General features: G+C 43.5%; 2 protein-coding genes and 1 non-coding gene across 11 annotated transcripts; 2 read left to right on the forward strand and 1 right to left on the reverse strand.

Moving 5' to 3' along the window:
• Nucleotides 1-6,548: 6,548 nt before the first annotated feature.
• Nucleotides 6,549-41,177, reverse strand: Csnk1a1 (casein kinase 1 alpha 1). 4 transcript variants are annotated; one of them, XM_034518192.2, is made up of 11 exons: nt 40,470-41,125; nt 39,753-39,859; nt 28,179-28,305; nt 27,164-27,262; nt 24,798-24,881; nt 21,186-21,325; nt 19,722-19,800; nt 18,958-19,032; nt 17,848-17,954; nt 16,006-16,154; nt 6,549-9,144 (listed from the first exon to the last, which is right to left on the reverse strand). In XM_034518192.2, exons 1-11 carry the CDS (start codon nt 40,590-40,592, stop codon nt 9,137-9,139), a joined length of 1,098 nt encoding a protein of 365 aa, XP_034374083.1. In that variant the 5' UTR covers nt 40,593-41,125; the 3' UTR covers nt 6,549-9,136. The 4 variants fall into 4 exon arrangements, with proteins under 4 accessions (XP_034374083.1, XP_034374085.1, XP_034374090.1 ...); XM_034518194.2 differs by having other exon boundaries at nt 16,042-16,154; nt 40,470-41,041; XM_034518199.2 differs by lacking the exon at nt 24,798-24,881 and having other exon boundaries at nt 16,042-16,154; nt 40,470-41,177.
• A 16,078-nt stretch (nt 41,178-57,255) lies between these two features.
• Arhgef37 (Rho guanine nucleotide exchange factor 37) lies at nt 57,256-102,771 on the forward strand. Of its 6 annotated transcripts, XM_076912574.1 has the most exons (15): nt 57,525-57,678; nt 68,987-69,044; nt 69,521-69,620; nt 73,020-73,216; nt 74,522-74,645; nt 78,739-78,886; nt 85,964-86,163; nt 87,471-87,601; nt 88,551-88,655; nt 89,310-89,420; nt 90,516-90,845; nt 93,015-93,143; nt 94,892-95,087; nt 96,567-96,727; nt 100,023-102,771. In XM_076912574.1, exons 4-15 carry the CDS (start codon nt 73,031-73,033, stop codon nt 100,230-100,232), a joined length of 2,031 nt encoding a protein of 676 aa, XP_076768689.1. In that variant the 5' UTR covers nt 57,525-57,678; nt 68,987-69,044; nt 69,521-69,620; nt 73,020-73,030; the 3' UTR covers nt 100,233-102,771. The 6 variants fall into 6 exon arrangements, with proteins under 6 accessions (XP_034373519.1, XP_076768689.1, XP_076768688.1 ...); XM_076912573.1 differs by lacking the exon at nt 69,521-69,620; XM_076912575.1 differs by lacking the exon at nt 68,987-69,044 and having other exon boundaries at nt 57,528-57,678.
• Nucleotides 102,772-127,782: 25,011 nt separating this feature from the next.
• LOC117720272 (U6 spliceosomal RNA) lies at nt 127,783-127,885 on the forward strand. Its single transcript, XR_004608291.1, has one exon. It is a non-coding gene; the product is annotated as a U6 spliceosomal RNA (small nuclear RNA).
• The last annotated feature ends 16,294 nt before the right edge of the window (nt 127,886-144,179 follow it).

Consider the following 144,179-nt stretch of genomic DNA (forward strand, 5'->3'; position numbering starts at 1 on the left):
CTATAGACTCATCAAGCAGGGTACTGAATTATTAAAAATGGAGCAGTATTTCCTGATCAAGTATATCAGCAGACATCATTCATTCTTCGGAGTCTTTAGATAAGGAAACTGCACTCAATTGCATTACAAATTTGTTTCTGATCATAACTTGAACAATGTCTCTGGCCACTGGCAACAGTAAATCCTCAGCAAAGGTGGGAGGTTCCACAGCTCTGTCGATTCTGAGTGCCATCAAGTATGAAGCTTCCACAGTTGCTACATTTTGTTTGAGGTACTTGCCACCAGTGTCAAGTCTGGTTTTCTTGAGTCCATCAGCTTGGTAAAGTTTAGATGTTTGCTATCAAAATGGTGGTTTAGTTTGTTCAGCTTCATAGATTTGGCTGATAGAACTGCATAACAAATAACATGTTGCAGGGCTGGAGAGATGGCTCAGTGGTTAAGAGTGCTGACTACTCTGCCAGAGGTCCTGAGTTCAATTCCCAGCAACCACATTGTGGCTCACAACCATCTGTAATGTGATTCGATGCACTCTTCTAGTATGTGTCTGAAGACAGCTGCAGTGTCCTCATATAAATAAAAAAATAAATAAATCTTTAAAAAAAAGATAACACTGGGCAGTGGTGCCCCACACCTTTAATTCCAGCACTTGGGAGGCAGAGGCAGGCAGATTTCTGAGTTTGAGGCCAGGCTGGTCTACAGAGTGAGTTCCAGGACAGCTAGGACTACACAGAGAAACCCTGTCTCGAAAAAACAAAAAAAAAATACAAACAAAAAACAAAAACACAAATACAACAAAAACAAAAAAAAAACAAAACAAAAAACAAACAAAAAAAAACCATGTTGCAGTTTCCCAACTACTGCTGTAATTATTGAGGTAAAACTGAGAGGATTGAGTTAGCCAAAGCCAGGATGACTCCATGACAGGCTTCAAACAGGCACTTTGGGAGACTAGGCCTAAGTTTCTGTTTCTCTGAATTAAGTACCTGGGATCCAGGAGCCCATGCTCAACCAACCACTGCCATATGCAGCCAATCTGAGGACACCTTGTCATAAGGGCCTGATGAGTAAGCCACCCCCTGGAAAGTCTTTGGAGCCTAGCCAATTGTAGAATTGGTCAGACCCTAGAGATAGGGCTAACTAATCAATGTAAATGGCACACACCCCTCCCTGGAATTCTCCTGATAATAAAATCTGGTTCTGCAAGTCTACCAGAGGTCTTCATTCACAAATGGGGAGACCCTTGCATGCAGGAAATTCAGTTGAATAAATTCTCATTGCTTTTGCATACTGTTCGAGTCTAGGGTTCCTAACATTTGGGGGCTTGTCCGGGATTCTATGGAGAGTCACTCTTCACCCTTCAAATCCATCAAATCATGTATCTTGGGGAAACTTCTTCCTCCACCAATTGGTAAGTTGAGAGTGCTCCATCTGTGTCTGTATCTCTGTATTTCTATTGTCAATCTGGAGGCTGAGGGGGACAGAGCAGATGCATATTCTGTCACCAGGCCTGAGACTAAGGAAGATGCTCCTGAAAACCAATTTGAGAACTTGTTAGTTCCCACCTGATTTCTAAATCTGCTGTTGTGGGCCTCCTGTATGAAGGGAGAAAGTCTGCCTATGAAAGACTATCTTTAAGTGTGGGTCTTTAATCCTCACATGCACAGAAAGAAAGACCAACTGAGACAGCCTTCCTGTTTTGCTTTCACTTTCCTGTTCTGTTTGTCTGTAATTTTGTCCTTGTGTACACATTTGGTTCCTAAGATGGGACAGGCACAGAGCACCCCACTGGGCTTGATCCTGAGTCATTTCAAGGACTTCTGCCTAATTGCAGAAGACTTAAGTCTGGTTGTTTGTCCTAGCAAACTAACCATCTTTTGCAGGAATGAATGGCCCTCCTCCAAAGTAGAATTGTCTGAGGAGGGAGCTTTCTATCTCCCCTATCCTTCAAACTCTATTGGTTGTACTTAGGGTACTGGTCTGCCCATGTCTGACGATTTAGGTCTATAGTTTCATTTTGTTGCTTAATTGTAGCTCTGTGTTTCATATTAAGAGGGAGGAAATGGCAAAAAAAAAAAAAAAAAAAAAAAAAAAAAAAAAAAAAAAAAAAAAAAGCCTCCCTTCACCACTTGAATTCCCAAAGGAGAGAAAAGTTTTCACTGCAGGTCTGAGGCACATCCAGTCCATTGCCATGGCTCCAGCCCCCTACCTTTCCTAGCCTTGCAAGAGCACCATGTGCGCCCACATTTTCTGCTCCATTGCTCTGTCAGCTTGAATGGACAGACTTCCAAACTGACCATCTGAGAGCTCATTTAACCTGTCTGAGATGTCATCTTAAGACTCCATGGGAATGCCTGTCTTAGTTTGGATTGTTTCATACTAAAAAAGATGGACAAAACTTATTTGCTTGCTATTTATCCTTAACTGAGTCTTAACATAGGGATTTCTAAACTGGTGCTGCCCTCAAAAGTCCTGCACCTGCAGCTAGAAGCTGAACACTGTTGGAAAAACTCCTACCTCCTATAATAAATCAAGGTGGCATTAGGTAGGAGACTGCTTGATCAAGTATAAGGTGCTCTTAAACGGACATGGACAGCTTCTCAGTTTCTCTGGTAAAAAAGCTGATGGCTAAACCTGCTATAGAACTTCTGTGCCCATGAGAACTGGATTCAACATGTAGCAAGGCGCTCCTTCCTTGAAATTATAGCTAGAAGAAAAAAGGTTTTGTCTGATTTAAATATATAAATATATATGGGCACTGCATGTTTGACTGGTCTTATATATAAGCTTACTATGTTTTGCATGTCTTGGTTATATTAATTCATAATTTGTAATATATGGTTAAGAATCTATAATATCAGCAACATATAGTTTAAAACAACTCATGGTTAACATCACATGGCACAAGCCAACTAAGGTTTTTAAAGACATTTTTTAATTGGGATATTTTGTCCTAGAAACCAGACTTAAAAAGATAGGATTTAAAAATGTTTAATGAGGTATTAAAACTGCGTCTCATTTGTTGGTATACAAGAATTTTTCTTGTGCTGGGTGTTTTTTCTTTTGCCTGAGCTCTTGCAAGCCTCCAACAGTCCAAAGAGCTGATAAGAATTCTCATAACTCCAACTTTTTAACCTTTTCCTGTCCTGACACTGGTTTCAGCCTAAACTAAATCATACAGGAAATTGTTACATAAGCCTCCTTATGGAGTATGTTCTCAAATTAAAAAGTTATAGTTTAATACTAGAAGATCCTCAATTCAAAACTAACTTTTAAGACTCAAACCTAACAGGGATAGTCAGTAACCTTATAAATGTTCAGAAATATGTATGATGTCAAGCTAAGTACTGATGCAGTTAATTATAAGTTAAAGCCTTATTTAGTCTCCCATTTTATGTTTAGAAGGTACAGTTTAGAACAGATAACTAAAGCAAACATTGTTTAACTCAATATGCTAGGTAGATATTGGCCCTTAAGCCTGTCAGAGATCTGCTGAATATGGCATTTAATATGTTTAAACAGGAGATGCAGGAGCATGGGGCATCTGATAATGGAACATCGACTCTTCTCAGTCATTTTAATTTATCCACATTCTATGATTGCAATGGTGGCTACTTGTAGTTTAACAGCTAGACAATAGGCAATTAACTCCTTAGGTCAAGGTAATCCACTACTGTGCCAGTGAACTAGCACAGTAGTGGATTACCTTATTAATTAAAACTATAAGTTCTCTTGTTTAAAAAGGCAGACAGGTTTGCTTTACAACAGGCTTCAAATTAAAATATAAAAAGGTTTCAGACATGGTATTTTACTGTTCCTTTATTTAAATTTGGATGAAAAAAAAAGGTTCAAAGTCTAGGCAAGTTCTGAGTGTTCTAAGGTGTATAAAGTTCTGAGGATGTAAAAGGTTAGGTAAGTTCAGAGGGTCGGAAAATTATCTAAAGTGTGTAAATGCAAGTTGTAGAGGTATAAGAAAGAGATTTAAGATATCTAGCTGGGCAGTGATGGTTCATGCCTTTAATCCCAGCACTTGGGAGGCAGAGGCAGGCGGATTTCTGGGTTCAAGGCCAGCCTGGTCTACAGAGTGAGTTCTAGGACAGCCAGGGCTACACAGAGAAACCCTGTCTGGAAAGACAAAACAAACAAAAAAAGATATCTAAAAAGTGGAAAATATTGCAGATTTCTTTCCCTCAAAGAAGCTCACAAGCTCAAAATTTTAATATTGATGAATGGAGTTGTGATAAGCTAATGGAACACTGCCAATTTACAATTCAGTCACAAACTCAAGATTTTAAATTCCCTTTGGTTTTCTTCTGAACATAGACTTAAAGGTGCTTCTTATACTAAGAACATCTGTTCAATCTGCTCAATATCTAGCCCTCCAGACTGAGAAAAGAATGTCTTGTGCCTTTTGACCCAATCCTATAGTTTTACTAGGTCTACTTCTGTTCTCTTACAGAAACCTGTTAGCTGTTTCTCCTGAAATAGGGACTTCATTACTAATACCAATGTAAATAATGCAATTACTAATGTACATTCTTTTGTAAACTAAAGTTCACATAAGCTCCAGGGGACTAAGGCTCCTAAGACTTGGATCTGTCTGCCACAGATCAAATAGACTCCAGATAAGTACATAGGTTTGTCCTTAAAAATAGAATTTTTCCTTTGGCCTTGGGATTTCTTAACTTCTTTCCCTAGTCTATATTGGTCTCAGCAGATTTTCACTTAGCTGACATCCAGGGACCACATGAGCACTACAAACTGCTGACTTCTGACTTGCTGAAAGCTGACAGTTAACCAGTCCAATCAATATGAAGGTTTCTTGTCTTTCAGCTGGATCATCTAATCAGATGCTTGTGATAAATGCTCAACCTTTGACTAGCATTTCAGCATTCCTGGGCTCCCAAAGACAACATCCTCATGTCAGCAGAAAGCACTTACAGAAGAAAGAGTTGACATCCATTACCCCACCTTACAGACAGATGTTAAGTCAAAAGGTCCATGTTTTGGCAGTAACTTATAATTCTTAGGTTCCAACTGACCCCTTGGCCAATGGCTCGGACCTTGGGCAAAGAACTGATGAACCGATGATTTGGTTCAGTTACAAATCAGAGGGGAGAATGAGAGGACTGAGTTAGCCAAAGCCAGGCTGACTCCATGACAGGATGCAAACTGGCAGTTTGGGAGAGTTCTGGATCCAGGAACCTGTGGTCAGCCAACCACAGGTCTGGCAACCAATCTGAGGACACATGTGAAAGAGACAGAACTTTATGGAAAGCTGAGGGATTAGAAAAACTCAACAATCCAACGCACCATGGGTAGTCACTCCCACTTACACACTGACTGTTGACTTAGAATTAAACAACACTACTTAAAAACACGAATACTTTGCAAGGTAAGTCTTTTTCCCTTTGGCAACACACTTCACAGACCAGGCTTGTCTGGAACCTCTAGTCTCTCCACTGAAGTCTCCTGAACTCTGGGATTGTAGGCACACATCTCAGGATCTGTTTTCAGTCTGCCTCTTGGGTGGGAAAAAGGCATATGCTGTGTTCCTTTTTTTTAATTGACTCCCAAAATAGAACTTTATCCCATTTCTGTATAAAGACAAAACCCTTTTTGTTAGTCTTAAAGTAGGAAGAGACATGTTCTCTCCATATACCCTAACTGAGCCACAACTTCCAGAGCTCTACCTCCTGGAATGCTGGGATTCAAAGGCATATGCCACCTTCACTTTAGGCCTGCAACTGTCAACAATTTCCCTTCTTTCTCTTTATAGTATGGAGACCAGGCCATATTTGGTGTCTGACTGATTATGAAGTAGTAAACTGATTTGTGGTACAATGATTGCCTGACAGGCACAAGGCTCCAGGTTCCATGCCTAGTAGCTGCTCAACAATCCTAAACAAGTGAATTAAAACATGTACTAACTATAGTTGACATTATTCCAAATAGAGAAAAGCCTAGTGACCTGTCTCAATGATTGGGTCTCAAAAGCCTGTAACAGGAACACATTAGTGATCCTTTAAAACACAGGGCAGGAATGTAGTGCAATGGCTCTTGGACCACCCCAACCTGAAACGGGCCAGCACATCTGGTTTATGTTTCTGATTTGCTACATGTCATACAGATATCCTTACATCTTGGTCATTGCCCACAAAGACTAAACACAACACAGCCAAGACAGTTGGAGGCCCACTTTTGGTACACCCAAACTGATCCTGCAAAATCTTCAGTTGAATAAAAGAGGTTTCCATGGCTATTTCTGCAATCTTCATGGCTCATTCTAGTTGAGTTACAATAAACTATTCTTTATTATCCCAGCAATTTCCAGGGAAAACAGCCTACTGGCTTAGACTACACCACCATCTCTGTGGTTCATGATTTTTAACAATTCATCTCGTGTTACAGTACACTCTGAAATATTTACAGTATGATAGAGACTTAAAGCAGAGAGGAAATCACAGCAAAGGCAAGCCTTCTATGTCCACTTGTGGGTCATAAGAGCATATGCACAGCCACACGGGAGAGACAAGCAGCCTCTCCCTTCATATAGATTCTTTTTTTATTTTCTTATTTTACCTTCCCAAAACAGAGACATTCAACAGTAGTTAGAATGGCCATCTCCCAACAGTTAAAAAGCTGCATCACCCAACAGGTGAATAAAGAGTAGTAACCTAAAGTTCAGCTGAGCCAGCCACTGTGGAGCCTTTAGTGGTGAGGTCTTCTGATCTCAAAGTGATGTCTTCAACATACACCATCATTTTAGTGGAAAAACAGAATTGATTTGGTGAAATGAGATTCATTTCCAGACAGGATTAGTAACTGTGTTCACTGAATTTCACGCTCTTCTTTGTGAACTGTGAAGAAAATGAATGGTAGCTAGAAGATCAATGGATTCCAGCTCCAGCTGCAGATGGGATGACAATATACCAGGACAGGAACATTTCTAGATTCTGATTCACAAAGCTAACAGCAGTTTTAAACCTGCAACTTAAATGACACACCAACAACACCACAACCTTTTCAAATGGCAAAAATACAAAAAAGTGTTACAAAAATATTTCAGAAAAAGTGCATAGTCTAAGTGCATAGTAAATAAAAGCACTGAAAAATATCTTGCTAGAGAGGGGGTTCAGCTTGGAAAGCTATTACCAAAGCTGAACAGTTTTATTTTACACAAACTATACTCAAAAATAGCTTTGTGAGACTGATTTCCGGCTAAAAGTATCAAAGGGTTTATTAGTCAAGAAACAAATACCTTAACTGAAAAGCATGGTTAGAAAAGAAACACGAAGCTGCCACCCCACAATCAGATCCACCTAATATTTCAGTTTTATGGTAATAACACATCTCTTGGTGACAGAATGTGGCAATCATGTAATTAATTATTGCTGTTCAAAATAAAAAGAAAAACCATACAAATCAATTCTGACACAATCCTACCAAACACGGGTCAATTTACAATTCAAGATTATTATAGAAAACACCTAGAGTTACACGACAGGCTCTTGGCAGCATTTTCAGACAAATGTTCTTTTATCTTGACATGCTGTAAATGAATAAATTACACCATTTAAAGAATTACTGTAAGTTTTCCTTTTTCTTGGATCAGAGAAAAAACTGAAGAGTGACCAAGAAAGACTGGGGGAAGCGTGCACAGGTACCTGGAGAGGTGGGGCCTGAGGGTTGAAAATCACTAACTTCACACTGTGTGACACTCTTACACCCATTTCACAGGATTTAAGAAAAATATTTTGTACTATAGTTAAACCCTTTAACACTTTCACTGTCATCAGTTCATCTGCTAGTCAGTGGTGACAGAAGTCAATGCCAAAGTTCCCGCAGCTGTACACACAGGGGTAGTGTGGCTGCAAGTTATAAACTAACAAAAAGTAAAAGAATGCCTTTCTTTTAGATCGAGACAAAAAAAAATATCATATAACAAATGGCTTGAAGTAGTCTATCAAAAATTAGGGAAAGCTGGGCATGGTGGCTCATGTTTTCAGTCCCAGCATTTTAGATAGGTAGAGGCAGGAGGATCTCTGAGTTCTAGGCCAGCCTGGTTTTTATAGTAAGTTCCAGGCCAGCTAGAGCTACAAAACGAGACTCTTTCTCAAAATATATAAAACAAAACAAAAAACTGGGGATGGATATATGTATATGTGTGTATGTCTATATATATGCACACACACATATACACACAAACACACACTTCATAGTGAGTCAGCAAGGCATTGTTGTTTAAAAAATTTCACTTCCTTACAGAAACAGTTTTTAGTTTTTAATGAACTTGTAAACAAAAAGCTCCCATTTCAAAATAAAAACAGAATCCCAGATCATATAGATGTTTACAGTGATTACATTTATCTAAGCAACACACATACATGTTCAGTTGTAAGACGGCAACTAAATTTCCGTGACAAATATGCTTTTTCTTTTTTTTTTAATAGCAAGAACATTATAGAGTTAATGCAGAGTCCTAAAGATAATCTAGTAGTCGCTATGGTTTTTTTCTTAAGTCTTCACTTTAGATGCTGTTATTTCTAGCACAGGTAAGCAGGCAGAGTCTTTCAAATGCTCAAACACTGGAATCTTTGGTTGCTACCATATCAGCTGGCTTGCAAACAAGAAGCCAGCCATTTAAAGAATGTTTTAAGTTAACAACTTGCAAACCCCATGGATGGAAAACCCTAAGAACACACAATTGTGAACATTTACAACCATCACAACTGTGGCTGAAGACTGTTCATGCCGTTCTTCTGAAATGAGATCTCAAAGCAGTATAGTTCAAAATAAAAGATTTTAACAAAAAAAAAATTGGCATATGCACAATTTCTCCACCAATTCGTGTGTCAACCATTTAGTTAACTTTTCCACTTGAAAAAAAAAAATGCAATAGAAAACCGGACACCATATTTTACTACCTCAGTTAATATTCACAAGTACAGCGGCTACAGCTCAGGATCAGCAGTGCTACCCAGAGCCAGTTTATACTGAAATTAAGTTCTTTACACCAAGTAAATGGTTGTCCACAACCACTGGCTAGTGTACATATGAACTAAAAATGTCTAGATTTGGGGAGAAACAAATGCTGCTCCAACCATCTGCTCTGCTGCTTCTCTTCCTCAATTCATGCTTAGAAACCTATTAAAAAAAAATGGAAACAAAAAAGATGTTAGAAGTTTTAAACATTTTTACAAGTACTCCCCAAATTAGATACAAGTAGGACAATAATCACTTGTAAGTGCTGTTGTTTTTATCTGGAAAATCACCATCCCAAACTTCAAAACATGCATCTCTGATTAAAGCCCCTCCCCACCCTCATTCTGAATAACCCAAGAAGCAGTCTACCACCAATCACCGCCTTAGCAACCAACTCTAAGCTATAACAGTTATTATATTCAAAGGAGGATGCCCAGTTCTTCACCTTTTGTACCAAGAACACACTATACTTTAAAAACCCAAGCAATGAGAAAGAGGACATTCCTGCTGCACTAGAATATGCTTCCAACTAGATTAGAAACATCAATTTCTGCATACATCATTTCTGATAAGAAATTACATAATAGTAAGCTTTAATGAATTCATTAAACATTAACTTTTCACCTCTAAAATATGATTTTTTATAAAACCCTCACATTAATCTTACTACTTCTCTACTTATTGCATTAAAAAGATCAAGACTAATGACTAACTCCTAAACTAGAAATAATTTGTGCACTTTATTGTTCCTTCTCCTCACAAGGGGAAACACAGGGCTGCTACTTTTAATGGCTGGTCTTTTTTGCTTAAGACAGAATAAAAAGTCCACCTCTTAGTAACATGAACAGCCCATAAAGGCTGTTTGGTCTGCTCTCTTCCAAACCCGAGCTGACCTAACTACATCTAAGACTTCTTTAGCAAAAACAAATAACCAACCCCATGCTTCTGTCAGTAATATATTGCTTCCCGCTTTCCTTCTCAAGCACTGGTAGGATATTTCTTTCAGGTTTCATGGGACATGTAAAATTTTCCTACTACTTACTCTTTTTATTACAAATGTTTTCAAGAATAAAATTGTAAAGACATTATCAAACATTTATAATCATTTTTTTTGGATAAATGTATTTTCACCCATTACTACGAACTTCTCCTTTGTGAGGAAAACCAGCCATCCTCATGTACTGATACTCTGAGGGCAAAGATGTGTTTTACTCCCCCTTCCCAGAGTGTCTCCTATGAAAGAACAGCTATGTAAGTGACACTGATTCCATAATCCTAAAATCGCATAAAGCAAACATTAAATAAAGATTATGATATAGCATTGGTAAACTTAAAAAAAAAAACAAAAAACAAAAACTGTTCAGTGCACTGTATTCTTTTGTGTTAGATGTTGAAATCAAGCATCTTTCCAGATGGCTCACCACCTTGCATGTATTCATGCAGAGCCTTTCACTGAACCCAGAGTTCACAATTTGGTCAGCTTGCAGATACTATCTTTGCATTCCCAGTGGCCTACATATCTACCCATTCTTAAGAGCCTGAATGCTAGTTCTCATCATCTGCTAGTGCTTTATCTATTGGAATAGCTCCTCAGCCACAGTAAGGCATACTTTAAAAGGCTATCAAACAAGATTTAGTTGCATCTATAAGCCTGACCACACCTGTGATCTAATGCCCGTTTCACGGGCTAAGAAGCTATTAAAATAAAGAAACTATGGACTAGTTAAACAAAAAACGACCTTTACCCCATGTAAAACAAACATGATTTCCTAGCTACTAAACCTAGGACTCCCCCACCCTCTTATAATAATTTGCTGTAATCATGTAATTGTATTTTGGTAATTTGATTGTTACATTGAATATCCCTTCAAGCAAGTAGATTTGAAAGGGAAAACCAGTTACTCAAACTATAAGTCAAAATACAAGACAACTTAGTTTCTTTAATAATAGGGAAGTTCTAGGTCAGAAGTCTGTGTGCTGTGAGGACCTGCTAGTTCAGTCAGTGGTAAACAATTGTTTAGGGACTGGCTGAAGTTTAGTCTAACAATATTCCTGGTAGAATATAGCAGTCAAATCCAGATATAGTTCTTCAGCTAGACAGGCCAACGGTAGATGTTCTACCCAGGCATCATTTCTCCAATGAGTCTTTTGATGGTACTTATGAAGGAAACACATCTTAGCAGGGCTCCAACATTCAATCTTCAGCTACTAACAAGCACTCTCTTCTTGTGTATTTTAGTCTTTTGTTTTTAAAATCTTGCAGTCTGGGTGGCACCTCTGGTTCCAGAGTACATCTTCACCGTAAGCTCAGTTAGAAGTGAGGGATGAACATCTGTTCCTAAAGGAGGGAAGAATGAAGAACATTAACAACGTTGGAGGATCAGTGGTGATCCAGGAATTAAGCTATATTAAGGAATTAAGCTATATTAAGGAATTAAGCTATATTAAGTTTCTCTTCAAGTCTTGGAATAGGAAAAAGTGCTTATTCTTATGTAACATACTTCATCCCCTCAAAATAAAATCTGTAAGAAATGTATCTTTTATCTGCTTCTACATCTATATTGATGGGAATATAAGGGCCATCACGTGGTATTAAGGCTTATATATATTTGGGGTGGATGTTTGAAATTTTGGTTCCTTCCACATTATAGAAATAAAATAGTCTGAAGTTGTTTTCAATTCAAAATCACCATACAATCTCACTTATATTAACTGATTTTTCCTACAACAGTCTTCCAGTTATACAAGATTAATAAGCTAGATGAATTTTGAATTAAGCTGTTAGTATGTCCAAAACCCACTACAACCTGCCAAGCCCACCAATGCAGCAATTCTAGTAACTCTCATCTACAAGCAACTAAAGCTGTGAAAGATTAAAGTATTGTTATACACACTGGTAATTTATGTGTAGCAGGCTCTAATCATCCTTGACTTGCACCAACAGATCAATAGTCTCAGTTCCTGTCTTCTCTACTCAGATTTGATTTTCTAACAGTTTTCTACTGTAGTTAAACTATATAAAATACCTGTTATAAATGAGTTCTTCCGTCCTGACTGGCAGGTGACTGGGCATCTGGTTCAAGAACACTGTTAAGGTCTTCTGACAGTCACCATCCACAGGAGCTGACACGACATGCTGAAGAGTTAACAGGTCCAGCAAGCCTGAGAGAGATCTCTTGGACTTCCATCTTCATTTCTTCTTGGACTGTGTTATTCTCCAGCTTTACTGTCCACAATGAAAACGGCTGGCAAAACCCCCAGAATTCAGCAAGAAGATTCAGTTTCCTGGTCTTCTTTGGGCCGTGTGTTCAAGGTACATCATTCTTTCTAGATTACCTCAAGGGCTTCCCTTCCCTGTTTTGGGTTAAGTTGCTGAATTATCAGCTGTGTTCCTGGCAGCAGTTGATGACGCCAGAAAGGGTTAAGTGGGCTGGGAAGTGAAGCCCACTGCTGGGGGAACACTGATACAGGTAGGCTAAGGTGAGGAAAAGACACTTTATCTTGGAAGGCCATCACAATCTTTTATATTGTAATAACAGTACTCGATACATATGTCTGAGACAGCAAGCAATTGAAGAAAGTGGGAGAATAGAATCCATGAGGATCTGCCTTCTAAACAATCTACACTTCTCTCCCATGTTGTCTGTAATTGAAATGATCTTAAACTTCCTCTGTATGTGTTAGGGAACCCAGGCTGCCCTCAAATTTCTTATTCTAATGTTTCAGACACTTCTGAATTGGGGGGAAAAATCCAAGAGACATTAGGAGAAAAAAAAAACAAAAAAACAAAACAAAACAACAAACAAAACAAAACAAAAAACATTGTCTCTTGGTCTTGACTGGCTATGAGATGCAATAACTGAAAGGCCTAGAAGTTATCAGACCAGAAAGCCACCTATTACAAAACAAGCAAGATTTAAAAGAATCCTTGTATACTTCTCAGTGAATGGGTAGAACTTTTTGTAATTTCTATGAAACATTAAAAAAAAAAAAAAAAAAAAAAAACAAAGCAAGCAAAAAACCCACCAAACCAAAAAACAACTTGAGAAAAAACAAAACAAAAAAAACCCCAAACCAAAACACTCTATAAATGCAAAAGACTATTAAAAAAATTATCAGCAACTGTCAGCATTGAGATCTTTACAGCCTTTATGATAGAAACCTATTTGCTGAATGAAGTGAATTCACTGTCACGCAAGCTTCTGAGATTAAGACCAAAAGGAAAAAAGTTAGACTCTATCTGAGCATTCTAAGTACCTTCTACATTTTTTATCTTGAAGACAGTCTTACTATGTAGCCCCAGCAGTCCTTTAATTCAGAGATCCAAACTCCTGTCTCCTGAGTGCTGAGATTAAAGGTATATGCCACCACCCTCAGCCATTTTCCATAATTTTTGAGCAGAAAGATAATATGGTATTACCATTATTGGACAATTCCATGAAATCAAAAGCTATAGAAGCAGAAATAGCCTACAGTTCTATGTATACTCTATTACCTAAGAATTTCAAGTCACTATTAACCTACACAATGTGAGGCAGGTCTAAAACTAGATTTCTCAAGGTCATTTCAATCCATCCTTAGGGTAGAAGCATTTTCTTAACTTTATAGGGCCTTTTGTTATAGACACTAATTTTTACAGATGTTTAAGAAATCTCACCTTTTGGAATCAGGGTCTTCCATTGTGACCTGGAACTCATTGATTAGGCTTACTCATGCTGGCCAGCAAGCCCCAGGGCTTTGCTTACAAGTACATAGCATTATAACCTGCTAGCTCTGTTGTTTTGAGATGGGTCTTAGTCACCTTGGTTGGTCTTAAACTCAGAGATCTGCTTGCTGGGATTCAGGGCATGTTATGTGCTGCCCACGATGCCCAGCCCCTTCTGGCCCTTTCTTCCTTTTAGTTTTTTTCTCCCCCAGACAGGTTTTATCTGTGTAGCTTTTGCTATTGGAGCTTGCTGGTTTTTTGAATGCTGGCTCTAGGGATTAAGTCAGGTCCCATTTATTAAAAGCAAGCACGCACCATCTTATCTCCCCTGTCCTAGAATGACATATTTTAGTAGCAAGCAATATAGTGCTTAAGGTAAAAAAAAAAAATCTCTTGGTAACCTATGGACCCACGTACTGTTGATTAGGAACTCTTCCTATTGCCATTAACTCCTGAGCTCAAATGATCCTCTTGCCTCTAGATCCTAGTAGCTGAGACTATAAGCAATTATGTCACTGAACCTGGCCTTACAAATGTACCTTTAAAAGCAGTCAATAATAACGCCAATTATTTATTGAAAAAAATCTCTTATTTCAGAAGATTACAAGACCATGTACATGTAATAATTTGCATGACTACTGTGTCTAATGATGTTTAACTGTTTTAAAATTTCAAGTTACTTTTGTGAAAAAGTTACAATACAAAAGAAGGCTTAAACTTAAGTTTAATCACTTTTCTTTTTCAAGGAAACATACTAACTCAGTGGATCCAACTTCTCGTCTTTAATACCTGGATAAAGCAGGACAAAAATTCTGCTTGTTTATTGAGTAAAAAAAAGAAACACATAGAAAATTGGAACAATAAAACTAGGTAAAAATTAAGATAATTCTTTCTGAAGGCTGCTGAATGCCTGAAGAAAATTGTTCTAGGCCAGAGATGTCAAACTTTGCTTTACTTCAACATATTATAGAACTTTAAGGAGGCATCAAAGTCCCAATTTAGGTGCAGAGGCAGAGCAGCTTTCACCACAGTGCTGTCTCTGCTCTTTAGCTTAGGTCTCATCATCTAAAAACCCGCCTACATCAAATCTTCAGCTCAGTCCTCCCCAAATAGAGACTCATAAAAGCTATCCTGGAACTCACTCTGTAGACCAGGCCAGCCTCGAACTAAGAGACCCACCTGTCTTTGCCACCCAAATGCTGGGATTAAAGGCCTGCACCACTACACCCAGCTCTAGAATCTATTAAATTTAAAAATTATTTAAATACAATACTAAAATATAAAACAAATACGAATACTTGAAAACCATGTTCAGACTAGAGCAGTCTTTCAGAAATAGAGTAATTAGAAACTAAAAACCAAACCATACCTACCCACCACTTGCACAAACAAAGCAGGCAGGTTTCAGTAGGTTAGGCCTCAGAGAGGGAGTCAGTAACATGGAAGGAAGCAGGAGTTGAACTCTAAGGCACCAGGAATAGGGAATGATGTTGTGCCCTGACAGTTCTACTCCTCAGCACTCAAAGTGCCAGACAGAGACAGAGATGGGCTAGCAGTTTAATGGCATTTGCCTCAGTTATCTTCAACTGACAGTCTAACTGCAGGCTTCAGGTTCCACACTGAACCCTAGTGCCAGAAATTCCTTAGCTTTTAAATAAAGTATTCCCCTTAAGAAAGATCAATTGGGCTACCATACTTCATTAGCAGAGAGAGAATTTGGTTTTGGAAGCTAGACTGAGCTTTGCAATTATCAAGTTGCTCTGCAACCGAGAAGACAGACATGCTGAAGGCAATGCCAAGACTCACCTCTGAAAATTAGATTATGTTCACTTTTCCCATTAAATCCCAAAGTATTAGCATGCAAACAAAAAATTTTAAAATATCTTAACACTGTTAGTCTGAAAGTAAGTCAAAATACCATGGCTAACCAGATTCTTTATTAAAAATCAACAAGTGTTAGGTCTAGGATTTTGGATTGATTGGCAATACCATATTCCCAACACCAAATGTTTATTTTGGAAAGGGTTAATGAATGAGTAAAAAAGATGCAGTTGTTAAAAATGACCCAAAATCCCAAGGAAATGATTTAATATATGCACATATATGTATATATAATACATATACATATATATGAACAAGGACATTTGGGTTTAAAGTTAGTAGTCAAATTTTCCAAGGACGTCTTTTTTTTTTTTTTAATATGAAGCCAAATTTTATGTTTTAAAACCACCTCCTTGATCTAACACTGTTAGAACTGAATGAATTATCCAATTTGCATTTAATTTCCCTGTAACGTCACTTGGTTCTTGGCTACTAACCTTTCATGTTACTCTTGGTTTTGTCAGTTTGCTTGCCTGTGGGGGTTTGGGCCTGCTGACCCTGCCCACTGGAAGAGGCTGCCTGCTGGGCTGCTTTCTGCTTTAACATCGTCCAATCAAATGTGTAGTCATACTGGTGGTTCAGGGTCCTGAAAAAGAAATGGTATGTTACCCTTTGAATATTATCCAGCTAACTATCCCAATCACTGTTCAAGACAGCTGAGGGCACTTCTCCTCAGAGAGCCCCAGCTGGTCTGGAACTCTGTATACATCAGACTCCTGGCTGTCAGGCTCAGAGACCTGCTTGCTTGTTTCTTGACTGCAGAGATTACAGGCAAGCTCTCCAGTGCCCAGCAGCCCAGGCAGCTCCTTTACATTGGGAGTCTTTCTCAGAAGCTCCATTTTCCTTCCTGTAAGTAACTTTAGAAACTGCTCAGTAGCTAGGCAGTGGTGGCACACACCTCTAATCCCAGCACTTGGGAGGCAGAGGCAGGCGGATTTCTGAGTTCAAGGCCAGCCTGGTCTACAGAGTGAGTTCCAGAACAGCCAGGACTATACATAGAAACCCTGTCTCGAAAAACCTAAAAATAAATAAATAAATAAATACCACTCAGTAAACAACTACTCACATGTCACAACTGAGTAGGAAAACCTTAGATGTATTAGATTAAAAAAATAATTTTTCAAATAGAAATTGTCTTTTAAATTCTCTCAAAAACCAAGAATAGTAGCATATATCTTTAACACTTGCACTCACAAGGTGGATCTCTCTGAGCTTGAGGTTAGATAGTCTATAGCCAGCACCGTGGTACACACTTTTAATCCCAGTACTTGGAAGGCAGAGGCAGGTGGATCTCTGTAAGCATGAAGCCACTTAGTCTACAAAGTTCCAGGACAGCCAAGACTGTTACACAGAGAAATTCTGTCTCAAAAACCCAAACCCGTCAGCCTCAAGCCCATTTCTCCAACAGGGACATGTTAGAATGAAAACCCAGAGTAAGCAGAGACAGCAGAGTCAAGCTGTCGGTTACTTAGGAAGACTCATGACCTCCTAGGGAAGCATGCACAGAACTAGCAGCTTGTAAGGGAAACTGTATCCTGGGACATCAGTTCTGAGTCTAATGATTTACTTGTTGGTTCCTTTAAAGAATCATAGTAGTCATAAATGCTCTAAAGTCTAGTCTTAACTACTATGGTGCAGTGGATGGCCCTGAACACCCAATGCTTCCACCTTTATCTGCCATGTGCTAGAGGTTTGGGTATACCTCAGTCAGATTCTGTATTTCAACATCCCACCCCCAACCACCTCAAGATAAGCTTTCTCTGTGTGGCCCTGGCTGTCTTGGAAGTCAGAGATCTGTCTGCCCCTGCCTCCTGAGCACTGAATGCTACCATGCCCAGCTTTTAATGCTTTTTATTTTATTTGGTACTGAATGGGGTTCTATACTACTGCAACAATTTAAAGAAATCACTCATTTTAAAATCTTTACTTTGAAATTACATTATTTCTTCCCCACCTCCAAACACACCAACCATGATCTTGTTCTTGATCAATCGTTATCCCCAAACCCTGACCCAGGAATATAATCTACTCATTTATAGGACATTACTTGTATGTTATACTTTCAGGGCTGACCACTGGTGTCATCTTCTCTAGGGAAGACAATTTATCTGGCACTCCAGATTACCTAGTTTAAGCAGTCATGTCAGTGAGACTGTGGGTGTAGCTTCTAATCCCTAGGATATACAATCTTCCCGTCTATCCCACTGGCTTATACACACACCCACCCCTGGATTATCTGTAAGGGCAGTCTCTGCACCACTTACATCTCAACAACTGACCTGAAAAGGATGCGGAATAGCTGCCTCAGATACATGTAATCCGGAGCTTCCTCAAAGCGCAACCCGCGGCAGTAATTTAAGTACATGGCAAATTCTGCAGGAAACCCCTATCAATTCAGCATTTAAAACAGTGAAAGCAAAACATCAAGTTAGAGAAAAAGAATCCAAGTTTCAAACTATAAGGAAAAAGAAATGTATGTAGAAAGCTATGCCTGCTTTTCTCATTATTTTAAGCTAAACTTCACCATCTACTCATTCTAGAATATTCAAGATGCCATTGTCATTCTGGTTGGTCTTTTTTGTTGTAAGCACAAAAGCAGAAAAGCAGGAGTCCTCCCTACACTGGCTTCTGCTTCAGTTCTTACTCCAGATTCCTGCTGACTTGACTTCCCTCAGTGATAAGAGATGGAACAAACCCCTTCTTCTTTGAGTTGCTTTTGGACACAGTGTTTCATCACAGCAATAGAAACTACAAGACAACTGTAAAAGAAACAACCATTTCCAAGCGTACTGTGCTCCCAAATAATTTAGTACTTGAAGGCAATACAAAGACAATCTACATGCTGGGAAAATAACTAGGGTGACTTCCCCTACTTAAGATCAGATGCCTTTCTGTTAGGGTCAGATTTGCTCTATTAGTATGACTATTTTTGTTTACTTTCTATGTGTACTGTGTCTGTGAATGAATGTGCATGTGATATGGCTCTTGCATGTGGAACAGAGAGCAGCTTGTGAGAGTTGATTCTTTCCTCCCACCACTTGTCCCAGAGGTCTTTAATCACTGGGCCACCTTGCTGCCCTTTCTACAAATCAGTTTTATACACACACACACTCATGTATATGTGTGTGTGTGTGTGTATATATATATATATATATGAACCAAAGGTGCAAGGGCAACAACACACCCGGCACCCATTGAACCAAATGAGCCACCGCTCCAGCCCATATCATTTATTTTATTTAGTCTTACTACTTTAGCTCTGGATGCACAGAACTTGCTGTGTATATAGACCAAGACTGTCTCTGCTTCTCAAGTGCTGGAATTAAAGGTCTATACCGCCATATTTGGCCCACATTAACTTTCTGTAAGCATTCATCATGTACACTTACCTTACACAAAACTTCAACAGGAGTGGACATCTTCTTTTCACTAATCTTTTCATATTTTTGTTTCTTTGTTGCAGCCTATAAGAAAAGGAGGAATGAAAAGATAAACTGATTTAATACTTAGAAGTGCAGCAACTCAACTCATTGAACAGAGACATACTAGAGATTCAGTATGTGAGAAGTAAAAAAAAAAATGCATGGAATCAAGTTCATATTGGATAATGTGATTTGTGAAAGAACTGGGCATTTTACTGTTTTAAAAAAATTTGGGATTTTTTCTTCAAGTAAGATTGAATACAGCTGGGCAGTGGTGGCGTACGCCTTTAATCCCAGCACTTGGGAGGCAGAGGCAGGCGGATTTCTGAGTTACAGGACAGCCAGGGCAACACAGAGAAAGCCAGCCTCAACAAACAGACACACACAAACACACACAGACACACAGACACACACACACCAAACCAAACCAAACCAAACCAAACCAAACTCTGGAATCTGGGTGAGATGGCAGGGAGATAAAGAGCACTGGCTGCTCTTTCAGAGGATTTGGATTCGATTCCCAGCACCTGCACGGTAGGTAGCTCACAACCAGCTGTAACTCCAGTTTCAGGGGATCTGACACACTCTTCTATGCTCCTAGGCATCAGACATAGATGGTGCACAGACACACATGCATTACAGGGTAAAACACCCATACACATATAATAATAACAACAACAACAGTGTAAAAAATAAACAAAAACAACCCTCAGTAATTTGAATATACTTACCTTTAGTCCTTGCCATGGCAGACTGGTTCTATTAAAATACATCAAAACATATCCTAAAGATTCCATGTCATCTCGGCGACTAGAAAAGAGAATGTTATTTTATAAACCCGATTATGGGAAAACATGAAAATCAAGCACTGTATACAAGAAATGCTCACAAATGAAGATAAAGAACTGTTTGGTGTCTCACAAAATTGGGCAATTAAAGTAATATAGTTTAATAGTAGAAAATATCCTTTTGGGTGTGGTGGTGGTGGTATTTACTTGGGTGGGTAATACTTTTTTATTTAAGGATAAAAAACTAGCTCAAGATCAAAGGGAACTGGAAAAAATAAAACTCAAGTGCAAAACAGAAATCCAGAGAGATTGTGGTTCACAAATCACCTTGTTTTTTATTTAATTTATTGGTTGAGACTGACTTCAAACTTGGAGGTAATCCTGGCTCAGAAATTCAGGTTGTTGGACAGTTCAAGAATGGAGTTGAGGGGAATTCTGAGTGCTTTTGAGAAGAAAACAACAACAACACAAGACTATAGTCTTGTAACCCCATTATCAAACTGTTCTTGGAATGTGGCTCCGTGCTCCTCCCAGGTGTAGTGGATAGAAATTATTCATTACACCTGGTTATTATTATGTCTATATGCCTCCAAAGAAAATCATGTTTTTGTCATATGTAGCTTTTGCGAGTGGTTATACACCTTACTCATGTGACTCTTCTTAACCCTCACAGTATAAATTGTCTGATGCTCTGAATAAAGCTGGCTACTGCCTGACACTTCAATCTGCCTCATTTTTAGGCTCCAATCTCACAGATTCACACTGCCAGCTAGAGTCGTAAGCACAAGCAGTGAAACTAAGATACACAATGTGCGAGGCCATCACTTAAAAGTAGGCATACTCAGGGCTGGGAGAGATCGCTCAAGAGCAGGGGCTGTTCTTTCAGGTCCTGAATTCAATTCCCAGCACCCACATGGTGGCTCACAATAATCTATAATTTTAGTCCCATTGGATCCAGTGCTCTCTTCTGGTGTGCAAATGTACATGAAGGTATATACATAAATAAATCTTTTTTTAAAAAGTAGGCATATGTTAAGCTGCAAAAGAAATGTCAAAATACTATGTTTTCAACTCCCACGTTTAATAGGTTTTTCCATTCCTTCCTAATGTAGACCCTTGCCATTCTAGTACTTGTCCTATAGCTCAGGAAGAAGGGCCTTGAATCATTAACAAACATACTGCTTCTGTCTCCTAGTGCTAAGATTGCAGGTATATGCTTTTATACTAGACATTTAACTTTCTATGGCAATATTCAAGAAGAGAAATCAAAAGCCCCGATTAACTGGCTTCTCTGCACTAGCTAACAACAAAGGGTAAAACAATAAGCAATTCCTTAGACTCTCAGCCAAGAAGTACCCTAAGACACTAAGACTAGTTTGCCTTGATTTTGGATTTGATAAGCCTCACCTCTGCTCAATACCGAGATGTGCGTTGATGCTGGCGTAGCGGGCAGTGCCAGTGAGGTTTTTGTCTTCTCTGTATGGTATGTGTTGCCTTGTCCTGTTGTCTCTGTACTTTTTGGCCAAACCAAAATCAATAAGGAATAACTTTAAAAGAGAAATAAAGAGACATTAGGTTTCTAACCGTGTTCAATTAAACAATCTTTTACTCATTAGTATATTCAAATATCAAAATGTGGTCTAAGTTAGAACAGTTTACAGATTTAACATCAATAAGCCTGTACTATTCTTCACCAGTAATTAACAACTGCCCCCATTCATTATCCCTAGGAATTCACCCTTATTTGTGTAACCTCACCTGCCCAGTTCTTATACACACAGTAGCCTGTCTTCTCGCAGTAAGAATATACATGTCCCACAGCAGAGTTGTCAAGGATGCCCATGATACTTGACAGCCCGTTTTTATGGATAAAACAAGCATGCTTTAAATCTACAAACAGCTTCCTAGGTATCTTCTCATCCACAAAGAACACTCTTCAGTATGTCAATAGAAAACTAATTATTTCAATAAAAATCCTCTAAGTCTGATACTGTTAATAAAACATTTTTAAAATAAAAAATAAGCATGCATTACACTGTTTCACAAGATATCTGAAAAATATAAAATGTTAATCCAAAAATTAAAAGCATAGCATTTAAATTAAGGTGGCTTACAAATTATCTGCTTAAATGAGCATTAAATCACATTAGCATTTTATAAGAAAATGTTTAGTTTTATATAATTTACATGGTACCCCAGGAATAAAGTACTAACAGAACATTTTACTAAGTAATTCAAATTTGGCTTACAAAACTTAAGTTATTAAAGGGAAAACTATTTTTTGATGACAAGGTAACAAAACTCATTTCTGTTTACCAATGTATTTGAAGTTTTAACTTTTATAAATGCCCTACTTACCATACTATGCTATAATAAAATTCTATCTCCAACATTATCAAGCTAGACATTTCTATGTGCATATAAAACACATGTAAGAGTGAGTCTTTTATAATTAATATCTATACTTTATTCTTCCTTTTATTAAACTATTGGGCCTCTTCTGCAAGTGTGGAGTCTGTGATGTTTTAGGAAATATGTTAACTTAATCTTTTAACACATGTTAAATAAGTAAGCAAATTATCTATTTGGGTTAATATCAGCCAGGGGTAACAGCACATGCCTTTATTCCCAGCATTTGAGAGGCAAAGACAGGCAGATCTCTTCCTTCAAGGAGAACCTGCTCTACAAGGAGGTTTTCAGGTTAGCCAGGGCTACACAGTGAGACACCACTCCCCAACCAAAACAAAACCTGTTTCTGCTAGCTGTTATGAACTATACTTTCATTTGGTCTACTATAATACAAGACTAATGAGAGATACATTGTAAATCTAATATTAAACTCTCTAAGCAATCAAGTTATTATTTAGGAATATGGGAAGTATTTTATTTTAATACATACAGCTCCCACTGATCATTCCTCTCACTGTGAAAACCAGCATCAGTATAATAATAGTGAATGAGCACACAGTTCTGCACTTACACTGAAAACAGAACACTAACAAAGGATATTCAGCTTCATGGTATTGAAAACAAGTCTTGTTACTCCTTTCAGTTTTTCAGAGAAGGAAAGTGAGCTAATGTGGATGTGATGTCTGACAGCTGGTACTCAAGCAGATACTGTGTAAACAACCAAAGACTGATTCAAAAAACTCAGCACTTAAAAGTTATTTCCTCTACAAAAATGAGGAAACAGTATTAAAAATAAAAAGTATAACAAACAAAACCCAAGGCAAATACTACCTCCTCAAATGCCTGCTCTTTAATAAGAAACTACATAAGGTAGTACCAAATAAGGAAAGTCAGTATCCATTAAGCATAAGAATTGCACGTACAAAGACACGGGCAATCTTCACTAGTGGGACAAGTTACTCCATGAACTTAGAGCAATTATGTGCAACCTAACTAGCTTGTATAATATTAACAAAATATTAAAGCATTTAGATTATCAAGTTGTCATGCTACAAAATGAAAGCAAAACATACAGATGGGTGGATAAATAAAAATGAGGCTAGTAAGTTTTTACAAATTGTTTCCTCTAATAATGAATGCATTAAGTCATGTGCTCTTACCCTTAACCAAGATTAAGCCACAGCAGTAAGGTGTTTGGGGGCTATTTATTGAGAACCAGTCTTGGTATGCAACTAACTGCCTTATGCAACTAGTCTTAGCCTGGAACTTTAGGTGATTCTCCTCCTGCTGCTGGATTACAGGCATGCACCACCACAACTCAGTCCAATAGTGCTATTTCCTTTTTATATAAGGCTTATATGAAACCTTTCAGAGGCTAGCCCCTCAACAGTACTGAACACACCAAAAATCAAAAACTGGGGCAGTTCAGAAAAATCAATGAAAGGTTATTTGGATGATTAAACCAGTGTATAGCATTGCATTCTTTTTTGGTTATTTATGCCAATATATTTTTAGAGAAATATCAAACTAAAGACTTGTTTTGGTTCCAGAAGCACCAAAATTCACATCCCTAAAGTAAATGTTTCTTTTGTCTCTATAAAAACTCATATTGGAACTGGGGTGGTGGTGGTGGTGGTGGTGAACACCTTTAATCCCAGCACTAAGGCAGAGGCAGGCAGATCTGAGTTCTTCAGGCCAGCCTGGTCTACACATCAAAGCCCTATCTTGAAAATCAAAACAAATAATTCATTCTGGCATGGTGGCACAGGTAGGCAGATGGGATGGCTCTCAGTTTGAGGCCAGCCCACATACATATTAAGTTCTAGGCCAACTGGGCTACAGAGACATGGCCTCAAAACACAATAAATATCACATGGGGGGAAGGACTGCAACTTCTAGAGAAGTAAATAAAATGTAAAGTAATTCACTTACTGGGTTGTTTAGCCTGCCCAAATCTAAATCAGGTCATATATTCAGTTATTGTTACTAATGGTCATTGATCATTTAGTTTCTTTATTTCTTAAATTGTCACTATTGTATTACAAATACAGTGTCTTCTAGTCTAGAGTAGAGAATGCTTTTTAAGTAGCCATTTGGTAGAAGCTAAGAACTGACAGCCCGATTTCAGAATCACGTCTGAGAAATACTGGCTGTGAAACCTGACCTATACTTACCTGAGGCTCTTAGGGAAGGAGAGGAAAGTACAGTGGAGCGGTCACTACAGCACATTGAGACTCAGTTTGTATTTTAAGCTCTCCGACTCCAAACACATTTTTAAAGCTAGTCTACCTCAAGTGTATTTTTTAAGTAAAGGTTCCAACACTAAACTAACAGCATTTCCTCATATCAATGTTAGCAATCTAAAACAGAGACAATACCTATTTCATTCAGGCTTGATCTAAGCTTTAAAAAAGTTTTAAGCAAAAGCCACGAAAATATCTTAGTAATGTTATATGTTTGCCAAGTATGTCTGAATAATGCCAACGTAAGAGGTGCTTGAGCAAGATCTATATATTCCCCAGAATTAAATGAAAGTAATTAAAATAAAACAATAAGAAAGAAAAGCACATGAATTTGGGGTTGAGGTTGGAATAGGAGACAGTTTCAGACCTGGTTTAATCCTGAGAAAGATGGGTCCTGAGAAGGACTAACAGTCATGCTTCTTTTCCTCTTCCCCACTGGAGATTCTAAACACTGAACAGACAATAGAGGTGGCAGTGCATCAAACAGTATTGCGTACATTGCAACAATGGCCGGCGCAGACAGGCAACACCGAGGCATTAGAGAAAGAACAGGGTAGCCAAATGCCATCCTTCTTCCACCAAGCACTGTAGCTTCTCAGTTTTCCAAATAAAAATCACATGCTCAAGAACATTGAATTCTAGAATACTTATAGTTTTTAATGCCACTATGATTGTGTCACTGCCTGAAAACAGGGATATCAATGGTGACATTTGGCTCTTTAATTTTTAAATTAAAAAAAATGGGGAATTTGGATCTGCAATCTTTAAAACCACAATCTGCCCTTCCCCCAAAAAAGAATGTATGGGGGGAAAATCTTCAGTAAGGAAGAGGTAGAAGGCATTTAGTCACCTTAAAATTTATTTTTAAAACCATGCAGGGCCGATTTCTGGAAAAGATGAGCAAGTTCACTAAGATTGGAGTGGCTGCTCCAACATCAAATTCAGAACAATTTCCAAGTAAGAAATTTAACTTCAAAAACTAAACTCGGAAGCTGCCCCCACCCCATCAAGCCTGATCCCTGATCTACTGGTACAAGCTGACTGAAGGAGCCAGTCTTACACAACGGGCACTTTCCAACTACAGTAGTACAGAAAACACCAAAAAACCCCTAATTACAGAAACAAGACACTGAAGTGTCCAAGAGGAACATTTATATTTGAATCTTAAAGGAAGCACTTCACTTATGTTCTATGGTCTCTCTCAAAACTGCTGCAGGTAAGCAGTGCCACAAGTCATATTTTACCATCTGTACTGAAGACAGATTCTAAAAATGGACCATAGACTTCCCAAGACATCTATGTGGTTAACAGACTATTCCTAAGAAGGGGGAAAGAGTGTGAGGCATTGCTATCTAGGCCATTGTTTAAAGGCAAAACCCATGTGCTTACTGCTCTGCCACTATGCAGAACAGGGATCACGTGGGCATGATGGGTGTCTAAGGATAAGAAAACACAGAAGGAGAGGGCTGGGAAATGGCCAAAAGAAGAGTCAAACTACCAAAACTGCAGGAGAAAAAAATTAAGATCGATATTTTTTTCCAACCAACTACCAGGTTTTACAGTAGTAACTAAGAACCTGGATACTTCAAAGAGAGAAGGTTCATTTCTTTATATGCAATTTAGGGATGCAAGATAAATTATGAGGCTGAAAAGCCCTTAAATATATGAAGTTCCGTGAAAAATCTAATTACCTAAAACTTGGTCAGAGCAACATTAATATCTGTAACATTAACGAGTAACAGCAGTTGTAATCATGGCTCCAAGTTGGCATTCATACAGGCAAACAAAGGTAAACATTTACGGCTGGGCCTAAAACACCACGCTCCCCACCTGTTTAACAAATGGGAAGTTTCCTTCCAAAAAACAAGCAAAAAAAGCCCCCCTCCCCCAAGTTTGTCCTGAAGTTGAGAATTTCTGAGATCATCAGATCGGAACATGCTTCGTGCATTGCCAATGCTGCCTGTCTGCCCGAGCTCAACATTGAATGAATACAGAAAGCAATTCACTCAATAAAACTAAGCATTGCAGACAAATTTTTCAATATAATTAGTTTCTAACTGCAATCATGCGTCATAACCTAATCACCCCACACGTGGAACGATCATCAGGAACCCCACAAGTACTCATTTTGCTACACAAATGTTCAATTCACTAGTCAGTATTTTCCTGTAACAGCATGGAGGAGGGGTGGAGAACTCACCCAACCTGAAACCCAAGTAATAAAATGTAAGCTACTTTTGAAGCAGGCCTAAGAGTTATTCCTTTAAATACACCAATCCAAGGACTGAAGAACTCAGTGTCAACCACCCATCATGTCAGATGGATTGGTGGTTGCCACGCTGGCACAACCGCATTATTACAAAGCTACACTTTAGAGTCTAAAGTTAAGAATCGGACTCCTTTCATTCAGGAACGATTATATGTAAGTGTTTTCACTATTTAAGTGAATGAAAACTAGATACAATTGTCTAAGTTAAATAAAGTTAATTAATTAAAGCTCATTAAAAAGCCCTTGGAATTTTATTATTTTCACATAAATAAACTAGCCTTGGTTGGATAAATTGTAAAGAATATATTTCAAGTTACTAAGTTAATAGAGTTAACTGATTATCCTTCTAGCACAATCTCTTAAGCAAATTACAGAATATGGCTTTTTAAAAATTTAAGTTTATCAAAGCAATTCATATCAATATTTTACTCTTTGTTCTTTCATGCAAAGAGCATTTAACTAACCTTATTACAGTGACGCCCAATACCCATTAGGAAGTTATCTGGTTTAATGTCTCTGTGTATAAAATTCTTTGTATGCACATATTCAATTCTACTGATCATCTGAAAAAGAAAAAGGGTAAAACAGGTGATAAGAGCAAGCAGCAGAGTTTCTTAAGCACTCCAGTGGGTCAGATCACCTAAGAGTCTATAATGACTGCACAAGAACAGCAAGTTAAACAAAAACAGCCCCTCATTGATTTCAAGCTTGCTGGCTATTCAGGCCTAAACTAGTAATGGCTTTTGGCCTGTTTTGAGTAGAAATGATTAAATCCATGGGCTGCTGCATGTGGTGGCACTCACTTTTCATCCCAGCACTCAGAAGGCAAAGGCAGGTAGGTGCATCTCTATGGGCTCTACATACCAAGAAAGAACAACTGTCAAATACTCCACTGCAAGAAAGCCTTTGCCACAACCCTCAGCCATTCTTTTTCTCCATTACTACTACTGTTAACTCTTCTACCACTTAACTTTGACTCACTTGTTTTTGTACCTTTCTCTTCTTGACTCTAGGCTCCTAGAAAGGACTGTTTTTTTTTTTCTTCCCTACTTTAGTTTCCACAGTGGTAAACCTAGGGAGTTTGAAGCTAACCGGGCTCCATCGAAGCAGACTTAGGGATTTCTAAATGCCCTGGATTTGTTTCAGTGCTATCAGTACTTTCAGACTTTTTGACCTTAAGCATCAACTTGTCTAGAATCATTGTTAGTTATTTGGATGCCTTATTAATTTTAAAAAGAGAAAGAGAAACTTCTTTGCTATTCTTTGATCACCATAAACAGGATCTTGTATAAAGTTCAGGCTAGATTGGTAAGTCCTCTTCAGCCTCCTGAATACTGGAATTTTAAAGAGTCTGTGCCACCACACACACAAAACTAAACAAAACAAAATCCCAAAACAACACAGTTCTATGAAATATTGATATTTAATAAACAACCTTTCTCAGTTTTTGTTTGTTTGTTTTGTCAAAAGTTCACATACCTGGTCAGCTAACATAAGTACAGTCTTCATAGTGAACCTTCTTGAACAGAAATTGAAGAGGTCTTCAAGGCTGGGTCCCAGAAGATCCATGACTAGCACATTATAGTCTTTTTCTTGCCCATACCACCTAACAAAACAAGAAGAGAGTCAATACAAAACATTATCACTTAACATCCTAAAATTTAAATTGTTTTAAGGTAAAGGCTTTTCTCAGGCATGGTAGCTCACACCTCTAATACCCAAGCACTTGAGAGACTAAGGAGAATTGATGAGTTTTAAGCCATCCTCAGCTAAGAATCTCAAAGACAGATTTATATTGTTTATTCCTCTAGTCACAAAACTGGATAATTAACTATACTACTACACAAAAAATAAAGAGTAATGGACCTTTCCCTCCTGCATGGCCACCTAATAACAGCTGTCGCCAGCACAACTCAATTTTGTAGACTTCTGCATCATTCTCCCAACCTTGAACAAACTCTTTGTAATTAAGAAACGACACCCTCAGCCGTCCTACAACACTATAGAAAGGCTTATTATTCACTCATGACCCCCTTCACACCAAACTGCACCTACTTATTTGTCTTTCTTTGCAAAGAAATCATTTTGTTTAGTTTAGTATTACAAAAGTATTGGCACACATGATTAGGTTTATCTGTTTGAGAAGAACTGTTTAACTATCCTGTGTTATACTGCACATTAAAACTAAAGTGGGATTACTCTTATGTCTGCAAACACAAATTCTTCTCCAAAATAATATGGAACCAACCTGGCTATATACAGCAAGCCTTTGTCTCCAGAAAAAAAAGCTAAAATTGCTGTAAATGACATAAAAGCCTAACCTTGCTTAGTTTCTTTGCTGATACCAATAGGAACTAAAGCCAAGATTAAAAAAAAAAAAAAAAAAAATCTGTGAATGTTGGCTGTAACACCAGCCTTCAGGAACCTGAGATAGAGCTCGAGTCCAGCCTAAGCTCCAGGGTAAGATGAGATCCTATCGCAAAAGACCAAGAAAGCATTACTTACAGGTATCTAGGAAACTCCTTAGGTATTTCAATGCTTTTTTTTTAAAACAGTTTTGTTCTAATATGTTGCACTGTTAATAAATAGCACTGATTTTAAAACATCAATATTAACACAAGAATATAAAGATTTTACTATATAATATTCCCAGGAAGAAATTCACATTTGGTACTATAAACTTGGTCAAATGCCTGTGGTTTAGGAACTCAAAGGCCCTGCTAGGGAAGCTTCCACTGTTACATGGCTGATTGGAGACTATGCAGATCAGAATGCTGGTATCTGTTTTTGAAATTGTTTATTATCATCCATCAGAACATAACTGTAGTGGATTTCAAAAGTGATATTCAAGAGATTCAGGAGATACAAATAAAGCTCAAATCAATTGGCTCCAATTTCAGATCACTGTTGTATTGCTGACTAGAGACAGCATGCAGATCAGAATGCCTTCTAAATATTCTTGTTTATGTCCACGCACCAGTGCTGCTGTCAGCTGCAGTCAGGCGTCTTTTGGCAGCAGGTCATGTGCTAACTGTAGAGACTCCTAACTGGTCAAAGTGCTGACATTAACTGTGGAAAATGGGCCTTAAATGGGCCTTCTATACCTTGTTCTCCAAGGCCCAGGGAACACCCCTAAATAATTTAAGGGCTGGACAAAGAGATAGAAAGGCATTGTTGTGGAACATTTTCTTCTGGCTATGTACTTCTTGATGTCTCTCATTAGCATAAAGCCTGAAACACCACTCAAACTACTGCACACTTATGAATCTGATGTTTATAGTAGCTAACAAGACAAAACCGAATAATATCTTTCACAATTATTTTTGTTCACTATGCAATACGTAATGGTCAAATAAAGATGTGTCAGAGAAAAAAATAAATAAATACAGGATCCAAACTTTTAGACGATGACTTAAAACAGCCTGGTCTACAGAGTGAGTTCCAGGACAGCCAGGACTACACAGAGAAGCCCTGTCTCGAAAAACAAAAACAAAAACCAAACAAACAAACAACAAAAAAACCAAAACAAAAACCAAAAACAAAAAACTTGGGAGGCAGAGGCAGGCGGATTTCTGAGTTACAGGACAGCCTGGTCTACACAGAGAAACCCTGTCTTGGAAACAAAAACAAAAACAAAAAACAAAACAAAACAAAACAAAAACATTAACTTCCTAAAAATAATAAGACTGATCCTTAATTGGACTATAAAGAGAGTTGTTACAGGATATTTGATCACACTGTGAACACCAAGACTGTGTTATTTACTGAAAAGCCAGTCTCTAGTTGTTCTGTGGCCTTAGCACACACCTTTAACCCCTCTGGCTGGGATACAGTTACATCCTTAGTACACACCTTTAATCCCAAACAATGAAGGGAAAGTTAATTTGTAGAAGTAAGCACCCATGTTTGAAAATGATGTCTGAGTGTCAGGCAAAGTGATTTTACAGAATAGGATATGCCCAACTCTCATAAGAAGAGAGGAAAGGGAAGCTACTTGAGGGGCAATGCAGAGAGGGGGTGGAAACCAAGCACTTCTACTAGGAGGGCTTTACAGATAGTTCAAAAAGAACAAAATGAGAACTAGACACAGATGAAGAGAGAATAAGCCAGAAAATGAGAAGGAACCAGAAGATCAGAACAGATTGCTAGAAGTTAGAGGCCAAGCAGAGTAATTTAGGAGAGGACAAGAAAGAAGCCAGACTGATTCAGTCAGGTTGAAGAGTTTTAAGCCAGAATAGCAGAGTTGAATCTGCCAGCCAGAGACCAGAAAGAACTAAGAATGGGCAAGCTTATTCAGCAGTAACTCTCAGAGACTGAAAACATTCTAGGCCTAGATTAGATTGTTGGAGGCTAGAAGCTTCCAGGACTAGGCCTAGGTAGCAGACAGAGGTAGTAAGCCTTCAGACAAAAATTTCTACTTGAGAATAAGTTACTTTTACTGAGTCAAATGAAAGCATGAATGGTCAAAATAAACTGCAGGAAACCAGTATGGTTTGTATTACAAAGAAGAATCAGTTACCTTGTCTTCTTCACTAGTTAATTCACTAAAAAACCATTTTATATCTGTTATTTTACTTACATTTCTCTTGGTTAAAGCTATGTATTCTTATACTACTTAAAGTTTGACAAAAATCACAATGAATGAATTTTTTGGCAGTTCAGGCTCTCACTACTTTAAATACTGATAACAGTATTAGCATTACGGGGCAAAGTGTAGACAAGTGAAGGTCAAGAGATTCAAGTATTAAAATGCCTTTATTCATTGGAAGTGAAAAATATAGCCATCATCTGTACATCAATCACAAATGATTCAATATTCTTGCTCTTTTGGTTGGGTGTTGTAGACCAAACCCAGAGGCTCCTAGATGCCAAGCAAGCACGTTCCCACTGTTAAATGTCCAAGGCCCTGATCAGTATTTTCCTAATAGGCAACTAACCATACACATACAGAAAAGAAAACTGCTGCTTTCCTGTGGCCAGCAAGGAAATAGCGAATAACTGCTAATGGATTCAAGGTATCTTTGAGGAATATGATGAAAATACCCTAAACTGGATTATGGTAATGACTATATAACTCTGTACATGACAAAAATAAAATATTCATATTAAACAGGCCAAGCTTTTCAATAGCAAACTGTCATTTAAAGTTATTTCTAATATTTCTTCTATTCTCTAATTAGAAGTTATAGAAATCTTAAGGACAGTTGGAGTATTTATGGAGGCTCGTGACCATAAGTTTAATACTTGAGAATATATGTGTGTGTACACACACACATACATATATGTAGAGAGAGAGAGAGAGAGAGAGAGAGAGAGAGAGAGAGAGAGAGAGAGTGAGAAAGGGATTGTATGTTTTGAATGACTGTGAGCCACCATCTTGGTGCTTAGAATAGAGCTCCAATCTTCAAGGAGGAACAAATGCTCTTACCCAAGAATAGATGGTGAGCCATCTCTCTAACCATGTCATGTAGCTATAGGTCTGAGAAAGGCTCACTTCACTGGATTCAAACAGACATCCTTAAAGGTATCTGTCCCTTGATTCTGACTGTGCTGCAGAGTTTTGTCAGCATTACACAAGAGGGAACCTTAATCTGAAAAAATACTTCCACTAGATTGCCTGTAGGTGAGCCTACAAGGATGTAGGTGACCCATCTGGTGGTCCTAAATGCTGCTGTAAAGCAGTCTGAGCTAGCAAGCAAGCAAGCAAGCAAGCAGGCATCATCCTCCATGGCCTGACTCAGCTTTTCCTCCAAGTTCCTACCCGGACTTCCCTCAGTTGTGCTACCGAACTCTAAGCTAAAATAAACTCCTCCCAAAGTTGCTTTTGGTTATGGTGCTTTGTGATAGAAACAGACACCTCTAATTAGGACAATGACCAATGAAAGCAACTGAATACTCACTTCTAGGTCCAGTTTGAAGCTTATTCTTTTTTACATACTATCCTCTTGAAATTAAGAAAACTCTCATGCCCTTACACATACAATCTCATTTTGAGAATTGTTTTTCAATCCATTTTGAGAACGGTTGCTTTAATTTTCAGAGGAAGTCAAAGTTATTGGTGCCACATGCTTGACTCATAACACATGCTCCAAACACAAAATTTTTAACTCTTCATCGAAGTGTGCCTATTTTATTTTAAACTTGCTGTTACACAGTGGGCACTCATAGGAAAAAAGTTTTTATATATAACTTACTTAGACATGCTATATATAAGCATGCTTATATGTTTAAGTATATTAACTTAACCAAGACAGTTTCAACTATTATAGATTTATTTGAAGCTAACATTCAATTCTGAATTAAAATTGCACAAATTCAAAACTTGAACACTGATTTCACCAAAAACAATTTGGTATTAGGAACAGCCCCCACACAAAACCAATTCCAAATAATAATAATATATTAATAATAATGCATAATGAAGATCAGAAACAGGAAGCCAGGCGTGGTGGAATTGCACACACCTTTAATCTGAGCACTAGGGATGATAAGGTTGGTGGATCTTGAGTTTGAGGCCAGCCTTATCTATGTAGTAGTAAAAGCCCCATCTCAAACAAAACAAAACAAAAATAAATAATAAATGTGAAGAAAAAGTAGAGAATGTTACTAATAAAAGCATGAACTCTAGTCAAGAAGGTTCTCCCTACACTTTTACAAAGTACCACATATGAGACACTTCTAATGAAACTATTTCCAAGCTTTTCAATTTCAGATAAGGGCAGGACAACAATGTCTTAAAGTTCACTTGTAAATTTCTCCACTGTACATTTAAAGGCAATACAAATTAAACACAGGGCAATTTATACTACCTATACTTCAGCCACTGTAGTCGTTTTCTTAAAAAAACAAACAAACAAGCAAGCAAAAACAGCACACACCACACAATACTCAATGCAGCAACCCCCTTCTTGATATTGAACTAGACATTTTAAATGGCAAAGATAGTAATTAAACTTATAAACTAAACCCCCCCCCCTTTTTTTTAAAGACAAGGTCTCACTTGTGGCCCAGGTTGGCCTATAATTCTGAATTCTGAGATTACATGTGTGTTCTATCACAAATGGTTCTGGGACATTAAATTTCAAGGATACAGTGGTTTCTTTAGAACAGTATTCAAGGCAAAAGAAAGAGCATTAGCCCAGTCTTAGTCTAATACAAGTATTAGAACTGGAGAACATTTCAATTAGAAACTAAAGAACTTAACCATACACGTATCAATTACTTCTAAAATTCAATATGTACAGTATTTATTCCTTCAGCTGGATTAAAAAAGCAAACATAAAATCAAGTCACAGTAAAGACACATAAAATCAAGTCACAGTAAAAGCTTCTTTATACCCAAAGGCTATGCAGAGCCTATCAGTAAGTAAGACCTGTTCTTCCTTCAAAGCATTGTAAGAGTGCACACAAAACACAATGTTTTCAATTCAGTTTTACTTTACCCCCCCCCCAACAACAAAAATCACCAAACCATCTGGTTGTATGAGGTTAACAGCATAGCACATAAAGAGTTCATTGTTGTTTTACTGAAACAGGGTTTCTCTGGGCAGCTGTGGCTGGCCTGGAACTGGCTCTGTAGACCAGGCTAACCTCAAACTCGAGACCCACCTAAGACAACCTCCCAAGTGCTGGAATTAATTCGAAGGTCAAGGTCTTACTGATATATACTTCAGGAACAATAGGGATAAATTAGCTGAGCAGATAGGCAAAAGTTATCCTACATAGTGTAGTATGGTTGTTCCAGTGTCTTTCTACATCAGAATCACCCTAAAAGGCCTTAAATATCTATATCATATACTATGTTATTTTTATATGAAACTCCCAACTTATAGGACTCTTGTAGTGATTAAAAGAGATAATTAATATATAACATGACTCTTGTTCTTCATTTTATTTATTTTTTCAAAACCTTTATATGTATCATGAGTGGAGTGATCACAGAGGAGGGGTTGGGATTCCCTGGAGCTGGAGTTAGTCATTAGCCACCTAAAATAGGTGCTGGGAATATAATTCAGATCTCCTGTAAGAGGAGTACACATTAACTACCGAGCTCTTTCCTGTTTGTTTGGTTAGATTATTATTGTACCACCACCACCATCATCATCGTCATCATTGAGAGCAATGCAGCTCAGGCTATTCTTGGACCTCCTGCCTCAAAAATTATGGAATTCTAGGTTCAAATAGAGTTTGGCTTTTGCCTTTTCCATTTTAATATCTAACACTTTTCAACTAATTCTTTCTGTATGGCACTTTCAAAGTCCTTGTTAAAAAGCAGCCACAATACAGTCTTACTCACTGGTCACCAAGACTAGGGAATGGCAATATTCTAGGTCTTTAGAGGGAGAGAATCAAGTTAAAGTTATTAACTATCACTGAGAATTCAACCAGGAGCATCACAACCACATAATTATTTTGTCAGGTAACTTCTACAGAGAAGTGAAGGTAAGAAGCAGACTAGTAACCTGAAGGCTTTGGTGTTGTTAGTACTTTGTTTTGGTCAGTTATCAAATTTAGAAAATTTAGAAAAAAAAAAAAAAAAAAGGCACACAATTATGATATAAAAAAAGTACCCTAAAAGGCAGAGGCAGGCGGATTTCTGAGTTCGAGGCCAGCCTGGTCTACAGAGTGAGTTCCAGGACAGCCAGGGCTACACAGAGAAACCCTGTCTCGAAAAACAAAACAAAACAAAACAAAACAAACCTAAAAATTCAGATTGTAGTTTATAAAAGATAGGCAATGTGTATACATAATTCTTTTATCTCAGTAAGGGCATGCATTCATCAAAACTACTTCATCTGCATATTAGCATCTTTGCATTTTATTATACGTAAAATATCTAAGCCTTAACCAAAGAGCATTATTTTAAGTAGACATTTATTCACCAGTAGCTACAAAAGATATTCAAATAACTTACTTAGTAATAACCCAAGGCTGAATTAGTGAAAAGTAGTGGGGAACACCTTTAATCCCAACTCTCTGGAGGAAGGATATCAGAGTTCAAGGTGAGCCTGGTCTACAAGGTTGAGTTCCTGGTCAGACAAGTTACATGTTGAAACCCTGACTTAAAAAGATGCAACAAATTCTAGAACCCAGCCTATACATTTTTTTCTTTGCAGGTCCTTTGCAGGCTGGCCTCACAATACTCTCAATGCTGGGATTACTGGTATGAGCCATCAATCAAGCCTAGCTATATTGTTCCTTGGGAAAATGGTACTTGAGAGAGTATGCTTCTCTCGGTATCAAATAAAGGTGTGGAGTATAGAGCAGGCAAGATGTGACCTTGACAATTGAGGTGATAATGGCTCTCTGGAGAACACGGAGCAAGGAACTCAAAGTTTAATTTATCAGATGTTCTTTTTAAAATTTGTGTCAGTAGATGTTCTCTTAGGTTGTCAGCTCAAAACCACCATCCCACAAATTAACAATACAAAGCATTTCTAGTACACCTGAATTTAGGTACACTTTGAAAGAAGTCACTTTTCATAACACCTTCAACAGCTGTTTTCCTCTAAACACTACAACCTACAACCTTATTCACAACATACATACTTAATGCAGAAGTTTAAGACTGCAATTGTTTAAACTCCTTTTAGCAGCGACTGTACTAATGCTTCGTAAGTGCAAATGCAGGAAGATAACATAAGCAAAAACTATTTTCCCATATCTAAACCACCTTCTTATACACACTTTTCCTATAAAAGTATATTTTACCATTATGTCTTTCTAAATAGTTAATCTAAAAGTTGACAGAAGCAGATGCAGCATTTATTAGTCTTGGAGGTAGTTTCATAAAAACATTTAATGGTAAGACTTTGACATAGTACCAAACTCTGAAAAACAAAACGCTTGTTGTAACTATCACCTGGAAGCAGGCCTTAGAAACTCATGAACTGAAAGGTCTTCAATTAAGCAATCAAAAACACTTTTAATAGGAAATCTCTATTCACACCCAAACTTCTGAACATAAAAAGCTGGGAATGAGTTCTTTTTCCCAGAAGAATACATTTCCTATTTTTTCCTTGGTAGTAAAAGTGTGTAAGTATGTATGTGAATGTCATGTGAGTCCAAGTGCCTGGATGACAAGAGGACATCACACTCCCCTGCAGCTGGAGCTGGAGCCAGCTGTGAACAACCAGCAGGTGCTGAGACCTCAACTCAGAACCTTAAATACTCTTAACTGCAGAGCCTCCTCAACATTTCTTTATATTCAGCACTCTCCCACCCTCAACAAACCTAAAAACATTAATAAATTAGTCATCTTTAATTGTATAGATGAGGAAGCTGATGTACCTTAAAAGAAGTGAAGAGGCTGACTCTAGATCACCTCAGCTTCAAGAGCCTTCAGCAGCTCTAGAGCACAAATACCCAAACTTCTATCCATTTCCACTTAGGTAACAACTCTTCCTGTTTATGAAAACTGTTTTTCCTTTAGAGAAAGTGAACTGACTTGAGAACAGCACACAGAAAGGGAATACAAAAGACAGTGCTTCTAGATGAGCTTCCAGTTATCCCACAAGCCAACGGAATCAGCTTCTTGTATCATACAACTGAATGTCATACTCTTGAGGCTAGACTTCTAAGTGGCTGTAAGTCCCTCAAAGTACAGAGGAAGAGGGAGGCCACCACCTTCATAGGCAACTGAGTCTCTTTTAGGATATACCAGATTATCCTAATGTCAATCTTATGAAAAGATTATACATACGTACATAAACCAAAGTACGAAAGGGGGGCGGGTACAATGAGGTAAAAATTTAAATTAATATCAATTAATGAGTAAAACAGATGGCACTATTTAGCAGCCATCTTAGTATTTACCAATATTATATATGTGTGTGGGTCTATCTCTCTACCTATTATGCATAAGTGACATAGAAATACCAAGGAATAGACAAAAATGCTATTTCCCTTTAAAACCAATGAGAGGGAAGGACAAAACAATCTGAGCTTGAGGCCAGCCAGAACTGTACAATGTGAACTTTGTCTCAAAAATAATTAAAAACAAACAAAACCAAAACCCAACACACTTATTTGTTGTTTCTATGTACCCATTCCTACACTGTGCTATCCCAGTACACTCTCCCCACCCCCCCATAATTACCATTCTGCCCTAGGAACCACTCCCAGAAGCCATCTATTCTTGGATGCCCTCCCCAACCAGTCTACCAAGCTTTCTTCCTGAAATCTCATCTCCTTTCCCAGGAAGCCTTAATTTAAAAGTCAGGTTAATCCTATTTAGCCACACCCACGGAAAGTTTACTTACAAAGGCCTTAACTCTCTGCACTCAACAGTTTATAGTAGGCACCTACTAGTCTTCTCCCAAGTTAATTTATTTATCTGTTTATTTAGTATACTACCCACTGCCCTTAAGGATCTGCATCAGCATGGTCCTTAAATAAGATACTAGACAACACATTAGCATTTGTTTACCATTGAAAAGGCAAGGACTGGTTTTTGAAATGTAGAACTCTCCCAACAGAGGGCAATATATGAAAAGAATCAAATACAAATGATCTGATACAGTGATTGTACTTCTAAGAAATCCCAGGAAAAACAATGGCAATGAAACCAAATCAGTGGAGACAGAGGGCCTTATTTCCTCCCATGACTGTGTATATTAGGGACAAAAAAATGTTCAAAACTCAAATTTAGATCTTCTCCAATTTCACTTTAGCATTTGCCACATAAATCTGGATTTTCAAAGAGCTCATTTACAAATAATCAGTGGTGTATTTATCTCCCAACATCTTTATTAAAATTTAAAAAACTGTGTTTTTAAAAGTAGTGTTATTTAGGTTGAAGACAATTCTTTGAGGATTCAAAGGGAGAAAAAAAGCCCAGGTACGGATCGATCTTTTATTCCCAGCACTAAGAACGCAGAGGCAGGCTGATCTCTCTGAGTTCCAGGCCCAGGGTGGTTGTTGGTCTACATAGCTCATGGCAGAGGGGAGGGAGGGATAGGAGAGACTACATATGTAGCAGCCCATTTAACTTTCAGTTATGATCCGTCTGCAAGTGTAGCCTTGAGTACTGCTAGCAGACAGCTGGGATTTAGAACCATGGTTTTAAAGAGGCTAATTTCAAAAACAAAATTTAAAATTCTAAAACATTAAAATACTTGAAAGAGCAGTTTCTATCCTGATTATTTCTATTTAATATTCATCCCCTTCTAACTCCCTTTAAATGTTACCAACAAAATAATTCAACAGGTTGAACTATTTATCAAACTGTTGTCAAGCGAAGCTTTCTTTTATATAGCTGACCAGCAGATTAACAGTTGGTGCTGCTCAAAACTGCCTTTGCCATCGCACATAAAGTTTGTAGGAACTGAAACATATCAAACATTACCATTCACAAAAGCAAAAAAAGCAATGAACGCATTGGACAGGGCAAAAATTTTACATGAGTACAATTTCACAAGTTTATGTCGCATCTGCTGCAGAGATCACATAGCCTTGTCATCTCCTTCCCAGAATCTCATGGCCTTATGAAACTCAATTATTGGCTTTAATCCCTTTAAGGCTGACAAAGAATGCTTATTTTGTGATTCCAAGCTGAGAAAAAGGCAGGAATATGGGGGTTGAGTCACGTCGCTCCGCCATTTTCTAAGCGGAGGAGGAAGACATGTTGGAACAAAAACACAACAAAAGAGCAGCCATTTCCCAAACCAGCTCCGACAGCAACCCCAATAGACTAAACTCAGTTACATCCACACCTTCAAAACCACTTCAGGGGACAAACGTATGAACACCAAAGGTCTCCTTAAAAATAGCGAGAAGCCAACCCTTCCGCGTAGGGGCCAAAGACGGCCCGCATAGTTAACTGCAAATGAAAGCCTCGGGAAGCGGAAAAATGACAGAAGCTAAATGCAGCAGTGCAACCAACAAAATTTCAACTAAGTTGGAGAACTAAAAATTACTCAACGATTACGGTTAACTGTGGAATCTGGAGGACTCAGTACCAAGACCGATTCATCGGGTCCAATTACCAGCCTCAACCCCTTTCAACATTTCGCAATCCCCTCTGTGATCGACTACGTGCTCAAAGGTTCTTACCGTATGTGAGGGATGCCAACCCCGCCTTGAAGAATCTTATACAGTTTGCTTTCGTACAGCAACTGGGGATGCCTGGCCTTCTGGGATTCTAGTTTCACTGCCACTTCCTGCAGAGGAAAGGGGACGATGGTATCAAAATCCCTACAGATTCAAACTCACTTGGGAAAGGAGAAGAAATGTTAGCAGTGCTTGCTTCTACAAGGACGTTTTGAAGAGATGGGGAAAGCTACCTCAGTAATTACAAAGCACAAGCAGCCTCAAAGGCCTTTTCAGGGGGGCAAAGGAGAACCCTTTCCATGTCCTCTAAATCTAAAGTGAATGAAGGGAGTCATCCAGAAGACAGGCAACCATGGAACGTAAGGCGAGACTCTTTAAAGGAAACTGTTCTAACTCGAACAAGAACCCCAGATTAAATTTAAGAAATACAAAGAAAACCTTGGCGATCATACGACTTCGCCCTTCTCGTCTCAAATAACGGTTAAAATGAGATACCTTGAACAAAGTGGGAAACCTCTGAGCTTACCCTGCCTTTTCTACCGGGTTTTTCCTTTTTAGGGAAATAGTGGGGGAGGCTGCTAAGCCAGGAAAACTGGCTCGCTCTGGACTCCCCAGTGCGTGCGTGCGTGCGTGCAGTGGGAAGAGGTTTGGAGTACTTAGGGGGGTTGGGGTGAAAAAAAAAAAAACAGCGTTAACGTTCCCCCCGAAGCGGGTGATTACCTCGCCATTGGTGATGTTGATCGCTAGATAAATGTCCCCGAAGGAGCCAGATCCGATCTTCCGCACCAACTTGTATTTCCCACCGACGATAAATTCGGCCTTGGAGCCGCTGCTGCTCGCCATCCTGAGACGCGAAGATGGAGGCGGGGGCCAAGCCCCGGCACCTCTAGAGGAGGATGGAAGCCTCCGGGGCTGTTCCACCCGGCAGAACTGAAGAGCGCGGCAGGCAACCTAAAACCAAGGCTTTGTTGGCGTTACAGGGCGCAAAGGCGGCTGAGAGAAGCCGGATCGCGGCCGCTTGCTGAGGGCCAGGCCGCAGTTAGTGAAGGGTGGTCGCGGCTGCTGAAGCTCGGCCACTTGATATTTGGGCGGCCGCCGCTGTTTCGCGTTCGCGGCGACGTTGCGGGCTTGGGAAGGGGCGCGGTGAATTAGGGCGGCGGTACCGCTGCCACCACTGCCGCCGGCTCCGGCCCGGAGGGAACCCGTCACTCCGCTGATGCCGCCATCTTGTTACTTCAGCTCCAGCCAACACAAAATGCCCCCAGTCCCCGGGAGCCGCTTCTTCACGGCGCGGAGCACTCTGGGAAAGGGATCTCGGGCGCTCTTTCGGTAGGGTGGGTTGAGAAAGGGAGGGCGGAACCGGATTCGCGAGAGTCGCAGCCCACGCTCCTAGCGTCACCCAGTCACGCCCAGCTGCGCCTGCGCACTGAGGTGCTTGCGGAGTGCGCAGGCCTGGTGCGGCCTGTTCTCTTCCCCGCCCGAGCTAACTTCTACTTCCGGTCGGTCGCGGCTCTCCTCTTGCTACCTGTTAGTCACTTCGGACCCCGAGGGCAGTATCTTGCTGTGCGTCAGGAGAGCGCGTTAGGAGTCACCTTCTTTTCAAATGTGGCCAATGAAAGCTTCTGGTCTCCTTGGGAGTTGAGTGATTTTTTTTTTTTTTTTTTTCTTCCGCGTTTGAAGCGGTTTATAGCCTTTGATCCTTTTTCAGGTCACTCTGGGGCCGTCCTTTTCCATCACAGTGGGTCGAAATAGATTGTGGTCTCTGATGAAAAGAGAAAAGCTGCTCTGGGCGAGCTGGGTTTAGGAAGTGGCAGTAATTAGAGTCCAACGCTCCGTGAAATGTTGCTAGCTCCCCTTCCCTTTTTTTTAAAGGGAGCATAAAGAACCTGGAATTAGTCTCGCTCTGTGTCTGTTCGTATCCTTTGAATACACTTATTATCTGAAAGAAACAATTCTAAAGAAGCTTCATAATATTACGTAATGAACAGAAAAACTTAACAACAATAAGGAAATTGCACCTAGTAAAATTTGTTATACCCATCCCCAAAGAAAACAGTTTCGTCTTGGGTCATATTGAGAAGTAACACTATTAACGCAAACGGTATAAATAAATATTACAAAATAAAACCGACGTTGTTTAAAACCTGAGGTAATTTTTTATTTAAAACTGATAAAATAGGGCTTGACCTTATTTTTCAGGTACAAAATTTTACTACAAATTGAGTGTGAAAGTTAAGGTTTACAAAAGCTCCCACGGGTGCTATGAAATACGAATACAGCCTGAGTTGTAAAACTTTTAAGTCAATACTAAAATAAACATTAAAATAAAAAAAAAAAACGATGTTTTTAAATTTTGTATGTTGTGTGCGTGCATGAGTTTTTGTGCACCACATACGTGGGTGCAAGAGGAAACTGGAGCGGGTGAACTGGAGTCACAGATGCTTGAGAGCCATCTGAGGTAGGTGATAAGCGTTCCACAAAATTAGAGAACTGTGTGTTTTTTCATCTACTAATCTAATTTCATGTGTTTTATTGAGATCCTTATCTTCCCACATTTGTGTCATTAAAATGCATTTTGGGGGGTGGGGGGTTGGAAAGATGGCTGGAGTTCTTGAAGCTCCTTTAGCAGATCTGGGGTCGGTTTCCAGCATCCATATGATGTCTTACCACTGTCTGTAATGCCAGTTCCAGAGGATCAGATGGCCTTTGGCCTCTGGAGCACTTCACCCACGTGGTGCACAGATATACATGCAGTCAAAACATCTATCCACATTAAGTAAAAATAACCCTAAAAACCTGTGCTGAAGGTCAATGATTTTAGATTTTTATTTGGAAACATTTTTTCCCCACGTGGCAAAGATTTACTGTGGGGGAAAAGGGCAAAGGTGGTGGTGAAGAGGAGGGAGGGAAAGGAGCTGGAAACATTTTTTTTAAGTCAACTTATATATCTAACTTTGTTTGTTTGTTTGTTTTTCGAGACAGGGTTTCTGTGTAGCCCTGGCTGTCCTGGAACTCACTCTGTAGACCAGGCTGGCCTCGAACTCAGAAGTCCGCCTGCCTCTGCCTCCCAAGTGCTGGAATTAAAGGTGTGCACCACCACTGCCCCACTTAATTACTACATTTCAAATACAATTTGCAGAGGGTTTTCATACACACCGCTTGTCCTCTCCTATGATAAACTGGCAAGCCCAAGATCACACACACCTTAATGGCAAAGGCGGGACTAGAACCCCAACTTAACCAAGAGAAAACTTTTGAAAAGTAGGACACAAATTTAAACAATCATATCCCGGTAATTACAGCTGTATTTATTGACAAATCTAGACTTTTTTAAGTGGCTACAATTGTTTTGTAAAGCCAGTGTTCCTCAAGAAAAGCTCCCTGGTTGGTAGTCAGAGTGTGTTTTGGGTAAAATTAGAACAAACAAGAAGTTGAGGTAGATTGAAAAAACACAGGCTGGCTTGTCCATCTCTAGGATCACAAACTTATAAATCAGTAGAAAAATGTAACACCTTTAGAACAAATACATCAAGCACTGCCCCAGGCGCTAACGATCAAACACCCCCGAGGATAGTCAGTATCAGATGCAGGAATCAATGGAGTGATTGAAAACCCCAGGATATCAGAAATATACCTTTGGGTCAGAGTCACCAGCTACTCAGCCTGTTTCCCTGTATTTGACACTGACAGCAATTGTATCTTTCTTTTGTTCTTTCTTTTCTTAGTCTCTGTTCTCCCTCAGTGCATTGTTCAGAGGATTTTGTTAATGTGGATTATGACATAGTGTCTTCTATACACAACAGTAAGTTACATCCACAAAATCTTAACAACACGGTCATTCAAACAACACTGGCTCCATGATTGCCTTAGTTAGGGTTTTACTGCTGTGAACAGACACCATGACCAAGGCAACTCTTACGAGGACAACATTTAACTGGGGCTGGCTTACAGGCTCAGAGGTTCAGTCCATTATCATCAAGGCGGGAGCATGGCAGCATCCAGGCAGGCATGATGCAGGAGGAGCCGAGAGCTCTACATTTTGTTCCGAGGGCAAACAGGAAAAGATTGGCTTCCTGGCAGCTGGGAGAAGGGTCTTAAAACCCATGCCCACAGTGACACACTACTCCAACAAGCCTACCCCTCCAAATAGTGCCACTCCTTGGGCCAAGTATATACAAACCATCACAACGATAACACCAGTTAATACCCAGCATGGTTGTGGGGAATCTCAAGTGCCACCTCTAGATGAAGCCAAGTAATGGCTGCTGCAAGAGGTAATGGTCAGTCTTCTCTGGGGTGGAGCTCCCTGATAGGATAGGTTATCCAATGCCAAATGTTCAGCTATATGTAAGTGACCTTTATTATACATATGCCTCTGTGTGTGTGTGTGTGTGTGTGTATAAAATACGGCTGTGAGGGAGTGGGGGACAACAGGAATGGAGCTATGGGGGAGAAGACTGGCAATGTTGTAAATGCAGTACACAATACTGGAAAAAGAGTTTAAAAATTATACTGAAGTAGCCCTTTGACTCTTAGGACTATTTTGTAGTTTATGAGATCCTTACTCCCTGTTGGAGTCTGAACTTGGTAAGAACTCTTTTTTTTTTTTTTTCTTTTTTATGTTTTTTCGAGACAGGGTTTCTCTGTATAGTCTTGGCTGACCTGGAACTCACTCTGTAGACCAGGCTGGCCTCAAACTCAGAAATCCGCCTGCCTCTGCCTCCCAAGTGCTGGGATTAAAGGCGAGTGCCACAACTGCCAGCTTGGTAAGAACTCCTAATAAAGCTTCTTACATATATCTCAGTGGGCAAATGATATAAATTTAAGACCTCTCTACTCACCTGTTAGCCCTTTTTAGTTTATATAAAACTCACGTTTCAATATTTTTAAAGATTGTTTAACATTTCAAGTATACGTGTGTACACTTTATGTTTAATTTTATTTCTTAAATTTAACAAAATGGCCATACTTCTGTCTTGAGACCAGTTTTTTTCCTCTCTGAATAATTTGTTAGAGATATGGTACTATGTAACCAGTCTTCTGCAGTATCACTCCTGATGTCTCTATGGAAATGTAAATGCTATTGATGGAATACTGAACCAATCCCAACTGAATAGTCTATTGTTTTCCAGACTTTTCTAGTCTAAACAAACAATACTATAATGAATATTACTGTAGCTAAATATTGGTTATCACACAACATTAATTAGAGAGAGTATAATTCTAGAAATGCCACTGGCCTAAAAACTCTCTGTATCATAATCAAACAGGTTCACTGGAAACTGATTCTGTATTGATACAATCTGCTGATTCAGCTCACTCAAGGGCTAATCCAGCTTCTCACTTAATTTTATAGTTACACACTCAAATCCAAGTTTTTTAATTTTATTTCCAAAAGGGGCTGTTAGGTCTTCCTTTCTGACTAACATATTGACAGAAAATGTAATGAATTTAATTTTGTAGTTCCATTGTTCTCTCATCTGGATTCTGAACATGCTAGTGAAAATATCTCCTTTTGACAGATGTGACAGGGCTGAGACGGCATTTGTTGTCTATTCGAGAAGCAACTGCGTTCTCCAACTAATTTGATTCAGTTGAACAGAAGAGGAAAATGACTTTGCTGGGAAGGACTGGAGATCAAAGAGCCTCAGGATAACCTAGAATCTAGAGGTGGTGGTGGCTCACACCTTCAATCCCAGCACTTGGGAGGCAGAGGCAGATGGATTTCGGATTTCAGGGCCAACCTGGTCTACAGAGTAAGTTGCAGGACAGCCAGGGCTACATAGAGAAATCCTGTCTCAAAAAAAACCAAAAACCAAACCAAACCCAAAACAAACAAACCAACAGTAAATGGCCCTCCGACAGGAGCTACAGTAGCATAGTAGTAATTAGAAGGGACTGGGAGGCAAGTTCCCTTTCAGGATATTTAAGAAAGACAGCAATTATAACTTAATTTTCAGAATAGCTATTCCTGAAGCTAGGAGAGGGACACGTGGTTAAATAACCTCTAAAAGCCCCCCTTCCTCCTTTATTGCCTTAAAAAATGCTTAATATAGGGTAAGAGGAGAAATGACTTATACCACCCAACACAATAAAGTAATGAAATTCAACAGTGCTAATCCAGCCAAGCATCTCCCCTCTTTCTCAGGATGGCTCTGAAACAATGCTGGAGGCTGTGACTTGTTTGTCTGAAATGAACGTTCTGCAGTGTAATGCACAAAAGCTGGAAATACATCCTGACTGTTAACAAGAAGGTGCTCATCACTACGTCCTTGTGGGGGTGGGGGAGGGGCTTGAGCATCAGGCAATAAGAGACGATGTGCCTTCACTGACTGGCCTTCCTTCTCCCACAGTTCTAGTTAGACTGACCTGACACTGTTTAGATTATCAAATCATATTTTTAATAGTTTTACTCAATTTGTATGAACCGTTACTGTACTGCCTGGCAGTTTGGGGTGTTATTAGCTATTTTTATTAAGAAGACTAGTCCTTAAATTCTGGAGTTTCTGCAATTTCTATGTGCCTTTCTTTTGTCCTTCCCAGCCTTTCCCATCTGCATTGCTCACTAGCAAGGGCATGAAGCTGTGATCCTGTGACTCCTGGTTCACTCTAGTAATCCACTTTTCTTTGTGAGACTCCCGAGTTACCATTCCTGAGGAGTGCTGGTCCTAAAACCACATCCTGTTAACTCTCAACTTGCCAGGCTGAGGCCCGGAGGCATTGATGGTTATCACAGGAAATGGAATAACTGTTCCACTTGGAGCCAGCTAAGACTTGCTGCAGTGGAGTGAGCAGAGCCAGAGTGGTCATGTGTGTGTCTGTGGTGGTGACAGTTTGGTTGGTAGGGCCCTAATCCACCAAGATCAAATATCTGATCATATTGAAATAACCCTTTACACTTAAGAGCAGTTTGTGTGTGTGTGTGTGTGTGTGTGTGTGGTGGTTTTTTTTTTTTTTTTTTTTTTTTTTTTTTTTGTAGTTTACCAGTTCCTTACTTTCTGTTGGGCTCTGAGCTTGGTCAGAACTCCTAAAAGTACATCTTACCCATGTAAGCAAATAATAGACAGGATTCTTCTACTTACTTGGTAGCCTGTTTAGCCCATATGAAACATATTTTGGTCTCTCTCTTTCTCTCTCTCTCTCTGGTTTTTCAAGACAGGGTTTCTCTGTGCAGCCTTAGCTGTCCTGGAACAGCTTGTCCTTGTTAATTCACTCTGTAGAGTAGGCTGGCCTTGAGTTCACAGAGAGTCCCCTGCCTCTGCTTCCCTCCCAAGTGAGATTAAAGGCTTGTACTATCACCACCGGGTTTATTTGGTATTTTTTAAAGGCTCAAGTTCAGTTATTATCCTGTCTTAGCTTATATTTTTTTATTGTCCCCCCATAGTCTCAAGAACTGCATTGCTCTGCATTTGTTGAAACAGGATATGGGAGAGCACTCTGTCTTAGCCATAAACCTCGCAGACACATATGCTGTTACAGTTATTATTAGACAAGTCGACAAACCAAAGGTGACATTCTTTAACCTCCTAGTGGGAGGAGACAGGCTGCCAGCTAAAAGAGGAATATCACAATTATTGTTTGATACCTGAAATGAGAAAAGCAGCCAGCCATTGGGACATTTCTACAACTTGTTTTTCATGGAGACAATTCCTGTTGACAAGGTATTCATAAGTGTTTAAGTGTGTCACAGGGAACAGAAATAAGAATGTCCAGGCTATCTAAAGGTCTCCAAACCTGTCTTCTACTCAATATGATAATATTGGGTTTTTACATGGCATCTACCTGGATTGATATTTTTCCATGCTAAGGCAGCCATTTCTTGCAATTCTTACTGCATTCATTTTACAATATTTGCAAAAATTTATGCAATGTTACTGGTATTTACTATGTATTTCAGGCTGGCCTCAAACTCGTAGAGATCCTCCTGTCTCTACCTCCCAAGTGCTGGGATTAAAGTATCTGCCATTACATCCAATCTATTATTCTTATACACATTAGCTTATGCCATAATTATTGCATAGGTAAAATTTGTCGTTTCAAATGTTTTGACAGGACAGCTGAGGCTCATCTACTTAAACATTTTTTTTCATATTGAAGAACATGCTTTTTATTACTTAAGTTCCTAAGTTTCAGGGATTGCAAGATATACCAAGGAAGGAAACTATAAATGTCATAATTAAAAGAATCTACAAAATCAGACATCTACTCAATAGATTCTAGAATACACAACAAAAGGGAGTCTCCAAGAACCCAGTGTTTTGGTTTTCAATATTTATACAATGCTGCCACCTTGTGGACATTTACGACTTTTATGACTGCCTTACTGTGATTTAGAATGCCTAGCCATTTCTGAGATCAAATATTAAATGCACAGAACCAGGCATTTGCCAGTCACAGAGAAGAAAATAACCCCCGTGGAAATACACAGTGTTGAACTCACTCTTAAAAAATCCAACTATGATGTTCATGGAGCGTGGTAGATGAAAAAGACCACGTCAGAGAACAATTAAACATTATGTGCAGAACAATACAAACTGCAAAGAATCCTTTTTTTCCCCTCTTACTATAATGATGTCATATTGTGTCATGATCACTGTGTAGTGCATTCTGTCTCTCTGTAGACAATGATTGATGAAAATGACTAATAAGGTCTATTTGTATTCTGTGACGTAATGAGTGAGGGACATAGGGAACAGAGGACAAATTCGAAGTCTTATCTGAGCACCTTTTCCAGACTCCCAGGTCAGTCAGTACTCTCTCTACCCACAACACCACGTCTAATCCTGAACAACAAGAGCATATTGGTGACTAAGAGAAATGAAAACATATTTAACCTTCTCGGTGGCCACGAAAGGGGCAGCCATTAGGCATGTGTACCAGCATTACTTGCTGAGTACCACTGTGGGCTGGTCACGATACCAAGGGATAAAGATCTAACACCTCTGCATTCAGGAGCTTCCCAGTCTAGATTTAGATGGTCTGAGTAAAAAATGCCATTTAGTCTTTAGAATTGTATAAACTCAATGAATCCCACAAACTACTACGAGATGGTTATGTGATTGCTCCATTTGGGGCATTCTGAATTTTATATTTTTCTTATACATTATTTCATTTTTTTTTTTGTCAGTCAACCATGGGAAAGACATACAGATGTATCAGAATGTGGTGCTCCATGCTTTTCAGAAGGCAGACGCAGGTGGATCTCTCTTTGAGTTTGAAGCCAGCCTGGTCTATTTAGTGAGTTCTCAACTATTTAAGGTCACATAGTGAGACCCTGTCTCAAAACAAAAACCATAGAAAAGACATATAGGTTTTATACCTGATTAACTCATGAAACCAAGTCCCAGAAATTCTAATGAGTATATCCAAAGTCACAAAGATAATTAGAGGGGCCGGTTTGTGAAGTTTTCAAATTCGTTTTCCTTCTATCACATGGCAAGGGCCACTTTATTGACTACTAGATGCAACAGGACTATTATTTGCTGAGAACTACATAGCATTCTACTATTAATTAATTAACTTCTAACTATGTATAACCGTATATTGAATCCTTAAATATTTCTGTATATTTCCCAATTGCAATGGCATCTTTTTATAACCCTAGTTTATTAAAAATTTGTTTTTTTATTTATGTGTGTGTGTCTGTCTGTCTGTCTGTGTGTCTAAGTGCATATATGTCACATGTGTGCAGATGACCAGTGAGTTCAGAGACCCTGGACTGAAGTTAAAGGCAGTTGTGAATCACCTGACTGGATGCTGGGACCTGTTCGAGGGCCTCTGGAAGAGCAGAAAGTTCTCTTAACCCATGAGCCATTTCTCCAAACGTATTTTTTTTTTTTTTTTTTTTTTTTTTGGTTTTTCGAGGCAGAGTTTCTCTGTGTAGTCCTGGCTGTCCTGGAACTCACTTTGTAGACCAGGCTGGCCTTGAACTCAGAAATCCGCCTGCCTCTGCCTCCCAAGTGCTGGGATTAAAGGCATGTAAATGTAGATTTTCAAAATCAAAAAATTTCATGTTGACACAATACTGCTGTTTGATCCTCAGTCTGTATTCAAGCTTCCTCAGTTGTCCCAATAATGCCATTTCCCAGGATCCAATTTAGCATCTGGAACTGCATTGCGTTCTTTTCTGCCACACCCATTTTCTTCAATCTGGATTCTTTAGCTCTTGTTTATGGGTATATTTTCTTTGTTCTGTTTTCTTTTTGATACACTGTCTTCCCTGACTGATTTGGAACTCACCGTGTAGACCAAGGTGTGCTGGGCCTTACAGCAATTCTCTTATACCTGCCTTCTAAGTGTCAGGATTGCAGGTGTGTGCCAGCATACCAGGCTTCTTAGTTTCTCTGAATTAACACTTTTGAAGATGACAGGCCTTTAATTTGCATCTATGTTATGGTTTCACATCAGTATATCCAGGTTCAACATCTGGAGCAAGAACACGTTTGCAGCAACTCCGTGTTCTTTCCTTTGGTGAGATTAAATTTTGGGTGAGGTGGCGCCGGCAGTTATTCCACTGCAAAGACATCATTTTGATTTTGGTAGTCCTGGCTGTCCTGGAACTCACTCTGTAGACCAGGCTGGCCTCAAACTCAGAAATTTGCCTGCCTCTGCCTCCCAAGTGCTGGGATTAAAGGCATGAGCCACCACCGCCCGGCATCATTTTGCTTTTGTAAGTCATGAGTGGGTATGGTAATCCCCCTTCCCTCACGCCCTCCCGAACAGGCGAGCCCTCAGTATGGAGGACTGAGTGTAGAGCCTTGTATGCTTTGGGCATGCATATGACCGCTGTGCTTTTTACTTTGAAACAGGGTCTCACTAACTTGCTCAGGCTGATTTTGTTTGTTTGTTTGTTTATTTATTTATTTATTGCTTTTTTGAGAAAGGGTTTCCATGTAACCCTACTGTCCTAGAACTTGCTTTGTAGAACAGGCTGGCCTCAAACCCAGAGTTCTGTCTACCTCTGCTGAGATTAAAGGTGTGAATCACCCCACCAGGCCCAGGCTGGCCTTGAACTCACTCTAGCCCAGGCCAGCCTTGAATTAGTGCTCTTCCTGCCTCAGCCTCACAAGTGCCTGAGATTAAGGGCTCTAGCATCATACCCAGTTTGGCAAGATATTTTGACTCCATTTTATACCAAACTTCCACGACAGCAACATCCTTTAAGGATTTTCTTACAGACTACTCAAGTATAGTAGGCTTCTTTTGCTATAAGGAACAGTTTCCCAGTCTTTATTTCTTCATTTATCCTGTTATCTATATCAGTACGGGCTTGTGGATTATTATTGCTTTAAATGCTTATTTTTATTTACATGTATGTGTGCTTGTCTGTGTGAGTGTACGCCATGTGTGTGAGACTTCAAAGGACTGAAGTGTTAGTGTTAGAGCTGCTGGAGCTAGAGTTACAGGCCACTGTAAAAGGCCTGACGTGGGTATTGGGAACCAAACCTGAATTCTCTGGAAGAACAGCAAGAGTTCTTATCTATTGAGCTATCCTGCCAGACCCTAGATTATTATTTTACTTGATTTCTCATTACTTGCTGACATTCCCTTTGATAAATTAACTTAGAACTGGCCAGGAAACTCTTGCAAGTTAACTCTTTTATCATTCTGACTGTTATATTTTTCCATACCCTACCTTCCACCCCTGAAACAGAGCTCTGTATAACAGCCCTGGCTGTCCTGGTACTTACTTTGTAGATCAGGATGGCCTGTAACTGGCCTAGATCCACCCACCTCTGCCTCTCAAATAGTGGGATTAAAGGTGTGTGCCACTCCCAGCAGGCAGTGAGGATTTTCTTAATTACTGTTTGTTGTAGAAGGACCCCACCCACTGTGGGCAGCACCATTCATTCCCAGGCAGATGGGCTTAGGCTATAAAGGAAAGGGAGAAGCAATTTAGCAAGCAGAATTCTTCCATGTTTCAGTTTTCTGCCTCCAGATTCCTGCCTTGAGTTCCTGCCGTGGTTTTCCTTCAGTGACAGACTGTAAAGTGTAGGACAAAATGAATATCACCCCCACCCCCACCCCCAAGTTGTTTTGGCTACTGTTTTATTGCAGGAACAGGACAAGAAACTAGAACAAGCTGTTTTAGGCTTACTAGTCCCTTCTTCCAAGAGCTGTGGCTCCTTTAGTGAGGAATGCTATTTAGAAGCCAAGATGTAGGTGCTGATGTGCTCAATGTCTCTATTTGTATGAATTTAAGCAACATATATATTTTCTTTTCCTCCCTCCTTCCCTTCTTCAATTTGTATATTTCAGATTCCAGTGTCCTGTTTTTTTTAACAGTCAGAAATTTGGTTCCTTTTCATCTCTAAGTTATTATTATTATTACTTTTTTTTCCGAGACAGGGTTTCTCTGTGCAGCCCTGGCTGTCCTGGAACTCACTCTGTAGACCAGGCTGTCCTGTAACTCAGAAATCCACCTGCCTCTGCCTCCCAAGTGCTGGGATTAAAGGCGTGCGCCACCACTGCCCGGCCTCTAAGTTATCTTTCATCATTGGCCCGATGATTATAGGTCTAGAGGGTAGCCTCAGAAACCTACTTATTAGAATTTAGTATTTATTAAAATTTTTAGGGGCTGGAGAGATGGCTCAGCGGTTAAGAGCACTGACTGCTCCTCCAGAGGTCCTGAGTTTCATTCCCAGCAACCACATGGTGGCTCACAACCATCCGTAATAGGATCTGGTGCCTGCTTCTGGTGTGTCTGAAGACAGCTGTGTGTACTCACATAAATATAATAAATAAATGCAAAATAAAAATAAAAAATTTAAAGAGTTATTAATTTTACTTGATGTGAGAGTATTTTGCCTGCAGGTGTGTCTGTGGATCGTGTGCATGCCTGGTGCCTGAGTAGGTTGGAAGGGGACATCAGGTGTCCTGGAACTGGAGTTACAGATGGCTGTGAGCTACTATGTAGGTGCCAGGAATAGACTGGGGTCCTCTGGAAGAGCAGCCAGTGCTCTTAATTTTTGCAGCCATCTTCCCAGCTTCTCAAGTTGAATTTTTTATGTTAAATACATAAGATTATCAATCTTATTGTCATAAAAATATGCTTTTGTCATGAGCGAATAATATGAGGTTTATACTATTAAGATTTATACCATCTAATTTTTGACTGGGGGTATAGTGTGACCAGCCAGCCTCCTGTTCCTGCTGCTGTGCCTTTCTTCCATGACAGTGTGTACCTCCCGGAACTAGAAGTCAGAATAAACCCTCCTTTCTTTCCTCTCTTTAGAAGAAAATGTATACCAAAGAATTGTCTTTAAAGTAAATTTCTTTATGATTTGTTAATTAATACGTGTTCAGTTTTGTAACACTATTTTATATATCTGTATATCTGGGATTTTAGGAGAAAAGGGTTGCAAATGGGAAAGGCTTGAGAAACCCTGTTCAAGGAGATGTTGGGCTTTGTGGCACATGCTGTTAATCAAGTCACTCTAGAGGCAGAAGGAGGCTGATCTCTACCAGTCCAAGGTTAGCCTGGTGTCTCTAAGGGGTTCCAGCCCAGACAAAGGCACAAACAGAACAAAGACCGACCTCTACCGACCTGGAAACAACTGTATCAGGAGATGGCTTGGACCTATAGTTTTAACACTTCCCCAAGTCCCAAGCCTATTAGCATACATGGAAGACTTCTCACAGAATCTCCGCAATTGCGTAAACCAAACTGTTGAAATTAATCTTTCTTCCTCCCTCCCATCTTTGTCTGTACTTGTGTCTGTACATAAATCTCTATTGGTTGTCACCATCTGAAGAACCCCCGATTAATACATTTTTTTTTACTTCTTGAAGGTCACTGAGAAAATGTTTTGTCCTTAGAAACGCTTTCACTAATGTGATGCATGGGCTTGATAATCTGACAGGATTCCCAGTCACCTAGGAAACACACTTGTAGGTGTGTCTGTGAGAGAGTATTTCTAAAGATGAATAATTAACAGGAGAAGACCCACCTCCATGTGACTGGCACCCTACAAGGTGTGGCCCAGATATAAAGAAGCTGAAGGGACTTCTGAGACATCCAGCTTTTTGCACAGGAGCAATCCGTCTTTAAATGGATGTACTATATCCATGCCCAGGCTCAAGTATATCCTGAAGGCATGCGTGAGTTATATGAATAAGTGGCCCAAATGGCTATGGATCCCCTTTCTGCCACAGTCTCCTCCACTCCCAAGCGTATGCCTATGTCTTCATGAGATCTTGTGTATGATTATAGAGAAAGAGAAGACTGACTGGGCCAGGTCTATGGATGGCTCAGAACACTGTGAAGGTACCGCAGGACCACATTTAATGGTTTAATGTGGTTTAATGTGAAAAGTTCCCCCACTATAAGTGCTCATATAAGTGCGTACACACACACACACACACACACACACACACACACACACACACACACTCCTGGTGATGCTGTTTGGGAAGGCTATGGACCTGTTAGAAGGTGAAGCCTTGTCAGAGGCAGGAGAGTTACTGGGAGCCTTGAGGCTTTGTAGCCTGTTCCCACTTCCTGCTCACACTTTGGTTACTGAGTGCAGGGGTAATATAACCAACCACCTTCCTGCTTCTGCCTCCTCACCTTCTCTGCCTGCTGCCATGCCTTTTCCACCATCATGGACTGTATCTCTCTGAAACAGTAAGCCAAAACAAACCCTGTCTATAAGTTGCTTCTATCGGGATATTTTAATCATACCAGTTAGTAAGTAACTAAGACGACATGAAACCAACACCTTTGTTTTTATTAGGGGGCAAATGGAGCCCAAGAACACTGACCTCCTCTGTGGATCAATCCACTGATGAATTCACAGGAGAGTGGGCTGTCAGGAGGTAGGAACTAGTTGGAGGGGTGGATCTCTGTTCTCTCTCTCTCCTGTTCCTTATCCCTCCTGATTTCTTGGAGGCGAGAAGCTTTCCTTTACCATGAACTTCCTCCATGACACTTCTGCCTTGCCAACAGACGTAACAACAACGATAGATAGATAGATAGATAGATAGATAGATAGATAGATAGATAGATAGATGTGAAGAGAAGCAGACAATTCATAAAAGTATTTGGTCAACTGTAATGAATTACAGTGAAGGTGTCAGTCAACACTTGTTCACAGGATGACAGCTGGGTCAGTTATGTGTGTCCATCACCACATCCAGAGCTTGGTAATGAAATAGGCCCCTGCCAGTGTTAGAGCAGAGGCATTCTTCCTGTCATGTGGTTTTCATGGATCTGATCCTCTAGCCCAGTGGTTCTCAGCCTTCCTAATGCTGCAACCATTTAATACAGTTCCTCATGTTGTGGTGATCCCTAACCATAAAGCTATTTTATTGCTACTTCATAACTGTAATTTTGGTACTGTTATGAATCATAATCGTATCTGATATGCAGGATATCTGATATGTGACACGCCCCCCCCAAAGGAGTCGCCACCCACAGGTTGAAAATCAGTCATCTTGCCTCCATGGGTGACTGCCCACGTTTCTAGCTTTGTTCTTCATCCTGTCCTTTTGTCCATTTTGTTTAAGATTTATTATGATTTTATTAAGATTTATTACACCCCCCCACACACACACCTGCCTGTGTGCCTGGCCTGTGTGCCATGCATGTGCAGGTACATTTGCAGGTCAGAAGAAGGCAGTAGATCCACCTGGAGCTGGAGTTACAGAATGTTGTAAGCTGCCCAGTGTTGGTGCTAGAAATTAAACTCAGATCCTCTGGAAGAGGAGCACGCACTTTTAACTGCTGAGCCATGTCTCAGGCCTTCTCTTCGTGCTCTCTCTTGACTCAGTGAGCCCCTCAAGGATCTTTCAACGCATTCCATTCGTGCTTCAGTTAACCAGTGCCAGTTTTTGTTACCGATCAAGACCCCAGCAGCTTAGTCCATCATTTCTAGATATATTTAACCCCACAGAATCCAATCTTGCAGCTTATAGTACGTATCTCTAAATAGTATCACGGTTAATTTTGCAACTGGTTTGGGAGTTCTATCTGGTTCCCCTTAAGTCTTGTATGCCTCAGGAAAAAAGGAGAAATGGCAGAGAAACGGGGTAACTGTCTTTTGATTTTCAAAATATCTGCAGTCCCATTTCACCATTTCAACTCTCTCTCCCTCCCCACCCTCCTCCCCCTCTCTGACTTTCACAATTCTTAGTTTGTGCTCTCGTATCCACCCATTTAACAAACACTAATTCAGTGCTAAAGGTGTCTTGGGCAGTATGCCAGGTACTGAGAAAATCCAAAGATCAGTGAGAAATAATCCCAAGAATATGGTTTTGAATTTTAAACGAGACAAATATATTTTTGTTTGTTTGTTTTGTTTTGTTTGAGACAGAAACTCACTGTGTAGCCCTGGCTGACCTGGAACTCGTTTTGTAGACCAGGCCGGCCTTGAATTCACAGAGGACCACCTGCCTCAACCTCTCAAGAGTGCTGGGGTCATGTGGGATCATGTGGGAGGCATGTGCCACCACTCTTGGGACAAATGTATTTTTTAAGTAGGTAAACTTTAAAGACTGATTACTACTGAAGAAAGAAGTAAAGGAGAATCCTTTTTATCTCTGCATTACTGTCACTAGGGGCAAGGTGATATTCATTTCTTTTTAAGTTCAAGAAATCATTATTAAAAAACAAAGACAATTCGAGGCCAGCCTGGTCTACAGAGTGAGTTCCAGGACAGCCAGGGCTACACAGAGAAGCCCTGTCTCAAAACAAAACAAAACAAAACAAAACAAAAAAACAAAGACAAAAATCTAGACCAGGTGGAGTGTGCACACTTTAAATCCCAGCACTTGGGAGGGAAGAGGCAGGTAGTTCTCTGTGTGTCTGACACCAGCCTAGTCTACATAGTGAGTTCCAGGTCAGCCATTTCGAGATCCTGTCTTTAGATAAATTTTAGGGTAAAGGTGGGAAGGGGCATCTCTACAAACAAGCTTAGGTTACCTTGATAAGGAACACTAGGTCTCACGGTATTTTGTTCTTCCAACTGTGAATTTAGTGTCCAAGACAGGAGGCTATGGCTAACCGAGACCCTATTTGTGGAATTAACTTCCGAGTCTTTAGTACCCTGAGGGGACCCTCGCTTTCTGTAATAATACGAAATAAATACCAGCATTTTCACGTCCCAGAAGAAAGTACTAGCAGCCTTGTCTAAGACTGTATGCACAGTGCATTGGAGCAAGAACCCATAGGGATCTACGGGTTTAAGTCTCAGCTGGTTAGGTTTTGGTCGGCTTGACAGAAGGTGAGGGTCTATTGAGAAAATGCCTGCGTCGGATGTCCTCTAGGCAAGTCTGTGGGGGCATTTTCTTGATGAAAGATCGCCATGGAAGGGCCCAGCCCACTGTGGGCGGTGACACACCCGAAGCCCCTGGTTTGTAGAAGAAAGCTGCCTGAACAAACAAAACAATGGGGGGAAAGCAAGTAAACAGCATTCCTGTATGGTCTCTGCTTCAGTTCCTGCCTCCAGCTTTCTGCCCTGCTTGAGTTCCTGCTTTCACTTCCTTTGAGAATAGGCTGTGATTTTGACATCCTCTGTAGTCCTCTCCCTAAATTGCTTCATGTGTTAATCTCAGCAATAGAAAGTAAGTTAAGACACAGCTCTCGAGTTCAGTGATTCTGGTCGCAGCACAGAAGAAACCTATGGTCAGCAGGAGGGCTCACGAGCCGACCTGTCGCCCTGGTATTGGAGTGAAGTTGGGCAGGTGAGTTGGCAGGTGTGTCGCTGCCCCGCCCCGTTCCAGCGGAGGGGCGGTCTGGGAACGCCCTCCGCTGCTGGGCGACTCAGGGAACGCGCGTGGAAAACAACCTGGCTTTAGAGTGGCAACTGACAAAGGCGGGGGGGGGGGGGGGCGCTCTGCGCGTGCACAGCAGACAGAGGAGCTTCCCAGAGCCCAGCAGCCCGAGCCCAGCGGGTGTGAGTGACACCGGAGGGCATCAGGCGCGTGCGCGGTGAGTCCAGCCCGGCGACAGGATGCCGCCAGGAGGGCTGCAGGGAAACAGCTGCTGGACAGATAAAGTGCGCGTAATTGGTGGTGGTGGTGGGGAAGCAGAGAGGCAGGGTGTGGCCGGATCCCAGGCCCCACGGTGCTGGGTGTCCAGTTTCTTAGGAGCTCCAGCCATCAGATTCAGGTGGCTCCCCCCGAGCCCCTTTCTGGGTGGGAGAAAGGTCCTGGAAAGTAAGCTGTAGTAGAGCAAAGGATAACTGTTCTGTTTCTTATCTCGCTGCCTGGGTCGGATGTGAGGCGCCTTTTAATAAGAAACCATTCATTAAAACAAAGGAAAGATTCAAAGGAAGGTAAAGAGTCCTGGCTAAGAAATCCAGTAGACCGGCAAGGCTTGGGAAGAAAGGATCAGAAATTCAAGTCGGATTGAAGGAAGAACTGGCTTGGTAGAAAAGTGATGTCGGAACTGGGTCCACAAAGTAGGACTGTGGCTTCTGCGTGCTGGCAAGTTGGAAGTGGAGAAGCGCACCCCTAGCGCAGGTGCTGGTTCTCGGTCCTCTGGAAGTCAGTGGTCCAGCAAAAGAGCTGTCCACTGCCCACTGCCCACTGCCCACCCAGGCAGAATCTCTCAGAATCTCTGAGAACAGTGAGAACAGTTTGTTCATTGGGGGGAGGGGGGGTTGAGGAGAGGGCGGGAGAGAGCGCCAGCCAGCCAGCCGCGAAATAGGCAACCTCCTGATCTCCTATACGATCTGGGAAGTCCAATTTGCCCTTTTCCAAGCCCTGTACTTTGCCCCCCAGTTTGTTTTGAGTGTAAAGCTTGGTACCTGGCACTCAGTAGATGCTCAACAGAACAGCTGATGCCAATAATCCGATCAAACACCGCTTTGCCAGTTAGGAAAGACCTGGAAGGAATTAGGCTGTGTACAAAGTAACATAAAATGAAAACTTTAAAAAGTGTGTATGTGAGTGGAGCTGAGGAGATCGGGAAACGGGCAAAGCCTTGCAGGCGTGACGACACGAAATTGGATCCCCAACACCCACTTAAAAGGATCTTGCTGAGGAGTCTGTAACTCCAGCCCAGGGAGTGGGGGCAGGCAGAGATAAAAGGGATTCCTGAGGCATGCTAGCTAGTCACTCTAGACAGATAGGTGCGCTGCAGGTTCAGCGAGAGATTGCCAAAAAAAAAAAAAAAAAAAAAAAAAAAAAAAGTAAGTAAGTAAATAAATAAGTAAATAAATAAGTAAATAAATAAAGTGGAGAGAGGCTGACAAAGACTTCCTACCGGGATCTCTGGCCTCCACACACATAAGTGTACAAATGAAAGTTTAATAAAGTCAATGATATCGTGACTAGCAAAACACAGCACATACCCTGGAGAGAGAGTACCTTCGATAAGGGTGCAGTGAAGTACTTCGTTCACTGTTTTTAAGGTACTTGTATTTATTTTGATTATGTGTATGTGCGTGCCTGTTTGTAGGTATATGCTTGTGAGTGCAGGAACTCCCTGAGGTCAGACGCCTCCCGATCGATCCACATGGAGCTGGAGTTACAAGTGGTTGTGAGCTGAGAGACACTGGCAGGGGAACCGAACTCAGCTCCTCCGGAAGAGCATCCAGCATGCTTAATCACTCTCACCAACCCCTCAATTCACTATGTGACCCAAAGTCAAAACTAAATGTGGAAACTACCAGATACTCTAACAAGGGTGGTCCCGAGGTGTCACTCGCCTCTTTTGAATGGAGCCAGAACCGTAGAGTGTATTTTTAAAGGAGAGGAAAGAGGACATGAACTGGGACCTGGCGGCACCGATTTTTTGCCCAGCCTCATTGAATTTCTGCCAGGGCACAGAATTCGCCAACAGCTGGCTCGCCTCTCTCTTGGATCAGCAGATTACTGCAGCAAACAGTGCCTCGGTTGATTCTGCTCCAGCTCAAATCAATGGCTTTTTATTTAACTATGGAGAGGGGGTGTGTTGTCTGAGCGCTGTCACCAAAGCAGCATGGCATTTACCGGGCTTGACAGTCCACAGCCTGGCGCTTGTTTATTGACAGGCTGAAGAACTTTAAATCTGTGGATCGGCAGTTGTGAAGACACAGACTGAGCAGACCCACTGATCTATAAAAAGACCTGCTTTTAAAAATATACTGCATGGTCTCCTTTCTCTACCCCTTTCAACCTTCCAGGTAGAGCCAGGGAAGTCTGGCTAAGGCTAAATGGCTGTTGTTTAATTTGGGTTAAGACACATACCACCTGTCTGGCCACGTATTTACAAAGAGAAGAGAGGTGTCTTTGCTCTTTACCCTTTCTGGATCATTCTCTTCTTAATTCACAGGGGTTCTTTTTTTTTTTTTTTTTTTTTTTTTTTTTTTTTTAACACAGTGATTTTGGTAACTTTCTTTTTCTGGCTTTATGCTATGATTTTGTTCCACAGTCCTTTGGTTGTAGGTTTTTTGTTTGTTTGTTTAAGATTTTTTTTTATTATTATGTATATAGTGTTTTGCCTGCATGTATACCTGCAGGCCAGAAGAGGGCACCAGATCTCACTATCGATGGTTATGAGCAACTATATGGTGGCTGGGAACTGAACTCAGGACCTCTAGACAGACAGTGCTCTTAACCTCTGAGCCACCTCTCCAGCAATGGTTGTGTTTTATTATTTTGTGTATATGGGTGTCCAGCCTGCCTCTATGTGTGTCTGTGCACCATGTGTATGCAGTGCTCCCAGCAGCCAGAAGGGAGCATTGTTTTGAACTGACATGTGGGTTCTGGGGACTGAATCCAGGTCCTCTGGAGGAGCAATCAGAGATCTTAATAGCCAAACTATTGCTTCTGCCCCTCCCTCCCAGTTGTTTCTAACATTTTGAATTTTCTTCCTTTTTCCTTTTGGTTTTTTTCAAGACAGGGTCTCACTATGTACCTCTGGCTATCCTGGAACTCATTATGTAGACTAGGTTTGACTCAAACTTACAGAGAACTGCCAGCCTCTGCCTCCTGAGTGCTGGGATTAAAGGCATGTGCAGCTACAGCGGGCTTTAATGATCAGATTAGACCTTTCGTACTTTAAACTTTAGCCCTCAATAGAGGACCATCCATAGCAAACATACTTCCTACTTTAACAAAATGCCCTTCCTTACTTGATGACAGTTGCGTACCCGCCCCCACACCTCCCCAAGACCAACTCACTACACTCTAGAACAGACTTTTTGAGAAACGATTTATAAGACACTTACATCAAAAGCTCCTAGACATTTGTTAAGTGCTTCAGGCCAGCCCATTGAACCAGAACTTCCTGAGGGGAGTTCTGTGCTTAATTTGTATGTGTCTCTGGTGATTCACATACCTTGTGGTTACCTGCGTGCCACGGAGTGGTGGTTAGTGTGGAGAGCTCTACCCTCTTCGTCACACCCTTTTCTGTTGTTACTTAGGTCTGTGATGAGCAAGAGCCTTTTTCATAACTTACATACATTAAAGATGCTGTTCAAGAAAATATGTCAGTGGCAAATAAGAGCTGGAAAGGGTACTCAAGGTTATTAACCCCAGAGAAACAAGAAAGGCTGGCTGTGCCGGTGTTGGCCAGGAGGCAGAGCAGATCCAGTTCACACTGCTGGTAGGAATGTCAAACCAAAGTCTGCTTTATAAAGAGCTTAACGTTTCCTTATAAGTTAAGGACTCCTACCATGTGACCCAAACATTCTACTACTACTAAGTCTGGCCCTATGGTAACAGTGGAACCAGTTAGGTAACAGGAAACAACCAGCTGTTTATCCAGTATGTTGATAATCATAGTGTACAGATAAACATATACCACAGACACCCATAACATATGTATATCCATGGCAGCATGTGGATAGCCATAACAGAATATTACACAGCTGTAAAGAATGATGAGATATTACTATATGCCACCGCGTGATTAGAGCTCAAAATAATTTTTCGGAAAGAGAGAGGCAGCCATAGAGAGTGCATAGCACCTAGTTCCATTTTGTATACAAATCAAGGGGAATTGCCAGTCCTTTCCTGACCTTAAACTTTCTGATGTCTTCCGAGAAGAATCAAAGACTTGTGTAAGAGCATATTAGTCTCAGTGTCATTGGCGATTTACCCATGGTTCTTTGTGTTTATCTATATTGATTATTCAGTTTATTAACTGGGCACGTATTATGTGCTAGCTCTAGAGCAGACAGCAAGTAACATGTCAGTGAAAAAAATAAGACATGATGCCTTGCCTTTGTGAAAGTTTATACTTTGTTGAATGAACCACCAAATAATTAAATAAGTAAATTTGTTATTGAGAACAGGGGTGATTCGTTGGAAAGGGCATTGGAGTCAAGGAATACCAGTCTAGGTATTTTGGTTTTGTTTGTTTTGGTTTTTCAAGATAAGAGTTTCTCTTTGTGGCCCTGGCTGTCCGGAAACTCACTCTGTAGACCAGGCTGGCCTTGAACTCAGAGATGTGCCTGCCTCTGCCTCCTTAAGGACGTGCACCACCTCCACCCATCTCTGATTTTAGTTCTCAATTACTTATTATAAGGCATCATAATCTTCTCAGGAGTGAACATGCCTTAGACTACAATATTAATTAATCAATTAATTAATTGTAGTGTGTGTGTGTGTGTGTGTGTGTGTGTGTGTGCATGGCTGTTCTGTAGACAATTTTTTTTTCTTCTGGTGTTGGGAATCAAACTTCGGACCTTGATGGGGCTAAGCACAAGACCTACCCAACCCTTGTTCCCTTATTAGATCAAGGTCTTATTAGAGATATATCTATTTTAAAAATTATTTTTAATTTCTTTCTTTCTTTCTTCTTTTTGGTTTTGTTTTTTCTTTCTTTTTTTTGCAATGCCCCCCCCCCTTTTTTTTTTGGTTTTGGTTTTTCGAGACAGGGTTTCTCTGTGTAGCCCTGGCTGTCCTGGAACTCACTCTGTAGACCAGGGTGGCCTCGAACTCAGAAATCCGCCTGCCTCTGCCTCCCAAGTGCTGGGATTAAAGTCGTGCACCACCACTGCCCAGCTTACTTAGTTTTATTTGTATAAATTTGACTGTATGTATGTCTGTGCACCACACCTGTGCCTAGTACCCAAGGAGGCAAGAAAAGCTTATTTATCCCCTGGGACTGGAGTTACAGACAGTTGTGAGCTGCTTCGTGGGTGCTGGGAATTAAACCTGAGTCCTCTGAAAGAGCAGCCAATGTTCTTAACCATATATCCATCTCTCTAACCCCTATTAAAGGTATTTCTCAAAGATGAGTCCTAGTTTTCATGTTTTAAAGATCAAGGCATGCTGCTGCCATGATTCCAGTCAGGAATATGTCATACTCTTTCAGGAAGAAGGTGGAGTGTGAACTCAGGTGGTCTTTCAGATGGGAAACACTGGATCGATTAATGGGTATCAGACAGAACCGGACTCAGGTGGTGGCACAGGCCTTTAATCCCAGCACTCAGGAGGCAGAGGCAGATAGGTGAATCTCTGAATTTGAGGCCAGCCTGGTCTACAGAGAGAATTCCAGGACAGCCAGCGCTACATAGTGAGAGCCTGTCTTGAAAAACAAACAAACAAACAAACAAACAAACAAACGGATTTAAAAAAAATTTTCTTTCACAGTTTCACATTTGTATACAATGTATCTTGATCATATACACACCTAACTCCCCCTTCCACTCTCTCTAGATGCCCACATCACTTTCCTACCCGTCACATCTCCCTGTTTTTTCATATTCCATGTTATTCAATTAGTTCTGTTTGCATGTGTATGGGTGTGGAAACATCCACCGGGAGTATGTGCAATCTACCATTAACCACGCCCCTGGGGAAAAAAACTCACCCCTCCCCAGGCAACAACTGTCAATAATTCCTCATCGGAGGGCGGAGCCTCATGATCCCCTCCCCCACCCATGATGGAATGTTGACTGTCTTGATCTTCCACAGGGAATCCACAGCTGATGTGGGTCTGTGAATGCAACAGGTCTATCAGCTCCAGAAGAAGCATCTCACAGCGTTCCTCCCATCCTCCAGCTCTTATGTTCTTTCCACCCCTTCCTCTGCCCTGTTCCCTGATCCCTGCAGAGGAGATAAAGCAGAGTGTGATATAGATGACCCATTTTAGGGCTCAACCGTCACTTAGCCTCAGCTGGTCACCTACGACTCTCGGCGTTAACTTTGGCCCACTGTAGAAACTTCTCTTGCTGAGGTTGAGAGTAACATTATTGCGTGGGTGTAAACATAAATATTTAGAAGGCAGTTTGATAAGGTGTCCGTTTGACAAAACAAATACTTTCTGTGGGTTCCCCACTAGAGCTTCTGTCCTCTCTAGCTGCGCGGAGTGGGCTTTTGACAGGATGCCAGTGCCAGGCATTAGTTCCCATGGGGCAGGCCTCAAGTGGCATCTGAAATCAGATAGTTATTCACTAACAGTAATGACACTGTTGACCCGGTGGGTGCATCTTGCCTGGCAATTTTTATCAATTTTAGTACACATGATTGCCTCTCAATGCCTTTTTCCCCAGCCTCCATAACCACATCTTTCTTTCTTATTTGTAAGGGTGTCCTGAGAGAATCACAAGACCTCAAGACCTTGCTGAGCCAGATTGCTGGGCTACATAGGCTACGGCATTCCTTTGATCTACTGAAGCAGTTGACTGACTGCCGGAGAATGAGGATAGCCTGGCATGACCTGCTTTTTTTTTTTTTTTTTTTTTTTTAATTAGCTTGTGCTGACTCCCAGTGACCTGTTTCCTTCCAAGGGCTAAAAAACCATCTGTCTTAATCAAGTGGCAGAAATCCAATTCAGAGTGCCATAAGCCAAGGTGGAGGTAGAGAAGAAAAATGTATTAGCTCTTGTGAAAATAAAACCGGAAAGGAATCCGTCTCCATTATGACTGGATTGAGTTGCATCCTCGGGACCCACTCTCCCTCCCAATCTCTCGGTTTTATTTTTGAGGCAATAGCAGCAATTTCAGGTTATGGCTCATAGTTCTTATTATCAAGGATGGTGATGATGACAATCAGCACTTCAGTCACGATGAACTGTTCTGAGTCTCTGTTTACTTTAATTTGATTAGTTTTGACAAAAATCAATCAGCAAGTATTCATAGATAACTTTCCATCCACCTGGTCAATGATAATACTAGCTGTCTTAGTCAGGGTTTTACTGCTGTGAACAGACATCATGACCAAGGCAAGTCTTATAAAGGACAACATGCAATTGGGGCTGGATTACAGGTTCAGAGGTTCAGTCCATTATCATCAAGGCAGGAATCATGGCACAGGAGGAACTGAGAGTTCTACACCTTAATCTGAAGGCCGCTAGCAGAATACTGGCTTCCAGGCTAGGATGAGGGTCTTAAAGCCCACACCCAGTGACATGCCTACTCTAACAGGGTCACATCTTCTAATAGTGCCACTCCCTGGGCCAAGTATATACAAACCATCACACTAGCTTTCCAATTTAACAACAACAACAACAAAAAAGTAATTAAAAACCCAGCTGAGTAATTAAAAACTGAGCTTCTGTTCTGGGCACTTCGTTAGACATTCTCTTATGGAATCATATAAGGATGGTTGGGTAAATGTGCTGGGAAGGTCGGTAAATTGATCGAAGAATCAAAATTTCAAATCAGCAGCTAGGCATGGTGGAGCACGCCTGTAGTCCTCTTACCTGGGAAGCAGAGACAGAAGGACCAAGGCTAAGTGTGGCCATGTGAGAGCTCTAGCTAGCCTGGGCAACATGAGACCCGGACTCAAAAGTCTTTAAAAACAATTTCAAATCAGGTTTTCTTGGCTCCAAGCCTGGCCTCTGAACCTTCACAGTCCCTCTTACAATTATTTTTAGACAGAGCAGAGCCACCAAGCAGTATGCCTGATTTTTATTTTTTCCGAGCATGAATATTTTTTCCTCTTATTGAAAATAGATTTTTTTCCTCTCACATAATGTATCTTGATTAAGGTTTCCCCTCTGTCTACTCCTCCCAGTCTCTTCCCACTTCCCCTCCTATTGGGGTCCACCCATTTCTTGTCTTTCATTAGAAAACAAACAGGCTTCTGAAGGATAATAATAAATATTCTGTAATAGAATAAAATATAATAGGAAAAATACATTGGAATAGGACAAAACAAACAAACAGAAGGGAAAGAGCCCAAGGGGAGGCACAAGAAAGTCCACACACTCAGCAATCCTAGGAAAAGACTAAGTCGGAAGCTGTAGTGTAGGCACAGAGGACCTGTAGGGCTGTTGGCCCTCAACTGCTGGGCACTGCGCATGAATCTTAAGAACATGGTTAGCAGTGGGACTTGAGAAATGGTCCAGCAGGTAAAGTCACTAGCTTTGCAAACCTCACGGCCTGAGTTTGATCCCCAGAACCCATTCAAAAAGCCAGAATGACACTCATTCGTAATACCAGTAGGTAGAAGACAGGAGAATCTCTGGGCGCTCAAGGCTTAGCTAGTCTGATGCACAAGGCCCAACGTCAAACAACAAAGAGACCCTACTTCAAAGAAGACAGAAGGCCAGGACTGACACCTAAAGTTAACCTCTGACTTCTATACATGTGTGTGCCCATATACCTAAGAGACATACACAAGTACACTTGGTAATCATGTAGGGGCAGGCTTCCAAGGTGATTCATATAAAAATCTCAATCTCAGACCCATCTGAGTTTGAGAGCTGCAAGCACTATGTATAGGAATGTTTCTTCTGACTGCTACAGAGGTCTCATCAACCACGCCCTTCAGCCAGAGTCCCCCCTCCTGGCCACTATTGTTTTTATAGGTGTTCCCTCCCTTTATTTCTCAGTAGGGTCTCTTACTATTATGGCTCCTGACCTTCACCTTGGACAGCCCTCCATGAACCATCCCGCATTCCCAGGCTCTAGGTCTCATGCTGTTTTTCTTTTCTCCCAAAATTTTAAGTTAGAGCCCTCTGGGCTGGAGAGATGGTACAGCGTTAAGACACTTGACACCAAGCTTGATGACCTGGATTCCATCTCCAGGATCCATGTGGTAGAAGGAGAGGACCAACTCTTCCATATACATGTACTTGCCAAGGCAAAGAGATGTAACAAACAGACAAACAAACAAACGAATAAAGTTGGAGTCATTTCTGGATGGCTGAGGATACCTACTTTCTCCACTTGGAGTTTCTGTCTTTCTTTCCCCCCCCACCCCAGCCCCCACCCTCACCTCCAATTTCCATCTCTGTGTCTCACTTTGACTGTCTCTCTGTCTCTGTCTCTATCAATCTCTCCCAAGGGTCTATCTATTAGCTCAGGTTGGTCTTGAACCCAAGATCCTTTTGCTTCTAGCACCCAAGGGCTGGAATTCTAGGCACACACCAGCACACTCTTTGTTGAATGAATGTGTAGGAGTGTTCAAATCCTGTTGCCCCAGTAGAGAAGTGAGAAAAAGAGAATCAGCCCAGCTTTATGCAATTCAAAAGCAAGAAGCATTAGCTTGCTGTAGAAGCATAGATGCACCATTGACAGTTTCCCTTTCGCATCCAGTATGTGCCAGGATGAGTTTAATTGGCTCGTGTGCGTGTGCGTGTGCGTGAGCATGCGGGTGTGTTGCCAGGAATTGGGCATTGAGTTCAGGCCCCAGTAAATGTTAAGCACTTTATCATTGACCTACACCTGTGGTCCCTGATTTTACTTCCCTGTTTTGTATGTTTATTTATTTGTTTTGAGATGGGATTTCTCTGTGGGGTCCTAGCTTTCCTGGAACTCTGTAGACCAGGCTGGCTTGATTTTAGTTGTGTGTGTGTGTGTGTGTGTGTGTGTGTGTGTGTGTGTGTGTGTGTGAATTTTGGGGTTTCTCCATGGAGTCCTGGCTTTCTTTGAACTCACTCTGTAGACCAGGCTGGCCTTGAACTCAGAAATCCGCCTGCCTCTGCCTCCCAAGTGCTGGGATTAAAGGCATGTGCCACCACCGCCCGGCTTGGTTTTAGTTCTTAATTGCCTATTGTAAGGCATCAAGATGTTCTAGAGGGTAAGCCTGCCTTAGACGACAGCACTTTTTCTTTTTCATTAGGCATCCTACTTGCCTTGAAGAAAGGGCGTGGCCCCTCCTTATTAGACAGGTGCCAAGGTGCATCTGTGAAGGTCAGAGGACAACCTTCAGGAGTCAATTCTCTCCTTCCACCTTGTTGGTCTTAGGAACTGAACTCAGGTCATCAAGGCTTGGTGGCAAGCTCCTTTATCCACTGAGCCATCTTGGCCTCCCTCCCTCTGCTTGCTTAACTACTGTACAATACCCAAGCCAGGAAACGGACACTAGTATACCACATGAATGTGGTTATTCCTTAGCATTTTATCATGTGACGAATTGCATAACCTTTACGTATACATACATGTATAGACTCTCCCACCACTGCAGGATGCTCCGTCATGTTCATTTCTATAATGTAGTCCCATTCACTTGCCTTCTAGCACTGTCCCTAGCCAGGCAACCCCTGATCTGTCTATCTCTGTGATTTCATGTGTTATTAGGTGGAATTACTGAGCTCAGTAACCTTCTAGGTTGTTATTAACACAGAGTCGTTTTCTTGAGAGCCCAACCAAGCCAATGCTGATCATTCAGTGGTACCAAGGAGCTCAATCATTCAGCCACTAAAGGGCACTTTTATTGTCTTCTATAAGCGTTCACATGTAGAATTTTGTATGGACCTACACTTACTTTCTCTGGGTTAGATGCTTAGGTGCCTAGGAGGGTGATAATGTCTCATTTGAAAGAAACTGAAAATTATTTTTCAGAGTACTGTACCCAGGAGGAGTTGGAGCCATAGGGGAGAGGCAGATGAAGGGCACTTTGCTGGAATGTTATAGATCGTGACTCTATCAGTGTCAGCAGACTAGTAATTATACCATATGTAGTTTTGAACTGACCATGGGTGAAATTGCATCAAGAGCCCATGTAGCTTCTCTGTGTAATTTAGAAATTATATTTACTTATTTATTGTGTGCATGTATAGGTTAGAGGACACTTTTTCAGTGTTGGCTTCCTTCTTTTACTATGTATGTCCTGGGAATGGAATTCCTGTCCTCAGACTTGGTGACAAGTAACTTTACCTACTGAGCCACCTCACTGGCCTTCTTTTTCTTACCACTACATATGAATTTGAGCTACAGATGTAGCCCATTCATCATCATCATCATCATCACTAATTTAAATAAAATTGGAAAAAATCTCATTTTTTTCCAGTCAATTTTCAGTTTGCCTCACAGCTATAAAAAAAAAAAAAAATGTAACTTGAGCTGAGAAGCTGGCTCAGTGGGTAAAAGACATTTGTCCCCAGGCCTGACAACTTTGTTTCCCCTTGGAAGGTTTGATATTTGAATCTTCTGAAATTGCCAGCAGATCGACAGGAGAAGAGCAACACAGGTATATTTGCTCATAATTCTAACCTGACTTGGGGGCCCGGGCCTGGGAAACGGTCTGACTTTGACAGGCATATAGAGATGTGACTGGAAAGAAAGAGGCATGAGCCACTAAGAATACACCGACTGGAGAGTTCCGGGAGGTCTGTGTGTTCCAGTACCAGCCCTTTGTGCGCAGTATTTCTTCCTCCAGAAATGGAACAACACTCTTTTTTTTTTTTTCTGCATAAAAATTATTGTAAAAAAATGTTTTTTGGTTTTATTGGTTGACTGGTTTCTTAGTTTTCTATGAGTTGTCTGTGTAAATGTTCCCAATTAAATACCAAATTCTATACTAATTTAACAAATCCGTTCTCAAGATATTCTCCAACCTTCTGACACTCTCTAGTCCTAATTGCTTTCTGTTAGCATGAGGGCAGCTGTCAGCTCTAGTGTCCCCTCCACTGTCCGCCCCCCAGGATCCCTCCCGTTCCTTTCCAGCGGGCCAGTCACTGCTCTCCATCAACTCTCTTGATTTATTCCTCTGTTGTGCTGATCCTGTCCCCTGACTCACCATTTCACCAATGGAGCGTATTTCCTGGTAAGTTCCCAGTTGGCTGAGATTGGCCACAATCATTTCCTTGTCCATTCCACTGCGGGAACAGTGGCACCAGCCCACTCACCCCTGCTCTGATTTAGATCCCTGGAGATTTCTCTTAGGCTTTTGTAAGCCCTGATCTGGAGTTAAGGGTACATTCATTCTGGCTTCCCTGAGTGTTTCAGTGTTTCATAGTAGAAAGGGTGTTTGTTTGTTTGTTTGTTTGTTTGTTTTTCTTTTCCAGGTCATTTTGTTCATATGATGACCTTATTTTTACAATTTTAACATTGTCCAATGAGTAGGTGGGAGTTTCAGAGTTGAGAAGGGTGGAGATCACGATGGAGCCTGGGAGGGGGACAGCAAGTGCAGAAGAGGCATAGGGGGAGGTGGAGGAGAGAGATGTTGTGCTGATCCTGTCCCCTGACTCACCATTTCACGAATGGAGCGTATTTCCTGGTAAGTTCCCAGTTGGCTGAGATTGGCCACAATCATTTCCTTGTCCATTCCACTGCGGGAACAGTGGCACCAGCCCACTCACCCCTGCTCTGATTTAGATCCCTGGAGATTTCTCTTAGGCTTTTGTAAGCCCTGATCTGGAGTTAAGGGTACATTCATTCTGGCTTCCCTGAGTGTTTCAGTGTTTCATAGTAGAAAGGGTGTTTGTTTGTTTGTTTGTTCTTCTCTCTGGCTGGCTTCTCTCTGGGGGGAGTGAGGCCGAGCAGGAAGGAACCATGATGCTGTGGGCAGCAGGGAATGAATGCCATGACCACAGCTCGTTTTAGGGACTTTAAACTGGAAGCATATCCAGGATAAATGTGAATGGATGCATGGCTGGAGAGAGGTCTCAATTCAGAAACATGGTCCTGGAACCTTTGAAAATCACCTGGCAAAGCTGGCTGGGCCTGGTGGTGTTTACCTTTGATGCCAGCACTCGGAGGCAGAGGCAGTGGATCTCTGAGTTTGAGGCCAGCCTGGTCTATATGCTGAGTTCCAAGACAGCCAGTTCTATACAGAGAGTTCCTGTCTTGAAAAACCAAAAGAAGAAAAGAAAGAAAATCACCTGACCATAGGCTCTATGCCATGTTTGAGGATGGGAGCCAGGAACTGTGGGGAGAAAAGGGGAGAGGACTTAGCTAAGCCAAATAAAGAAATCTGGGTTAACGACTATGTCACCCCTGGGTATTCACTAACAAAACTCCAAGTCAGCACCTCCCAGAGCCACATGCACATCAGAGTTTAAGGTAGCACTTTTCACAGCTATGGAAATGACCTAGGTGACCACCGGCCAGGAAATGAGCAGCCTTTGTTACAGTGGGATTTCTTTTTAGCTATTAGGAAGAATGGAGTTGTGCCATCTATAGGAAAACAGATGCACCAGGGGCGAGCATGGTGAGCATGTCACAGGAAGACACTATCACAGGTCTTCACTCACTTGTGGATTTAGGTTTCATATAGGAACAATGGGGATGACAAGAGAGGGAAGGGTTGCTGTTTATGGGGAGGAAATGTGATCAGAATATATCTACATGGGCATGGCCTCATAAGCCCAGCATAAAGTTTTTTTTTTTTTTTTTAAAAGATGTATGTATATGTGTGTGTGTGTGTGTGTATGTATGTATGTATGTATGTGGTCACTGTCTTCAGACACACCAGAAAAGGGCATCAGACCACATTACAGATGGTTGTGAGCCACCATATGGTTACTGGGAATTGAACTCAGGACCTCTGGAACAACAGTCAGTGCTCTTAACAGCTGAGCCCTCTCTCTAACCCCTCAGCATAAAGTATTTTTAAAATGAATGAATGAATGAGTGAGTAAATGAATGAATGCCTGAATGACTCTGAATCAAACTTCAGAAAATAAAATAAGAGCAATTTTAGGAAAGCGCATTGAGTTTTGGGAAATAAAATTTTTATTTTTTTATTTTTTTGGTTTTTCGAGACAGGGTTTCTCTGTGTAGTCCTGGCTGTCCTGGAACTCACTTTGTAGACCAGGCTGGCCTCGAACTCAGAAATCCGCCTGCCTCTGCCTCCCAAGTGCTGGGATTAAAGGCGTGCACCACCACCGCCCGGCGAGAAATAAAATTTTTAAATTACCTTTTTAATTGATTATTTGGGAATCTCACATCATGTACCCCAATAGTGCTTACCTCCCAGTTTTCCCATGTCCATCCTCCCCTCCCCCATGACCTACCCACCCCCACCCCCCCAAAAAAAAGGGAAAAAAAGAAAGAAAAAACAAGTTCATTTTGTGTTGTCTATGTACTCACTGGAGCACGCTCACATTCTTAGTGGCCAAACCCCTGCCCTCAAGGGAGGATGATTCTTTCTTTGTTCTCACCTGCATTCTCTCCAGAAGCCATCAATTTAGGAAAGCCATGTGGTGGCTGGAGAGGGCCATGGACAGTTCTCCCGCACGCATTGACATTATCGTGACTTCAGCTGTCTGCTCAGATAATGAACACCCACATGGGCTTTGGTGGTAACACAGGCCACAGGCATCAAGACAACCTTTGGCCATAGGACCACCAACCCACTCATGGCCCTCAATGGCTGCAGAGACCACTGGACTCAAACATGGCCTCAGGTGGCTACACATGCCACTCACATCAGGATCCCCCTCCAATCTCCCAGGCGGCAAAGCCTTAAGACATTACCAAGGCGTCAGGCAGTGACAGAGATGTATACACTCATTAATCCAAATGGATCACAGGCTTCATCCTGCCTGGGGCAGCAGCATAGACCACAGACACCAACTTGGCTTCCGGTGGCATCGAGGACCATGGTGGTCCTTCCAGGAGGTCCGATCCAGAAAGTGAACTTTTCCTCATTCTGGCCCTCTGTCATTGCCCAGAGCTAGGGGGATCCTACAGCTGGAACAGGTCTTGGGGCTAAGTCTGTATCTGCTTAAGCACGAGGCTACTGTATACCCCGTCCCACCAACCCTGCTGGGCAATGACAGCATGTCAACCTCAGCACTCTCTCTCACCCGTCACTCACTGCCAATCACGTCTCCAGTTCCGCCTCTCTCCATAGCACATGCTATGGTTTTTCTCTTTTCCACCTCTCCATCATTGTAGTGGTGCCAGCTGACCAGCGCCTCAAGGCAGAGGCGGCCCTTTGGAAATGAATTTCCAGTGTCAACAACAACCTGAGCTGTTGTTTGTCCTCTCGGATTGTTCAGACTCTACCCGCAAATGCAAAACAGTTTACTGACTCTAATTAACAAACAAATAGTCGACTCTGTTTGCAGCCATGATGTTTTAGACCACTTGATAAGTAGTCTTCGAGTTAGGGGCAGCATTTCGCAGGAGATGGAAGGAGGAGACCTACCTTACAATTGAATTGAGATGGCTTTTTTTGTTTGTTTTTTGTTGTTGTTGTTTTTTTTTTTTTTTCCAGAACCTGGGGACATGGCTGACTTGGGAGCAGATGAGGCCTCTTCCAGGTCAGAGAGTCCTGAGCAGGATGGCCAAGGCTCTGAGGACAGATCATTGCTCCAGCAGAGGCTGGCCATCAGAGAGCTCATCGACACAGAAGTCTCCTACTTACACACGCTCCGACTCTGTGCCTCTGACATCAGAAGCAACCTACAGCAGGTACTCACGCGGTCCCACAACCTGTCTTTTTTAGGAGCAGGAGTGGGCTGCCTCTTAAGACCTCTCATTATAGATATGAGCTGCAGGTCTTTATTGATTGGCCATGTAACTTTCAGCAAGGCCTTGAATGACTTGGGTGTGTCCAGCTTGCAGCCTATTAGCCATAGAGGCTGAGGATAGCTATGAACTTAGCCTGACATAATATAGTAAACTTAAGCCGGGCGGTGGTGGCGCATGCCTTTAATCCCAGCACTTGGGAGGCAGAGGCAGAGGCAGGAGGATTTCTGAGTTCGAGGCCAGCCTGCTCTACAGAGTGAGTTCCAGGACAGCCAGAACTACACAGAGAAACCCTGTCTCGAAAAACCAAAAAAAAAAAAAAAAAAAAAATAGTAAACTTACTTAAAACAGTATGAACAATCTCATTGTTGCCTTCTTATGTAACTCAGTTTTGCAAGGCTATTTTTTTTTTGAAGATTTATTTATTTATTTTGATTTTTTTCATGCATTGGTGTTTTGCCTGCATGTATATCTGTGTGAGGGTGTTGGATCCCCTGTGACCTGGAGTTACAGAGTTGTGAGCTGCCTTGTGGGTACTGGGAATTAAACTTAGATCCTCTGGAGGAGCATCTAACCAGTGCTCTTAACCACTGAGCCATCTCTCCAGCCCCTTGAAGATTTATTTTTATGTGTATGAGTGTTTGCTGGCATATGTTTATATAACTGTGTGTGTGCCTGTGGGATTCCCGGGAACCAGAGTTACAGATGGTTGTGAGCTACCATGGTGGGTGCTGGGAACCTGGATCCTCTGTAAGAACAGCAAGTGCTGAACTAAACAAGCTATTGGATAGGCAAGGAAGGAGCAGGAGCAGGCTGAAAAACCTTCAGGTCCACCTCCATTACCCTGATTCCAGCAAGGCTTGCCTCCTAAAGGTTCCATAGCCTTTCCAAATAACGCTACCAGCTGGGGAAGAAGTTGTGATTTGAATATGAAATGTTTCCCATAGGCTTGTGTTCAAATCACAACGCTAGCCCTTTGCTTATCCACAAACTAGCCTTGCTGGACATCCATGCTGGACACGCTAAACTTGATCTCTCTCTCTCTCTCTCTCTCTCTTTCTCTCTCTCTCTCTCTCTCTGTTAAGCAATTTGGGGATCTAACTTACAATATCCCCAAATCTTTTCCAACATTGCATTGGGCGGCCAGTCTTCCCAAGAGTGATAGGACCCCAGATAGCATGAGTGCCCAGGTCTGTTCCCGATAGTCTCCTACCAGACCCCAAGTATCTGCATTTCTGTTGCTTCCAGTTGCCACCTGGAGATCTGGACATACTGTTCTCAAACATCGATGACATCATCCAAGTGAGCAGCAGATTCCTTCAGGGGCTGCAGGAGACAGCCTGCCAGGAAGGGGAGCAAGCACACCTGATTGGTAAGCAAAAAAGACCCAGGTACTCACTGGATTGCTTGCCCGTGGCTTTGTCCTCAGCCTGTGCTTACTGCAGAACTGGCTCCAGACCTCCAGGGGAAATAGGCAAAGGAGAAGTCTGGGTATGACAGAGGCAACAAGGCACTCATCGTCTGATGCCTGTGGCCCCACTCTTGTCTTCCTCGAGACACACTTTTAACATACATTTCTGGGAGGAAATGTTGATACCACAGTGCTTCCTAGTTTAGTCAACATGGTACTGGTATTTATTTATATATTTTTTATATGTATGAATATTTTGCCTGAATGCATGTCTCTGGACCATGTGAGTGCCTCATGCCTGCGGAGGCCAGAAAGGGACATTGAGTCTCCTGGAACTGGAGTTACAGATGGTTATGAGCTCTCCCATGTGGGTGTTGGGATTTGAACCCAGTTCTCTGGAAGAGTAGTAAGTGCTCTTAACTGCTAAGCCATTTCTCCAGCCTCTCTTTTTGTTTTTAATTAATAGATTTTATTTTTTAGAGCACTGTCAGGTTTTTTTTTTTAAAGACTTATTTTATTATTTTTAAATTTTAATTATTTATTTTATATGAATACACAGTCGCTGTCTTCAGACACACCAGAAGAGGGCATTGATCCCATTACAGATGGTTGTGAGCCACCATGTGGTTGCTGGGAATTGAACTCGGGACCTCTGGAAGATCAGTTGGTGCTCTTAACTGCTGAGCCATCTCTCCAGCCCAAGCACTGTCTTGGATTTATAGAAAAATGACCATGATACCGAATGTCAGAATTATCTCAAACCTTGTTTTTAATGCAGCAGTCTTCTTTGTCTCTTATCCCTATAGTGCTACCCTAGTTCCTTTATTTTTCCCACCCTGTCTCACCTGCTCCCTGTAAGTAACTGGTTTCCTATTAGAAGACACAGAACCCCTTAGGAAACCGCTGGGGGTTTGTTTCATCTTCTCCGTGTGTTCTAGCTTTACTGTATCTGCTCTTGAAAGTAAGCTGACATGAGACCCCAGCTCAAACCACTCCCTCTGCTTCCTGCTACCACTGGATTACAAACTGAGTGCCTGGCTGCACTCCACTTACGCTGATACCCTCAGCAAGTTGGCTTCAGTATCCCATTTGTTTCCGCCCTGGTGATGGGCTCACAGACACACCAGGGTCTGTGGCTGTCCTCAGGCCAGGGTTACCTGACTCTGGGCCTTACCATTCCCATCCACAAGCTTGAGAGTCACTCCTCCCCTGGGCTTCCTGGGGCTGGCTACTTCTGCTCACTGGCAGATGCTCACATTATCTGTAAACTCTTCCTCAAATAGACACCTCCCCACCCCCCACACCTAGTCTTTGATGTTTATTTGGCTTTACTCTGACTCCTGTAATATATAGTCATCCCTTGGTATCTGCAAGGGCTGCCTTTCCAGGACCCAACCCCCCCACCAGGTGCTCAAGCAGACCCCTTGTGTAAAATGGCATAGAATTAGCATAACCCCCAAGAAGCTCTCCAGTATACTTGAAATCATTGCTAGAGGGCTTATGCCAGTTATCACCGTGCAAGCAATGTATAGAAAGTTGTTATGTTGTTATTCAGGGATGGGGACAGGAAGAAAAGGTCTCACATGTTCAACACAGACACTTTTTCTTTATAAGAGGTGTTTGACACAATTTAACTGTAGGACAGAAGAATGATTTTTTTTTTTTTAAAAGATGAAACAGCATTTTAAATAGAAGTTGCATGGAGATTTCTAATATTCCATTAATGTGTGAGGATGTTCAACCTGCTGATTACAGGAAATGAATGGAAACTACAGCAGGCACAGAAGCAATGTCTTTTGTTTTTGTTTGTTTCGTTTTGTTTCGTTGTTGTTTTTTTCAAGACAGGGTTTCTCTGTGTAGCTCTGACTGCCCTAGAACTCACTCTGTAGACCAAGGTGTCCTTGAACTCAGAGGTTTGCCTGTCTCTGCCTCTCGAGTGCTGGGATTAAAGGCTTGTTGCTACCACTGCCTGCCACGAGGCAATTATTTAGATGGGTGCTCCAAAATCCAGAAAAAATTGAGAGCTGACATGATACCACAGGTAAAAAACTTCACACCTAACATTGCATGTTGGGTCACAGTTAAAAGACCTCCAGAAATAGGACAGAAAAATAAAATAGGGCATAATTGGGCAAGAACTGTGTTGGAGGTATATAAAAAATATTATGAATATTCATATGTCATCTTGGACCTCAGCCCTAAGAGATTTCATTAAATGTTTACAAATATCCCCAAACTTGAAAAATCCAGCACTGGAAGTGGTGCTGGTCTCAGTCATTTTGCACAGGTATTTTCACCTGGTCTGTATAGGTTATTGGCCTGCCGTCTATACAGGGTTTCTTAAACTGTATTTAAGCTGCATGCACAGGTTATTAGCCTGCCACCTACACAAGGATCCAGCTCCTCTCCCAACTTCTTTTTACTGAAGAAAATTTTACACAACTAAGGGGTGGAGTATATGGCTACATAAAATAGATAGACACGCCAGATAGTGGGGACACACGTCTTTAATCCCAGCACTCAGGAGGCAAAGGCAGGCAGATCTCTGAGTTTGAGCTCAGCTTGGTCTACAGCTCTGGTCTTCCAGGACTAGAAAAACCAGACACTCTGTCTCAAAAAAAAACAAAAAACAAAATAAAACAACAACAACAAAAAGCAAACAACATTTCCTGATAATCACAAATAATTTTATTTTAAGACATGTCTTTTATACTCATAATTTTGACATTTATTAAAGTTGAAGGCAGCAGGGCATCATGTCACACGAGTTTAATTTCAGTACTCAGGAGGCAGAGTCCAGCCTAATCTAAAAGTGAGTTGCAGGCCGGCCAGAGCTACATAGTGAGACTCTTTTGTCTAAATACAAGAACAACAACAATAAAAATTATAAAAACAAATTTGCATACTAGTGAGATATGTGTGTTTATCTTCATCTAAAAATTAAATCTTGGTTGAATATTAGATACTTTAGGACATAAAAGATCTTCAGGTTTTTTTTCTGAGTTAATCAATATTTTGATTTGATCATTATTAATGTTGAGAATTTTACTTTGTCTGAATCTGTAGCACACACGGCAGAAGTGTAGGGGGTCATTTTATTTAAAAAAAAAAAATGATGAAAATTCTGTCCTAATCCCAAGCCAAAATTTGACCACATTTAAAAAATTAAACTCAAGTCAAGCAGTAAATTTTATTTATTTTTATTTTTTATTTATGTGTTTCTGTCTCTGGGTGTATATGTCACATGTGTTAACGTATCTCTGAGAGGCCAGAAGAGGGCAGTAGATTCTCTGGAGCTGGAGTTACAGGTGGTTGTGAGCCACCCAGTGTGGGTGCTGGGACCTAAGGACCCGTCCTCTGACAGAATAGAAAATTATTTCTATGAACTACTGAGCCATTTCTCCAGCCCTCTGCAGCAGATAATACTAAAATCAGGTATTCTATCATGAAGTGATCCAAAGATACACTAACTTGATACATAGGGAATGACAGTAGAAAAAATATTAAAAGTCTTGTTTTACGCAAATTAACCACTCTGTTTCTGTAAGAGCTGAAAACTTTGTACATACGGAGAAGATGCCGCAGCTCCTTTCATAGTCTCCAGGAGTCTCAGATCTGAGAGGTGTTGCAGGCAGCGTTCACTGGGGTTGTGTATCATGATGACCCCTGCAGAGGAAAGTGCAGATGCTGCGTGTGTTTAAAACCAAGGCTGTGTTCGATGAGGCCACACAGGTGGGGCAGACAGAAACTCCTCAGGTTCATCGTGAGTTCGATTTAGAATTGATCTCCAATTGCCCTGTGCTTGGAATTTTTTTTTACTCTTGCCAAACTTTCCCAGGCCTCATATTCAGGTCTGCAGCCAGCCACACCTGGGGTCATGTCTTACAGTTTAAGAACCTGGACCCTACACCATTCTGTGACCCACTCAGCAACTGCACGAAACGGATGAAAAGTAGAAACAGACCACCGCAGAGCAGACTCAACCTCCCAACCCCAAGTAAGGGACATACACACTTGCCGCTGATAACCCTTGCTGCTTATTGCTGCCCATCAGGTAACTTATTCCTGGAATTCCAAGAGGAGTTTGAACAAGTCTATAAAGTCTACTGTGTCAACTATGACCAGGCCCTGCTGCTGGTCAAGGCATACCAGAAGGAGCCAGAACTGCAGAAGGAAATCCAGGGCATCATCGCAGCTGCAGTGTGAGTAGCATGTCTGGGGACATGTTCAAGTCTTGATCCTGCTCAGGCTACTTGGGGCCTGTGTCAGCAGCCAGGCCTCTCTCTCAGTCAGGAAGGTCTTACTGCCAAGCAGTGCTCATGTCTCAGTGCTCTCAAATAAGGCTCTACAGCTGCCTTATGCTCCTGGTTACAAACATACAATCTTGTTTCTCTCCTTCCCTTTCTCCCTCCCTCCCTCCCTCCCTCCCTCCCTCCCTCCCTCCCTCCCTCCCTCCCTCCCTCCCTCCCTCCCTTCCTTCTTTCCCTTCCTCCTTCTCTTCTCTTTTCTCTTCTCCCCCCCCCCCCCTTCTGTCTCTCTTTCTTTGTTGTTGTTTTTCCAGACAGGATTTTTCTGTGTAGTGCTGGCTTTCCTGGAACTCAATTTATGGATCAAGGTAGCCTCAAACTCAGAGGCCTCTGCCTCCAAAGTGCCAGGATTGAAAGTGTGCTATATCATGCCCAGAACACATATCTTTTTTTTTTTTTTAAAGAAAAACTATTACGTCTGCTTTTCTACCTCTATCCACAATAGGGTTTCTCTGTAGCCCTGGCTGTAGTCCTGGCTGTCTTGGAACTCTCTCGGTAGAGCAGGCTATCCTTGGAACTCACAGAGACCCTCTGCCTGCCTCTGCTTCCCTAACTTGAGTGCTGGGATTAAAGGCATGTACCAGCATGTCTGGCTAAACTTCTAACCAGAAGCCAGTTCCATCTGTCTCTCTCTTGGAGGTGCTTCCACTTAAACACATGTTGTTCCTCATCCTTTGACTCTCAGCGCACGCACGCACGCACGCACACTTCATGCCAGCTTGTTTGACTCGTATCGGTGTGTGGACAGACATTCGGTTTGTTTTCATTCTTTCAATATTATAGGCAGGGCATTTTTTTTTTTTTTTTTTTTTTTTTCAAGATTTGCCATCATCTTACTCTGCTGCAAAGTACATTTTTCAGAAGTGCAGTGTAGCTAAAACCTCCCTGTAAAGGTGTGCCCATTTATATCCCTGTCAGCAGCATGCGTTTGTCCCACACAGCCTTTCCAGTGCAGCGTGCCATCCAACCTTAGGAGGCTTGCCCTGGATTAGGTCAGGAGGTGGTCTCTGTCTGGCTTTATTTTGCGTCTATCTTACGACAAGTTGGCCATCTCTTTGGACACTGAAGAGTCCTTTGTGGATATTTTCTTGTGATTCATCCTGTTTCTATATTAAAGATTTGTGTGTGTGTGTGTGTGTGTGTGTGAGTGTGTGTGTGTGTGAAAAGCAGATTTCCGCCGGGCAGTGGTGGCGCACGCCTTTAGTCTCAGCACTTGGGAGGCAGAGGCAGGCGGATTTCTGAGTTTGAGGCCAGCCTGGTCTACAGAGTGAGTCCAGGACAGCCAGGACAACACAGAGAAACCCTGTATCAAAAAAAAAAAAAAAAAAAAAAAAAAAAAAAAAGCAGATTTCTTTTATTATTTGTGTGATTTATTTGTTATTGGCTCTCATTGTACTATTTTCCTTCTATCAAAAATTTAATATTTCTGTTTCACATTTCTCAATAATTTCATCCATGAATGCTGTATTTATAACATTTCACCCCACCCCACCCCACCTTCCTCTGCCTCCAACTTCTTCTGGGTCCATTCAGCTCCCTCTCAAACTCAGGACTTCTTCTTCTGTAATTATTATTATTGTCATACACATGTATATATATGTAACATATATGTATCTATCTATATATGCATACACATACACATATACATGTACATATCCTACTGAATATATTTAGTGTTGTTCATATGTCTATGAGCTGAGATCATAGCTACAAACAAGGGCTGACCACTTGGGATTAGACAATCTATCAGGAGCTCATACTTGCAGAAGTCGGATTCTTCCTTTTTTGGTAGCAGTTAGTTGCCTGTAGCTCTTCATCCAGAGGGTAGCTGGCTTATTTTTTTAAAGAAGCCAAGACAAGAGGATTGCTATGAGTTCAAGGCTAACCTGGACTACGTAGCAAGACCATATCTCATAATATCAAAACTTGGCTGGACGTGATACTGTACATTTTTAATCCCAGCACTCAGGATTCAGAGGCAGGAGGATCTCTGTGAATTTGAGGCTGGGTGCATAGAGAGTTCCGGGCCAGCCAGAGTTACATAGCAAGATCCTGATTGTAAACAAAATACTCCAGAGACTACAACAGTGAAAACCCAGAACCAATGAGAAGCTACCAAGCACAACTTAAGAAGCTTGCCAAGTGGAAATTGACGGTCAGGCTTGAGAAATCAGGCTGGTGGAGGAAGGACAGGGGAAGCCATCATTACCTTACACAGGTGTTCCTTCGTGCCCCAGAGAAAAGTGCTGAGCAGGTGTGTGCACGTGGCATGATAGGAAGCTGGGCCAGCCTTTCTCGTCTGTCTTGTCTTTCTCTCTGTCTTCAACCTCCCTCCTTCCATCAGAGTCTCTTTTTCAAATACTCATATCCTAGATCCTCTTCTTAAAGGAAAAAAAAATAATATTTGTTTCTCATATGTCTCAAAAACATAGGCTTTTGCAGGGTTATTTGTTGTGAGGCAGACTACAAAATCCAGGAAAGCTAGAGCCCAGCATGGGACAAAAGGGAGTAGTGGAGACTGTGGCTCAGTGGGGGAAGGCGTTTGAGTGCTGCCACCAAACCTGACTGCCTAAGTTCACTCTCCAGAACATGGTGGAAGTAGACAACAGACTCCCACAAGTTGTCCTCTGGCCACGTACATGTGCTGTGGCCCACGTGTGTCCATATACATACACTCAAATAAATGTGCAGATATTAAAAATAAGACATTTCTTTAGCTTTCACTTCTGCATATTAGCTGGGCTCAGTAAGTGAACCTTCTGTTCTTGGCTCAGTATCCCTGCATCTGACCTGCAGCCGAGTATCAACTGCAGGTCAGCTCTGCTGACCTTGCTAGGCTTCTCTACAGAGGAGACACAGAGCCAGCTCAGGTCTGGACATATGGCCTGAGTGCTTCCTGCAGCTGGTGCTCACTCGATCGTCACAGGGTTCCAGCGCAAGGGGAAGGGCAAGCCACTGGGCTTCCCAGCCATTCAGATCAAATCTTGTAGCCAATGGAGAAAGGACTATGGAAATAGACAGCACTCCTTGAGGGGGTTTCAAAGGCGCACGAAAATGGAGTATTTGAAGACATTTTCCTTTGCAAACCATCTGCCTATGTTGCCGTATGGAAATGTGAGTCTCCTCTGGCCAGAGCCCCTGCTTTTTCAGAGCGGTGGAAACCTAGGTAGGATGCCTGCCATTGGTTCCATCCCCCTTCATCCCCCAGCCATGCTAGAAGCAATAACTAGTTGGCAAGGAGATTGCTTGTTTGTCCTGTTTCTGCAGCTCCAGAGCCAGGCCGGTGTGGTGGCAGATGGGGCTGAGCCCCTTCCTGTGAGAGTCGTTCCATGTCTCAAAACCAATTTCCTTATGGGTCTGAAGGGAGTCCTAACAGGGCTTGGTGGAGCGTAGACACACGACACAAGGCTAAATAAGTCCCGGCTATTCTAGTCATCTCCGCCAGGCAGGAATTGTGTCGCTCTGCAGTTCTCAGTCCTGTCTTGCAATGTCTCCTTTTATACCAAGTATTAAACGTATTTATATTTTTGGTTGTGAGCCTAGCCTTTAACTGCTGAGCCACCTCTCCAGCCCTTAAACGTATTTATTATCCTGCAATAAATCCTAGAAAATGGAGCCTACCTGTAAACAAACTGGGGGAAGCCAGTATAATGTTAAGTCTAACATGAAGGAGAAAGAAAGGGAATGCATTTTCTAGCAATGTGGGTTTCAGTGTGCACTCAGGCACCAGAACTCCAGAAGCTGTGAGGAGACTCTCTAAAATTAGCTTGCCTCTATATGTAGTGAGTAAGTTTGGAGGTCAGGAAAGAAAATCCCGAAGCTGCACTGCATAAGAAGTACAAGAAAGTGAAGGAACAGAGGGTTGTGTGCCTTAGGATAGCAACCCATGGGGGAGGCAGACCTGACTTCATGTGTATGAGGTGCTAACAATAATATAACATGATAGCTCACCCACCTGGGAAGTCAGGAAATGAGAATGGATGATATCCTTGTAAATATCCTGAGTCTTATGTATTAAGGTGGTATGTAAAAGTCCAGTAGTGTGTTGTGTGTCTGGACAGAGTCTGAGAGTCACGGAAGTATTTTGGCTCTTGGAATCATAGTATATTTTGGGCCCTGTTCAGGCTCTGAGTGATCAGAGGGACACATGAGACCCGTTCTCTGTAGCACAGGTCTGTATGTAGGATATTGCCATTCCCAGTGAGTTCTCTCTCTCTCTCTCTCTCTCTCTCTCTCTCTCTCTCTCTCTCTCTCTCTCTCTCCCCCTCCTCCCACTTCTTCCAACTTGTGGATCAAGATGTGAGCTATCCCTGCTCCTATGCTTTTGTTCCACCAACCATCATGGACTCTAATACTCTCAAACTGTAAGCCCCAAATTAAATTCTTTTTACAATTTTGTAAGTTGCCTTGGTTAGGGTGTTTTATCCCAGTCGTACCAGTAGTAGAAAAGTAAGACGGTGGCCTCAGAATGTATATTTTCACCTTTGTGTGGATTAGCTGTCAGGATAACCTGCCCTTTAAGACAGAAACAAAAGCTGGACAGGAAGCTCTATATTAGGAAGGAGTGGTGTAGGAAGGGAGCCTTAGCAGAGGAGAGCCAGCCCTGGAAACCAATGTTTTAGAAGGCTGGCAGACGGAACAGTGTTTGGAGAAGGCAAACAACCTGTTTTCCTTTATCAGCTAATTGTGTTTGTCTTAAATATGAAAATAATACCCAAATTATACTCAAACACATGAAGTCCATTGTCTGTTGGCCTTCCTACGGGATTACCATTCTGATTCATTTTCTTCTATATAGCTACAGACAGAATGATACAGAGGCTGGTAGAGAAGCAGGCAGGAGGTGGTGGTGTTTTTAAAAGAGACTCCTACGCTATTCTAAACCTTTATTTAATTGTAGCTGTGAATATTGTCTCACGACAGTGTGGGCAATTCTGCTGTGTTCCTTTCAGGGCTGCATAGAGCTTGCTCCAGGATGGTTCTCAGATTCTGCTTTACTCCCCTATTATTCTATCAGTGGAGTGTGTGTGTGTGTGTGTGTGTGTGTGTGTGTGTGCTCGCACACACAATCACAGAGTTGCTAAACAACTTACCTCTACCCTTGTTTGCTTGAGCCAAGATTTCTGTGGGTAGATATCTAGGCTGGGGTTGGTGGAGCAAAGGATTTATATATTTCAAAAATATTGCCCAACTGTCCAAGACTTCAGCCTGTGACACTCCTGAGAGAATGAAAGAAGCTGTTTTCTGCCGAACTCCCCTGGCCTTCTGTGTTACCCCTCCATTCCTGTTATCTATACGAGATGCCGCATACGGTTTTCCTCCATGCTATTTTAAGAAAGCTACAAATGTGAGTGGCTTCCACCATTCTGCACTGGTTCCTTGGTGACATTAAAAAAAAAAATGCAGTCATCTCTTTAAGGACCCCTAGGCCTCTGATTTGTACTGTGGTGACAGTTGTCCCTGGGAGGCAGCTGGCTCCCCCCCACCCCCCCATCCCCGTGGAATGTCAGCTTAGAATGGAGTTCCCAAAATACCCGCCCACGGTTATCTGAGCTCAGGACACCCTTAGGGAGAGCAGATGGACAGCCCAGGTGAAGTCCACCCGTTGTCCCCCCTCGGGCTCCCACCTGCTACGTCTATTCTTAGCCTCTGAGCTGATTCTTTCCTGAACATTTTGGTCTGAAGAGTTTTCTTTAGGAAGAACTTGAAGGCTCTGTTCCAGGGCCCTGGAGGCTGGCCCGTAGGAACACTTGTAAGTCTTGTAGGAGATGCACTGAGATAAGTTAGGGGCTGGAATTCTATACACCTTTCAGAATCTGAGAATAACCAAAGAAGGCCTTCTGCTGGAGCCTCTCCCCAGTGGCCCTTGACCTGCCTCAGTGCTTAAGAGCATTGCTTGTTGTTCCAGAGGACCCAAGTTCAATTCCCAGCATTCATATGGCAACTTACAACTGTCTGTGATTCCAGTTCCAGGGAATCAGAGTCACTCACACAGACATGCATGCAGGCAAAACACTCATCAATGCACATGAAATAAAATAAATAAATCATTACATTTTTTTTTCTGATAAAAATTCCAAACCTACAGGAATTTAGGATGATATGATGAAGGTCCTCCTACCTACCACCTGAAATGAGAGTTAACCCATCAATATTTTCTTATCTATTTTTATGCTAAGCTATTTAAAGGAAGTTGTTACTTTTCCCATATGCTCTAAAAATTATGCTCCTGTGGTACTTTTATGCTCATTTATTTATTTAATATGTGTATATGCGTGCATGTGTTTGTGGAGGTCAGAAGACAACTTGTAAGAATCAGCTCTCTCCTTGTACCATGTGAGTTTCAGAGACAGGTCCTCAGGCTTTTTGGTAAGCTCCCTTACCTGTTGAGCCATCTCACTGGCCCTCAAACCTTTTTTAAGCAATAGCCCTGTTTTGTTAAGTAAAATAACAAGTGAGTGACCTCTGAGTCTTGGGACATTATCTGACTAGAGATGTGACATCACAACTGAGTGCAGTTCAGCATGTGATTCTGATGCCCTGGTAAGAAGCTAAAGATGGAAACAGGGGATGGGGCTGTATAGAAAGCTATAGGACCACACGAAGCCACCAAGGGAACACGTGGAGGAAAGGGCTCTAGCAGGCAGAAAGAATAGCCCATGGAATGAGCAGACGCTGGTCAGAGGGTCTCTGGGTCCTACCGAGTAACACCTGTCAAGGAAGAGCGTATAGTCAGCCATATTTGCTCCTGAAAGTGTGAATAGGGCTGATAGAGCCCTGGATTTTGTACAGATCAGGAATCAAGGCCCAGGAGTGGCTCTGTCTGCCTAATATTTTAGATTCCATAAGTTACAAAAAAGACGGCAGGGGGAGAGTGCACTGCCTGATATCACACACTCTCAGTGACAGAGCTGGACCACTGGTCCCCTAAAGGATGGTTTCTACCCGCCTAATAGCAACCTTCTCCCTCAGGCCACAAGCTGGACCTTCGGGTCTCAGTTTCTTACTTGTAATCCCTCTGCAGAGGATTACCAAGTACCCCCTCCTGCTGCAGAAAATCCTGGAGAACACACCTGGGGATGCCAGTGCCCACCCTGTCCTTCAGAGAGCCACCTCTGCCTTCCAGGATGTGAACAGCAATATCAACGAACAGAAGATGCGTAAGGAAGTGGGTAAGGACTAGTGTTTAGGGGTTTAGTTGATAGTCACCATGCATGTGCTGGAAACCAAACCCAGGTCCTCTGGAAGAACAGCCAGTGTGCTTCTCTCTGTCTCTCCAACCTTCATGTTTACTTTTTTTTTCATTTTAAAGAATTATTTATTTATCTTATGTATACTGTAGCTCTATGCTGTACATTGTTGCTGTCTTCAGACACACCAGAAGAGGGTGTCGGATCCCATTACAGATGGTTGTGAGCCACCATGTGGTTGCTGGGAACGGAACTCAGGACCTCTGGAAGAGCAGTCAGTGCTCTTAACCGCTGAGCCATCTCTCTAGTCCCTTCATGTTTACTTTTAAGACAATTACTTCAAATTCATAAATATTTGCGGGGCAGGACTTCTGCACACATGTACAATGTCCAGCAGTTGGAGTGGTGGTCAGTACATTGTTTGAAGTCTAATTCTTCTATGCTTTTTTTTCCCCTTCAATATCTTTTTTGATCCTTAAGACTCCTAAGGCCAGTTCCACTTCCCATTTGGGTAAACAGAATATATATGGTTTACAGCCATATATATTTAGTGTCGTCATATATACAGCCACTGGGTTGTAAGGAACAGAGAGAGTTTCAAACATAGGCCTGGGGTCTTTGAGGTTTCTTTAATTCTTGTTTCTTCATCCCGGGGACAGGAGGCAGAGGGCAGAGGTGCTGAGCCAGGAGGGTTTGGTGGACCTCGATAAAACTTTAAGGAAACTTTAAGGAAAATTTTAAGGGGGGGGGGGAAGCTGGGCAGTGGTGGCGCACGCCTTTAATCCCAGCACTTGAGAGGCAGAGGCAGGCGGATTTCTGAGTTTGAGGCCAGCCTGGTCTACAGAGTGAGTTCCAGGACAGCCAAGGCTACACAGAGAAACCCTGTCTCGAAAAAAACCAACCCCCCCCCCCCAAAAACCAAAAAACCAAAAAACCAAACCAAACCAAAAAAACAACAACAAGAACAAAACGTTGCTGGGGACGTCCCTTCACACTCGCTGTCTTAGGTGATTTTCCCCCAGCAACCTTTCAAGATGAAGTCCTCATTTTATAGACAAAAATAAAGTTAAAAAACCAAACAAACAAAACCAAGGCCCCAAGGAACCTCGTTTAAAGTACAGCAGGCCGGATGCTCTTCGGCCTGCAATCACACCTGGGACAAAGAGAACTTCTCATCCTGCCAGCTGTAATTTGGTGGAACAGAGTGCTAAGTTAGGAGGAGATGGGGCTGTTTGCCTCCTGGGTCTACCTTGATCACTCACGGTGCCTTTTCTTCTGTGTCGCTACAGCCTTAAAGTATACCAAAGTGGAGCAGCTGAGCCTTCGGGAGCGGCTGGCCCGCATCAACACACATACTCTTTCCAAGAAGACCACCAGACTGAGCCAGCTGCTGAAGCAGGAGGCGGGGCTAGTAGCCAGGGTGAGCACATGTTTAGGTGGGGGAAGTTACTGGGATGAAAGCAGGATGGGTACCTTTGGAAAGCAAGGTATCTGAAGCTGAGAGGGAGGGACCACACGGAAGTACACCACCTGATTTTCAAGAGCCAGTATGGGGCTCACATTGCTTATAAAGGAGCCAGGCTCTGAGCTTGGACAGGACACCAGTCTGAACAGTTCCCAGTCTAAGCTCAGGCTAAGTGAGTGCCTCTTCTAAAGCAGTAGCATTTAAGCTGCAGGACTAAGTAGGGTTTTTTGTTTTTGTTTTTTTTTGTTTTTTTTTGGTTTGTTTTTTGATTCTTTTTTTTTTAAGTTTTATTTATTTATTTATTTATTTATTATATGTAAGTACACTGTAGCTGTCTTCAGACACCCATATGAGGGCATCAGATCTCACTGCAGATGGTTGTGAGCCACCATGGGTTGCTGGGATTTGAACTCATGACCTCCAGAAGAGCAGTCAGTGCTCTTAACCGCTGAGCCATCTCACCAGCCCCTAAGTAGGTATTCTTATCTCAATTTTCACACAAGGAAACAGAGGCTACCAGAGGATGAAGTGTCTGCCCACAGCCACACAGATAGAAAGCAAGTGAGTCTGGACTCATATTCCAGTGTCTGATAACAGGGTCTGATGCCAAAACTACCCAAAGTCACTGCTGTTTGCTTTTGAGACAAGCCTTTGCTATGCCATCCTCATAATCCTCCTGCCTCCATGTCCTAGGGTCTGGGCTTACAGGCCTGTGCCACCACATACATATATTAACAAAGGCCCCACTCAGTTGTAGAGCTGGATGAGCCAGCTCTTCCTGTCTTTCCAAAATCCGTGGAGAGGTGGAGAGATTATCTCTGGTGAGTGCCTGAGGCAGAGAAACCAGTTACACACTGCCCCCATGTGGCTCTTCTGACCCTCGCACATGTGGCTTTACTTACAGACAGAAGACAAGGAATTTGATGACTTGGAGGAAAGATTCCAGTGGGTGTCTTTGTGTGTGTTGGACCTGAAAAGCAATGTGGCAGCTTACATGGATAATCTGGAGGTGAGAGCCCTGCAGAGTCCAAGGGCCAGGCCCACAAGCTACAGAGGTACCAGCTGCAGGGACTCTGGGGTGAGGTGTCAGCCAGGTGGGCTGACAAGCATACTGCAATCCATAGCCACAAAACTGGGGGACTAGAGGCAGCTCCTAGGCCCATTAGAGTTCTCATGGGTCAGGGTCAATGATCCTTTGGAACTGGAATTACAGATGGTTGTAAGTTGCCACGTGGGTGCTAAGGAACCAAACCCGGGTCATCTGCAAGAACAGTAAGTAGTACTCTTAACCACTGAGCCATCTCTCCAGCTCCTGGCTCTTTCTTTTTTATGATTGATTTGAATGGGAGCAGTTCATTGGCTTACAGAAAAGCATGAATAGAATTTGCAGAGCGTGCACATGGCAAAAAGATTCACCAGGGTGGCACACAGAATAACTGTGGTGCTAACAAACCCCAAAGGAGTGAAGAGATAAGGACCCCAGCTCAGCAAGCCTCTTCTAATCCCCCAGGTTGAGCAAGGATAGATGGCATATGTGCTTGCTAGTTATGGGGAGGTATGTGGAGACCCTGGAAAACTACTTGGGAGGTCTGCTGAATTCGGGGTTAGGCGTAAGATGGTCATGGTGGGACCTAACCACTTATCTCTGTTGGCCCCAACTCAGGCTTTCCTCTGCTTCCGGCCACATGAACAGAGTCTGGATATCCCCGGGGGACCTGCAGAACAGTACTGCAGCCTAGCGAGGGACCTTCAGCTCCAGGCCTTCCTGCAGTTTGTGAGTGGGATATCTCCTCCCCCTTCCTCTGACAGGCAGGTGGTGGGGCCGACAAGGGTAATATTTAGAAGTCAGGCACTTATACAACTGTCACATCCAATAGGGGAGGGAGCGCTATTCCTGCGCTTACTGATAAAAATAGCCCAACTGATGTGCAGTGAGCCGCACCCTGTACCAGGCAGCGTGCCCGCCTTTTTCATTCCTGACCTCATTTACCCCTCAACACAGGCTTTCAGATGAGGCACTATTAATAGTCCCGTTCTGCTAATGGCAGCTCCAGGCCCAGAGAGCTCCATCTCTTGGGTCATTTATACAAATGGAGTCTGAGTCCCAAAGTATCATTCTATACAAGAATCTGTTTCAAGGTCTTTACATAATAACAACATCAAGAAGTACCAAGAGTTGTGAACCTTCCCAGGCTGCACTTTGAGGACCCTACATACTAACTCCATTTCCAAACCATAAGAGCAAGACTCAGTGAGGTTAGAACAGGGTTCTGAAGATTTTTCCACATCAACTTCATTCCCTGAAGAACTTTTATGTGACCTAGATATATAAGTGTATGCAATAAGTATACAGATTTACTGATGATAAACCATAAGGGAATATTTTAAAACAATTCTTTGTAATACATCTAATTTGACCATATATTAAAGGTAAAGGCACATCTATGCCCTAATGTAATGGTGTGCGGTTTATTTTTACACCAGTAAAATCTTGGCTGAATATTTAATGCAGATATGAGACCTCTGGACACAGAACATCCTCAAAGGGTTTCAGAGTTGATGAGCGTTTTGATCATATAATCATCAACACTGAGGCCATCACTTGACATAAATACACATTTCAGAATTCATTTTGGGTCAGCGTACGTTGAGAAAGCTTTTACAGTTGCTGAATCTTGTTCAGTCATGACCCTATACGGACTGTCATCCACAGTTTAGGCAGCAGGGGGTTAGGATATGCTAAGTCACAGCTTGTCAATGGAGGGGACCTAGAACTCCAGCTATGTGCCTACAGCCTTACCTCCCCCCCCCCCAGCCTCTACCCTCTGCCACCCACTATTCCAATTCCCATGCTCCCTTCTCATTACAGAAGCAGCGGTTGAAAGGCCTGGTGTGGCAACCATTGTGCAGTCTGGCCGGAGCCCTGCTTGGCCCTCAGAACTTGATCAAGAAGCGTCTGGACAAACTCCTGGACTTCGAGCGAGTAGAAGAGAAACTCTTGGATGTGGGCAGTGTGACCTACGAGGAGGAGGCGGCCCGGCACACGTACCAGGCCCTTAACTCCTTGCTGGTGGCTGAGCTTCCACAGTTTAACCAACTAGTCATGGACTGGCTGGGCCAGATCCTTTGCACGTTTGTGGTCCTCCAGAGAGACCTCGCCGATCAAGTGCTACGAAGGGCAGAGAGCAGCATGGCTCTGGTAAGGTTCCTGGGACTAAGGTTGCTGTGGCACGCACATAGCCAGGCAAGGGCCCAGCAGTTGTCAGGGCAGCGGTGGGGATAATATGGACTGAATAGGCTGCTGGGACCCAGGACTCAGCAGGACCCTCGAGATGTCTCTCATGCCTTTTCTCCATCTCTAGTGGAAGCAGAGGCCAGGCTGGACTCTCGGTCACCCTAGGTCATCCTGGGACTCAAGAGTAGAGGAGGTTATTCTGGGAAAACAGCAGCAAACCCTCCCTGGAGGGTATGACGAGTTGGTGACAGAGACAAGTGTCTCTTCTGTCTAGTCAGGAGTAGATGTGTCCAGCTGGGATAACTACCTGAACTGCTAGCAGCCGTTTCCTGTTTGGGACCTTTCCAGTTACTGCCTCACTCAGTCCTCAAGCAATCCCATACAGGGTGGGGTCCTCTCAAAAGAAGCTGAGGCCCAGAGAGGTAAAATAGCTTGCGCAAAGATGCAGAGAGGACAGGAGGTTTTACATCTGACTGTGCAGTAACAGAGCTTTGAACACAGTGATCAAGAGCCTCTCAAAAGGAACCATCAGCTGAAGGTATAATCAGATTCCAAAGAGACCACCACGCACAAACTTGCGGTGGAGAATTTAGAAGTCTGAGTTGGTGCGGGAGGCGCATCTGGCTCTGTAACATCAGTGTCATAGCTGAATGGCTCATGAGTCAGGCCTTGGGAGCCATTTCCATGTTCTTCGTCCCAACATTGCCTTCTGTGTTTCTCTGTCCCACTCCCCGACTCCCCCTTATCCCCACTTCCTACCTCCTTACCTCCCCACTCCTGCCAACTTTCCAATCCATGGTCCCACCCAGCTGCTGCGGCATGTCCTTCCCTCCGACACGTTGCTTGAGCGTCACCGTGTCTCTGTACAAACTCGTCTTCACTTGGAAATGCCTCAATGGTTCCCTAGGCCTCTCTCAATGCCTACCATCCAGTGACAGATGAACCAGTCTTTTCAGGAAGTTCCCAGAATTCTTGTTGCTCTGGAAGAGTGGAGACTACCTGTTCTCACCCTCTGGATACCAGCAGAACTTAGGGGGTGGTTTCTCCTTGGGATCTCTTGCTACTTACTACTGGGCCCTGCCTCCGGCATACTGTCTGAAGTATGAAGTTGAACTAGGCCTAGTGCTGAACAATGAGAAGAGTGAATCTGATTGGATAACCCTTCTGTTTTTCTTCCAGTTTCCCCTACTAGTCTGACATTTGGGTGAGCAGGGCTAAGGATGCCAGAGCGGGAGGTTTATAGGCATAGAAAGCGCATGTGTGGTGGTGGTGATGGGAAAGCAGAGGGAGCGTCTCCTGATTGGTCCTGAGCTATAGATGGCTATGACCTGCCTAGGATTGCTGCCAAACCTCCCTTATATTTATAACCAGTGGGTCATTCACCTGGCCTCACTCCTGTGATTCAAGGCCTGCATGGCAAAGACTGTCTTCTCTCTGCAGTCAGGAGCAAGGGTCTGGGTCGTAAATGAGTCTGGCAAATAACCCAGAGGGCTGGACATGTCTGTTGGCTGTGGGGTCTCATTTACTCTTGAGCTGTCTGATGAGACTATGGGAGAGTCTTAGCAGGGGGACTCATGGGATAGCTCAGTACTCACAAGCTGTACATTACAAGCTCATGCCAAAGTGGCTGGAACACAGAGAAGAGCAGGACGGCCTGACCCCAGGAGGGATCAGGGGTCATACCTGCTTGTAGACTTGTAGTGTCACGACTCGACTCGCCCCCAATCTCTTACCTGTTTTCCTCCCTGGCTTGGCTAGTTTTCAGGCAGGCTTTGTTTCTGTGTGTGTGTAAGATAGGGACTCACAGGCCTGCACCTTTACCCCTCAGAATCTGAAGGAAGAGTAACACTGGTGTTCTGAGCCTTTGCCCACTGCATCTGACAGAAGGGGCCTGGCCTAAGTGCATTGTTTTCCTATTTTTTCTAATCACAGTAGGGAAGGGAAGGGATGCCCGGCCTATCAGCCCCAGGTCTAGGGTGTCATGGTGGCAGTCCTCTGCCCCTATGGAGGGATGTTTTCTTAACAGAAAGGTGGGCAGGCAAAAGCAGCAGTCTGGGACTAGCAGGTGGGTGCCCAGGCACCTCGTGGTCCCTTCTCCTGCAGAGGTTCAGCTGACAACATCTTTCCACCCAGCTGCCTCATTACCACATCTCAGAGCCGGACTTCCAGAAGCTTCTGGAGCACACACTAGGCCAGAGCAGTAGCCAGCTCCGCCTCTTTCAGGAGAGCTTTGAGAAGGTGCTTCCACCGTCCACCACTCAGGTAGGTGTCCCTCCCCGCCATGTCCAGTCGCTTTCCTGCAATCAGCTGAGGCTTCCTTCCCTTGTTTCTCTATTTCTTTCCCCTGTTACTCATGGAAGCATTTCTTCTTCCTGTCTCTCCTTTCTTTCTATGAACAAACAAACCAAAACATTATATTCCAATACACACACACACACACACACACACACACACACGGGTGGGGTAGGGTGGAAAAGCTGTCTCCCAAACCATTTGAGCATCTTACCTAGGCAGCATGTGTTTTACTTTTTGGTGTGTGTGTGCGTGTGTGTTTGAGATAGATTTTTATATACCTCAACCTCAAGCGGGCCTTGACCTTGCTACATAGCTAGGGCTTAGCCTGAGACAGCTGTGAGCCATGAAGAGAGGGTTCCTGGAAGTGGAGTCACAGGTGCTTGTGAGCTGCCATATGGGAGCTAGAACCAAATCCAGGTCCTCTGGAAGAGCAGATACTGCTGAGTCATCTCTCCAGCTCCCCAAGAATACTTTTTTCCCACAAAACTGCCACCTCTATGTTTAGCCTGAAACATCTATCTGCTTGATTTTATTCTCTTTCTGTAATTCTGGGGTTGCACACAGCACACAGGCCTTGTGCACATCAAGTAGGAGTTCTGCCACTGAGCTACATCTCCAGCCCAGTCTTGGATTTATTTTATTTTATTTTATTTTATTTTATTTTATTTTATTTTATTTTATTTTATTTTATTATTTTTTGAGACAGAGTCTCTTTCTGCAGCTCTGGCTGTTCTGGAACTCATTAAATAGACCAAGCTGGACTTGAACTCCAAGAGATCTGCCTGCCTCTTCCTCCCAAGTACAAGGATTAACAATAGGCATCCTGATTCTTAATTTGGACTCTTCATCAGTACTAGGGCAAAAGTTGATGCCCAGTTGTCCCTGGCAGGCCCCTCTATCTGTCCTGTAACCAACATTTCCAAGTAACCATATGCAATGCAGTGAAAACAACAGGCATACACACAGTTTAACTAGAGAATATGATAAATATATGCGTTTACACATTTCGTTTCCCCTTGGTTTTACAGAAGGGGGCAATCCTACCTGAACTCCTTCTTGATAATACTTTTGCTGAAAACAGTAAATGGGAAAAACAAAGGAAACGCCAGGCAGTCTGGGGATAGACTGAGGTCCTCTCTCTCCCAAATCTCTCTTCCCAGCTAGATGGCAATTTCTGTCTGAGCAAAACTCTTCTGTATGTTCTGCAGCCATGGTGTTTTCGCTCTATGAAGTGTGCTCCAGTGCTTTGCACACATAGGTGTCCAATACGTGTGCAGTGGAAATTCTCAGAGTCACAGTTAGCTGTCCTCCATCCACAGGAGTGTCAGGAGCTAGTGCTGGTCCTGTGTTAGCCTCTGAGGACTCCAGATGGCTAAGGCCTGGTGTACCACAAAGCCCATAGCCTGGCATGTTTCAAAGACCCAGATAAGACATCTCCTGTGGAATGACTTAGCTTCAGGTTATGCATAGAATTTAGGGCTACATCCCAGGAGTTTTATAATTGACAGATATCTAGACTTGAATTAGTTGAAAATTTCTTCTAAAATGCCATTGGAAGCTAAGAGCCAGCCATGGAGTAGAGGGCGTGGTTGTCCCCATCAGAATGGAGTCTTCAGTGACAGAGGTAGGGCTGGACAAGATTCCCAGCTCTCAGTTCAAGTTGACATAGCCTTGACACTTAACCCAAGTTCCACTGTCTGTCTCTGCTCCCTCAGCCACTCCTTCCAGGGTCTGAACACCAGATGCAGGCTCTCCTTACCAGATATGGCCCTGGGAAGCTATACCAGGTGACAAGCAACATCAAAGGGACTGGGACTCTGGACCTGACACTGCTGCAGGGCCAAATTGTGGCCCTTCTACAAAACAAGGATACCAAAGGCAACAACAGCCGCTGGCTGGTAGACACAGGGAGTATGTGTCCCCCCGTCCCCCATGACCCCTTCATCTCCTTTTGGGAAAGCTAGCTGCCAGAGCTGCTAGGGAGACATGGATGTCCTTGTGTGCCAATCTGACTGTGCAAATTCAGGAGGGATGAACCCAGTGACAGATGCAGGAGTTCAATCAGCTTACAGTAATTCAGTGGTGCATGAAATGTCTAAAGTAAGATCCAGTGTAGCCTTCCTCACCCCGTTTCTGGGTGCCGTGCGAGCAAGGCAAGCCTTAGAGAACACACACACTAACGTTGTGTGGAAGGAACTTTAATAGTACCTTGAACAATACAGATGTGTGCTGAGAAGGGACGCTTGCAGCCCAGCCTCTCTCAGAATCTGATTTATGACCAGGACAGTAGATCTTTAATGGCCATGGACTTGGGTTGCATCACTGAGGTCTGAGGCTCACGTGTAAGTCAGATAAAGGCAAGCTGTAACGTGAGTCCAGGGGAACAAAATGGCCCAATGGCATATCCTAAACACAAGGGTTGCACAGGATTATTGTTGGTGATATAATAATTACTTAAATACCTTTATGTGTATTATAAAAAAATGCCACTAGTCCATAAGGTCGTGATTGTATTGCTATTACCGTATGGCACAAGGCCAAGCTTTAAAAACCAAACCAGCTTTTAAAAACAAAGTAGAGTCATCTATGATGGTGTATGCCTCTAACTCCAGCATTAGGAAGGCAGAGGCAGGAGAATGATCACAAGTTTGAGACCAGCCCTAGCTATGTAGAGAGGTCTAGGGACTGTACAGTGAGACCTTGTCTAAAATAATAATTAAAAGAAAAGTAGAAAGTAGTACACTCAGAAAACATGTCTGTGGGGAAATAGCATGAGGACCATCAGAGAGAGGCTTCGGGGCTTTCCTAATGGCGTGATCGCAGGGAGGCATGGAGCGTCTCTGAGCTCAGTTATGTCAGCATGAGACAGAGGGTAGTGACCGTGACACGGACCAACCTCGATTGGTGTGAAGACTCTACCCAACTGGGAAGCGGGAAATGGTGGTCATTCATGGGGGCAGTAGCTGGGCAGAGTGGGGTGGACGCTGGTGAGAAGGAGCCCAGAAGGACAGCATCAGCAGTGGAAGGCAGTCCTGGTCCTGAGGAGAGCTGGGCAAGCAGCCTTGCTCTGGATGGCCACTAGAGGAACATGAACAGTAGTGCCACCAAGGGGAAACAACTGTCATACTAGCACAGGGATGAACTTCCTCTGTCAGATGGTTTCAGACCTCATGGGCTGTCCCAGTGAGAGGGATCAAGCCCCAGCTAGGAGCAGTGAATACAGAATGGGGTGGTGGGAGGGAGTGTGCAGGACCTGGGTGATCTTGAACTGTCTCTTTAACACTGGGAAGCCAGGCTCCAACACTCACCTTTATTGGCATTCCCATTCCCCACCACTGGAAAGGATAGGAAACTGGCTAGCAGCTACTGAACCTTCTGCACGTTTCTTAGGACACCGGGGGTATGTGCCAGCTGGAAAACTTCAGTTATACCACCCCATCATTCCCAGCGAGAAGGAGCTCAGAGGCCAGACAGAGATGCATGAAGACTATTGGCTTCCAACCCCAGAGCCCACCCAACCCTCTGTCCCCACTGTCCCAACCATGAGCCAGGTGAGTCTGGAGGAGGGCTGAGGGCTTGCTTCCCCTTATCTGCTTCCACTATGGTTTGGATTTTCCTCTACTGTTGAAGTGCCTGCTCCTTCTATCGGAGGGCCCACCTCCTTGTGAGGCCAGGCAGTGACCTGTGATAAGTTCTTATCGTGGCCAGGGGTGGAACGAATAGAGAGGGACTTCCCATAGGAACACCAGAGAGTTAATCCACCATCCATCCCCCCATCAGCAGGATATAGAGGAGTCCTCTATTCACTCTGTATTTGCCAGGTGCGGTACTAAATAAGAGTCACAGTGATCAACAGGAACAAGTCCTGGTCCTCCTCAAGCTTATCTCCTGGGGGGAAACAGTGATTAGCTTAGTCATGTGGACGTGTGGGTAAATACAACATTCCCTGCTGTGGTAAGGTTCAGAGTTCCAGGAATAGAGAGGCTTTCTGAAGAAGAATGCTTTTTCCTGACATAGGAAGGAGGAGTAGGAGTTAACTGGATAAAGGGGGTACACTGGGGTGCCTGGGGTAAGTTCTCAGAAAGCACACACAGCAATGCAGAGGCCTGGTGATCTGTATAGATTAAGGGTCCAAGGAGGAACCAATGAGGCCAGAACCTGAGGGACTAGAGAAGGCAGGGTGTAGTGAAGCTCCTGGTGAAGTCCGCAGGGCCAGGCCCAGACAGACCCTGTGCCCTTGAAGAGGGTGTTGGTCTTCCCTACAAAAGCAGTAGGGAGCACAGATGTTCTTAGAAAGCATTGTTTATAGGAACCCAAGTATCAGGATGAACAGGTAAACTATCTATGATGGAGCCATGGGTGCTGAGAACTCTCCGTGGAGAGCTGTAAGCAAAGTCCGCTCCCTGTTCATGGGGCACCAATGACAAACCAAAGCACAGCACTGCCAAGGTACAAAGTGGGGACCCAAGAAGTTTATTGGAGCTGGGTGAGGTGTTACTTTTAGAAGTGAGGGTGACCCCAAAGTAGCTGCAAAGTCTCACCCCATTGCAGCTGACTTTCCTATAGCTGCATAAATGGACCCTGCCCACTCCGTCCGGTCAGTTAGTCTTCTCCTACTATATACTTATGAGACCATGTGCAGTTAGGCCCAAATGACATACTAGTGTCTGAGAGGTGCAAGAGGGAGTGGCTGGAATTGCAGATGAGGGTCCTGTGCTCATCCTTATACTCCCTCTATGAGCTTATGTGCCTCAGACAAGTAAGTGGCACTGTTCTGACAGAGATGATGGTGGTTATTATTGGAGGACGGGGTTCTTCGATGCTGTAGAATATAGAGTATTTTTTTGATATAAAAATGAACAGAGTAGATCAGTACTGACATGCTACAGCATGGATGAACATGCCAAGAGAGAGAAAGGCCAGAAACATAGGGTAGGATCTGGTTCACATGAATGTCCAAACTAGGTAAATTGGTAGAGGAAGAAGGTGGGTTTTTAGTTGGCAGAGGCTGAGGGGAAGGGAGTGGGAGAGATTGCTAACTGACATGGACTTTCTTTGGTCACAATCGGAGTATTTTTGAAATTATATAGTGGTGATGATTGCACATATCTGAGACTATACTTTTTTGTTTTTTTGTTTTTGTTTTTCGAGACAGGGTTTCTCTGTGTAGCCCTGGCTGTCCTGGAACTCACTCTGTAGACCAGGCTGGCCTCGAACTCAGAAATCCGTCTGCCTCCCAAGTGCTGGGATTAAAGGCGTGCGCCACCACCGCCCGGCATCTGGGACTATACTAAAAGCTACTGAATTGTATACTCTAAAGGGATGACTGGTATTTCTTTAAAGGGATATGAATAACATCAAAAGGAAGGAAGGAAGGAAGGAAGGAAGGAAGGAAGGAAGGAAGGAAGGAAGGAAGGAAAGAAGGAAGGAAACAAGCAAGCAGGCAGGCAGATGTGTAACAGGGATGTAGCTCAGTGGTGGAGTGTTTGGCCTGGGCAGAATAACCCTTCAGATCAGGGAGGGAGAGACTGCTGAGGCTATGGAAGGCCCTGGTGCTCAATCCCTAGGGCACTGAAGGGCTTGGCTTTTCAGGAGCAGAGTCCTTAACCCCCACCCCCCACCTTAAGCACCCTTGGGTGGTTTGGGAGGATTGGGTGGATTGGCCATCCACAGACAAGGGAGAGCTACAAAGATGAGACATGGGTGATAGAAAGACTGTGGACAGAGAGGATCCAGAGGTGCTGGGTCAGGGCACCCTGGAGCCAAGAGCCAGTGTCTGGGGAGGTATGCAGTTCCCACCACCCCTACCTCTTTCAGTGTCAGCTAGATGTAATGCAGCAGAACCTACAAAGGGTCCCTGAGAATCTCACTATAGACCTGACCACCCTACTCAGCGCCCCTCCCCCCACCAAAGGGGAGTGAGGTTGCTGCCATCATCCAGTTATCCAGCTCTGGTAGATGTAGATGGGTTCTCCAGGAGCAGTGGTCCACCTGGCCCTTCCTCTGTTCCTGGATCCTCAGTGAGACTCCTAGGGAACTCTCCCATGATGCTTATTGTTCTGAGCTGTTGGTCACATTAATGGTAAGGAGTCAAAGCAAGCTGCATTGGCTGGACCTTTATTCTGCACCAGGCACTGTGAAAAGCCTGCCCAGGCATTCATCCATCTGCTTCCGCAACAACCTAGAGGGTTGGACGTTGTTATGGACACTTGTAGATGATGACAACGAGCCACAGGGAACTTAGACAGCAGTTTGATGAATGCCTTCCCCTCTTATTGTTTTCTCCGGTTCAATGCTTTGCCCTATATAAGGAGCCATGTCTTCCAAACCATGATATTTCTAGGTTAGAAACTGGTCTGGACAGATAAACTAACTCCCTAGATCTGGGGAGAGAGAGGCTGCTGAGGCTACTCACTGACACGGCTGCAGGGATGGTGCTCACTTTTAATCCCAGCACTCCAGAGGCAGAGGCAGAGGCAGAGGCAGAGGCAGAGGCAGGCAGATCTCTGTGAGTTCAAGGCCAGCCTGGTCTACAAAGCAAGTTCCAGGACAGCCAGAAATTCTGTCCAAAAAAAAAAAAAAAGATGGAGCAAATACAGGATGGAATTGTAGTAAACCCAGAGCCTAGCAAAGTGCTAGAACAGTGTTAGCCAAACAGTAATTTATTAGCCACACTGCTAGCAGGCCCAGCATCTTTAGTGCTAAGAAGTGCCTAGGAAGAGATGTGTCCAGTAGAAGAGACTAGACTATGTGTAAGCGTTGTGGGGATACAGGATGACACCCTTGCTGGATAGAGTTTGGCTGTCTGCCCTTTGACCTTTTCTGTGTTGCTCCCATGTGTTTCAGGTGGTAGCAGTGTACCCTTTTGTGGCCAGGAGCACCCACGAGCTGAGTCTACAGGCAGGCCAGCCTGTGACCATCCTAGAAGCCCAAGACAAGAAGGGGAACCCAGAATGGAGCCTGGTGGAAGCAAATGGACAGAGGGGATATGTGCCTTCCAACTTTCTGGCCAGGACCTCGAGCCCAACTCCCTGGGGCTGGAATCTTCCCTCTTAGCATGCCCTCTTTGGAACCCCCATTCCTAAAGGCAGAGGCTTAAAGAGTGTGTGACCTAGAGGGCCTGGCGTAAAGCACAGTGGGAATGGGAGAGGTGTGAAGGGCCCCCAGAAGGCAGCAGGAAGTTGTGACTAGGCCTTCCAGAATGCCTGGCGTGGGAGGCCACAGTGGGTGGTTCAGTAGTGCCACTCTGGTCTGCATAAAGAAGCCATGTCAAGGCCACAGCCGATTATCTAGGGCTTGCCACAGCTCGAAGCTCATCCTACCTCTTGTCCCTTTTCATGTCTAGGATGAATGTTGCCTGTGTTAGTTGCAGGTGGGGCATCTCTGAAGAAGACCAGACCTGCCCGTCTTAGTAGTACACTTCCCACAGCGTTGCCAAGAAACACCATGGCTCACCAGTCTTCTTTTCTTTCTTACTGCCTTGAGTTGAGTTACTGTGAACAGTGAACTACTGGGGAGTCCTGCTCAAGGGGAAGCCATGGGCCTAGGTTCTGAGGAGATTCTCTTCTGGGTCTGGGAATGGGTGTGGTCTCTGCATAAATCTAGACTGTATGTACAAACTCAGAGGTGGTTCCAGGGAAGAGGGGAATTTGAAGGTGGATTATCGGGTGTGTGAGGCTGATTGCAATGGTATACATCTGGTGTTTTCTTCAGACTAGGTGACAAAGGAACTTGGCAGTCAGTGCTAGTGGAGCTCTGTGAGACCAGTGACTACTGGCCTGGTGAGCTGGGTAAGTGAGAGATAGTGTGATTTCCTGGTTCTGGGTAGAAGAACCAGGGGAACACAGGTGGCCTAGGTTTACTTCTGAGGCCATGGAGGCTGCAGGGAGCTGAGGATTTAACAGACACATTTTGAGACATGTCCTGTTAGGGGATTTTGTTTTGTGTAAATATCATGGAGTGTGCAAACTAACAAGGTTATGACATCACTAGGCAATATAATCTCATGGGACTATGATATACACACAGCCATTGTCTGTAGCTGGCTGTTGCATGACACATGACATTGAATACAATCTAGGTAGCCAAAGTCCCAATGCCTAGTGCTTGGTGAGCAAGTTATTTCTCAAATCTGGAAACAGAAACCCCTCAAAGCAGACCCTGTTCCAGGATGACAGGCTCACGGGAGGCAGTGTTGGGTGTATTCACTATTGGGCAATGTTCCTTGGCCGTTGCTTTAGGTCAAGAGTCATTGGAAGATGCCAAGACAGTGAAAAGGGTGATCCATTCTGACCTCTATTCTGACACATTTGGAATTGACCCTCTTGAGGGAGAGAGCGTATAACAGGTGGCTATTTCAGTGTGTTCAAGACTACATCTGTTTTTCCAACTCAAGTGCCTGTTTGTTAACTTTGGCTTCTGAAGGGCTCTTGAGAAAGACATCCTTGTCTATGTCAGACAGTCTGTAATGAGCCTCCTCTGGGTTTGTTAAAGCACCAACACTGTATGACGCAAGAGCAAGACTCCCTAGCTCCTTACCCAACCTCAGGTCCTCTGGCAAGATGTTCACAGCTCACTTTCCTATCTGTTTCCTTCTCAGGCTTCAGACCAAAATAGGAAGCATAGACACACAGATGCCAAAGCGGGAGCTGTACCTGCAGCTTCTGTAGGTTTTTACTGACAGCTCACTGTGAAGTTGAGACTCTAGCTTGGGGTTCTTAGCATGGCTGTTCACTGCTGCAATTACCCAGGTAGCTCTAAAGTGCAGCAAACCAGGAGCCCACCCAAAGAGAGCCGATGCCATTGATCTGGGCATGGTCATGGCCTTGGGCTTCAGGAAGCTAACCAGGTGAATCTCACATGCAGCCACGTTGAGGACCTCTGCCCTAGAGGTAAACAGCTAGACCTGGTCAGAGGTGGGAAAGGATAAGTTAAGTTGTGCCCTCCCCGAGCTTTGCACTGGCTAACTAACTGCATCTAAGCAGGAGGCTTTAGAAGCAGCTTGGAGTAGGACAGCCTGTTCTGTCAGGTCCCAGAATATATATTTATTAAGTGCCATTAAAGGAGACCTGAACAAAATAGGATGTTCTTGTAGGCATAAAGGAGAAAAATTAAATATACTTTGAACCAAGGCTATCTCATGAAGGAGAAATAAAAATGTATTCAGTACATGTGGGTTATAGTTTCTTAGACCAGGGGGTGAGATTAAAATCACTGGAGAGTGAGAGAAAGTGTACTGAGAAGATGGAGCGTGGCCTGGATTTTCTCCAAGGGACTCTGTGTAATGTGCCTTTTTACCCCAATGCCTAGAGCCATTGCACTGTGTCTCATTTATTTCACTCTTGGGCTGTCACATGCATACTCACAACAAGAATTGCCTAAGAATGGAACAGAACCTCCCAGGAGTCAGAAAAATGGTTCACATGGTACCCCCTGCTCCTCACAGTGAAGTGGGAACTCTTTAACCCTTTGAGCGCCAACTTAGTTTAGGATGCAAGGGGACGATTGTATCTTCCAAGGGAAAATGAGTGAACTCTTGTGTCACGTGATGAGCATGATGTGAACTACCAGCAATAAAGGACTTAGTGTGACTCCAGCTGTTGGCTAGTATACCATTCATTCATGGTTCTTGCTAGATATGAGAATGACACCTTGTTCATTCATATGTTTATTAGAGTCTCTACTGCATACCTTTGATGCCTCCGAGATTTGAGCATAGATGCTGGGGATATAACAAGACATCAGACAGATGGACCATGCCATTTTTGAGCCCACAGTCTGGGCAGGGCAGCAGACAAGTCAGCACACAGTTCTATGAGTGTGTCAGGATAGTGGATAGCCGGAGCCCAAGAGAGGTGTTGACCTCTGACCTGGACTTGGCAAACAAGGAAAGCTTCCTAAAGGAAGTGATATATGACCTCTGACCCAATGGCTGCCTGAGCTTACATGGTCAGCAGGGTATATGCAAAAGCTAGAGGAGACAGCAGATCGCAGGACTGAAATCCTAGGGAGCCAGAGTAAAGGGATGGATGTGTGTGTGTGTGTGTGTGTGTGTGTGTGTGTGTGTGTGTGTGTGTAGCAGAGGCAGTAAGAGACACAACTAGGCAAGCCTTCAAGACAGAGGGCTTCAGACCATGTATGGGAGCCTCTGGAGCTGTTGAAAGAGAAGGAGTGAAATGAGTGAAATGTTTCAGGCTACAGTTTTGGAAAATCTCCTGGCTCTGGCTATGGGCCTCGTATACCCACAAATGACACCGCTTTATAAGGAGTGCTGCTTCCTTCCAGAACCTTCTAAACCTCTGTCATAGCTCCATGTTAGAGGTGCCCAATATGTATTGCATAGATAGATGTCACAGAAGGAGCAGAAACACTGAAACCTTTATGAACCCCCCTCCTGGCTGGAGGCAAACTAATGTCATGGTGCTTTTGGCACTGCAGGACTCAGGGCCATTGACATCATAGAACTGCTTGCACCAGGCTTAGACAAGGGGAAGGTTTGGAGGGTGGAGGTTTTTGTGGGATGCTTGATGGAAGAGATGGGCATGGATTCAGGACCTTGTAGAGGAGCAGGATTAGGAGAACCACATGAGAGAGTGCTTGTCTCTAGCCAGAGGAAGCTTGGCCTCAGGAAGTCCAGTCCAAACAGTATTTTCCATACACATCAGGGCAGACACACATACAAGCTCACAGAGACTTCAACAGTACCCACAAGACTTAAACATGCTCAAGTTAGACAGAATTCCAGCACGGAGGAGGGGAAGTGGGCAGAGTTCATTCCTAACCAAGAAGTGGTCAGAAATTGCTGAAAATGGAGAGAAAACCCAGATTTCTCCACTAGAGATACTGGACATAATCAACCATACTTCAGGGCAGCCCCCCCCACCCCCCCCCACCCCCCCACCCCCCGCTCAGAAATAGTTGACTAAGACAAATCAATCTCTATGCTGGTTGGTGTTCTGTTTTTCTTAATTTTCTTTAATTTTTAAGACAAGGTCTTACTATACAGTTCTGGCTGGTCTGGGACTCAATGTGTAAACCAGGCTGGCCAAATCGGCCTGCCCTTGCCTCCTGAGTGCTGGGGTTAAAGATATATACCATCATGACTGTTTTATGGTTTTTTGTTTTTTTGTTTTTTTGTTTTTGAAACAAGGTAGTCCCCTGTCTCGAAAAACCAAAAAAAAAAAAAAAAAAAAAAAAAAAAAAAAAAGCAAAAGCCGGGCAGTGGTGGCACAGGCCTTTAATCCAACACTTGGGAGGCAGAGGCAGGTGGATTTCTGAGTTCGAGGCCAGCCTGGTCTTCTACAGAGTGAGTTCCAGGACAGCCAGAGCTCTACAGAGAAACCCTGTCTCTAAAAACCAAAAAAAAAAAAAAAAAGAAACAAGGTAGTCTCTATTAGTCCTGGAGTTCAATATATAGACCGGGCTGGCCTTGAACTCAAAGACTTCTGGGGTTAAAGGCTTGTGCCACCACGTCCAGCTGTGTGCTTTTATTTTTTAAACATTGAACTTTTTTGTGTGCTAATCATGCACTTTACCAGTCAGCTTTATCCCCAGCCCTGCACATCTGTCTCCTCCCTTCCCAGCCCTGCACATCTGTCTCCTCCTTTCTTCTCTCCCCCCATTCCTCCCTCATTCCCTCCATCCCTCCCTCTCTCCCTCCCTCCCACTGTCCCTCATTCTTTTCTCTTGGTCTGGAGAGATAGCTCAGCAGTTAAGGACACTTGTTCTTGCATAGGACCTGAGCTTGATTGCCTGTACCCACATGGCGGCTCACAAACTGTCTGTAACTCTAGTTCCCCGAAATCTGACACTCTCTTCTGATCTCTGAGGGCACCAGGCAAGTGGTACACAGGCATATCCAGACAACACACACACACACACACACACACACACACACACACACACACACACGTAAAATAAAATGGAGGTACTGTGTGAATTGTAACCACCAGGGGGCAGCAGGGCTCTTCCATTCAGCCACGGAGGGTTTGAGGAAGCAAATTGAAATGCCCACGTATCTGACTGGGCCAGTGAGGCAGAGAGAGAAAGGCTGGGAAGGAGAGGAACACTAAGTAAGGTTATGGTTCTCAACTTGTGGGTCACCGATTCACAGGGGTCACCTAAGACCATTGGAAAACACAGATACTTAGACTACAATTCATAACAGTAGCAAAATTACAGTTATGAAGTAGCTATGAAAGAAATTTAATGGTTGGGGGTCACCACCGCATGAGAAACTGTATGAAAGGGTCACAGATTTGAAAGGTTGAGAACGACCACACTGGGGAAAAGTGGGGGCTGCATTTGGATTGGAGTCTGAGCACCAAATCTAAAGGGCTGCAGCTTCCTGGCTCCACGCCAACTGCTGCCACATCAGAGTAACACAGTGGCATCAGACTGGCTGACTCTTCACGAGAAGCCAGAAGCCAGGGGCTTTGCTTGGCTTTTATTATGCTGGCTTGGTTTGGTTTTGTTGTAATCCAGGCTGGCTGACACTTTTCCCTCCTCAGCCCCTGCAGTACTGAGATTCCACACATGTGCCACCATGCCCAGCTTTGTCCCCTTTTCCTACGGAAATCGTCATGTGGTCTACAACAGGCCCCCCTTTGCTCCTCCTGCTGAAGAATCATGTCTCGACTTCACTGGGCATTGATTTCTCTCCCTTGGATCTTTGGGGAGCGTGGTTTCCCTTAGACTCATTCCTCTGATGGTTATCATCGCTGCTGAGTTTCTGGTAACTCCTTGCTTCTGTCTTACCAGCGAGGACAGTGGAGAACTAGTCACCAAGATTCTCTGAGCAGCCTGGTAGTGGTGGCGCACGCCTTTAATCCCGGCACTTGGGAGGCAGAGGCAGGTGGATTTCTGAGTTCGAGGCCAGCCTGGTCTACAGAGTGAGTTCCAGGACAGCCAGGGCTACACAGAGAAACCCTGTCTCAAAAAACAAAAAAAAAAAAAAAAAAAAAAAAAAAAAAAAAAAAAAGAAAAAAAAAAAAGAAAGAAAGAAAGAAAGAAAAGAAAAAAAAAAAAGAAGAAGATTCTCTGAGCAAGTGAAATGACATATTGATAAAACCCCTGGCCCAGCCCTTGGCTCCTCTATGCTCAATGACATAATTGTTATTGTTATGAGGAGCTTGAGGAGAGGTGTAGGGAATTTGGAGGGGTTTCAGGGCCTGTCTGCCTCCCTGTATGTGACATGGTAAGGACCTCTGGCCACACCCCTGTGTAGAAGCCCTTATCTCTGTGCCTGTCATGGGTCCTCAGGGATCTGAGTCTCCTTGGAACCTGAGTGGAGCCTGAGCTCTTCACAGTGGCTGCAGGCTGGGGCCATCCCCTACTCCCTAGTGGCTAAGGCAGAGGAAACACAAATCTGCAGCCATGTTTTTTGAGGAGCCTGCTCCTGTCTTCCTTGCTTGCTGCTCTGGCAGATGTGTACTGTAGGAACCGTTTCCAAGGCTCTTTCATCCTCTGCTTAGCTAGTCAATTAGATCCATGGGAAGCCCTGGCCAGTGGGAGGAGCCAAGGTATCTCCACCCCGCCCCCCATTTCTCTGTTTGTCTGCTAGAGGGTGGTCTCTGTGATTCTACATTGTGGTCCCTAGTTGTGCTGAACAGGCCAGGCTATGCTTCTAGTGTTTGTTGGATGGCTCTAGATGCTGCAGTACCCGTGAGACTCTCTTCTCTTCCTCAGTCTAGGTATTCAAATGCCACATGCTTGCTGATATCTGGAGTGTGTCTTTCCCCGGTAAAATCCACTGCCTATGTTTTAATTCCTCCTGACTGAAAGAGACAATAGAGTGGTTTCTGGTTTCCACTTAGCCTGATACACCGCAGAAGTTCAGGTTCAAGGCAAGGCTGGGTCTTCAACTACTTGAGTCTCACAGTTAGTCCCTCCTAGGAGGGACACTGGGGACCTTCACCAGCTCTATCCCGTGCCAATGGAGCATCACCCTTCTTCACCTGGAGCTGCTGATGTGTCTTCAGCCACAGAGATCTGAGTAACAGCGGAGGGAATCTGCTGAGCTGGTCCCATCTTTGCCAGCTGAGGCTATTATAGCAGGGCCCAGAGCAGATACTTAATGAGAGGACCCAAGGGCCATGGTGTCAAGCCAGAACTGTGGGTGACGCCAAGCTCTGAAGAAAGGGGACAGGAGGGACATGATTCTGGAGCTATAGTATCTCAGGAAGGGCAGGGAGCTCCGGGTCTGTGAGAAAGAAATCAGGGCAGATTTTGGGCCAGAGAAGAGGCATCTTGTCTTGGTTTTAGGGTCTCTAGCTCCTGAGCCCATCAATGGAGTGTCAGAACAGACCAGCATGTTAGTAGTCATACCTGTATCATTTTCTCTTTGCTCACAGGGCTGTGGGGAGGTTACATGAAGGAATTCAGTTTACGTGATCAGTTTACGTGATTAGTTTGTCACATAGAAAGTTCTGAAGAGTAATGATCTTAAAAACAAACAAACAAACAAAAAACAAAAAACCCAAACAATCAAACAAACAAACCTCAACAGCAACCATGGCAGCCAGCCACAGTGGAGTTCATTCTCTGTAGGCACCCCAAGAGACGAGCACTGGGATGGAGCCCTGAGCCTCTCCCCTGAGGCAGGGCCAAGCCCAGAGATACAGATTTACTTGCCAGAGCTAGAAGGGTTGGTTCAGGAAACACCAGGGAGAGTGAGAGGACATTGTGACCCTCGGGCACCCTCTCCAGGGACAGGGAGCAGCAGGTGTCCAAGAGGCATAGCTGCAAGGGGACACTTGGGGAAAAACTTCCTGTGGTGTCCAAACAAGACAGAGGTCAGAACCAGGTTATAGCATGGGCAGCAAGGCTCCAGGCTTTGGGCCACAGTTCAAATATAAAGCTGTGCGGGACTGAGGCAACTTAGGGACACTTCCATAATGTTGGGAGAATGGATACCACGGGTTGGGGATTTAGCTCAGTGGTAGAGCACTTGCCTAGCAAGCACAAGGTTCTGGGTTCTGTCCTCAGCTCTGGGGAAAAAAAAAGACAGAATAACAAAGAGAATAGGATACCAGGCTGGGTCCTGCTACTGGGGCAAAGGACTTTGTACTGAGCCCTGAAGACCAGTCTGGAGCTGCCCTCAAACCCTTGCATTTGGGGACAGGTTGGTTTTCAGAGCCAAGGGAGCTGACTAGGGGAAATGGTATTAGGAGCTAGATTTTTTTCTCAGTGAGATATTCGTGTTCAAATCCTGACCCACAGTTGTGGGCTGGGTAACCTCTTTGAAACAAATTACTTAGCCTCTTTTAAAAACCTCGCTTTCCACTTTGCCGGTAAGTCACGGGGTTGCTGAGGTGTTGAGACAGAACACAGCATAGCAGCACTGGACAGCATGTCTTTTACACATAGGACTTAATGCAGATTTGATTCTGGGCACCAAGCCCTCTTCAGGTTCCTCTCGAAGCTGCACAGACAGGCTCAGGACCCTGCACTGTGTTTCGAACTAACCTCGGCACCTGATGCCCCCCCTCCCCCACCCCCTGTTCCTGACCCCTTACTCAGCTATGCTGAAATGCCCCAGCATTGCATGAGCGCTTTCAAAACTGAAAGCAAGTGAAGTCTCCAGAGGCCAAGGGTCGTTCCCCTGGGAAACAAGTGTGTCCTGTTCTCAAACACTCTGTGGATTCTTTCTTGTCAGCCATCTTGGATTATTTCTGCCTTTGAAGGGCTCCCTCAAGCTGCTGACAGTGCAGTTGTAGACAATTTTGCTGTTAAGGAAGACGTTGTGGAAGATGATGCTGTAGGAAGGGAGAGTCTTTCTGCCCACTTTTGAGGCTCTGGTTTATTCTTTTTTTTTCAGATTTCTTAATGTTTGCATTTCACTTTTTAAAATCTTGCCCCTCACATACTCCTTGCCTCATCTTCTAGACTAGAGATTCCACAGTGTGACACATTCCTTCAGGGCCATGTGCATGCCCCCTGCCACTCCATCCTCATGAGAACCACAGTCAAAATCACTGTATCTGGATTTATCTCTATAGCTCATATTGTAAAGATATTTTCTATCACGTCTTGAAATAGACCTATAATACCTCTTTACTAAAGCTGAATACTGAATTATGATTCTTGTACTTTCTCCACCCAGACGATGCCATACTTCTTTAGCCCTCTGAAAATTATCACACTTAAAAATGACTCTCCCACACCAGGACCCCCAAGTTGCACCGTCTTCTCCTCAGGAAATTGTCCATGTTGAAAACCAGAGACACCGCCCTGATTCTTCCCCATCTCAGATCTCTACCCACTCTTTCAGTGGGTCCTTTTGACAGTACCTTCAAAACCTCAGAGGCATTCCTTAGTATCCCTTCCACCCGTTCCCTCGCCACTACTTTCCCCAACATCTCCTGCTTGAACATCCGTGGTGGCCTCCTGACGCCTTCATCCTTCACTTACAACCTAGTCCTTGGAGTCACCAGATTGATTTCTTCAAAAAAGTGAATTAAACACTGCTTCTCCTCTGTTTAAACGGAACAAAATCCAAATGTTGTTTTCTGAACCAGAAGGCTGTCCACGGGAAGGTTCTTCTGCTCCACATGCATCACAAGCCCCGCCCACACAATCAGCATAACAAGCCCCGCCCATGACATCGTCTTGGCAGGCCCCGCCCACAGCATCAACTCTCTGGACTATTCTCTTCTTGCTCACCTGTATGTGGCCTTGGTTACTCTAAGTCCAGTTCTGACCCAGGACCCTTGCACTGGCTGTCTCTTTCCCTTATACATAAAATGACACAGAGTTGGCTGAAGGAACAGTGGGAGTAGGGGACACTGTGACCTTGGGGCACTTTCTCCAGGGATAGGAAAAGTAGCAGGTATTTGGCAGCCAGATTATCACTCAGCCCCACCCTCCCCACCAATGTACCAATGTATCAATACAGATCAGGCTGGTTTTATTTTCTATCAGATTTGTCATTTGTTTGTTGTGTGGGTTTTCTGTTAGAAGACAGGTCCCTGAAAATAGGAACATTATCTCTTATTCAGTGTCAAATTCAAATAATTGGCCATATAGGCTTGAACTAAAAAATTATCCACCATTTATCTGACACTCGAACCTAACTAGGCACCTTGAAATTTAAATGGCAGCCCTGATCGAGCCCCGTGGGGCCATGTCTTGGGCACATGTACCCAAGGAAAAGAAGTTGGCAAGAGACAAGAAGGAGAGAGGATGGGGAGGGTGGGGGGGGGAAGCAGAGTCACCATTAGACTCTGACGTCATCTAAGTATCTCGTTAGCTTTACAAGCCCCGACTTTCCTATGGTTTGCTTTTCAGGTATTAATAAGCTGTCTTATTGCTTTAAAACAATCTCCAGCATTTCTTGAGCATTTGTGTGTCCCAGGCACTGAGCCAAGTGGCTCGGATGCACAGACTCATTTACGCTGTTATGTCAGAGTGATGCTGCTGTCACATGTCCTCTGGAGGAAGAACTACGGACTGGGGACTTTAAATAGCACAGCAAGGTGACAGAGAGGCTAAGCAGCAGAGCTAGGACTCAGCCTCAGGGGTCAGACCATTGCCAGGCCTCCTGGCCACTCCATGCTCTCATCATTGCTTTAACCAAGGAGGTTTGCAAGGCAGTGGGTGAAGTAGCCTCAGCAGAAAGACTGGCTCCACCATGGGCTTGGGCCCCAGAGCCTTAGGATGCAGGATGGTATGTGGCTTAGAGCTGGACCACACGTCAGATCTAAGTTCTCCTAACCCACTGCATGACTTTAGGATAAGTTCTTTACCTCTTTTAAGCCTTAAGTTCCTCTTATGTAAATGGAGCTGATGATAGAAGTAGCTAGACTTGGGGTGTTTGACTCTTGTTTGTCTCTGTGTCTGTCTGTCACCCTTTAAATATTAACAGGCACTGATGGGTGAGAATGTCATGAGAGAGTACTGGTCACTGTAACTGATGATCATCATTTAACATCTGCCACGCACAGGCATTGCGCCGAGAGCCTCACACATGTCTCAATCTCTTTGACGTCGGTGTCATGCAGGGACTGCTATCTCCCCTTTTAAAGATGAGAAAACTGAGGCTCAAACCAGAAATCACCAGAAGGCCATGAAGAGAAGCCCAGAGCTGGGATCACGACTGTCGGCTTTGATGGGTTGACGAAGTAGAGCAATCACATGAAGGGCTTCTTCTGTGGGCTGACCTTTGACCTCTTACCAGTGTCTTCCCTGGCATCCCCCGTGTCCCATACCTATGGGTCTCCACAGTTTTCAATGCATTCCCATCCCATGTGATGAGTATGAAGAGTTCCAAACTGTGAAGCAGTTCTAGAGGCCAGGACGTGTTGAAGGTCATCTAGTAGTTAGGAATAGCGCAGGATTTGAACGCACCTCCACGACTCCAGCCCCAGTCTGTCCACTGTGCTCTTAGAGAGCTCCCCTAACTGTGACAGAGCACCAAAGCACCTGCCTTTTCTTTCCCCACACTCTAAGTTCAGGTTTCACGAGGACTTACATTGAATCCAGCATGGCCTGTGTGTATTTCCCACTTCCAGGTCCTTCTGCCTACCTTCTAGTCTTCAGACCCACCAACGCCAGGTCTGCCTCAGATAGGCAGGCTTTGCTACCTCTCCTTTTAGGGCTCTTGACCATGGCTGCATGCTCTGGCTCCTGCTCTCATCCCCTCTGTGAACTGTTCTCTTTGGCTGAGCAGAATCATCTGCCGCCTCTGCCTTCCTCACCGCACACCCTTGCTTCATCGTGGAGCTCCTGTATTCTTACTTTCCTGCTTTAAACGCCTTTCAAATCTTGGTAACTGTCACCTCCTCCAAGAAGCTTTCCTTGCTTTGCTTAGGCATTCTTCCTATGTGTGTGTGTTTATGGGGGCTCTTCTCCTTTTGTTGTGAAATTTTTCTGAGCTAGCTCCACACGGCCTGGGGTTTTGTCTGTCTGCTCATGCTGCAGCCCCGGTGCCTGGTACCATCTCTGATGCGTGACAGATGCCCAGTGAAACGCTGCTGAGGAAAACGAACAAGTGCACTAGTGAGATTTCTCCTGTTACCTCTTCTTACCAACAGCATTTGTATTTAGCACCAAGCGGCACATAGTAGGCTCCCAAACACATCCATTATATTCAATGGAGGAATGAATGAATGAATGAATGAATGAATGACGTATATGGCCGAAACCCCAACCCCGCCTCATTTGTCTACTCTTGGCTGTGGGGCCACTCCCTGCTTCAGCATCCTCTTGTAGAGTAAGAGGGATCCCAAGTTCATGGTTAATTATTGGGGGGCAGGGTCTTGAGTGGAAATGCTACTGCCCCTTCACCAAGAAGACTTTCAGGCCACAGAGGCCTTTCTTGCTAGGAAGGGATGAGCGAGAGCCGTGGCATCAGCCTCATTTCAGGACGGCCTCAATTGGCCCTGAGCTGACTAATAAAGTGTGAAATTGACTTCATCCTCCACCAAGTCTCCCCAGCCAGCCCGTCCCTGTAGCATCTCCTTGTGCTCCAGCAGATGCAGCGTTCCTGACATCCCCTCCATCACTGGCAGACTAGAGCGTCATCAGTGCCCACGCAGTCCCTGGGCCCAGTGCTCTGCAAAGCCTGCAACGTTATTTGGCCAGCGGCCAGCCGAGGCTTTCAAAAGCCAGAAGCATCCAACTCGAGTGTCTGCGGTGCTCAAGCTGCTTCTGCCCTTCTTTACTCCACTGTTACGGGCTTCTTAAGCAGGGTGACAGCCAAAGGACCAACCCCAAAGTCTTGCAAGAGGGAACATGAAGTGCCTTGGGAGGTTATGGGAGACCCCAAGTTCTCTTTCTAGCATAATGGGGTCCATTCTGGGGTCTATTCAGTTTATTCATTCCTATGGAGTTTATTTAGGAAAAAAGAGATTCCGTGGCTGCAATATGTCCTAACTCCCTCTTGCCCATGGATCAGAATTAACTGGCGATGAAATACATAATGTGAGTCTGGTAGCATTTTTTTTTTTTTTCTTGCTTGCTTAGCGCCCATTTATTCTTCTTTGAGGAGAGCTTCCATGTTTCCTTAGGGAGGCATTCCTACCCATCCTGACATCATCCACGTGGTTTCAGGGGAGATCCTGACTGGTCCCCTGAAACTTGAAGGGACAAGCATGTCCTAGACATGGCCAATCAAAAGGAAGGTGACAGACAGCCCAGGGCCAGAGGCACACTACTGCAGGAGGCCCCAGGATGAGTCAGAGCTGGAGAATGAGAGAGAGAGAGAGAGAGAGAGAGAGAGAGAGAGAGAGAGAGAGAGAGATCCCCTCCTCCCTCAGAGGTCCTATTCTAGGCTGGTGGTGGTTGTCAGCTTGAAACAGCCATTTGAGAAGGGAGAGCCAACACAGAAGCAGTGAATCGGGATAGGGGAGGGGTGGGGCTGCTGACAGACATACCCAGAGACATGCTGCATGCTGTAAGAGGGTTGGATCTAGCCTTACCTTCAGCTTGACAAACAATTCTTTTCATTTTTTTTTGTTTGTTTTGTGGCTGTTTTTACTTCAGCCCAGTTCGCTGTCCCCTCAGATCTATGCAATTGTGAGCCCTTTAAGATAGAGTTGAGAATCTTGTATTTCTAAAAAAAAAAAAAAAAAAAAAAAAAAAAAAAAAAGCAGAAAATTTTGAAAAGTTTTGTTCCAGGCTGGGGCTGATTTAAACACTTGAAGAGGGGCCAGTGAGATGGCTCAGTAGGTAAGGGGGCTTGCCACCAAGTTGGAGGACCTGTGTGTGATCCCTGCAACCCATATGGCAGGAGGAGAGAAACAATTCCCACAGGTGAGCCTCTGACTTCCACACGAAAACTGTGTGACACATGGCTACATATCCACTTGCTCGTCCACCCACACAGGTAAATAAACACAGCAATGAAAAGTTTAAAACAAAACAGATACTTAAGCAAAGCAGGTCCCTCCAAGAAGGAAGAGGACCAGCATGGCTGGAGAATGCTCTCCTCATTTTTCTGAGGTGTTGCCTTAGTGGGTGGGATTCCAGAGGGGTTTACCTGGTTTACTCTTGTTGAAAATTTCCTAGGAAAAGCAAAGGATTCTGTGGCCCACGTTTTGACAGGACTATTGGGAAATGAAAGAAGATGAAGGAAACTAGTCAGACATTCTTTGGTCATCGGGGAGAGGCCTTCAAGAAGACTATGTGACCCCCAGTCCCTTCCTCTTCTCTCTTTTACTTCCTGTGGCATTTGCCCCTGCCGTGATATGTCATCATAGACACAAAGCAACAAAGCCAGTTGATCAGAAACTGACACCTCTAGAACTCTGAGCCCAAACAGCCCCTCTCTTAGCTGACTCTGGCACTTGTAACAACAACTTGCTATAAAGCCACACATGTGCTCTCTATCACTTTGGTAGCCATAGGTCTTGAAAGAAGGTCAACTGTCAGAGTTCAAATGCCTCCTGAGGCTCCCATCTTTCCAGACCTCCAATACTACTCATAAGGCAACCTGAAGAAACCTTGACCTCAGACACTGCTGGGCATTCTTTCTGAGTACCTACATAGCTCACTTCCTGTTGGATTCATACCCGATCAGTAGGTTGCCCAGAGGACCAATACTGTGGCGGGCACACGCTGTTGCTAATTGTCTTGTTTTCTGCTTCTGATTAGAGGATCCACACTGCCCTCTGGGCACACACATTCCTCTACTCTCAAGCCCATGGTGTAAGAAACCTAGACCCTCTGGGGACCCAAAACCCTTATGGGGGAGGGGGTCTTCTCCTATAAGGAAGAGTTGCCTGGGCCGTGTGACTTCGGCCTACCTAATCACATCTTCCACACAGTTTAGATTATGATGGACAACATCCCTGGTCTGTTTCTTCTGTGAAGCCATGTCCTAGGCCTTGGGCTCAGAGCCTTAAGTGAGAATTTCATTTTCATAAGCAGCAATGTTTGAGCTTGGAGCTTTCTGGAAACTTCTCGCAAGAAAGCTGGTCTAGGTATTGACAGAGGGGCCCCAAGCTACAGGGTCTGGCAGAGCCCGATGTTGGGGAAAACTCCAGACATTTCAGCCGGATGAGTCACGAGTCTCTGCTGCTCCACCTGCCTTGGCGCCTGGTCCTTGTAACTAAAAGGCAACTGATACAGCATGTGGCTTTGATGGTGCTCTGTTGTGGCAGGGACATGGATGTGTGAGGCCTGTAATGAGTGATAAGGTTAGAAAGTGAGGCATGGTGAAAGTCGAACAACCCTTATATGGGCCACCTGATCTCTGAGATCACTGAGAAAGTCCGCTTTCCTGAGGCCAGGTGAGCCCAGGACTCGCTAAACAGGCTCTCCGCTGCCCCCAAGGAATCCATTAATGTTTCCAGAGCTGCTGATAAAGCTGGATTTTTGGCCTGCAGCAGGACCCATCCTCCAGGAACACTTTGCCAGAGGGAGCGTAGGGTGAGCACTGCATTGCTGAGAATATTTGCAGACTAGAGGCAGCTTAGATTTAACTGGGGCGATGAGAGTGTGGGGAAAACCTAATGCAGCTCACAAGGAGAATCAAGCAGATCTGTTCTTCTCGAATGGCCCAGAGCAGCCGTAGGCTGCCCATAGGGAAGGGACAGGCATCCTCCTCCTCTTCTTCCTCTTCTTCCTCTTCCCCCTTCTTCTCCCCCCCTTTCTCTTCCTCTTTCTCTCCTCCTCTTCCTCCTCCTCCTTCGTTTTGGTTTTGGGTTTTCGAAACAGGGTTTCACTGTGTAGTCCTGGCTGTCCTGGAACTCATTCTGTTGACCATGCTCAAGCTCACAGAGATCCACCTGCTTCTGCTTCCCAAGTCCTTTCTTCTTCTTCTTCTTCTTCTTCTTCTTCTTCTTCTTCTTCTTCTTCTTCTTCTTCTTCTTCTTCTTCTTCTTCTTCTTCTTCTTCTTCAATTTCACTTTAGCTTACTAGCCGTGTGCATGTGAGAGTGGACTGGGTCCTGCAGCTCACACGGAGGATACCGGGCTTGTAGGGTAAAAGCATTTACCTGCTCAGCCAATCTCGCGGCCAATGCACTGACCTAGTTCCATCAGTGCAGCCCAAAGTGCCAACCGCTTCACATTTAAACAAACATCCTACATGTTGCTACTAAGTCTCCATGGTCTTACCTTCCTCCCATCTGGGGAGAACTGTTTCCACATTTGTCTTCTTTTAAGGATGCTAGGAGTCAAAATTCCTTTCGTTGGAAGGTCAAAGAGACAAGGAACCAGCATTCGTTCTTTCATCATGGTTACTACTGTTACTGAATAGCAGCATCCAAACAAGACATGGAGCAGATCATATGGGCTGCCCTCAGGACACCCCGCTTCTAACTTGTTAGCTGGAGAGCAGTGCTTGGCCCCACCAGGGCCCCTGGGAACAGAGTTCTATCTACATTGTTACTCCCTTCACCTGCCTCCTCAATGCTTTGACTGTTTTCTTCTGAGGTCTTGCTTTGAGTATCTGGAAAATAAAGTTTGCCCTAGACAGATCTTCAGGGTCACCTTTCCTCCCAGCTAACTTTAAAACCCAGAAGAAATGCTTAATTCTTCTCAGCCATAATCTTGCCTATTTATGAACATAACGTAACGGGCAGAGTTAGTCAATGATTTCCACCCGCTGACACAGTTAAGCCTTGAGAGAGTCCACAGAGCCCCTCAACATGCCCCTTTATTAATTTTTTACATTTGTTTTATTATTCTATTGGTGTTTTGCCAATAGAATATATGTATTTTGCGGTGTGTGCCCTGATAGCCATGGAGGCCAGAAGAGAGCATTTTATCCCTTGGGACTGGAGTCACAGGCAGTTGTGAGGCACCATGTAGGCGCTGGGAATTGAACCTGGGTCCTCAGCAAGAGCAACAATTGTTGACTCAATTCTCCAGCTCAACATGTCCTTTTTATAGAAGATGGGACTGAAGTGTATACAGATTAAGTGATTTCCCCAACATTACAAAATTAGTGACAGATCAGAGCTTTGAAATGGAGTAGTCTGCACCCTAAAGCCTATACCAAGAGCTGGCATGCATTTCCTGTAAAGGGACAGGTAGGGCTTTAAACATTGAGGATGACTAGATACCGTCTCCGCCATAGTTGCTCCCACTACTGTCATGGCAAGGTGTGTGTGTGTACTTGTATGGCATGTGCTAGTACAGGTCTGTTTGCAGCATTCAGATCTCACATCTTGAGATATGCTTCTCTTGACTTCCAACTGTTTAAAACCATGAGTCGTGTGTGTGTGTGTGTGTGTGTGTGTGTGTGTGTGTGTGAGTGTTTGAGACAGGGTCTTGCTATATGGATCAGGCCAGCCTCAAACATTTGATCCCTATGCTTCTGAGTTATTGGGATTATAGACTTGTAATCCATTCTCAGATCACACACTGTACGCATGATGTGTGAACACAGACCCTGCCCTGCGCTGTCCCAGATGCTGACACTTTCCTCTTAGTATCTCCGTTTCCCAGCAATGAGTGGAGGAAATTGAGGAAGTTGAGGACTTGTGCAAGGTGCCCAGTGAGAAGCTGGGATCAGAATTTCTAGCCTTTGGGTTACAGAGGCAGGAGGGGTAGGCAGGCAGGCAGGCAGGCAAGCAGCTGGATTGAACATTACCTTGTTTGTTTGACTTGAGTCTATCAGTCCACCAATAGCTGGTAGGACTTCCTTGCCTATCCCAGGAACTGGGTACAAAAGCCTGGGGACATGATCTGGTGTGTGTGTGTGTGTGTGTGTTTGTTTGTTTGTTTTGTTTTTCAAATTGACACCACTAGAGTTATCTGAGAGCATTTTCTTGATTGATGATTAATGTGGAGGGCCCAGCTCACTGTGGATGGTGCCACCTCTGGGAAGTATGATCCTGGAGTGCATAAGAAAGCAGACTGACCAAGCCAGGAGGAGCAAGTCAGTAAGCAGCATTCCTCCACGGCCTCTGCTTCAGCTCTGGCCTCCAGGCTCCTGCTGTGGTTTCCCTGGATGGCATACTATAACCTGTAAGGCAAGCAGATTTTGATCATGATGTTTATCACAGCAATATAAAACACACTAGCTCAGAGCCCCTGCTCCCGTAGGCCACTGTAGGCTCATTTTACACCCTCCTGGGACTTGTAAGCAACATGGATGCTCTGCCTTCCAAGCTTGGGGCCGGAAGCTCCGGCAAAGGCAAGGGGTTGCTTTGTCTTTGTCTAACCTTGTCAACTATAGCTACTAAGCTAGGGAAGACTTGAAGTGTCCAGAGAGGTCACCTGTGAAAATATCTCAGCTCTGGCTTGGTTGGGGAAGGACAGCAGGGAGGGAGGGAACAAGAGCCACAGAGGGGCAGAAGAGACAGGAAGACAGACCCAGAGGCATATGGAGTTGGAAGTTACAGACACACTCAGGCACACTCAGGTAAAAGCTGTTTCTTACCAGGCATGGTGGTTCATGCCTATAATCCCAGAATTTAGGAGGATGACAGGGTAACCACAAGTTGAAGCTAGCCTGCACTACACGGGAAGACGCTGTCTTTTAGATGAATTGTTCTTCGGAACCAGAACCCTATTACCTTGATCCCTAACTCTGTGGACACAGAAAAGTCAAAAACCGTCCTGCTTGACTTATTGGTATTTATCTTAATAGGCTCCCTCACTTTTAACTTCATTTAAACCAACGAGCAAGGTCCTCAGGTGAGCAATACAGAGATCACTTACCCGAGGAGGGATGTGGGGCACAGGGAGTTCCAGAATCTTGCTCCAGTAGCACCGAGTTAATGGCTGAGCTGGAGCAAAGATGGCAGTTCCCAACTCAGGGGGCTAGGACTGTAGCCCAGTAGCAGAGAAATTGCCTAGCATGTATGTGTGAGGCTCAGGTTTCTGCCTGAAAAATGTCAGAAAGCAACCAGGACAAAAAGGGTGGGGCTGGTGACATGGCTCCACAAATAAAGCCACTAGCTGCCAAACCTAACAGCTGGAATTCAGTCCTGAAACCTATGTGGCCCAAAATGAGAACCGATGCACAGCTCCAGAAAGCTGTCTTTCAACCCATGCAAACTCCACCGTCTTCTCTCTCACATACACAAGTGAATGAATGAATGAGTAAATTAATGTAAATTTTAAAACAAAACAAAAGCCTCACAAAGACTCCTGAATCCCAGAGGATACGGCAGCGACAAAGGCACATGCATATTACAGGATCTCCTCAAAGTCACTAAGTAGCACATTGTAAGTTTGATCCTGAGGGGTTTCTGCACTTACATCTGTGCTGACGGTCGGCAAGCTTCACACGGGTGGGAAGCTCCTGATTTGGCCCTGCACAGCTTCCGTCCTCTTCCAGAAGGACACTGGAGGAAACACATGAAGGTGCTCATTTTCTTTCCTCTCTTCAATCAGTGAGACCCTGAGGTGCTCGACCAGAAACCCACAGTGGCATATTATATTGGAGTGAGCAAGGCAGCAATCAAGCAGTGCATGTCCTATTGGGCAAGCACAACAGAAAGCTATGAGATGGATTCTAGGGCAGCTGGGTAGACTGTAGACAGCAAAAGATTGGTACCCAAGGGATGGATGCTGATGGGTCTCTTAATACCAAGGATGCTTATGTCACACAAATCTTTAATACTTAAATTGGATGACTTAAGCTCCCTCCCGCCACTTCTGAGAATTCTTTACCCAACTTAAGATCCTTCTTCTAGGCCAACTCTGGGGAGATTACTTAGTTTAATTTCCATAACCAGAGAGAAAAAAACCAAGGGAGCCTGGTCTTTAGGGTTGCAACTTTGGGTTCTGCCATATGAGGGTCCTCTTGAAAAGGCATGGCCTGGTGGCAGAAGCCTGGAAATAGTCACTCGCATTTGTGGGCTCAGCCTAAATGATGAAACCCCTATACCCTAAGGAAAGTGTGTGTGTGTGTGTGTGTGTGTGTGTGTGTGTGTGTGTGAGAGAGAGAGAGAGAGAGAGAGAGAGAGAGAGAGAGAGAGAGAGAGAGAGAGAGAGATATGCTGGGGATGAAGCCTAGCGCTTTATTGGTCACATAGTGTCTGTGGTTGTTTCTCAGTGAAACAGAATGAAAATCTCCCATATAGTTATCTTCTCTCCATGGCCACACAGACCTCATGTTACAGCTCTTTCCTTGCACATTCATGCTCAAAACCAACTCTGTGCCTCCCCAGATTTACCAGCACCTAGCAAAAGTACCAAGGTCAGGGCAAGCTCCATGCTCAGTGGCAAACTGAGTCAGAGCTCTTGACTTGAGGTCCTCCAGCCTCCATCCTTCTTTCCAAAGACATTCCATTCTATGGAGGGATGCAGCTGCTCCCCACTGCATTGGAAGAGAGTAATCCTGGTTCCTGTATTGTCTAGAGAACTCCCTTCAGTTGCAGTCACGAGGGTCTGCCCCTTTCTCTCTCACCTCTTGGGAGTCACTTGGGGACACATAATCTCAAATGCTCTTTTCCAGAGCTTTGAAGTCTGGCTGTGAAAAGGGAATGTTTTCCAGCCAGTGGCTTTGCGGTGACAACCCTTGTGGAAGGCTGTACAGAGAGAGAGCATCCTGACTTAAGTCCTGGCTGCAGGCAATGGCTGCTTTTCCCCACTTCCCAGCTCTTTAATGTGTCCTTAATTCTGCTGACCAAGCAAGCCTGCTCTTTCAGTCTTCCACCAATAATGGAAGCTTCCCCTAGTCTTCCACTATTCCTTAGTTTCTGGAACTTGCACCGAGAACCCTGTCTGACACAATCTCCTACAGAAGAAAGGCCTTGACCTTCTCATCCATCCAAGATTTGCTTCTGTTGTTTTTCAGGACAGTTTGGGTACCCCAGAGGAAACACCTCCTTTGCCCTACATAAATTTTCACAGACAAAAACCAAGACAACAACCCACGCCTGAGGTAGTGCGCTTCCTAAATGTTGGCAGTGACAGCCAAGTTGCTGAGCTTCCTGGAGGGGCCTCATGGTGACCACTCATGGTGACCTACAATTGCAGACATCAGTCAGTGTTCGTATATGTGTTGCTTACACCTGCAGCCAGAGAACCTGAGACAGTGAGAGAAAGGCCATGAGGACCACCAAGTACCCTGCACAGTGTCCTTGAGAAGCCTTGGCTGGCTTTGTGGCACAGCCTGCTGCCCATTATCACCCACTGGTTTGGGTGTGGTTATTGACACAACTGAGGCCTGATACCTCAGTTGACTTTGTTGTATATGTGACTTAGGCCAAGTCCTTGGTCCCAGGTTCCTCAGTCTCCCACTCACACAAGGAGGGAATGGGACAAAGTGACCTCTAGGGAGATGCTGCTCAACCCTGGGCCTGTTGAAAGCAGCACCAGGGGAATGAGCTGGAGTCACGTTCCAGGGCCCAGGAGGCACGATAAGATCCCACGTGGTCAGCTCTCTGTTGACTGCACATGGCACTGAGAAGTTTCAGATTTCAAGTGACTTGGTGCAGGGAGCCAGGAGGGCTCAGCCCCCTTCTTGCCTCATCCTTGGTCATGTTCTTCCCAAGTCATGTGCTCAGAAAAGTGGGTAGACAATGGTGAGAAGCCCTCTTCTATGCCTGGAGCTGGAATACAGGGCAGTTTCAAAGCCGATAGCTAGGGGTGGTTCTTTAGGGGCACACCAGGACTGTTATCAGAGGTGGAGACCATGATGGGAAAAGAAAAAAAAAAAAAAACCCAACCTTGCAGAAGTCCCCTTTGGGTCAGCAGCAGTCCCTCAAGGATGTCCTTAGATAAGCAACATCATTGAACAGGGTTGCTGAGAAATGCAAACAACATAGGCCCAGCCCAGTGAGAGTTCAAATTCACAGGGACGCTGGGAAGTTCTGCAGAAACACAGGAGTGTTACCCATACCACAGTTGCTCACTGGGGAGTATTCCTGATACCAGGACCCTACTGAGTGTTTAGATAAGACCTTGCTTCATAGCTCAGACTGGCCTGGAACTTGTGGTTCTTCTGCCTCAGCCTCCTGAGTACTGACTTTATAGGTGTGCACTACCACACAACACTTTCAATCAACTCTTTTAGGATAAGCAGGACATAGGTTCGTTTAGAAAATGTTTCCAGTTCTGGCAGCATGCTGTTCAGTTGTTAAGCATGCTTGTTGCTCTTCTGAAGGACCCCAGTTTGGTTCTGGGCGCCCATGTTGGGTGGTTCACAACTGCCTGTAATTCAAGTACCAGGGGATTCAGTGCCTCTTTTCTGGCCTCTGTGGGCTCTTACACACATGTGGCATTCACACACACACACACACACACACACACACACACACACACACACACACTTAACTGAATAATCTAAATTTCCCCAAACGACTCCACTGGAAGGAAATCTTGTCCTCCACAATTCCTGACTTGCCACGTGCTGATGAACAGGAATGTGGGTAGACCCTCTGCCAAGAACAGCCTGGGGAGAATGGCATGCAACCCACAGCAAATCAAATGAAGTGTGAAGCTGGGGTGGTGGTAATTCAGCAACTGTGGATTTTGAACCTGGGATTTCCTTCTTGTAATAAATTAATCTGCACGCCTTTACTGTTGGTTCGTTCACCCAAGACAGGGAAGTAGACATAATTCCAATGTTGTTTTTGTGTTTATCTCATTTAAATAATATAGAACCCTGTGAAGTGTGTAATAAACAGAAATATAAGTATGTGTTAGGTAATTTTAAAGAGAAGTACAAACTGTGAGGTTGGTAATATTAAAAAGGACTATAACTGGGTAGGTGAACAGGCGTGGAGCTAGGGAGATGATTGGGTAGAGAGAGAACCAGGAAGGTAGGTAAGAGAAAAATTTAAGAGGAAAACACCCAAGGGTGAATGGTAAAGCAGACCTGAGTAGCTGAGCTAAGATCTCAATCCAGGGCTGTCTGGGTTAAAATCAGATCTTTACATGCATGTGACACAACACATATGTGCAGGCAAAGCACTGATACACAGAAAAATAAAATTATATGTATTCAGGTTTTTATTCCTTACTCACATGTCCTTCTGGGAAAGATCTCATCTGTAGGGGTTGAAGAGCTTGGGGGGTGGGGGTGGGGGAAAGCTTGCAGGCAAGTCCTCTGATGTCACAGGCTTGTAGAAGGAGCACTGGCCTAGATCAGAACCAGGTCACTGCTTAGTCTTGTGGCTTCCAGTTAAGTTACTTTGGTACTGGGTCCTCAGTCTCCCACTCTGTACAACTGGGGATCACACCAACAGGCCCAAAACTTCTTTTTCAGTTGCACAATGATGTCATGAGGAGATCCTAGCAGAATGGCTTGCTTTCTGGGATTCTAAGGTCTGCTCGCCAAGCTCCTGTATCCGATACAGCCATACTGGTTACTGAAGACTGATTCCTCAAGGATCCCTGGGATCTGTCTTATTTTCAAGCCTTAAAAAACAGTACAACTCCTACAGAAGGTGTAACACTCACAATTAATATTGGAGAACTAAGAAGATTCTAGAATCCTGTGCCTTCATCACTGAGTACTGCAAAAGCAGACTGTAGCGATTTCACCAACATTTATCTGTTCTCTCTCACTGGGTGTGGTGCTATCGAGTGAGGAAGACAGAGGTCAAGGGGCAGCACCCTGGAGTTCAGGAGGAGAGCCACAGGTAGGGCATTATCCTGGGCTGGTGTGCAGGGATGAACATCCCACCCACCATTGCTGGACCATGTATCTGTACAGCTTTCTCACAGAGTAAATGTTAACACTGTCAAAATTAATTAACAAATGACCTCTTTTAAAATTATTTTATTATTGTATGTATATAGGTGCTTTTCCTTCATGCATATCTATGCACTGTATGTGTGCCCAGTGTCCATAGAGGCCAAAAGAGGATGTCAGATCCCCTGGAGCTGGAGTAACAGATGGTTGTGAGCTGCTATGTGGGTGCTAGGAAACCCAGGTCCGTTGGAAGAACAGCCAGTGCTCTTAGCTACTGAACCATCTCTCCAGTCCCAACATATGTACCCCTTAATCCAATGACTCCTAAAATGACCTTCAAGAAATGCTTCCCCTGAAACCAACAAGAAGGCTTAGTGGGAAAAAGGTGCTTGCTGCTAAGCATGAAAGACTTGTGTTTGAACTCTGAGACTCACATAGTAGAAAGAGAAGACTTATTCCTGACCTACATACAAGTACACACAGTAAAAAAAATGTAAGTGAATAAATGTAATAAAAACTTCAAAAGGAATCAAATGCTTTGTCTGAATACAAGCGGCAAAACAAAACCACTCATTAGTGTGACGGGTGGTGTTTGTACTGGCTGGAGGTGGCCAGCAGCCAATCAGTAGGAGACGTGTGTAATAGCATGAACACTTCCCAAGGGCTACAGGTGAGAAAAGCAGACCCCAGAATATATTTGGTTATTACTCACACCCCACAGTGAGAAACTTCATAGCCACCATGATGTTTCTATAGAAAGAAAAGACGGAGGGGACAGTGTTGGTGGGATACAGAAATCAGAAGCTTGGATATTTTAAAGGAGAACATGGAATAGTGCAGCCACTGGGGGTCCTGCAAAGCAGTTAAACACAGAATTACCATGTATGTGGCATCTTATTGGTGAAATCCCAGAACTGGGAAGATGGAGGCAGGAGAGTCAGGGGTCATCCTCTGCTACCTAGTGCACTGGAAACCAACTTATGCTATATGACCGCATGAAATTGTTCTTTTTCTCTTCTTCCTTCCTTCCTTCCTTCCTTCCTTCCTTCCTTCCTTCCTCTCTCTCTCTCTCTCTCTCTCTCTCTCTCTCTCTCTCTCTCTCTTCTCCTCCTTTTCCTTTTCCTCTTCTTCTTCTTTTGAGATAGGGTCTTGCTACAAAGCTCTGGGTGTCCTGAAATTCACAATTCACTCTGTAGACCAGGCTGTCCTTGAAAACAGAGATCTGTCTGCCCCTGCCTCCCAAGTGCTGGGATTAAAGACGGGTGCCTCCACTGCTGCTGTCTTCGATGCCGCCGCCACCACCACCACCACCACCACCACCACCACCACCACCACCACCACCCGACAAGCTACATAAAATCTTATTTCAAACAAAGCAAAACAAAAATAATCACCATATATCCTATTAATTCCACTCCAAGATAGATAGCAAGCACAGATAAGAACACAAACTCAGACATGAATATTCACAGCAACACTATAATAATAACCCAACATACGAAGCAAGCTGAGTAACCGCAGAGCCACACAGTGGAGTCTCACTCATTCAGGATGAAAAGAAATAAAAACTGACAGGTGCTATACAGACAAACCCTGAAAACCCTCTTAAATGAAAGAAGTCATTCACGAAATACTATGCACAACTCCATCTATACGGATGCCCCAAACAAGCAAATCTTCAGACACAGACAACAGAGCACTGGTAGACTAGAGACTCCACTGTGTGACTCCGCAGTTATTTTAATGATCTACTCATCAGTTTGTAGATATTCAGGTTGTTTCACACTTTGGGTAATTATAATAGTGTTGTTATGAATATTCATGTCTGAGTTTGTGTTCTTATCTCTGCTATCTACCTATCTTGGAGTGGAATTAATAGGATATATGGTGATTATTTTTGTTTTGTTATGTTCGAGCTAAGATTTCATATAGTTATATCCTACCCCACGTAGGAGGATACGGATGTGGGGTGGGTGCTATGGTTGAGGGGAATGGAGTTTGGGAGATAATGTCTGTATATACAGTGACCTTGAGTTATATACCTGAAGTAGGTAAGTTCTGCCGATGCCTCAGAAAACACTCAACTATATCCAGAGTTTTACAATGGCAAAAGACAATAGCCCAAGTGTTCACCAATCAGTGGTAAGCTAAGGAAATTATGGTGAAATATACTACCGGAGACTAAAATGGAGACTTTGTATGAGTGAGCACTGCATGGTCTCCACAACATATCACATGGTTTCCTCATGTCACACACTGACAACACGGAGCGCTGAGAGGGCCTGTGCATCTTACTTGCTTGTTTGTGTTTTGTGCGGAGACTAGATATTAACAAGGTACTCTCCACGTGAGTCCAGCCTTATGGCTGTCACGGTACAGCCATCAATAAGAATGATACTGAGAATTTTCAATAGTTGATAAACAACCAAAAGCACTCAGCTTGGGGATACAGCTTGGTAGTACAGTATTTGCCTAACATGCACATGGCCCTAGGGTGAGTCCCTAGTACTGAAGAAAAAGCATCATGGCACAAAAATTCGAATTGGTGTTCACAAATAAAGTTTTATTGACACATAGCCATACTTATTCAATATATGTTGTCAATGGCTTTCTTTCTTTCTTTTTTATTATTGATTATTATTCACTTACATCTGGATCTCAGCTTCCTCTCCCTCCTCTCCTTCTATTCCTCCTTCTTCCCTCCCCTCCCTCCCATCCACCCCTCCTCCCCTTCTCTGCAGAAATGGGAGGCTTCTTATGGATATCAACCAGCCTTGGCATACCAAGTTGCAGTAAGATTAAGCACATCTTCTGTGTGTATCTTCTTCTATTGAGTCTAGACAAGACAGCCCAGTTATAAGGGATCCAAAGGCAATGGCTGCTTTCTTAATGATAGACTTGATTAGTTGCCACAGAGATCATGAACCTGCAAAGCCTAAAATATTTGCAACTTGTCCATTAATCGACAAGGTTTGCTGACTACTGGTCTAGTAACTATGAAAAGAAACACTGAAGCCTGGTGTGCAGTGGACTGATCTGGTAGGAGATTGGGTTCCTGGGGGCAAAGGTTGAAGAGGGCTAGCTGACTCTACACCCTTTGGATCAATGAAAAGAAGTCAATGAGGGGCTGGAGAGATGGCTCAGCAGTTAAGAGCACTGACTGCTCTTCCAAAGGTCCTGAGTTCAATTCCCAGCAACCACATGGTAGCTCACAACCATCTCTAATAGGATCTGGTACCCTCTTCTGGTGTGTCTGAAGACAGCAACAGTATACTCACATACATAAAATAAATAAATCTTAAAAAAAAGAGAAGTCAATGCAAGATGAACGTGGTGGTAACTCAGTAATCCCAAGATTTCAGAGCTGGAAGCAGGATGCTCAGCTCAAGGCTACCTTTGATAGATGGTGCACTTAAAGACATCTTGGGGTACATGATACTCTGCCTCAAAACCCAGAAACAACAACAAAAACTGAGGCTCCTTTTGGGGATGGGATAGAAGGAGAAAATCTGAATAGAGGTTCAAGAAGGAGAAAATCAAGTGGTTTCAATTGTGTGAGTGTGTGTGTTTTGCTGACCTATTTTTTAAAAATTTTAACAGTTATTTTTGTGTATATGTGGAAACATCGCAGGAATCATTTCCCTCCTTCCACCATGTGGGTTTTCAGGGTTTAACTTGGATCTTCTGGCTTTGTGACAGGTTCCTTTGCTGGCCGAGCCATTTGAGGGTCCCATATATGGTTGCTATTTTATAAGGATAATTGCATATGCATAGTGTGTGTCATTAAAAATAATTTATGAATTATTAAAAGAAAGAAAGATTTTTGAAAAAATCTTTATATGAAGATTTTTTGAAAGATTTATGAAAGATTTATGAAAGCCTGGTATGGAGACACATGCCTGTCATCCCAGCACTGGGGAGGTGGAGACAAAAGGCCCATGAGCTCCAGACCCTGGACTACATCAGAACCTGTCTTAAAATACAAAACAAGATAAGATGGGGGGTGGGGTGGGGAAAGCCCACCACCACAACTACAAAAACACATTCATTAAAACAAACAAGAATGGTGCTGGCTTCAGCAGCACATATAACTAAAATTGAAACCATACAAAAGTTAGCATGGCTCCTGCACAGGGATGACACAAACTGGTGAAGTGATTCATATTTTAAAAGAAGGGAAGGAGGGGGAGAGGGAGGGGAAGAAAAGGGAAGAGGAGGAGGAGGAAAAAGAAGGAGAAGGAAATGGAGAAGGAAGAGGGGAAGAGGAAGAAGGAGGAAAAAGGAGGAGGAAGAAGAAGAGGAGGAAGAAGAGGAGGAGGAAGAGGAGGAAGAGGAGGACAAGGAGGAGGAGGAGGAGGCATCTATACAGTCACCAGTGTACTTTTAGAGGTCTGTGTTCAGCCAGATTGTACATTCTGCTGGGGCACGGTGTAGACCCTAGTACAGAGCCTCGCCCACTGCAGCCTATCATAGTTATAGAATGAATGGAAAAGAACAAAGAATGTGTGTTAAGAGAAGGGCAATGGTGGTGCACACCTTTAATCCCATTGGGAAGGCAGAGGCAGAAGGATCTCTGAGTTTGAGGCCAGCCTGATCTACAGAGCTAGTTCCAGGACAGCCAAAGCCATACAGAGAAACCCTGTCTTGAAAAACAAACAAAAACGAGTGGGGGTGGGGGAGACGAGCACACACAGTAATGTGCACTTGATAAAGAGTATCTAGCTGTGCTAGAACATCCCAAGAAGCTGGGCACAGAATGGCAGAGCAGAGACATTACCCACAGTGCCTCCTCAGTCCATGGCTGGGCTGCAGAGCCTTAGTTTAAGGAGTCTTGGCTTTTCAGCCTCTCCCAAGGTTCTTCCCCCATAAGGTACCTGCTTCAGTTTGTCCTTCACAGCTTCTTGAAGGACAGCAGGGGAATCTAGCTGGAGCGGGTGCTGTGCCAGCTCTCGTTGCTGCTGGCTCTGTCTTGTCTGTAAGCACCATCTGTGGGGTCAGTAGTCCCTGGGAAAGGGGAAGACTCTTCTCACCAGTTGTCCAGAATCTCCTACCCAAGGACCAAGCCTGTGGTGACTGCAGCGGAAATACATGCCCAGGGACAGCCTGGCTCTAGAGATAGCCAGTGTCACATGTGGATAACTGAGCACATCCTTTGTTTTGCTTGTTCTTATCCTTTTACACACACACACACACACACACACACACACACACACACACACGCACGCACGCACGCACATGCACGTGCACGTACATGCATTCATGTACACATACATGTATGCTCACACACAAATGCACATACACATGCACACACACAGGTACACACACATGTATGCTCTTTCCCTCTCTCTCTCCCTCTCCCTCCCTCCCTTCTTCCCTCCCTCCCTCCCTCCGTCTCTCTCTCTCTCTCTCTCTCTCTCTCTCTCTCTCTCTCTCTCTCTCTCACACACACACACACACACACACACACACACTCTTTGTCCTTTATGACTGAAATATAGTGATTTCGGCCTTCAACCTTTATTGAGCATTTCCTGTGTAACAGACTCTGTGCCAAGCACACTTGTGGATAATCTCCTTTGGTGTCAATAACCCCCATCAGCGGGTTTTATGATTATTATTCTCATTTGCAAGCAATGGGAAGCAATAGCTTAGGAAGAGTGACATCAAACAGCCATGTCACATCATGACAAAGCAGCTCATATAAGGGGAATGACCTCAGAGGCTTACTCTAACCCCTGAAACTGCTTCTGGCCTGAATGGGCTCCACGGGCACAGGTGCCTGTCCCAGGCCCTTGCCAAGCATGGGGCCAGACCTGAGTAGCTCTGGGAAGCCTCTTGGTTAAATGAATGCCTCAGAGGACATTAAATCAGGAGTCCCAGGACCTCTCCCAGACAGAAACCAATGTCTCCTCATCAAGAAAGACTATGGTGTGGCCCAATGTCTTCTTGCAGGAATTGGAGTTATGTCCTGGCTGAAGAATGCCTATAGCTCAAGACACCTTTGCTGCCAGAGGAAGGGACAGAGGGCACACAAATGAGCAGCTAAAGCAGGAGGGGAAAAGAAGTTTTAAAATTTCACTTTGCAAGGGGATGGTGGTGGCACACACCTTTAATCTCAGCACTTGGGAGGCAGAGGCAGGCTAATCCCTGTGTTTGAGGCCAGCCTGGGCTACAAAGGGAGTTCCAGGACAGACAGGGCTACACAGAGAAACTCTATCTCAAAAACAAACAAACAAAACCCAAAACTTTGTTTCACTCTTCAAGAATGGCTTGTGAATTCAAAGAGTTAAGCCAGGGTCTGAGATAAATTCAGATTCTATAAGATTTCTTCATTTTCTTTCCCTTTAAATTTTTATTTTTATTTTTTTGGAATTTTATACGATATATTTTGATCATATTCTTTCGTTTGCCCTAACTCCTCCCAGATCATTCCATCATCCAATTCTATGTTCTATTTTTCTTTTATAAAACAAAACAATAGCAACGAACAAAGCACACACACACACACACACCCTGCAAACTGGGTTTATCTTATGTTGTTCAGCTGCTACTCCTGGGCACAGAACCTGCCCTGGAGAGGTTGTTTTTTTACCTAGTGTCACTATATTGAAGAGAACTGATTCCTCCTCGCCCAGCAGGTACACATGGCAAACAGCTACTTGTCTAGGGATGAGCTTTGTGCACATTTCTGCTTCTGTGTGCCGGGGTTTTCTTTGGGTTGAGTTTATGCAGGTCTTATGGATGCCATCACAGTCTCTGTGAGTTCATATGTGCACCTCCCTCCCTTGCTCTTCAATCTTTCTGCCTTCTCTTCCACATACATCCCCTGAGCCTCGAGGAAAAGGGTGTGATAAAAACACCCCATGTAGGGCTGAGTGGGCTCCAAAGTCTCTCACTCTCTGCACATTGTCCAGTTGTGGGTCTTCATGTTAATTCCCATCGACTGCAAGAAGAAGCTTCTCTGGTGAGGACTGAGCAAGGCACGGATCCATGGGCATAGCAGTCTATATAGGTGTATACCTCGTGGACCCTACATCTTTCTACAGAGGAACTTGCTCAACCGTGTTCACTGCTGCTCTACTCATAAAAGCCAGAAGTTGGAAAAAGCCCAGGTGTTCATCAAATGGTGAATGAACAATGAGAATGTGGTACATTTGCACAATGGAATAATATTCAAAGATGTTAAATAGTAGGGGAGGTGGTAGGAGGATGGGACCCTCCAGAGTGAAGGAAAATAGAATACAGTGTATAAAGCAATAAAGAAGAAACTAGAAAAAGAGTTAAATGAAGGGGAGATGGAGAGGTAGGGTAAAAGAGGGATTATGGGAAGGGACAGCTAACTCTAAAGGCCTTTCAGAAAACCATATGGAAACCTGCTATTGTAGACGCTTCCTAAAATATATATGTGTATAAAAGGAGTTTAAATGAAGTCACCATATAATGTGTGTGTGTGTGTTGGGGGCGGGGGAAGGGACAGCACACCAACTAGACATCAAATGATGTAAAGAGAATCTCTTGTACTGTACGGAAGCATCACCTGTCAGTAAGAATGCTCTCGGCCTATTATCTTAGGCAGGAAATAGGGAGGTGGGAGTTCCAGTACAGAGAGAAGATTCTGAGAGAGAGACCGGCAGAAAGAGGAGACAGAGGAAGACTGTCACATGTAACTGAGGACCAGGTAACTGGCCATGTGGCAGAATTCAAAATAGAATAATGAGATGATTAAGTTATAAACTACTCAGGGAATGAGCCGAAGCATTTGGCCTAGGAATTTATTCATATAGAAGATGTCTCAGAGTCAGTATTTCATGAACTTGGGCATAGGTGGGAAAAGCATGTTTTTGAATTGTTAGACAAAGTAATATCATAAAGACCTCCCACCCCCGCCAAACATTAAGGGGCCAAAGATACTGGGTACTCTCTATAACATGATGATAAGACCCTATTGCTAAAGGTACCACATCACCACATCCTTACAAGTGGAATATGGAGAAAATCAGCTAGGACCCAACTGGAAGCTTCACCCCCACTTACTTGTGTTCACAGGGCTGGCTGATGTTATGCACACCCCTTGGAGGAATAAACTCACCCAGCTATGTGAGTGAACAGTGAGTGTGAACACTGTGAGCTCCAATAGCAACCCACCTGCATGTCATGCTCACTAGTGCAACAGTGACACAAGTTATGGGATAACCAACCTTTTTTGATTGGACCTAAGGTCCAGTCCATGAGATGGAACCCATAACTGACCAATAACCTGGGACTAGCTAGGTCACTGTTTCCCTAGCATAATACCTACAAAAATTGCTCATTTTCCTCTTGAGAAGAAATGGCTCTCACAGCATGAAAGATGAAAACAAAAGCCCCCCTTCCTTTTTGTTTTATTTGAGACAGGGTTTATTTGTGTAGTCCTGGCTGTCTTTAAACTCGATTTGTAAGACCAGGCTGGCTTTGAACTCAGATATCCTCCTGCCTCTGCCTTCCAAGTGCCCAAGTGCTGGGATTAAAAGTGTATGCCACCACTGTCTGGCCAAAGCTCCTTTTAAAAATTGCATTTATTTTGAGAGAGACGGGGGGTGGGGGGGGAGAGGAAGAGAGGGAGAGGTTAGAGGATATTTTGGGCTTGGTGACAGTGTCCTAAGGACTGAATCTCCTTGCCCTCCCTTAAAGCTCTTTCCCCCCAAGACAGGGTTTCACTATGGAGCCCTGGCTGACTTTGCACTTGCAGGTTCCCAGGATGGTTTCAATTTTATGGCAACCTATAGCAAGCTTCCCGTTTCAACCTCAGCAGTGCTGGAATTGCAGGCACGTGTCACCATGCCTGACTGTACTCTTTCAGTAGCAGACTGCTGGGTATGCTGTTCCCTCTGCCTGGATACTGAGTCTTCTCTTCCCCTCCTTTGCCTGATGCAAATGTGCTCCTCTGCACATGCGTATACACACACATCCTCTTGGTGTTCATGTGCTTTTCTTAACATGTTTCAATCCTACCACTCATGTTGTATTTGATACGTTTGGTTTTTTACCACCAGACCTTGAGGTTCCTGAAGGAAGGTAGACATCAGTTTTGTTCTCTATCATATTCTTAGAAGCAGAAACATTGTAACAATTCACTGAATGAACAAATGAGAAAATGTTAATTGAAAGAAACCAACCAAAGCAGTGCCCCCTCTACCACCATCCCCCAAAGTATAAGCCCAATAATTATATGCTGGGCATGGTGGCTTATGCCTTTCATACCAGCACTCTGAAGGCAAATGCAGGCAGATCTCGGTGAGTTTGAGACCACTATTGTCTATGTAGTGAGATGCTGTCTCAAAAAAGAAAAGGAAAAGAAAGTTATGAAAACCAGAAAGCCTGCAGCAGGTGTTAAGTGCAGTTACTTACAGTGATTTTATGACTACTAGATGGCGCACTGTTGTACATCCCAACAGGGAAGGATGGTAGAGGGTAAAAGCAAAAGATTGGCAGGTGGGGGTGGGGTGGGATAATTAGACTTCCCGAGGGCTTCTGATCTTCTCTAGCAAGAGGCCTTTGTGAGTCTGTAGTTAGTGGTGTGTGTATGTGTGTCGATGTGTGTGTTTGTATGCATGTGTATATGTGTATGTAGGTGTATGGGTTTGTGTGTATGTGGTGTATGTGTATGTATATATGTGCACATGTGTGTGTTGCGGTATGTGCATATGTGACATGTGTGTATGTGTGTCAATGTGTGCATGTGTGTATGTATGTGTGTGTTGTGTGTATGTATGTATGTGTGTATGTGTGTCTATGTGTATGTATGTGTGTGTGTGTGGTATGTGCATGTATGAGGTGTGTGTGATATGTGTGTGTATGGTGTATGTATGTGTGTGTATCTATATGTGTGGTGTGTGAGTGTATGTAGTGTGTGTATGAGGTGTGTGTGTAGTATATGTATGTACGTGTTATGTGTGTGTATGTGTGTGTATGTGGTACGCATGTGTGTGTGTATATGTATGTATGTGTATGAGGTGTATGTGTAGTATATGTATGTTTGTGTGTATGCGTGTGGTATGTATATATGTATGTGTTATGTGTGTGTATATGTGTGTATGAGGTGTGTATAGCATATGTATGTTTGTATGTATGTGTGTGGTGTGTGTGAGTATATGTGGTGTGTGTATATGTGTGTATGTGGTGTGTGTGTAGTATATGTATGTTTGTGTGTATCTGTGTGGTGTGTGTATATGTATGAGTTATGTGTGTGTATGTGTGTGTATGAGGTATGTGTGTAGTATATGTATGTGTGTATGTGTGTGGTGTGTGTATATGTATGTGGTATGTGTGTGTATGTATGTATGTGTGTGTATATATGTGTGTGTATGTGTGTGTATGTATGTGTGTGTATGTATGTGTGTGTATGTATGTGTGTATATGTTTGTGGTGTGTATGTGTGTATGGTGTGTATGTGTGTGTGGTATGTGTGTGTGGTGTGTGTATATGTATGAGTTATGTGTGTGTATGTGTGTATGTGTGTGTATGAGGTGTGTGTGTAGTATATGTATGTGTGTATGTGTGTGTATGTATGTATGTGTGTGTATATGTGTGTGTATATATGTGTGTGTATGTATGTGTGTGTATATGTGTGTGTATGTATGTGTGTGTATGTGTGTATATGTGTGTGGTGTGTATGTGTGTATGGTGTGTATGTGTGTGTGGTGTGTGTAGTGTGTGTTATGGTGGGTGTATGGTGTGTATGTATGTGTGTGCTGTATATGTGTGTGTGGTGTGTGTTATGGTGTGTGTGGTATGTATGTATGTGTGTGTGCTGTATATGTGTGTGTGGTGTGTATGTGTGGGGTGTGTGTATGTAGTGTGTGTTTGTGGTAATCCCCTCACTGTATATTCCAACTCCACCCACCTCATATCTTCAATGTGTGTGTCTGTGGTGTGTATGCGTGAGGTGTGTGTATGTGTGTGTGTATGTGTGGCAATCCCCTTAGTCCCCTCACTGTACAACTCCACCTTCACCCACCTCACATCCTCAGTGTGTGTGTGTGATATGTGTATGTGGGGTGTGTGTGTATACGAGGTGTGTGTATGTGGTGTGTGTGTATGTGTGTGTGTGGTAATCCCCTCACTGTACAATTCCACCTCCACCCACCTCACATCCTCAGGCTGCCACCATGTCAATGCTGTTCCATATCAGAAAGGTGGGTTTGTTAATGTTATCTTTCATGGTTGCTTGAAATGATTTTACAAATTGCTTTTTCTTCCTGCTGTATAGGAATTGAATGGGCTCTGTCACACTTTTAGCATCTGAGTCATATTGTTTGACTTAAGAAGAAACACAAACTTACACTTTTCTTATCCCATTATAACACAAGTTAGCTAAACTGTCAAGGACGTATATTTTATAAAAAGCAAACTCCTCTGTGTGTGTATGGTATGTGTGTTGCATGTATGTGTGATGGTGTGTGTGTATGATATATGTGTGTATGTATGGTATGTATGTGGTATGTATGTGTATATGGTGTGTGTGTGGTATATGTGTGTGTATGTGTGTATGTGTGGTGTGTGGGGTTGTGTAAGTGTGTGTGGTATGTATGTGCCATATGTGTGTGTGGTGTGTGTATATATGTGTGTGTGTTTTGCTGAGGACTGAAACCATGTTAGACAAACTCAGTCACTAAACTATAACCACAGTTAAGAGTTAATATTTCATATTACTTCCTAAGATTGTCAAGGCACATAACAAGTAACAACAATAACAGAAAGACCATTCTGGCACTGGTGAGGTGGCTCACTGGGTAGAGCACTTGTCTCCAAGCCTGAAGACTTTAGTTAGAACTATGGTGCCACAGAATGAAGGGACAGAACCAACTCCCAAAAGTTCAACTTGTCTATGGTGCCCTCCCTCCCTCTCTCTCTTTCTCTCTCCCCGCCCCCACAGAGACACACACAAATAAATCAATTTAATTTTTTTTTTTTTTTTAAAAACTAACTGGCCAGGCAGTAGTGGTGCATGCCTTTAATCCCAGCACTTGGGAGGCAGAGGTAGGCGGATTTCTGAGTTCGAGGCCAGCCTGGTCTACAGAGTGAGTTCCAGGACAGCCAGGGCTACACAGAGAAACTCTGTCTCAGAAGAAAAAAAGACTAATTGACTCACGCCGTGAATGTAACACAGAAAGCTGATGTCTATAGCTGGTGCACCCACAGAGCCGCACACTCTGATTAGAATGGAAGAATGGAAGTGTAACCTACAGAATCTTTTTCTCTGGAAGCAAAAAAAAAAAAAAAAAAAAAAAAAAACCAACCAAACAAACAAAAAAAAAAAACAAAACCTGTTTGCAGAGGTTCAGTACTTTGGAGCCTGTAAGAAGTCAGGAGTTAGGGATTGGCCTGGTGGGGTTAATCCTTGACTCCTGGTGGTGTTCTTATGAGGCTCCTAGCCTCTCCTTGTCTTTCTTCCTTATCTGCCCAGTGGAGGCTGCAAGGCTGGTCCACCGAGGGAGTTTGAGCGTCCTCTTTGCACATGTATTTGACTTGGAGCTGGTTCCAGACCAGTAGAGCCACAGAGGCAGTTACAAAGGCCTCTGGCAATCTTGCCTTGCTGGGCTCCCCAGTTGATGCCAGTCTTGGCCACTACAACCTTCATATCTGAGCGGTTTGGGAGTCATTTAGAAACAGTCTTATTTGAACTGTGGCAATTCAGTCAGTATGACAGCCATAAAGATTGCTTTGTGGCCCCGTGAGCTGCTGATTGGAGGGTGCACAGGGAAGTAGAAGCTGACTCAGTAAAGGGCTTTGGCCCAAGGTTGACCAGAAGTCTGTATGTGTGGGTCTGTGTGCACCTTCATACCTGTGTGTATCTGTGTCTCCATGTGTGTCTGTGTCTGAGTGCTGGGTAGAGGGGGCACATATGAGCAGTTTAACCGCATCCTTCTCTTAAACAAAAATGAAATTGATGCTAAGCATTGAGTTAGATTTGGCAGGGATTTCTTGGCTATGACACTACAGGTACAGGCAGCAAAGAAGAAAACAGCAAGTTGCACTTAATGGAACTTTAAAATTTTGTGCGTCAAAAGATTCTTTTTCTCAACACCTGTGATTAATTCTATATTAAAATCTTTTAAGGGCTGGAGAGATGGCTCAGCAATTAAGAGCACTGACTGCTCTTTGAGAGGTCCTAAGTTCAATTCCCAGCAACCACAGGGTGGCTCACAGCCATCTGTAATGGGATTCGATGCCTTCTTCTGGTGTGTCTGAAGGCATCGACAGTGTACTCATATACATGAAACAAATACATAAATCTTTTTTAAAAAATCTTTTAAAAATAAGCCTGGCACTGGTGGTGTATGCCTTTTATCCCAGTACTCAGGGGGCAGAGGCAGGTGGATCTATGAGTTCAAGGCCAGCCTGGTCTATACAGTGAGTTCTGAGACAGCCAGGGCTACACAGAGAAACCCTGTCCCCCATTGAAAAAAGTCCTCCAAATAAATAAATAAACTTCAACTTTGCCTCAAGATCAAACCAAAAAGCTCAAAACAAAACAAAACCAACAACAACCAAACCAAACAAAGAGTATCAATAAAGTAACAAGCCAAGCATGGTGACTTACAGTTGTAATTCCAGCACCTAGGAAGCTGAGGCAGGAGGACTACTGCAAGTCTGAGGTCAGCTTAGTCTAGCTACATAGTAAGTTCCTGCCAGCAACAGCTTAGTGAGACTCAACTGAAAAGAAGGAAAGAAAGAAAGAAGGATAAAACCACAAACCCACAGACAGGGAGAAAATAGTTACAAATCATATATCTGGTAAGATACCAACATCCAGAATATATCAAAAATAACAAAGCAAGCTAATTTTAAAATGAGACCAGCATTTGAGATTTGACCAAGTAGTATATGCAAATGAGCAATAGCTGCACAAAAAGACGCTCGCCATTATTAATCATTTGAGAAGTGAAAGTCAGCGACAAAGCTGGTGGTGGTGGCGCAGTCCATGACATCAGTGATCAAGGTAGAGGTGGCGCAGCTCGTGATCTCAGCGATCAAGGCAAAGGCCAGCCTGAGCTCCACAGCAAGACCTTATCTCAGTACCACTGCCCTGCCTTAAAAACAGCCTACAGTGAAGTGCCACCTCACACACCAGAGTGGCTACTGAAAGCAAAAAAGGAAAAACAAACAAACAAACAAACAAACAAACAAACAACACCCAGGTGGAGGTGAGGAATGTAGAGAAATGAGTAGAGATAGGAAATGGGATAGCCCCTGTGGAAAACTGATAGAATGTCCTCAGAACATTATAAATAGAAATATCGTAAGTTCCAGCAGTTCTACTCTCTGGATAGATACTGGAAAGACTACAAAACAGTCTAAGAGATATTTACACCCTACCCTGCCAGCAGCATTTCCCACACTAGCTAAAATGGAGGAGCTAAGTGTCCACTGGGCGAATACATAAGCAAACTGTGGTTTATTACGTGAGATGGAATATTATTCAGCCTTTAAAAGGAAGGCAGCTCTGACCCTAGAGGACATTATGTAAGTATAACAAACCAGCCACAAAAAAAAAAAAAAAAAAAAAAAAAAAAAAAAAAAAAAAAAAAAAAAAAAAAAAAAAAAAGACAGGTTGCTAGGGACCTTTGGGGATGGAAATGGAGTTATTTTATGGGCACAGAATCATAGTCTCACAGAATAGGATCAAGGAGCTGGATAGTGCCAGTCAACATACAATACCGTGAATGCATTTGATACTGCTGAACTGTACACTTCAAATAGGTGAGGTGTTAAATTCTGTTCTGTGCAAATAAGACAAGTTAAAAAGGAAATTTAGGGTTGATTGGTTTTGCCAAATCAACATAAACCTAGACATATATGGGAAGAGAAAATCTTAATTGAGAAAGGGTCTTTATAAGACTCGGCTGTAGGCAGGCCTATAGAACATTTTCTTATTTAGTGATTGATGTGTGTGTGGGGGTACAGCCTACCCCAGTCCATCTCTGCACAGGTAGATCGTGGGTTCTATAAGAAAGCAGGCTGAGCAAGCCATGGGGAGCAAGACAGTAAGCAGCACCCCTCCATGGCTTCTGTATCAACTCCTGTCTCGACTTCCTTTGATGATGGATTGTGATGTGGAAGTGTAAGCTGAAATAAATCCTTTCCTCCCCACGTTGCTTTGGTCACAGTGTTTCCTCATAGCAAAAGAGACCCTAACTAGATAGATATCTCAGTACACAAAAGTACGCGCCATGCTAGCCGGACAACCTGAGTCCACCCCTGGAACCGAAGTAAGGAAGTAGTGTCTGGTGTCTGTAATCCTAGCACTCCTGTGTTGAGATAGGAGGCAGAGACAGGAGAACTGACTAAAGCTTGATGATACAGGACAGTGCCAGAAAGGAGACAGGCTTGACTCTGAAACAGGGCAAAGGGGAGAACTGAATTCCCCAAAGTTGTCTTCTGACCTCACATGTGTGCTGTGACACAGAAGTAAACACACACACACACACACACACACACACACACACACACACACACTATAAACAAGTAAACAGATAATAAATCTTTTTTAAAAAGCAATTCAGTACTGAGCCCACTGTCATTGGTAACTGAGTAAGAAGAAATAAGACTCAGTCCCCTGCCTCAGAGAACCTACAGTGTAGCCAGGAACACAGAGTCAATAAGCCAGGAAGATAGGGACACAGCACAGATTCCTGTGACTTGAGCTGATGCCCTGCGTCCTTGAAGATTAAGGATTGGATGGTGTGTCCCCCGCCCCTAGCAGGAAGCTCAATGCCTTCTAAAGGTTTGTTCAAGTTCAAAGGCAATTCAGTCCTATCCCTGGTTCTCAGGCCAGGGCTCAGCACTCCTTGAAGCTGTTTGGCTCCAGGGTCACGAGACCTTGCTTTTCTTGTCGCCCTCCATAGAATTCAGTGCAGCTCAGTATAGTCCCCTAGCAGGTCTTAGCTGAGGCTTCAAGCCACCAGTCTGACCTCCAGGGCCACCTCCTTTCAGAGATCCCTATCCCTGTGTGAGTGCCTGACCAACCACCCCCAGAACCCTCTATCTGAGCCACTCCTATGGCTCTTCCTTGTCTTTCTGAATCCTCCATCCCCACTCCTCTTAACCCTTGCACCTCTGGATGCTTTGTGGCGTGCACAGGAAAGAGATTTAAATTTAAATTGTGTGCCAGGCACAACCAACACTTATTTCTAAGGACCCAAGTAACTTCTTTAGAGGGGCCTTCTTAGGTTCTCACCATTTACCCTAGAGGTAAAGCTATAAGCCCTTTCAGTCCCTTGTCCCAACTTCCTCTTCTTCTCCTACTGGCCTAAGAAAGCCCACCCACAAGAATTAGGCCTTCCCTCTTAGGAGGCAGAAGTCATTATCATGAGTTTGAGTCTTAAAAGACATTCTCTGCCTTACCCATGATGGACACTCTCCCATGCTCTTATTCAACAGTTTAGATTGGATTAAACAGATGCACAGGTTCTGTATGGGCTGGAGTGATCCGGTTTGGTTCATGGGAAGGATGGGAGCTGACTCAAGGTTTCAGAGCTTAGATGGGTAGAAGTTAGGATAAAATGAAGGGCAAGGCATGTCGGGAGTGAGCATGGGGAACATCGATTGGTGCCAAGGACTCACGATCTCCATGGGGTCATGAGCACAAGCGTTCCACAGAGAGGTGGTCCTCTGTGAGACAGCCCAGTGGACAAACAGACATGAATGACCAGAGGGGCTCCTGGATGAGAGGGCCATCTGGGCTGAGGGATTAGGTGAATGTGTGGGTGACTGAGAAGCAGAGACTCAAGCTGAGGGAGCATGACGCTCCTAGTTAAGTAGGCTGGGAGAGGGGGAGGGGAAACTGGAGCAGTGCGGTGCACAGGGAAGCTCCTGGTGGGGGATGAATAGAGCAAGCAGGGCAGGAGAAGGACTTGGTCCTGGGAACAGGGGAACAGGTCCAGGCACCTTTGAGCAGTGCAGCTTCAGGATCTGGCTATGAAAGGCACCTGGTGGGTGTTTACAGACACTGGGGGAACAGTTTTGGGAAGCTGAGGGAGGCCAGGGAGGGAGTTATAGCCATGCTAGGAGCTCTGATGCATGGGGGAGGCAGAGCTTGTAGTTAGAAGGAAACCGAGAGGGAGGACGGACACACCGGAAGCGCCTGGACTGGTGAGGAGGCCTGGGTCTACTAAAGGCTGATGCTACAGCAGAGAATCCTTCTCTCTCTGGCAGGGGCCCAAGGTTGCTTAGGTTTGTCTGAGAGTGAGAGGCCTGCAGGAGTCAGAGTCAAGGACAGCTGGTAAGCGTGACAGACAGTTGAGTTTTTGCTCACAGTGAGAAAGAAGGCATCCCTTTCCCATGCCCTGGGGGCCTCAGGGAGAAAGCCTGGCTAGGTGCTAGAACAGGTTGCATTTATTTTCACGGCTGTCTTCTACTTGGTGAGGTCAGACTTCCTATTAGGGTAAAGACACCAACATTTGCTTTTAAACAAGGCAGAGGATTAAACATGGACTACCTTAAAACTAAACTAAGTGGTTGGAGCCAGGTGATTCAGGCTGTTTTGGAAGAGCCAGAAACATGGGTTTGCAGGCCTGTGGGGTGTGTGCATGTATAATCACTTGTTCTTGTAGGGTATGGTGTATTCCTACAAGGGCTGGGAAAGGACTTCTGGATCCTGAGGAGACCAATGAGGGGTGGTTCTTGGGATCATCCTGTTTCAGAAGCACAAGAGGAAGTAGCTCCATGGTGGCCCTCCTGGTGGGTCAGACATGAGGTAGGAGTCCTGATGGTGTGGGAATAAGTTAGCGCCCATTTTATTCCAAGAGCCTTTTCAATGAAACGAAGCCTGAGAATATGGTTCAGCATAGCACTTGGCTAGCATGCTCAAGACTTTCAGTGTTATTCTCTGCTGGGGGGGGAGGGGGAGGGGGAGAAGGAGGGGGGGAGGGGGAGGGGGAGGGGGAGGGGGAGGGGGAGAGAGAACTCTTCGAAGAATTGATTTGAAGAAATGATTCAAAGAAGCTGACCAACCACTGCTGGAGCAGCTTTGTTCTCTTCAAGTGGTGTCTTAAACTGAACCTCAGGACATGTTGGGAAGGTCTGGTGTCTCTAGTGTCAACTCAGAGTAGTCCCTTGAGTGGAGCAGAGAGTCCTGGCCTCTTTCAGCAAGGGGAAGCAGTCCTGGGGTTGGGAATTGTCACTGTTGCAAATGACCATGCACGGGGCTTCCTCTTGGGAACTTTCCATCTTAGTGTTGTTGTTGGTGGTGGTTTTGTGTGTGTGTGTGTGTGTGTATGCTCCTGCCTGAGGCCCTATTGCCAGACTGTAATTAGAAGGTTTCCTTCAGAGCTAGTAGACAGTCACCTTAGTTTAGCCTGTCTCTATTTACTTGTCATTTAAACGAACAACAGAGGACAGAGGATTGCTCTTGGAGTCTGCACACCTTTCACAGCAAGTACTGCTTGGTAAGTCTGTGTGAAGGTAGGAGTTTGCTGGAAAGGCCAGGGCCAGGATTCTGCTCCTCTGCTTCCTCACGAGGCTCCAGACAGATGCATTAGTGCAAGACCAAAGATGTAGAATGGGGAGAAAATTGGCCTTTTCTTGCCCCTGTGACCTCATAATCCATAAAAGGGATTAAAGAAAGAATGCTTTCAAATTGAAAGCCCAAAGACTTTAAAATGCCCTAAGATCAAAATCTAAAGCAATATTTAAGGAAAGTGGCTATGTGCCCATTAACTATCTAAATGGTCCCTTGGTGGAAGGGTTGGGATTAAGAGGGCTCCCCCTGCCTCCATTAGTTCTCGAAGATGGAGGGAGCTAGATTGCCCAGGTTCAGTCTCATGAGTAACTTGCTACATGGCTAGGAATGTCTGGTACCTAGTTTTCATCTGGATTGACCCATGTCTATGCTTTCAGAATGGGTTCATATCTTAGTGTCCACTTGGTAGCCGTGTGGTATTAGGAAAGCGGACTCAACTCCATAAACAGAGATAATCATAGTATCTCTGATATGAGGCTGTTACAAGGATTACCTGAACGAAAACTTATAAAGTTCTGAAGACTGTCCTGCTTGGTGTTCTGGTGTACAGCTCTCAGAAGGCATAAACATGGCTTATGTAGCAAGTTTCAGGCCAACCAGGGCCATACAGAGAAACTCCGTCTCAAAAAACCAACCAACCAACCAACCAACCAACCAACCAACCAACCAACCAGTGTTCTATACTTAGTAATTACTCAATCAAGATCAGTTCTGGGCTGAAACAGGAAGATCATAAGTTTGAGGCCAGCTTGGGCTACATAGTGAAACCCAATCTCAAAGAAACAAAAATCAGCTTTTGGCCTGAGGATATAGCTCGGTTAGTAGTAGAGTTCTCACCTCATATGCATGGAGTCCTCACACACTAGTAATCCAAGCAGTTGGCAGGCAAAGGTAGCAGAATCAGAAGTTCAAGGTCATCCTTAATCATATAACAAGTTAGGCCAGCCTGGGCAACATGAGATCCTGCCATTATATAAAAAAAAATAGCTTTAATACTTATTTATCTCCTTTCCTTTCTGTGATATGATAAGCCCTGTTCCAAGAATAAAGAAGCACTGTAAATTATATAGAGGGAAAATATGAATGGCTGTTACTATCCAATTAAATATGTACTTATTATAATGAGATAATTTCCAAAGGACAAGTGTCCTCAGTGAGCTTGGGTCTCTTCCTTCAGAGTCTCAGCCACGTCTCTGAAGATCTGTGGTACCCACTTCGTCACCCCAAGTACCCACACGAGAGACCTGACTGAATCAGTCAAGTGTGGTTCATTTCTGCTCTTGGACAGGCAAGCGTGAGAGACAGCTAAAAGTGTCACCACTCTATTTGTTTGTTTTTTTTATAAAACCCCGACAAGCTAACAGTCAATCCTGAACTTGTAATTATTGTCTAAAGGACCATACTTGGAAATGCAAAATACGGACGGTGATAATTTGTAGAGAAACTCACTTTATACATGATACATTTTATGTCCCTGAGTTAATACCGTATGACCTAGATAGAAAGGGATTGCACCCATTTTAATCCTCCTTTAACTTTGTACCCACCCCACTCTGTCTCTCCAAATTCGGCAGAATTTTCCCACAGGGTGTTCACACTGGCAGCAACCTTCCTTTCTGATCTGGGCACACACACACATCTCCCCCTGGCTAAAATCAGCTTCTGATTGGAGAAATCAATGTCCCAAAGAGTTAGGACATGAAGGGGAGGTCTGGGGATCTTCTGGGAGAATAAGATCCATCAATCTCCCTGTCAGAGATCCTTGGTCTCTTTTCTGAGAGAAAGGAAGTCCCTTCTACTTATTATTAAAGACATAGATGAGGCTGAGTGTGGTCTAGCTCATCTGTAATCCCCGTATTTGAGATTCAGGAAGGTCCTGAGGTTGAGGATATCCTGGGCTCAGAGTAAAATCATTTCTCAAAACAACGAAAACAAAACAAAACAACAACAAACCAACAGTG

The sequence above is a fragment of the Arvicanthis niloticus genome, chromosome 14 (assembly GCF_011762505.2).
Source record: "Arvicanthis niloticus isolate mArvNil1 chromosome 14, mArvNil1.pat.X, whole genome shotgun sequence".
NCBI lineage: Eukaryota > Metazoa > Chordata > Mammalia > Rodentia > Muridae > Arvicanthis > Arvicanthis niloticus.

Coding starts and splice junctions, on each gene's coding strand:
- Csnk1a1 (XM_034518192.2), bottom strand. CDS start 40,592: ATGGCGAGCAGCAGCGGCTCCAAGGCCGAATTTATCGTCGGTGGGAAA. Junction 28,306..39,752: donor GTTGGCATCCCTCACATACG/GTAAGAACCTTT, acceptor TTGTTTTGTTAG/GTGGTATGGGCAAGAAAAAG. Junction 19,801..21,185: donor CATCTCGGTATTGAGCAGAG/GTGAGGCTTATC, acceptor TCTCTTTTCTAG/TCGCCGAGATGACATGGAAT.
- Arhgef37 (XM_034517628.2), top strand. CDS start 73,031: ATGGCTGACTTGGGAGCAGATGAGGCCTCTTCCAGGTCAGAGAGTCCT. Junction 89,421..90,515: donor TCCAGGCCTTCCTGCAGTTT/GTGAGTGGGATA, acceptor TTCTCATTACAG/AAGCAGCGGTTGAAAGGCCT. Junction 93,144..94,891: donor TTCCACCGTCCACCACTCAG/GTAGGTGTCCCT, acceptor CTGCTCCCTCAG/CCACTCCTTCCAGGGTCTGA.